The sequence below is a fragment of the Acomys minous genome (genome assembly GCF_964271855.1).
Source record: "Acomys minous genome assembly, chromosome: 7".
Taxonomy (NCBI): Eukaryota; Metazoa; Chordata; class Mammalia; order Rodentia; family Muridae; genus Acomys; species Acomys minous.
This window is the reverse complement of record NC_140488.1, coordinates 72,788,025-72,931,663: the sequence shown is the minus strand read 5'-3', so window position 1 is coordinate 72,931,663 and position 143,639 is coordinate 72,788,025. Positions and strand designations below refer to the sequence as shown.

The window sequence follows — 143,639 nt, the reverse complement described above, 5'->3', positions numbered from 1 at the left end:
GAGAGAGAGAGAGAGAGAGAGAGAGAGAGAGAGAGAGAGAGAGAGAGAAAGAGAGATGGAGAAAGCAGCTCTGGCAGCTCACTGGCAGGAGCCTCAGCTGGCAGGGGAAGGAGCTGCATCTTCCCTCAGAAGCCCACTGCTTCATCCTGATTGGCTGGACTCTGGGGTGACTAGAGGCTGGCTTCAAGAAAAAGAAGCTAGGTTCCAAGTCCTCTTATCCCTGCCCCCTTCATCTGAGCTCTCCCAATCTTTCAGCATTCTGCCTCCTCTGGCAAGTCTAAAAGGGTGAGGCCAGAGAGGCCGACGCTGCCATGATGTAGCCTGCCCCCTGACTGAGCCCTTTCGCGAGGGTTCCCAGCTTCAGCACCCCAGGGGGAAGCTTCTGCTACTTATGTCTCAGGTGGGGCAGGGAGGGATGACTGCGTTTCCAGAGGAGAATCTCTGGTCTTGAACTGCTAGAGCGTGACACGCACAAGAAGGGCCAATCAAAGCGTGGAAGAAGCTGAGCTCAGTGCCATTGGTGCGCTGAGGAGGAGCATTTGGAGGTTGGCCAAAGGCTGTATATAGCAGAAGGCATGGGTTTTCATGACAGCAGAGAGTGTATTGTTTTGACTTTATTTTTATTTCTTGTTCAATGGGGTTTTGCCTACCTGTCTCTGTGTGTGTGCGGGGGGTGGGGGGGTGTCAGAAACCCTGGAGCTGGAGTTACAGAGGCTTGTGAACTGCCATGTGGGTTCTGGGATTGAAAATACATCGACTGGGAGAGCACCCAGTGCTCTTAAGCTCTGAGCAAAGTCTACAGCCCACAGTGATAGTATTTTGTACTGAGAAAAACAACCTGCAGAGGAACAATCTCCTGCTTGCACAGGGAATAGTGTTTCATTCTGGTCTAAAAAATATTTTTTTGTTGCAGCAGAAAATGTGTAAATGGGGGATGCAGGAAGAGAAATGAATGTTAGATGTCCAAGATCCTAGAAGTCCATAATCCTTTATTTTTAATGTCTTCCATGTGGTTATTATTGGAGACAGGATTGCCCGTGTTTTGAGTTGTTGTCCAGCACGCTACTCTCCTGCCTCAGCCTCCCATGTACTGATATTTCAGGCATGACTCCACCAGGCCGGAGTGGGCAAAACAGCAGGATCTCAGGAGGAACAAGTGGTTTTATTTCACAGGGGATCACAAGAATTAGTAAGACTACAGTGGGCTTGCAGGTAAACCCCAATCCAGGGAGAAGGGCATGCATGGTCTTCCTTGAGATTAGTGACTGGGTTTATTCTCGTCCACGCGGGCAACAGTGGATGCAGTGGTTTAGATAGACAGATGAATGTTCACCCATGAAGGAGTAATGGTGGTGGTCTTTGGCAGAGAACAGCATGGAGCAACAGAACTGAGAGTAGTGAACGCTGAAGAGGATGGAGGGACACTTGTCTTGGCCTCATTGAATGGTTATTGTTAGTGAGTGAGTGAGTGAGTGAGTGAGTGAGCGAGCGAGCGAGTGACGGAGAGCAAGGATAATATTAGATAATAGAGGTAGAATTATGTGGTGGCAGAGAAACTCCACTGCGGTTGAGAGTTCCAGCAGCCCTTTTCATGGCCTCTCCATGCTCTCGAGCCACAGAATAAGGAAGTTGAAGAGGGATGTGCTCTGTTTCCTACTGGACTTCTGACTTCAACTGATATAGGAGACTGACCAGAGCAATAAAGAATGTCAGTCTAACTTGCTCCCTGAGAAACTGTAGTTTGCTTTGACAGCATAACATCCATGGACTCAGAACCAATCAGAGGTCAAGTGCATTTCAAACTCTTTGATCCCAAGAAATGGCAGAGTTGTGCCTTCCTCTCATGAGTGACCTACCAATAGGAGAGAGGTCAGGCCTCCTGTAGGTGTGCCTAACACGAGCCCTTCCATCCCCTACTCTAGGGAATCTGGTGGGGCCTTGACTGCTGTGTGTTTGTGGAAGAAGTGTAGGCTACACAGAGACAGAGGCACCGTCCTTGAGGCCAGAGAGAGACTATGGCTGAAGACCCCAAATCTCCTGTGAATGCTGAAGAGTGTTCCACCACATCAGATGTTGTGGGTCAGTGTGTCTGGCTAGGGGTTTGGTGTCACTTTGGGTGCAGTAATCCTAAGTGTTTCTGTCACCAGTCATGCCATCGATTAGAAATGTGGCCTTAGGCAATACTTCTCAGGACCTGAATCTGTCCAGGTATAAGATGCCCATTCTGTGTCACGCGTCCCACGTTTACATAAAACGGAGACATTGTGGAGGGGGTACGGTAAAGATTGGCAGGGGCAGGAGTCCTCAAATAGAGTGGGTGCTTTCAGGAGACTACGGTGGGAAGGGATGCTCACACCATCTCTGCATGGTCTCTTCCAGATGAGCAACAGGATCTTCATTTCCAGCCTGAAGTCCTGCCTCACACAGTTCCCCCAGAGGTAAGGAAAATGTGCAGGTCCAGAGAGAGTCCACGCCAGCAGTCACCATCCGTACCGTTTCAACTGGGTCCTAAAGCCTTTGTCTCTAGACAAATTCCTGTGTTGGGAAAGTCACTTCCCTTTGGGTCTTAGTATGTTCTGACCTAAAAGGAAAACCTAAAGCGTGGTATTGTTCGGTCATCAAGTTTTGGAAAGCTCTGTAATTCTTTATGCATATCTCCGGTTTTGGAAACATTCCTATCCCTTCTCTCTGGAGTGTCCGACCTGATCTTGAACAAGGATGTGTGCTCTTGCAGGAAATCATCCAAGGGCCACTGCTCCACTGCCCCCCAGCCTTTTCACCTATGATCTTCAGTCATCGAATGCCCATTCCTTTCTCATGTGATCCTTGGCATCCCATGTTTATTCCCTGTCTGTGAGTACAACAAAGCCCACAGGGCCAGCTCTGGCTTACTGTCCTGTGTGAGAAATCACGTTATTAGTACGATAAGGTTAGGAGAGAAAGAAGGAAGACCATGTGGGTGGCAGAGGACAGAGCAAGAGGAGAAAGAAGGAAGGAAGGGAAGGAAGTAGGGAGGAAGGAAACAAGGAAGGAAGTAGAGAAGAAAGAAGGAAGGAAAAAAATGACAGGGGAATGGCAGAGCAACGTTGCAGCCAGACTTGCAAAGACACACACCTCTGGGCTTTCTTATATTCTGTATGGCATACTTGGAAAAGTATCACTGTGAGCTTTTCCCTCAGTGCAGGCGGTTCTGGAGACTAGTCTGCACAGCAGCATTAAGGAGGACAGGCACAATGTGCACAGCACACAGCTGGCTCCCAGTGCGCTGAGACTATTCCTGCACCCAGAGTGAGTGGGCATGGGAGGAGGCTCTGCAGAAATCTGGAGGCATAACTGGACCTGCCAGAGAGGCCCCGGGGAGTGTTGCAGGCCAACAGAGAACGTGTCCCGTCAGGAAGAGCATGGGCCAAGTGGAGGCCAGAGCCGGTCTCTGAGAGGACCACGGTCCCATCTTCCCTGCTGCTTTCCAGATTAGAACAGTTCTTGGTCACCTTTCTGTCCCCGGGGAGGAAAGAGTTCAGAAAAGGTGGTTCCTAGAGAAGTGATGTGGAAGGTGACTCTGAGAAGCAGTGATACAGAAATCAGAACAATTCCAGTCCTACCACAGTGGTGTCATTGGTCCTGCTATCCTCAGATATTCCCCTCCCCCAGGCTGACCTTGCAGAGCACCCAGCTCTCCCTGTGAACTTGCAGGGGTTGTCAGCAGTGCCTTTAGTGTCCATGTTTCCTCTCCTCACGTTGTCAGGTTGTCTTCTGTGGTCATGCATCCCTGCGGCTGCATTGCCCGGTCAGTACGGCCAGCACAGCTCCTGGTAAATGACTGGGGGTGATGTCCTGGGAGAGGGTGGGCTTTGGGAAGCGCTAGAGCTGGGTGTTTGGTGGGACGGAATGATGGCTGAAGGGTCCACTGTCATCAAGGATGGAGGTATGGTTTGTCATAATTCCTTCTCTCACAACCCCTTTTTGCAGGTCCCCACCATCAGTTCCCAGGACTCTCAAAGTACCAACGTGGGAAGAGACAGCACACCCCAGATCAATGACATCTCCAACCAGAACCCTGCGAACCCTGCAGTCCACTCTAGGGCCCCAGACATCTCGAACCAGGGCAGCTTTTCTGCTGAGGTAGACAGGCAGAGGGTCATGGAGGCTGCCGAGGCTCTCCTGATTCTGCACAACTCCCCTCCAGCGTGGCAAGAGACTTGCAGGACAGCAGGTTGGTGGCTGCTTGGATGAGGGACATGGAGTGGATAGACTGGGAAAACTGGAGGGCTTATGCTGAGAGAGAGGTAGCTAGAGCTGGTGGTTTCCTGCACGTGTCGGCCAGGGACTCCTACTACTCAATGGGAGTGAGAAAGTGGACCCCAGTGTCTGCTTAGGTCTTCACCTATCTAGTGTTTTGCTCAATAGCAGAGGGCCAGTGCCCAGAAGTCAAGAAAACTGTGAGGTGAAAAGGTGAGAAAGTCTTGCAGGTGGGCAGTGGAAGGAAAAGAACTAGGAGAGATGTCTCCCAGTCAGCAGCTGTGTCTCAGTCCACAGCAGCCTGACAAGGCCTAGCAGCATATGCACGGGGCATAGGTGTCTGTGATGTGGGGGAGATCGTCATCCCAACTCAGGATATTTTCCTTGTGCACATGGAACATGGATACCTTCCCAGACTGAATTTTGTCAGCAAACCTCAGAGTTCCATCCAGGAAGGGGTCTGTGAGTTCAGAGGAGAATTTCAGAGCCAGGGAAGCTTGAAAACAAGGCTGCTGGGTAAAAACAGTCAATTAAGAGCCCAGGGTGAGTGGGAATCCACTCTTTGTGGGTATCCTTGAAGAAAGATGCTAAATGAGGTTGGGGTGCTTTAATCTCACAGGGATCTATCTGGGTGGGCAGTGTAAGCTCACCCAGTAACTCTGTGGCCGGGGATAAAGGAATGCCAGGTTCCTCTCTGAGTACCTGGGGTTGACCAAATGGGAACTAGGGCAGGGAATGATGGTGGAGCCAGTGCTAGAGAGAAGGCATTCACCTAGGAACAGGTCTGTTGGTTCATCGCAGTGAGCCTCTTACACTTCTGGCACACAATGTTATGACTAGAGAGCCAGGCTGTCACATATTTGTGATCTGACTTTGCCTTTGCCTTTCTGTCTGCAGTTCCTGATGGAGAGTGAAGGCTGCAGCTGTCCCACCTCTCTGTGTCACCTCAGCAAACACACTCTGCTTTGGTGACTGGCAAGGGGACATCTGCCTTGCACCCAACACTTGCCTTAAGGAAGCCAAAATGGCAACCCCACCGTTTGATATATATTTTCCTGTTCACAATGGTTCTGTTTTCCTTAACCCTTTAGTTGTTTTGTGGACATTCAATCCCTCAGTGTGAGGTAGCAAAATGGCTTAAATATGACTGGACGTTTTGACCCTGCCATCGTGTTTGTCCTTTGGAAGGCTTGGCTCTTTCATTGTGTCATTAGAGCTGCACTGTGCAACATATGAGGAACTCTCTGTTCACAACATTCTCAGCCTATTACAACTACATTCCCCCTTTGCCCCTAGGGCCGAACCTTCTGGGACTACGGTATCAAGAATCACATTTTAGTAGTTGGGCTTCATGTACCACTATGATATTACTTACAGGGAGACTAACCTTTTACATTTCACTGGTCCACACTACCACACTCAAAGATTGCCTCTATATTGTGAAAAGCATAACCCTATTGACCATGACATTGAAGTAATCTAGCGCCATGGTTTTGCAACCATGTGCTCACACCCAATGCAACTGTGTCCTCTCGGGGGACAATTTTCCTGTATAGAGACAGAACACTAGACACGAAGAAGGGGGCAAGTCTCCATTCTGATCAAACCCCGTTTATTGAAAAATTTCACAGAGTTTATATAGGCACAGAGGCATGGTTATTTGCGTAAGCAAGGGTTGCTGTGGATACCTAACTCTGGAATGCTCCAGCAGGGGTCTACCTTTACAGCTGCTATAATTGCAGGAGAGAGATTCCAGGTAAGTCTTGAAGCATCTGGTTAGTCAGGAAAAGGCTCCCGGAACTGCTGCTCGCAGGCAGCTGGCCTTTAATCTGATCTTATCAGTCGCCTTTCGGGAAAAGGAGTAGCTCGGGGGTCTAGAATGACCAGCCCCCACAATAAACCACAACAGGTGTCTAATTGCCGACCTATGACAAGGTCAGCTGGTTTCGGGTGAATGGCAGACTGCTGGAGAAATAGGAACCTAGGCTCTGGCAAGATGGCCATGTAGCCTGTCCCCTACAGTATAGGTTTCTACATCGATTGTAATAGGAACTGAACAAGTGTAGTCACAACCAAAAGTTTAACCCACGGAAATACCGCTGTACAACAAGTGTCCTTATAAATACTTATCTGACACTAAGATCATTTTGTCTAATTTGGTTTTGAGGCCATGGTATGTAACCAGATTGCTTCCAACTGTCAGCCAAAATCTGTTTCATGATCCTTGAATTGACTACCAAAAACAAAACCCACTACTGCCCCATCTACCCCAAAAGAATAAAACAAGGGAACAGAAAATGGTTAAGTCACGATATGGCAATGCAGTGCTGATTCAACTCTGCAGTCATGAACACAAATATCCCGAATTTGCAGAATTCTCTTTTGCTGGAAACATCTTGCATAAGATAAAAAAATCTCTCATCTGGGTAAGAATTGAGACAGGTTCTGACCTCCTAAGTACATTTCCATACTGGGTCAACCTCCACATAACAGGAGAAATCTAAAACCCTGACATCCATGGGAGCCAGGGCTGACCAGGAAACTATTCAGAGGGTAGGTGGGAAATCTTTAAGTTAGGAGCCACCTAATTAGAAGAAAATCATATCCGGATGTGGCCCCATACTTTTCAGCACCTAAGGTGCTCAGGCAAAATAGAGAAAACTGATTCCAAATAAAGAGGAAGACTGTGACAGAACACACGATGGATAGCCCATCACAGCGCGGCATCTGATGGCCAGCATCATCAAACCATAGCAAACCACGTGATTCTCAGGTCTTCTAGAATCCAAAGAACCCCGGCTTCACTTGTGGTCACACAGCTTCACCACACCATGGCCTTGTGGTAGCCATGCAGTCAGATCATGTTGGTTGGAACTGTGTTGCAAAGTTGTGGTCCAGAGAAGCCCGCAGTGTAACCTGGCAGTGGTACCCGTGCCAAATCCCTGCCACACTGGCTGGCTGTGTGGAAGGAGAGTGAACCAGCAAGCCAGAGATGGACATGGGTGCTGTGTGGTGTGCCCCCAGTCCTTCTGCGTGCTGGCAGTCCCATTGAGATGCTCCTCTAAGATGGCCTGCCATGGTCGTGTCCAGGCTGCACTAGAGACCCTGGGAGAAGAGACAGTGACCACCAGTCACAAGGTTCTTGTCCAAATCTAATGTTCTACCATCAGTCTTCTACTTCTGTTCTGGAGAAATGAAGAGTCAGTCATGCTTACTGTGCAGAAGTCAAGGTCACCTGGAGTTCACTGGCCTGAGTGCTTTCCCATGATACTTATCTCCCCCTTAGTGCTTGACTCTCCTTGTTTGTTTGTGTGTTTGTTTTTCAAAACAGATTTGTGTGTGTGTGTGTGTGTGTGTGTGTGTGTGTGTGTGTGTGTGTTTTGCAACAACATGGATACATTAGCTTGTCTAAAACTTGGTATCTGTCACCCATCAGCTCCACTAAGATTCTGAAGGCCTGGAAATGTCTTTTGGGCACCTTGTATTCACTACCTACTGTTAGGCTGTCAGCTACAGAGCTGATTCCACAGCACCTTAGAGGATGTGGGAGCACTGTGGCAAGAGCCTGGAGGTCACCTAGACAGGAGAAAACCTTGGTCAAGGTATGGGGGAAGGCTTGCTTTGAACTGGATACCAAGAATGTGGCACAAACCAGTTCTATAGCACGAGTACTCTTTGGCCTACTCAGCGTGTTGTTTGTCTACATTTCTGGTAAAAATTAATGTAATCCTGAAGGATTTGAAGCCAACAAGGAAGAGCGGTTTTGTAAGGTTTATTTTGGGATGTGGTCATGAACATATACCTGGGAGTTTAGGTACAGCTTCTCACTGTGTGTGCATATGTGTGTGTGTGTGTGTGTGTGTTTCTGCTAGTGTGTGCATGTGTGTGTGTGTTTGTATGTGTGTGTCTGAGCACTCATGAAGGCGTGCAAAGTGTCCATATCTGTTTCTTTCTCAGACTGTATCCACATTTGTCTATAAGACATGGTTTCCTCACTGTCCACCAACTGTCCAAGCGTACTAGGCCAGCAGGTCTATGAATGACAGAGAGTCACCACTCTCAATTTCTGCCACTCTGGAGTTATAAGCAGACAAAACCATTTGTCCCAGGCCTTTAGCATGGAGTGTGGGAATGGCCTCGCATCCTCATGCATGTAAGTCAAAAGACTTCCTTAGCCTTCCGCCCTCTCTCTCTCTGTCTCTGAGTGTCTGTCTCTGTCTCTGTCTTTCTGCCTCTCTCTCCCTCCCTCCCTCTCTCTCTCTCTCTCTCTCTCTCTCTCTCTCTCTCTCTCTCTCTCTCTCTCTCTCTCACACACACACACACACACACACACAAACACACACACACGCTTCTCATAAGAATTTAGACATATTTTTTTAACGTAGCAAAAAAGGTATGAGATGTCACTATGGCATTTTTGAACAAATTGTAGTGTAGTCGATGCCTTTCCTTCTTATTCCCACCCACAGGACTGTGCATGACCTATACTTGTAACCTTACCACTTCAGCCTCTCTTTTCTATTTATCCTTCCTTCCTTCCTTCCTTCCTTCATTCACTATACATCCTGTGTGCAGCACCCTCCTCCTCCTCTCTTCCCAGTGGCCCGGCCCCAACCAAAACCACCCCGATTCTCCCTCCCTTTCTCAGATAAAGGGAAGGACACCCGTGAGCACCTATCTGTCCTGGCACACTAAGTCGCTGAAGGGCTAGGTGATCCCTCTCCCACTGAACCCAGACAAAACAGCCCAGTAGCAGAATGGGATCCAAAGGGAGGTATCAGAGTCAGTGGCAAGCCCATCCCCACCACTCTCCAGTTGTTGCAGGACCAAAATGAAGATCAAACTGTTCATCTGCTACATGTGTGCAGAGGGCCATGATTAGTCCCTGCATGCTCTTTGGTTGCTGGTTCTGTCACTCTGAGCCCCTATGGGAACAGTTTAGTTGACTCTGTAGATCTTCTTGTGCTGTTCTTGACCACTCTGGCTCCCTCAGTCCTTCCCTCAGCTCTTCCATAGGACTCTAAAGTTTGGGTCTCTGTGTTTGTGCTTCCACGTGGAGATGGCTGAAGCCCCTCAGAGAACAGCTATGCTAGGCTCCTCTGTGTAATCACAGAGGAATAACACACATAGTCTCAGGGATTGGTTCTCTGCCATGGTGTGGTTCTCAAGTAGGGCCAGGCATTGGTTGTCCATCCCCTCAATCATTCCCACAGCTGTAGGCGGGACAAATCTCTCGTCAATGGTTCTGTGGGTCTTTGATGTCCTTATCCCTCCCCTGGAAATCCTACCAGGCTATAGGAGGAGGCCAATCTGGCTCCATATCCCCAGCAGGAAGGAATCTCAGAAGGACGGCCTCAATAGACTTCCTGGAGCCCCCCTATCCCAAGTCTCTGGCACAACCAAAGGATGCCCCCTACCTCTGATTTTTGTTCTCTCGAGGAGCCCTCTGTGTCCGCCCCGGCTCTCCCTACTCCTAGTCTCCCCCCTGGTCCCATTCCCATGCCCTCTTCTACTCAGTTCCCTCCCTCCGTTCTCGTCCAGCGCCTACTTTATTTCCCCAACTGAGTAAGATTCAAGCATCTTCCCTTGAGCCCTCCGTATTACTTAGAATTCTTTGGGTCTGTAGATTGTAGCCACGTTATCCTGTTTTTTATAGCCAATGTCTCTCAGGATGATCTTTTGTCGTTCCATCTACTTGCATGTAAATAGCATGATGTTTTTTTTAACAGGTGAGTAGTATTTCATTGTACGAATGTCCCATACTTTCTTTATCCATCCTTCAGCTGAGAGACAGTTAGGTTGTTTCCTATTCTGACTATTACAAATAAATCTGCATGTAAAGCACAGGCATAGATCCATAGTAGAGCAAGTGCACCTGTGGTAAGGTGGAGCATCTTTCGTGTGTATGCTCAGGAATCGTATAGCTGGGTGTGGAGGTAGTATTATTCCAAATTTTCTGAGAGTGCTCCAGATTGTTTCCAAAGTGGTTGTGACAGTTTGTTGTCCCACCAGCAATGGAGGAGTGTTCCACTTGATCCACATCTTCGCCAACATGTGCCGTCACTTGAGTTTTTATCTTAGCTATTCTGATAGGAGTAAGACGGACTCTCAGAGTCATTTTGATTTTCATTTCCATGATAACCAAAGGGTGTTGACCATTTCTTAATGTATTTCTCGTCCATTTGATGTTCCTCTCTTGAGAATTCTCTGTTTTTCCCTGAACCCTATTTTTTTTTAAAGTAAGGTTATTTCATTTGTCGGTGTTTAATTTGTTGAGATCTTTGTATATTTTTTGATATTAGTCCTCTCTCCAATGTAGGAATGGTGAAGAACCTTTCGCAGTCTGGAGGCTGCTGTTTCATCCTATTGACAGTGTCCTCTGCCTCAAGGAAGCTTTTCAGTCTCAAGAGGTCTCATTTATTACTCGTTGATCTTACTGCCTGAGCAGTTCTGTTCAGAATGTTGTTTCCTGTACCAATGCGTTCAAGGCCATTCCCCACTTGCTCTTCTATTAGATTTAGTGTATCCAGTTTTGTTAAGGTCTTTGATCCCCTTGGATTTGAGTTTTGTACAGGATGATGAACATTGATCCATTTTTGTTCTTGTCAAGGCAGACATCTAGTTAGAGCAATAGCATTGGTTGGAGATGCATTCAATTTTCCGTTGTGTTGTTTTGTCTTATTTTCAAAAATCAAATGTTGGTAGGTGTGTGGGCTTATTTCTGGGGCTTGGATGAGATTCCATTGAACAATTTGTTTAGTTTTTAGGACAAAACCTTACTGTTTTGTATTATTATTGCTCTGTAGTACATCTTGAAACAAGGAATTGTGAAACAAGGATTTATTGTACACAATTGTTTTAGCTATCCTGTTGTTTCCCATGTAAGGTAAAGGATTGCTCTTTTAAGGTCTGTAAAGAATTGTGTTGGAATTCCATGAGAATTGTTTTGAGTTTGCACATTACTTTTGGTAAGATGGCCATTTTTAGTATGTTTATTCTCCTGGTCAAACAGCATGGGAGATCTGTCCATGTTATTTTATCTTCTTCAAATTCTTCCTTCAAAGACTTGAAGTTCTTGTCATACAAGCCTTTCCCTTTGTTGGTTAGATTTACACCAAGATATTTGACATTATTTTTGTCTATTGTGAATTGTGTTGTTTCCATAATTTCCTTCTCGACCCTTTATAGTTTATTTAATGAAGGGCTACTGATTATTTTTTAGTTGGTTTGCATCCAGTCTCTTTGATGAAAGTGCTTTAACAGCTGTAGGATTTCTCTGGTAGAATTTTGGGTGTCATTTATGTATACTATTGTATAATCTGTGAATGGCAGTATCTTGACTCTTTCTTTTCCAATTTGTGTCCCCTTGATCTCACTTGGTTGTCTTATTGCTCTAGCTTGAACTTCAAGTACTATATTTTAGTGCTATGGAGAGAGTGGCGAGACTTGTCTTCTCTCTGATTTTAGTGGAATTGCTTTACGTTTCTCGCCACTTAATTTGATGGTGTCTATTGGCTTGCTGTATATTGCCTTTCTCACGTTTAAGTATCTCCCTTGTATCAGTGATCACTCCAAGTCTTTCAACATGAATGGCTTTGGGATTCTCTCAAAGGATTTTTATGCATCTAATGATATGCTCATGTGCTTTTTGTATTTCAATTTATCAATATGGTGGATTCTATTGGTGGATATTTGTATACTGAACCATCGCTGTAATCCGGGGATGAAGCCAACTTGAACATGGTGGCTGTTTTTTTTAAATGTGTTCTTCAACTGGTCTGTGAGTATCTTATTGAGTATTTATTCTGAGTTTTTTCGAGACTAAGTGTGCACGACCATGCCCAGCGCTTTGTTGAGTATTTTCGCATCTATGTTAACAAGGGAAATGGGTCTGACATTCCCTTTCTGGATTGAATCTTTGTGTGGTTCAGGTATCAATGTTTCTGTGCTAAGACCAACAGGCCCAGAGCCTTTTCTCTTGGTTGGGAGACTTTTCATAGCTCTTTCTATTTCCTCAGTGGTTATAGGACCTTAAAATTGTTTAACTCACCATGATTTAAAGTCGGTAAGTTGTACCTATCAAGAAAATCACCCATTTCATTTTGATTTTCCTATTATGTGGAGTAGTACAGGCTTTTGAAGTAAGACCTAATAATTCTTTGGATTTCCTCAGCGTCTATTTTTATGGCCCCCTTTTCATTACTGATGTTATTAATTTGGATACTGGCTCTCTGCCTTTAAGTTTGTTTAGATAAGAGTTTGTCTATCTTGTTGATTTTCTCGAAGAATCAGCTCTTGGTTTCCTTGATATTTTATATTGTTGTCTTTGTCTCTAACTGTTGATTTCATCCCCAAGAATGATTATTTCCTGTGGAAGACTCGTCTTCAGTGTGTCTGTTTCTCTTTGCTCTAAGGCTTTCAGGCATATTTTTTATTCAGTAGGCTGAGATCTATCCAATGTCTTCACGAAGGAACTTAGTGTTACGAACTTCCTATTAGCACGACTATCATGTATGCTCTAAGTTTGCATATGTTGTGTCTATATTTTCATTGGATTTTAGAAAGTCTGACATTTCATTCTTAATTTCTTCCCTAGAGTGGTCTTTGAATAGAGAGTTGTTCAGTTTCCATGAGTTTATCCGCTCTCTGTTTTTGTTGAAATCCAGTCGTAATCCATGGTGTTCTATTAAAATCCATGGTGTTATTTCCTGTGCTGTTTGATATTATTGGGTGGTTTGCATGCCTACCTTCCTGGGCACCACTTGCGTGCAGGTGCCCCAGAAGCCAGAAGAGCTTGCTGGACCCTCTGGGACTCAATTTGCTGTAGATGACTAAGAGCTGCCATGTGGGTCCTGGGAAAAGAAGCCAGATCCTCGAGACCAGCAGACTGTGTTCTGATGTGCCTAACCATCTCTCTGGCACATCAAAACGCTATTGAAATATGGCCTCACTATGTAGCCCCAGATGGGCCTCAACCCACTGTGTGGCCCAGACTGTCTTTAGTCCCCAGTTGTCTTCACGCCTTTGCCTTCTGAGTGCTGGGGTTTTAGGCAGGAGCCCCATGGTGAGCTCTTTCTGGTGTTCTTTCAGCCACAGGGTTGAGCTCCAGTACTTGTAGGCTCAGAGTAGAAGACGAGGTGTGGGAAGCAGTATTTGATCCTGGAAAAAACTCTACAAACAGGGATTTTACTGAATTGCCCTTGCTAGTGGTTTGTGTATGCCATACCAATTTCTGTAAGTTATTATATGCAGTGCACCAGCTGGGCAAACAGGGAACCCAAAGCAGAAGAGTAAGGATTGATCAAGTGTTCAGTACAAGGTCCAGGACTATTCTCATGAGAAAAGCAGACTGCTATCCTTGAAAAGGGGCATAATTACCGGTTTTCATGGAGGATTTGTTGTTTTCCTTGAAAGGTATAAGGTAGTCTTGCAACTGGAATGCTAGAGAAAAGATACCTCTGTTCTATGTTCATTTACAACATAAATACAGCACAAGGATTTGATAAACATTCAATTACTGAAAATTGAGGAGTAAATCTCCAAATGGCTCAAGTTTTACTTCCAAATGTTTCAAAGCCATGGATATGTATGGTACAGGGACTGAAAGTAAATTTACCACAATCTCTTACGTGCATCCAACGTACACAAACAACTGTCTTCCTAGTTTCTTGCTTCAGATTCAAACCTGGAAACACATACAGGAAGCTAGATGAAACTTATTTCTGGAATTAGTTAATACTCTATGACTACTAGTATCATGACAGAAAGTTTTTATTTGCATAATAATATTATCGATTTTGAGACACTATTTAAACCTCAAGAAAAGTTTTAGAGAGTTAAACGAAAACCAAAACATGAGATCAGTGTCAATAGAAGAGTCCTTTGGCTTTTGTTTTCTTCCATCCCATGCCAGGTGGCTCTTCTGATGAGACATATTTTGAATTTTCCTTTAATAAGCATACGTGGGTTTAGAAGAGAGGCCCAAGTTTCCAACTCTAACGTCAGCTTTAATTTTTAACTGAACTGGGACCACATAAAAACCACTTGCTACGTATATGTCTGCAAGGGGCAGCAATACTACTTGGCCACTTTACACTTATCTTGTGACATTGTCTCTTGATGTCCATTGTTTTTCTTCAGATGCTTCATTTTATTTTGGTGGTCTCTGGATTCTTTAGTAGAATGCTTTTATTCTTCTGAAAGATAAAAGTAAAACCCTGCTACAACCCTAGCTCTGGGGGTGCCCCTTTTTTTAAGCACATTTTATCTTTCCTAGGGCAAAACAGATTTTGGCAACAGAAAAAGTATTATCTTTTAATTAAATTTATTAAAAATTTGATATTTTGAAACTACATATACCTTAGCAAGTATAGATAAAAATGCCTGTTTTTCCCTTCTCTTTATATATATAAAGTCAATGTTTAAATAAACATCTAAAGTTAAGTCATAGATCATTGAAGGACTTTGACTTTCAAGTTTGTCCTGATTTTTGCAAATGGATTTTAAGTTTTTGTTACTGTAACTCTTATATACCTGCCTCTGCCTCCCAACTGTTGGGATTAAAGATATGTGGCTCCCAGAAGCTGGAATTAAAAGTGTGAATCCTCAGGTAATAAAAAAAAGTGTGAACAACCACCCCCATGTTCATTGTAACTCTAGAATATCAAAACAACTAATTTTTTTCATTTTTTCTTCTTTATTAATTTATTCTCGTTACATCTCAATGGTTATCCCTTCCCTTGTATCCTCCCATTCTTCCCTCCCTCCCATTTTCTCCTTATTCCCCTCCCCTATGGCTGTTCCTGAGGGGGATTACCTCCCCCTGTATATGTTCATAGGGTATCAAGTCTCTTCTTGGTAACCTGCTGTCCTTCCTCTGAGTGCCACCAGGTCTCCCCCTCCAGGGGACATGGTCAAAGGTGAGGCACCAGAGTATGTGAGAAAGTAATATCCCACTCTCCACTCTACTGTGGAGAGTGTTCTGTCCATTGTCTAGATCTGGGTAGGGGTTTAAGGTTTACCGCCTGTATTGTCCTTGGCTGGTGCCTTAGTTTGAGCGGGACCCCTGTGCCCAAATCTGCCTATCATAATGTTCTACTTGTAGGCTTCTAGGACCCTCTAGATCCTTCTACTTTGCCATTCTCCCATGATTCTCTCATCTAGAGTCCCACCAGAATGTCCTCCCCTCTGTCTCAGTTTCCTGGTAAGTGAAGGCTTTCGTGGGACATGCCCCTTGGGCTAATATGCAGATATAAGTGAGTATATACCATTTGAGTCTTTCTGCTTCTGGGTTAACTCACTCATTATGATCATTTCTAGCTCAATCCATTTATCCACAAATTTCGGGAATTCCTTGTTTTTAATAGCTGAATAGTATTCCATAGTGTATGTGTACCACAGTTTCTTTATCCATTCTTCTATTGAGGGACACTTAGGCTGCAAAACAACTAATTTATAGAGATCTGCCTATCTCTGTTGGGATTAAAGCCATGGGCTATCGCCACATGGCTCAAATCTTTTATCTTAGCTCCAAATAATTCCAACACTTAGAGATCTAGAAAACAAGTTTAAACAACTTTTGTAACCCCTACAATCTACTTAAAACATTTAAAACCTCTTAAGTGGGTGTTTTAATATCAAACAACAAAAATATTCCTTTTATTTAAGAAGAAAACTAAAAAGCTGATGTCCAAGATGGTGTATGCCATTTGGTAATTTACAGTCTAATACAGAATTAAAGCATGTGGTTTAAGAAAATCCACTTTTAGCCGGGCGTGCTGGCACATGCCTTTAATCCCAGCAATCGGGGAGGGGGAGTGTAGAGGCAGGTGGATCACTGTGAGTTCAAGGCCAGCCTAGTCTACTAAGTGTGTCCAGGACAGCCAAGATGACAGAAAGAAAACCTGTATCGAAAAAAAAAAAAAAAACCAAAAGAAAAATGAAAAATGAAAAAAGAAAAGAAAGCTCAGTTTTTATTTCATGCCAGTAAGAACAGTGTGCCTTTGGTAAATTATCATTTGATAATCTTCTTATTTTTATTTTTCCATTCCTGATCAAATGAGAGGCATTTGTTAGTCTAATTACAAGTTAGTTTGGATTGGATGACTGAGCTATCTGTGAATTCTCATCTCTCTTTATTCAAGAGGACTCTCCTGTATGAATCCAAGCTTTATCAATCTTGATGATATTCACAGCTTTTCTTCTAGTATGAAAAAAACATTTCCTCACCATAGAATATAATGGGTTTCCATTCTGAGGTCAATATATCTTTAAAATATACAGGGTGATGGGCACCAGGACATGGTGGCACATACCATTAAACCCAGCACTCAGGTGGCAGAGGCAGGTGGATCTCCATGAGTTCAAGGTCAACCTGGTCTATAAAGTAAGTCCAGGACAGCCAGATCTCTGTTACACAAAAAAAATCTGTCTTGGAAAAAAGAGCACTCTCTCTCTCTCTCTCTCTCTCTCTCTCTCTCTCTCTCTCTCTCTCTCTCTCTCTCTCTCTGTGTGTGTGTGTGTGTGTGTGTGTGTGTGTGTGTGTGCCCGTGTGTGTGTGTGTATGTTGATTTAATTCAGTGGTTTTTCCCACTACCCAGTGTCTCTCCGTGGGTGTTGTTCCTTCCTCAATAGCACTCAACAAATTTAAAGCTAATAAAGCAATAAGTAATCTATCCATGAGGGTCTGTTTATTAAGCATATCCTCTAAAGTGCACTTAGATCTTTCTATAACTGTGTGTCCTGTAAAATTCTGTGGTATACCTGTAATATCCTTCATACTGTAAGATGCATAAAACTGTCTCATTTTACTAGAGACATATGCAGGAGGATTGTGAGCCTTCATTTGTACAGGTATGCCCATAATAGCCATAACCTGTAATAAATGTGTAATTGCAGAATCAGCCTTTCAGAACTCAGAGCAGTTGCACATTGAAGTCCTAAGTATGTTATCTATGGTATGGTACACATACTTTAATTTTACAAACTCTGCAAAAGGAAACACATCCATCTGCCATTTTCATTTCTTTTTTTTTAAATTTCTTTATTAGTTGATTCAGATTACATCTCAATTGTTGCTCCATCCCTTGTGTCCTCCTGTTCCTCCCTCCCTCCCACTCTCACCCTATTTCCCTCCTCTACGCCTATGACCAAGGGGGCCCTCCTCCCCACTATATTTTCATAGGCTATCAAGTCTCATCCTGGGAGCCTGCTTATCCTTTCTCTGACTACCACCAGGCCTCCCCTCCAAGGGGAGGTGGTCAAATATGGGGCACCAGAGTTCATGTCAGAGTCAGTCCCTGCTCTCCACATAACTGGTGAGAATGTCCTGTCCATTGGGTAGATCAGAGTGGGCATTCAATGTTTATTACATGTATTGCCCTTGGACGGTGGAGGAGTTTGGGCAGACTTTAGGTTACCTTCTGACTGTAATGACGTTTTGCTATAAAAAAAGAACAACTAGGGCATTGCCTTATAATTGTTTTGGCTGGATGCCAAGTAATACAGAAAAATCTTTCTTCAAGCTTTTGTTGTTAACATGATGCTTCTCATGAAATTCTAGAGCTTCTAATATATTTCCTATTAAAAGGTGGTTAATTTAATCACTACCTTGCGCTAGAAGGCCTAGTAGACGTGTATGGCATCTGGTATGCGTGGTCAAATGTCCTGCAACAATATACTCACATTGCTTCATCTCCTCTGCTTCTGGTATGAGTTGAAGTTCCACCTAGCCATTTAAGGGTTTCAACCCCTTCCATTCAATTACTTTGGCATACATCTTCTAAGGACTGTGTTGTATTCCCAAGGCAACACAATGACGTGTCCTCACCAAGAAAATGTGTTAAATACAAGTATCATGTAGGTTGCCAGACAGTCCAAATACTCCCACCTGCCCAATTACATTAATTTTTATATACTACTCCTTCTTTGCTTTTTTAAAGTAATTTTTATATTATGATGCAAAGGACCATGCTAGCTGTGGAATGTAACACTTGTTCTTTGTTTACTCTTTCATAATACTATAATGAAGCATCAATTTAATTACAGGGAGTCGGTTAGGAGTGATTGCATGTTCTCCAATCATGTCAGTCTGTTAAAAAGTAATTCCAGAGCCTGTATGTAAAGTGAACTGAGTACAACCTAGCCTGACCTACACTTGCACACTGTTTCCTTGGATTTCATTACAATTTAGCCTCTGAAAGTTCTGTCCTCATACCCACACGAGTAAAATTTTTTCAGTACACTAAAATACTGGGTGAAGGAAGGTAATGGCTTATAACAAATAAGAAACTGTTTGAAAACAATGAACAAGATTACACCTAAGACGGCCTAATGGTAAAGGTCTATAAGCTCGTGTACTCAGGAAAATGAAGCAGGAGGTGGCAAACTCCAGACCTACATGGGATCCATCGTGAGTTCCTGGCTTGCTTGTCCAATTTAACTATAGTGTATGGTACCATGAAGTGTAAAGGTGTGCGGATCTTGCTCTGCGTTACAGTGCTTGTCTTGCATGAACCTCATCTAATTTTAGCCACCGGTACCAAAAAGCCCAAAGATGGCATACTGAAAAACACCCCTAAATACACCTTTAACACCATTGGGCATGGCATGGCCTACAAATAAGTAGTAAAACACACTGGGTTTTTGATCATAAGTAGTAGTGGTGGGCCTTAACCGTACGGTACGCCAAGAGAAATGGTGGAGACACATTAGAAAAATAAAGCACACAGAGTTTCAGTGATGTGAAAGCAAATTTGAAGCTATCATCTTCTTTTCCACAAAATTATGATAGAATATGCTCTCTGAAGCATGAACATTACTAGTAGGAATTCTTTTAGTCTGTTGAGGAGGTTGGTTTTGTTAAAATCCTGCCAAAGCCACACACATCTGCCTGAAGGAAATTATATTCACTTTGGCATATTCTTTCTTCTGTATATGACTTTTATTTCAGGTTTCAGGGAAGAGAGGCCATATAGGAGTTGTCTAATAGAAATATTAGTAGAAACTTGTTCAATATTAGGAATCAATAATTGTGTCCTCCCATGACCTCATGATGTGTCTATCAATTGCCCAGTCAGTGCGTTTGCAGCATTAGCACATGCGAAAGTGCAAACTGTGGCAGCTGCTCTTAGCATGATAGGATAGTTAATTTTAATCACCCACTTGATTATATTAAGAAGTGCCTAAGATACCGATAGGCACAGCCATGTATGTCTCCAGAGAGGTTTCACTGAGGATGGATGGCCTGGGGTGACACACTCTTTTTAAAAATGGGACATAGGAGAAAGTCAGCTGGGAGGTCGTCTCTTTTCTCCACCCACAGGTCAGTGCCACAGACCAGGTTTTTCCCACTGTCAGGCATCACAGAGTGTATCCCTTCGAACTTGGAGCCAAAATAAACTGTTATTTCCTTAGGTAGTTTTTGTCAGGTATTTCATGACAATTAACAACAACATATACAACAAGAAAACCCCCTTGTCTCCGTAAGACTCCTGGCTCATCATATCTGAGGCTGTACACCGAGAGGCCATGACTACCCAGCGCCCTTGCCCAGCCACTTGGGTGCCTTGACCTTCTCTCCTCAGAACTTCTGAAATCCAGCTCCAACTCCAATTCACACTGAGGAGGAGGATGCTGTTATATACAGGCTATCTAGTGATTCAGGAAAGACACATAAAGACTCCAGTGAACTCATACTTGTGGTTAAGAGAAACGTGCCAGCATCAATAAGAGGCCAGGAGCTGGGGTGGGTGGGTTCTGTCCCCAGGCATTGGTTTTCTTCTGTCCAAGGGCTAGCATTTCCCTCATCTCTACAGCAAATTCTGTACCTTCCTCTCAGTTCTTTTGAGGTTAACTATTGTGAGACCTAGCTCTGCCCTTGTGCAAGTGCCTACATGTGAGCACCATTGAAAGCACAGGAGCTCACAGCTCTGCTCAGAAGAACGTCTCAACAACACCGTAGCTCATGAAAGAGCAGAGTATGATGTGCCTCATATCTCCAGCACCCCCAAGGTGTCATACCTAGTAAATGTTCGAAAGATCGTTTAGGGGGATCATTTTAGGAGCCTATATCACATTCACTCAGGTGTTTAAAATTATGTTGAGTTAAAGTTATTGTTTAATAAAGGAAAAGTGAGGGAAATTATCATGGCCAGGGCTTTCCTACAAGAATACCAAGAGGAACTCTCAAAAGACACTAGAGGGGCTGGAGAAATGCCTGAGCAGTTAGGCACACGAACTGTTCTTCTAGAGAATGCAGATTCAATTCCAGCTATTAAAGGCTGCCCTTGGAAGGTATATTTGTCCTTGTACCCAGTCCTTTCTTACCTACCATAAATGGACCAGTTTGCTTCATTTTGTGCTCCTCGCCACGCTGTTGAAGTGTAGGTTAGAAAACCCATACTAAAAGTGACTTGCAGATTAGTATCGGGGGCACAGAACAGATCCCACAGCAGAGATTCATTCCTGGGCATCTCTACAGATAGTTTGCTCACCTTAACAAAATGTAAGAGGCTCCACTTACCATACCCAGCCTCAGCCATCATGACCTCAAACATAAGTAGCAAGGCTGAGAAAAAGAAATGTACAGTATCCTCCTGCCTATACTCTTTGCACCATGGTCAGTGGCACAGAAAGAGCTGTTCATGTTGCCTTCCATAAATAGCACAGAAGACGTTCACATCAGGAACTGGCTAGATTGTTCAAAGTTTAAGAGCACTTCCTGCTCTTGAAGAGGGCCCAGTTAAGTTCCCAGAACCCAAGTGGCAGCGCCTCATCATATGGGACTCCAATGCCAGGGGCTCTGACTCCCTCTCTGCAGGCACCAGACCTGCATGCATTTTGATCTCCTGCTCTCTCTCCCTCCCTCACCCCACCTCTCTCTCTCTCTCTCTCTCTCTCTCTCTCTCTCTCTCTCTCTCTCTCTCTCTCTCTCTCTCTCTCTCTCTCTCACACACACACACACACACACACACACACTCAGTTATGTAAAATCAAAGTAATGTGAAAAGAAAATCGGACCACAGTAAACCTGTTGTAGTAACTCATGCTTGTAATCCCAACTTTTCTCAAGGTTCACAATTTTTAGGCCCATCTATGCCATGTCAATGTGTGAAGAATATTCACTAGAAAGTACAGTTTACTCTAGCTTTCTCTAGTAATACAAGGTCCATTCACCATTAAATTTTTCCTATAATTACTTATTCTTTATGTGTGCGCATAGTCTATCTGCATGTATGCATGTATACTATGTGCCTGGTGCCTGCAGAAGTCAAAGGAGGGCATCATTTTCACTGGAGCTGAAGTTGCAGTCAGTTGTGTTCTGCTATGTGGGTTCTGGGGAATGAACCCAGAACTCCTGTAAGGGCGACCAGTGCTCATAACCACTGAGCTGTCACTCCAGCTCCTATTTAGACATTTAAGTACCACACATGAAACTGGCCTGAGGGTGCGTTCCTGTAATAGCATCACTCAGGAAACTGTAGGAAATGATCAGCATAGGCCGTAGGGCACACTGGGCTTGATTGTGAGCCCATGGACCGCCTCAGCTCTACAGTGCTATGAGTTCAAAAGTACAGAGGTCCTGTCCTAAGCAGAAGACACTGTCTTATCCTGGTCTTTCCTGACTTTTAGGTCTCACAATCTTCCTGCCTCTTCTTTCACAAAGGTCCTTGAGACTTGGAGGTGTGTGGGTAGGGCATATGATACAGATATCCCAATTATTCCTCAACACTCCACAAACACTTGTTTTCTGTACTTAGAACTATTAGGATTTGCTTAGTTCACAGCATTCCACTGAACAAAAATAATTGCTGGACCATCTCCCTTTAAGATGTTACATAATAATTGATATAAGAAATACTTCACAATCTTCAGGGACACCAACCCCCGAAAGTTAGAACCTACTTTAAAGGCAATTATGCCACAAAATTTGAAAATCTCAGGGAAATCGACAATTTTCTCCACCAATTCCATTTGCTAAAATTGAATCAACATCCGATAAACAAATTAAATAGCCCTATTTCACCTATAGAAATAGAAGCAACCATTGATAGTCTCCCAGCCAAAAAAAAAAAAAAAAGCCCAGGACCAGATGGCTTCAGCACAGGATTCTACCAGAGGAGCTAATACCAATTCTATTCAAGCTATTCCAAAAGATAGAAATGGATGGAACATTATCAAATTCCTTCTATGAGGCCATAGTCACGGTGATACCTAAACCCCACAAAGTCCCAACTAAAAAAGAGAATCTCAGACTGATTTCTCTTATGAACATTGAAGCAAAAATACTCAATAAAATACTCACAAAACGAATACAACTGCACATCAAAGACATCATTCACCATGACCAGGTAGGCTTCATTCCAGGCATGCAGGGATGGTTTAACCTACGGAAATCCACCAATGAAATCCACCATAGAAACAAACTGAAAGAAAAACCCATATGATCATCTACTTAGACACAGAAAAAGCATTTGACAAAATCCAGCACCCATTCATGTTTAAAGTTCTGGAGAAATCAGGAATACAAGGCACTTATCTAAACATGATAAAGGCTATATACAGCAAATCAATATCCAACATTAAAGTAAATGGAGAGATACTCAAGGAAATCCCTCTAAATTCGGGGACCAGACAAGGCTGCCCTCTGTCCCCATATCTCTTCAATATAGTTCTTGAAGTTCTAGCCAGAGCAATAAGATATTAAAAGGAGATCAGGGGGATCCAAATGGGAAAGGAAGAAGTCAAATTACCCCTATTTACAGATGATATGATAGTGTATATAAAGGACCCCCAAAATTCCACCAGAGAACTCCTACAGCTGATAAACACCTTCAGCAAATTGGCAAGATACAAAATTAACTAAAAAAAGTCAGTAGCTTTCCTATATACAAATGACAAACAGGCAGAAGAAGAAATTAGGAAAACTATTCCCTCCACGATAGCCACAAGCTATATAAAATATCTAGGAGTAACTCTAACCAAGCAAGTGAAGGACTTATTTGAAAAGAAAAACTTTATACCTCTGAAGAAAGAGATTGAAGATGACATCAGAAGATGGAGGAATTTACCTTGTTCATGGATCAGGAGAATTAGCATAATAAAAATCGCCATCTTACCAAAAGCAATATACAGATTCAACGCAATCCCTATCAAAATACCCACAAAATACTTTGAAGATATTGAAAGATCGATTCTCAAATTCATATGGAGAAATAAAAAGCCCAGAAGAGCAAAAACAACTTACACAATAAACGATCCTACGGAGGAATCTCCATACCTAATCTCAAGCTGTACTACAGAGCAACAGTAATTAAAACAGCATGGTCCTGGCAAAGCAATAGACTGGGGGATCAATGGAATCGAATTGAAGACCCAGAGATGAATCCACACACATTTGCTCACTTGATTTTTGACAAAGAAGCCAAATCTATTCAATGGAAAAACGATAGCATCTTCAACAAATGGTGCTGGTCTAACTGGATGTTTACATGTAGAAAGATGCAATTTGTCATCATGAGCAAAACTCAAGTCGAAGTGGATTAAAGACCTCAACTTAAAACCAGAGACCTTAATTCAGTTAGAGGGAAAAGTGGGGAAGAGCCTGGAACACATAGGCACAGTAGACAACTTCCTGAACAGAACAGCAACTGCCCAGGCCTTAAGGTCAACGATTAATAAATGGGACCTCATGAGGCTGAGAAGCTTCTGTAAGGCAGGAAACACTGTCAAGAGAACAAAGCCACAGCCTACAGACTGGGAAAAGATCTTCACCAACCCTACATCTGACACAGGTCTAATATCCAAAATATATAAAGAACTCAAGAAATTAAACACCACAAAACCAAACAGCCTAATTGTGAAATGGGGCTCAGAACTAAACAGAGAATTTTCAACAGAGGAATATCAAATGGTTGAGAAACACTTAAAGAAATGCTCGTCCTCGCTAGTCATCAGAGAAATGCAAATCAAAACGACACTGAGATTCCATCTTACACCCATTAGAATGGCTAAGATCAAAAACTCAAGTGACACCACATGTTGGCGAGGATGTGGAGAGAGAGGAACACTCCTTCATTGCTGGTGGGAATGCAAACTAGTACAACCACTTTGGAAAGCTATCTGGCGCTTTCTCAGAAAAATGGGAATAGGGCTTCCTCAAGACCCAGCTATCCCACTCCTTGGAATATACACAGGAAATGCCCTCCCACACAACAGGGAAATATGCACAACCATGTTCATACCTGCTTTATTCAAAATAGCCAGAACATGGAAACAGCCTAAGTGTCCCTCAATAGAAGAATAGACTAAGAAACTGTGGTACATTTACGCTATGGAATACTACTCAGCTGTTAAAAACAAGGAAGTCTGAAATTTGTGGACAAATGGACTGAACTAGAAATCATCATAATGAGTGAGTTCACCCAGAAGCAAAAAGAGACAAACAGTATATACTCACTTATATTAAGACACTAGTCCAAGGGATACGTCCCATGAAAAACTTTACTTACCAGGAAAGTGGGTCAGAGGAGAGGACATCCTATTGAGACTTTAGGTGAGAGTAGCATGGAAGAACAGGGAAATTGAAGGATCCACAGAGTCCTGGAAACCTACAAGAAGAACTTTATGACAGTCAGATCTGGGTCCTGGTGTCCTCCTCAAACTAAGGCAGCAGCCAAGGAGAATATAGGCAGTAAACTTCGAACCCCTACCCAGAACTAACTGATGAACAGGATATTCTCCACCACTGAGTGGAGAGTGATGTCTGACTCTCACATGAACTCTGGTGTCCCTTTTCTGACCATGTCCCCTGGATGGGGAGGCCTGGCGGCACTCAGAGAAGGATAGCAAGTTACCAAGAAGAGGCTCGTTATTCTAAGAGCATATATAGGGGGAGGAGGTCTTCCTCAATCACAGACATAGGAGAGGGGAGAAGTGGGAAAGTGGGAGGGAGGGAAGGATAGGAGTATACAAGGGAAGGACTAACAATTTAGGTGTAATATGAATAAATTAATTAGAAATGAAAAAAACAATGAATTTTTAAAAAGCCAGAGGCAGCACTGCAAAGACTCTATGATAATTGTATTAGGGAATGGCACAGCAAAAAAGAAGATGCCTTCAAGGAAAAACTTTCAAACAAACAACTGTCAATTGGCTCCAATATCTCCCAAAAGAGGTAACTGAAAATGAATCACAGATCTAAGTGTAAACTGCTAAACCTGAAACCCTATGTCTGTTCCCTTGTGACTGTCCTGCACACTGAAGAAGCTCCGAGGCCCCAAAATACTTTGCATCACCCACCGGAAGCAGACACACAGGAGCAGGTATGTGCATGACCTGCGGAGCGCAAACCCCTCAGAGGAAAGCTGGTGACCTGTCCTCCAGGCCTCAGGGCGCCATGCCCAGCATGTACTCGAGGAATCATGTGGAAGCTGAGCCTCCTGAGAGCCACAAGAAACACGGTAGTCCTAACCAAATGGGGTGACAGCAGGCAGGACTCCTGAGCAGTTTTGTGTGTGGAAACCCTGCCGAACGGGCACTCACCGAGAGACCGAAGACCTCTGCATTTTTACTTCAGACAGCAGAACTTGCGCTCAGGCTGCTGCCCTGCACAGAGTGAAGATGAAAAGCCAAGCCAAGAAAGAAGGAGAGTTCCGAGGGGCGGGAGTTGGGAAGCAGGCCACACTCCAGAAATGTATCCACTGGTTGAGCACAGTGTGCTGGCCTGAAGCCCGGAGGAGCCATAGGCACAGGCAATAGGTTAGAGGCATAAGGGGCGGGGTTTAGGGCTATGGAGAGGTTGGGCCCCACACTCTGCACCCAGCATAGGTGGCAGCGCAGCTGATTTGGGCAAAGGAGTCCTGGAGTAGGGTGCTACTGGTGACACCACACACGTTCTTGGAAGCATGGTCTTCATCCCCTTCTTTCCTCCTTCTGGGTTGGTAAGTGTCATTTCCATGGGTCTGGAACACCCTCCAGGGGCAGCTGGGTTCGCTCATGGCAGGTCTCCCTCTACCCCAGCCTGTGCACCTCTACCTGCAGTGCAGGTTCACATCGTAGTAGACAAATCAGGTCGCTGGCAACAGCCATAATGGAACTGCTGCCTTAACCCTCTTTCTGAGACTGGGGGAAACGCATGGTACTCCCATGAAGGTGGTGTCTTTGCTCACCCCATGGAGAAAGCATGCTATGGGCCAAGAGAAACCAGCAACTCTGCTCCTCCAAGAAGGTCCTGGAAGGGCCGCTTCCAGAGAACACTGGCACGTGTGTCCAGCTTCTTCAGGTGAGGGCTCTGAGCCAGCCCCTCCCTCTCTCATCTCTCACAGCAAGCCTGGCTGTCTCCCTTGCTCTCCCCCAGGCAGCACCCAAGCCCTCCTCTCAGTTCCTGCAGGGCTTTTAGGGTCCACTTGTCTCTCTGTTTCCTCCTTACGAGAGGACGCCAGACTCGCTGAGGCTGAGATCCCAGGAGCCCTGGACATGGGGACATGGACAGTGAGCAAGGCCTTCTGCTACCCAGGTCCCTGTTCTCCCAAGAATCTTGTTCGATGAGATTGAAATAAACGCTGGCAAACTTTACAGTGTTTTGGCTTCCTGATATTTCCTTCACATTCCATACTGACATCAACTTAAGGAGAGCCTGGAGAGTGTTTTGCTGAAAGGGACAGGGTGTCATGGAGAGGAGAGCAAGCATCTTTCTGAGTACTCTACAGGGAATCATGAGCCCTCCTTGAGGCAATGATGCTTGCTATGTCGGGGGCATTTGTTGCAATGCAGTCTCCACTCAAGAGTGTTTCTTCTCACAGCTGGCAGCTCTGACCCCCATTCTGCCATACAGTGAGGAGGGGAGACTTGCAAGTTCCCTCCCCTTGTAGTCTAAGCAGGCTTCACAGCTGAACATCTTGAGCCACGGTGATGAAGAGGAGGGAGAGGGCCACCTACACAAAGAATGTAAGGACCCTCCTAAAAGGGCTTTAGTCTTCACAGTACCCAGGCATCCACGGCTCCTCAAAAAAGAGGACCCCCAAGAGACAACCTTGTCTCCAACTACACAAGGTTGTTCTCCCTGTGATAAGTGGTTTCTGTCTTCTTAGGGTGTCCTTGGAAGGTACTGCAACATAGTTTCCTCGTGGTAAGGCTGCAAGGGAGGACTGGGCACAGCTGATTCTTTACCAGAGAGGAAGGGGGTAGTCTCCAGGCAGTTTTATTGGACGATGAAATGCATTTTACCTACAAGAACACACAAACAGGTCATAGAAAAACACAACTACTCCTCTTGTTTATAGTAACCCAGTCTCCTGTACAAGTCAAAATGAAGGAATGAAGAGGAAAAAGGGAAAAGATTGGCAGCACCATCTGTGAGAAACCATTGTCCTTTTTTGTTTAGCAGGGAGGGTCCTTTCAGAGGAGGCTGTGGTGGACAGGCAGACAGCAGCATTTCAAGTCCCAAGCCCCTTTTTTCTATTCCCCTAGGACAACCAAGGAGGGACCCGCAGGCCGAGAACAGTCGGGCCTGTGTTGGTTATGTGTTTCATTGTTTTCAAAAATAGCTCACAGAGTATACATTTAGGTTCCCAGTATAAAAGGTACAACCTTCCTGGAGGGGAGTGTGTGCCAGAGTTCAATCGGCTTGGAGCAGGCAACTGAGACTCCACCACTGGGGAAAATTGAACACATGGAGCAGGGGACAGTGGCATTTCTTTTTTCCTTTTTATTCAATGCTGGAACCCAGTCCTGGCAATGACACCATCCACACTCATAGGGAGCCATCTCCCCTCAAGAAAATGGTTCTGGAACCCTCCTCATAGACAGACATATCCAGACATACACCTCCTGGTTGACTAAAATGCAGTCAGAGCCACAGTACAGATTAACCATCACCAAGTCGCTAATCCTAGTATGACTTAGATGAATCCCTTCTCTGTGGCACATCTGTGGCCTGAGCACCATCTCTCCTCACCAGTCCTCTGTCTACTGACTTCGGCTTTGCCCTACTTGGTTTCTATTACTCTGAATAACACCAGTTACCTCAAGCAAGCGAAGAGAAAAGGTACAGTTTCTCCCCTCAGCTTAGGGCCCTGAGATTTATTGCAGACAGGCAGGAACTCAAGGCTGGGACTGACACAGAGCCCTTGGGGAACTGCTGCTTACTGCCTCGCTCCATGGCTTGCTTGGCCTAATTTCTTACATAACACAAGGCTACTTGCCTAGAGATGGCAGTGCCCCAGTGGGCTGAACCCTACATCATGAATTGTTAATCAAGAAAATACGCATGCCAGTCAGGTGGAAAGAGTTCCTCAATTGGGGTTTCCTCTTCTCAGATGACCATAGCTGTGTCAGGCTGACAAAAAAAAAATTCACTAAGCCGAATTCGGTTGGGAATCAGAGCTCTATGCAATAACTTCTCCAATCCCAGTCGAACCTCACATCCAAGACTCAGCTACAGCGACCTTAAGAGGATTGGACATTTCAAGTCCCAGTGGCTAAACAGTGTACCCAGGGGTTATGGCTCGTGCTAGCGAGCGTGCGTGCCTGCCTGCGTGCATGCGTGCGAGTTGTGATTAAGCAGTGAATGTCTACTGAAATATTTGCTGAAAATGGTTGCACTGAGTAGCTGCACGAAGAACCTTGAAGCAGAGGAGGACTGACCCACGAGGAGCCTTCACATCAGCTCCACTTCTCAGACACAGACCCGTCCTTTCTGCACAACACTCTTCAGGCACAGACGAACCGGTTCTGCCCAACACTCCACAGGCTGACTCCAACCATGGCCATAGAAGAACTATCTGCCCACCGCCCGCAAGATGCTCGCTGCTACCACTCAGCACTACTCCGACACTGTGTCTAACAAATGATGTGCCTCTGATGCTGACCTTACCTCCTGCTAAAGTCACCTATCACAGTCTCTCTAGACCAACGATTCCCAACCTGTGGGAGGAGAGCCCCACCGGGTTGCATGTCAGATATCCTGTGTATCACATACTTACATTACAAATCACAGCAGTAGCAAATTGCAACTATGGGGTGGCAGCGAAACAATGTTACGGTTGGGAGTCACCACAGCATGAAGAATTGTAGTAAAGCGTCATGGCATTAGGAAGGTAGAGGACCACTGCTCTAGGCTTTGATGGACCTGTCTCTTGCCTCCCACTCTGCTCGGAGCTGCAGAGTCACAGCTCCATAGGGGCAGAGACTAGCCTATGCCACCCTGCACACACTCGTGATTATCTGCACACTCACCAATAACACTGCTACTCTCCTAGCCTGGGAACCAGCCATGGCCCAGTACAAGTGTTGGCTCTCCTTATGGCTCAGAGCTTGTGGCATTTGATCCCTGGGTTCTCATAGCTGTGTGGATGTGTCCCCTACCCACCGAGCTTTCTCAAAGACAGCTTGAAATGAAAGTTGTGTGCTATTAGGGTGAGAAACACAAGAATGTGAAACAAGGACCATCAAGCTATACAGCACATCGATCGCCCCCACCCCAGCTTAAGTGGAGAAGGCACTGAAGATCTTCCACTTTGCATGCTTCAAGTATACAGGGAAGTCCTAAACAAATAAACATTGAACATGTGTGTTGGATATAGACTGACATTTACAATTTTGTATCATAGAGGAACCAAATAGTAGACAGTATTGGTTGTACAAATAACTTACAAACGGCTAACACAGCCTCTTTATTATGAAGTTCATAGATCACATAAAGTACGTATACAACCCATAAATACATATAGAAGAAACCACGACCACTAATATGCCCACCCTGGTTTCCATAGGTACTGCACAAGTTGGCACTCCCACTAGCCACAGGTGAGTACTCCGTTTGCTCCACAATCTCATCAGCATGAGCTGACACCACCCCCACCACCACCCTCAAAACCACCACATAACAGAAATTAACAAAAACTTTTCACTGATAAATTGGAACATCAGTGGTCTAAATTACCCAAAAAACAGACACGGAGTATCAGAATGCATGCAAAATAAGGATCCAACTTTCTGCTGCATCCAAGAAACATACCTCAATACCAAGGATTGATACCACCTCAGGTTAAAGGATGAAAAAAAGGAATTCCAAGCAAATAGATCCAAGATGCAAGATTGTGTAGACATTTTAGTATCTGACAACAAAAGGCTTCGAACCAAAAGGTATTCAAAGATATGAGGAAAGGCACAACATAATCATGGAAAAATCCATTACGAGGAAAGACACGACAATAATCATCAAGGAAAAATGATTCCATCAAGGGAAAATTGTAATTCTTAGCATATTGGGACCAACCAGAAGGGCACCTAATTGTAAAAGAATCACTTCAGTAGCTTAAATCACATATTGACCATCACACACCTATGGGGCTGGAGAATGAACTGCACTTAACATAATAAAAGCACCACTAAAGTGAAGCTTTTGCTTTACCAAGATAATTGATGCTGGTCAGATGGGACTGGAAAAGCATCTGTGATGCAGACGGGACATCTTCAGGGATTATGCTCCTCAGGGCCTGCACACCGAAGCTGTGGTCCAGAGGGTGCCTAGGCTGAATTCCATGCTGACAGCCCAGCTTGGTAAGGTATAACAGTCTCTATTGGGAGAGAGTGTTTGAAGTTGTGAAGGAGTCATTCCAAGTGGCTAAGGCTTGGAACGTGTGGCATGGTCAGAGTCCCAGAGGAGAGACCATTGGGCAAGGTGCAATCACTTACACTGAAGACCTGAGCAGTGCCTCCCACCAATGAATGATTGTTTGTTCACATGCACAAGGCTAGTCACGAATGGAAACTTCTCTTGTGTCCACATTCAAGTATTAAGTACAGTAATGCCTGGGTACAAACACAACTAAAAACAAATGCAAACACTGGCCTACCAACCCACTCAGAAGCCCTCTGACAGACTGGCCCTATTAAATTAAGCAATGCTGTTCACAGAAGATACACCAAAAAAGCAAGAGCTTTCAAGGGGACAAGGGAGAGGGTAAAGGAACATAGCATATGAGCCAAGGAACTGACCCCACAGTATGAAGAGCCTGAAAGCTTAGTAAACGCCCTAAGGCCTCTAAAGCACATTGAACTGTTTCAGGCCTGAACCGCACAGGCTATCAATGACTTGCTGTTTGAACAAGCCTGCACCCCCTCCTCTGGGCACTTAAGCTCAAGAGGAAGGTGCAGGAGGTGGGGGGAGCCAGCTGCTGGATCCCAAGGTATCTCAAGCATGGGCTGGGAGGCTTCACTGTTCTAACTCACGCAAGACCTGAAAGCAGAAAGGATGGGATCAAAACCACCGAATGAACACAAATCCCTTCCCAGACTCTCCTCGCTTCTCCACTGTCTCCTACAATTGATGACTTGTCACTGACACCAGTGGACAGACTTGTTTTTGTCTGAATTCCCCATCTCCAGACTCACCTTCCCTGATTTCTCCATCCAGGACACCAGTCTATGGTGCTGAAGTTCATGGTCTCTAAATATAACCTTCCTGATATCAGAACATTTCCTAGGCTTCCCACTACCCACTGCTTCTGGCCTAGTGTCAGGATGTGTGTGTGTGTGTGTGTGTGTGTGTGTGTGTGTGTGTGTGTGTGTGTGTGTGTGTGTGTTCATGTGCTTTAGTGCAAGCACAGTGGTGTTTACAAGTAGGTTGGTCAGGAAACATTAAGAAGCCCTAGCTTAGGTTTCACCTCCCACCCTTGCCAGACCCCTGTAATCAGCCACCTCTCCAGTTTTATTCTGCACCTTCCCTTCCAGCAGTTCTGTCCAGCATGGCTTCCTGCTACATTCCCTAGGCCCCATCTGCCTCCTGGCCCAATAGTTCCTGGCCTTGCTTTCCAGACATATGAGAGAGGTTGAATTCCCTTCTCAGATCACAGAGCCCTAGCCCTCTGGGTGGGCCGTTTTATGATTTGATGGCAAAACACACCTTGAGAAGGAATCCAGCCTGCACATCTGAACGGAAATCCCCCTGAAATCAGAGGCATGCAATAAACCCACCACCAGAGTGTGCAGTAGACTGCAGACATTGGCCTGGGCAGGGAATCCAGAAGCCAGATTTACTTCTTCCTGCCCTGGAGCAAATCCCTGCAACACCTACGGGCATCAGTCTCTTCCTCTCTCCTGACACCAGGACCCCAGCCTCTTAGTTACTGCTGAGCACAAAACTCGACAAGCCACGTATCTGCTGCATGATCCCCACGTGCCCTCCCTGAAGTCAGACTCAGATGTCTGGGGTACCCAGCCCCAAAGTCAATCCAACCACCAACTAAGCCCGTGTGCCCAGCGAAGACCAACTTAGCACAGTGCTTCCACTCTCCCAAGCATCTCCATCCCATGCTCCTTTGCAACAGGCCAGCTACCTGGTTAGCTGTGGGTCGAGCGCCGGGTCCAAGAAGAGTTCTTCAGAGTCAACAAGGCCTCGGCAGCCTCCAGTATCTCCTGACGCTCTGAGGCAGCAGAAACTGAGGCACTGGGGCCCTGCAAAGGAACAGGTGTGAGGAGAATAGGAGCCCTCTATCCGATACCTCTTCTCAGAAGCACATGAGCCCCCCACCCAGTGCCCAGCTGACTCCACTGCCCACTCCCAAGGCCTAGGCTGACTTGTCGACACAGCCACTTAGCTCCCGCCTCCCCAGTTTCCAGAAGCCTCACTTCTGCAGGGACCTGCAGCTCCAGTGGATGACGCTCTGTGCTGGGACATGGCAGGAGCTTCACCCTTGAGTATCTGGAAACAAGAGGTGAGGGGATTAAGCACCGGGGTGTGTAGGTAGAACATGAAGAGAGAGACTGGCGGTGATTTTGCAATACCAGAACGTGGGAATCCACAGGGCTGTGGAGAGCTCAGACCCCACGGCTTGGACACACACTCTGTCCTGCTCACTCGGCTTTCCTTGACATAACATCACCTCACACCCCGACACATTTTTCCTGAGACAGTCATCTCTATAGTGTCTGTTTTTGTTGTTGTTGTTTGTTTGTTTGTTTGTTTTGAAGAGGACATCAGGGAACCACAGGTGTCTGCATTTGAAACTGCAAAGTCCCTGAAGAGAATTGGGTCTCAGGGACAGGGTCCTGCCAGCTCTTTACCAGCCACCACACATCATGAAAGGAAGCCTGAAGCACTCCCAGGAGGGTTTCTCTGTTGTCCTCTGGACTTTCCCCTGGGCCTCTGTGGCCCTCTCTGCCGTGACACTAGGTTTCATTGGGACCTTCTGTCTCACCCATCTGTTGGGATGCAGACAAACAGTGTGCGTGTGCGGAAGACCTACTGTGTGCTGGAAGGCCTTGCTCTGGTGCTCTTTACCGTGCGACAGGTGTACAATATGTTTTGCCAAAATGTCCTCTAGGAAGTGGATGCTTGGAAACATAAAGTCACCTGTACCAAGTCTCGGAGGCAGGGACGACCAAAGCAGGAGAGAACCCTGTGTTTGCCCCTCGGTCTGAGTGTCAGCCTTCTCCCTGCCCTCTCCTTCTCCTCCTCCTTCTTCCCAGACCATCCTCCTGCTGCTCCTATGGCACCGAGCACAGGGTTGGACGCACACGGACAAATGACACAGCCAGCTCCAAGTCCCTCTCTACTCACGTGTTGGGAAAGGCCAAAGCCCCATGTAGCCCCATGGAAGGAGAAACCACCATTTTCTGCTCTGAGGCTGCTGCCCTGTAGGGCAGAGGTGAACGTGGTGGGGGCCAGTAGAATAGCTGGGAGCTCTCCTGTAGAGACAGAGATCACAGGTGGGGATTGGGTTCCAGGCCAGCCGGGAAGGGAGGATGACGCATGGGCAAATCACACCCTGATGGCAGGAGCCCAGAATGTCAGTGCTCCCAAGACACCCGCAGAAGCCCCCCTCCGTCTTAACATGCTCTCTCGCCACTGAGAAGACTGAGGCCCAAGGAGAAGGGATGTTTCCCACGTCAGCACACGGCCACGTGATGAACTGTTAGAGGTGGGAGCCCTGACTTTAAGACTCAGCTGAAAGGGGTCTTGAGCGCTGCCAAATACAAACAGCCAAAACTCAAGGAATGTAACATTTACATAATTCCTGACTGTGTCACGGTTCTTCTTGGTATAAGTAGTTGATTCTGTATATGTGTAGTAATATAAATGTATATGTAGAAAATTTAAAAATATAGTGGAAAAAAAAAGAGAAAAAGAGGAAAGTGGTCTTGACAGTAACTGGTGGGGGCCCCGCACTCCGACTCAAGTAACAGACTCTCCTTACCCTCTGGGTTCTTGCAGGGTGCAGGTCTTCAGGCTGGCCCCCAGTGTTCTCCCAATCTGTAAAAGACAAAGAATTGCTCCCTGTTGGCTGCCCACTTGCCTCATCTGAAGCCATTCACCAACATTCTGAGTAGTCACTGCCACAGAACTCTCCAAACCCAGAACCCATTCTGCCCCCCAGCCACCCCCCCAACTGCAAGGCCTCTGCTTCCCGCACTCAGCTGCCACCTACCATTGATATACGATGTCACTCTGTACCGGGCCCCATTGAGGTCCACGGTGTACTCTTCCAAGGTCACACAGAGTACAATTCTGTGACAAGGCTGGTCACAGAGTTACTAGTGCTGTGCTTCCCTCCACCTACACTAAGGCGCCCTCCCTAGCCAAGAATACTCACTGTAAGTTTTTGCACAGGTAGAGGACATGTTGCCCTGTCTGGCAGATTTGCAGGGGACACTCGCTCTTGGTAGTCCAGTCTGGCGTCTCTTTAGAGGTGCACCACGCACCCTCTTCTCTGAACTCGGTGCAGGCAGAGCTACACTGTGATCCCTACAGTAGGGGTTTGAGGGACTCCTGCTGGTCATGTGCAAGGGTGGGGCCTGGCCCCCCTCCCATGCCAACAGGCCCCACCCACGAGGACACAGCACAACTGGGGTACCAGCAGACCCGAGAGCGGGAGGACTGGGCTTCTCACATGGCTTGGGTCCGGCTGCCCCAACTGTGGCCTCTGACAGAGAGATTTCCAGGTCGTCTGAGGCCTGGTTTGATTCCTGGTGCTGCTCCAGTTGTGTTCCCCGTGCTCGCTTCTGAGGAGGAGGGCAAGCAGTAGAAACTCGGCTTGGCTTTTGGCTCCATGATTCTGGAATGGAGAGCAGAAACACCACTGTATCCCAATGGCCCAAAAGTAACTGGTCTTTCTGACAAGCAAGAAAGGAAGGGAGAAAGGAAGGAAGGAAGAACATAAAATCCCACCACCAAAAATAATAACCACCCTAACTGAAACTGAAACCGAAACCCAAACCCAAAGAAAACCAAGCAAGCAAGGAAGCAAACAAGCAAACAAACAAAGAAAGAAACACAGAAAAAGCTTCCTCTGGCAAGTAGACTCTTCTTCTCCAGCATGCTCACCACGAGTTTGTCCTCTCACAGTTTCCTTCAGCCTTCATCGCCCTATCTTATTCACACAGTCTCCATCCTTCCCATGTGGTCTCTCTCACCCACCGCCTCCCCACAGCCACCTCTTGCCCTTGGCTCCATTCTGCCATCAGTCGGCTCAGACTCGGGACACACACCCCGTTTCCAGGCCTACTCCAGCAGCCCTGCGCCTCGAGCCACAATCACGCCAAAGCCTGGACACCTTGGCAGCTGACTTCTGGGCGTCCCGCATTCATTTGCTCCCCACATGGGAAAAACACACACCAACTATTCAGGAGTGACATGGATGACCAGTGTTCAATTACCCCTTCACCCTCCAATCAAGGTTTCTTCATGCCTTAATCTTAAGTATCCCCTCGCTCCACTTTTCAACGGATTACACTTTTGTCCCCACTCACACCCCTGCACCCCTCCCAGGAAATCCTCTTGCTCTTCTGAAGACAGTGGACACACGACTCATACCTAAAAACCCACCACACAGGAAACTGTTTCGAGCAAACAGTATTTCCGCGAATTCCATCCACATCTCTCCCTGTTCCATTCTTTGCCCTTTCATTCCTTCCCAGCATCCTACACGTGGCAGATGTTTGTTGAAGCCCATGCCGAGTACCGAGCACCGGGCCCTGGCATCGCCCAAAGACCGTGTCCGGCCGACTCACCTGCCCGTTGGCTCCAAGCCAGGCCGCTCACCCGCCCTCTCCTCTCCTCAAACCCACCCATTCCCTCCCGGTTGTCCGCTAATGTCCCACAGTGGGCTCCACACTTTGTCTGCTGCGACCGTGCCGAGTGCGGCTTCTTCTCTTCCCTCACACCCGATGCCTACCTCAACTGCTGCCTGGCAGGTCCCAGACCGGCGAGCAACCTGGGGATGTGCATTCTCAGAAGGGTTTGGGGCGGGGCCCGAGGGGGCTGGGAAGGGCCTGGAGGGGCCGAAAGGCTGCGGGGGGCCGAGGGGTGCTCCTCCTGGTTGCTTCCCATCTCTGGCAGGCGTCGCCTAAAGAGGCCTGAAAACGAAGGAAACGGGCACCTGAGCAGGTAGAGGGAAGAGGAAAGGCACAGAAGAATAGGAAGGATCTGTCCCACATCAGTGCCACCCGTGGTTACGCCCAGGTACCAGGCCTTCAGGATCAGCGAGTTGAGGCGCCTGAGAGAAGCCTAGGCTCGCGGCTGTTCCTCAAGCCTTCTCAGGGCTTCCGGCTTGGCCCGAGGCTCTACTTCCTGCCTTGCCACAAAGGCCAATGAGCTTCCAGTGTTCGTCCGGCCGGCAGAATGGCGGCCCCTAGTGGCCGCTCGGAGACCCGCTGCTGCACTCACGCTGTGGTGGTGCTGGTTACTGCTGCTCACTTCAGGAGGGCCACCTTTACCACAGGAGGGACGAATTGAGCTTTGCACCCTCTGGTCACGGGCCCGCAAACTGCCTCCGTTTGAGTGCGAAACAACGTGGGGTGTGGGTGCATACAGCTTCAGTAGATCGGGTCGCCGAGCTGTTCTAACTTGTCTCTTCGAACTCCAGCGTGAGATTTCGGCATGGGCCACCATCTGTCCTCACATCGTCTTTTCTCACTCTGAGGCCATCTTAAAACCCCAGAGAATACTTGCCGATGTCTGGCAAGGGCTTCAACTTGTTGGAGTCTACATCTAACCTGTTTGTTTTCTGTTCTAGGAATAAATCCCTCCATATTTCTGCTAGCCGCATATTCCCTGCCTCCTCCGTCTTTATTGTGTAAGTAAAAAAAATTTTTTTTCTCCGTAGTGTCAGCTAGGAAACATTCCCTCAGACAAACATGTGACTTCCCGGCCCCTTGTCTTTTGTCCTTCCACCTATATGTGAGAATCTGCATGCTAACTCTTCTGAACTCACTTCTGTTTACGATGCTGATGTCAAACTTAGAGATCCACCCCCCTCTGCTTTTCAAGTGAGCCCTGGCATTAGTAACACTTGACACCAGGACGCCTGCCTTCTCTAGTCCCCAGGTACTGTAATTTAGAATGCTGAACAGAGCTCTCAGCAAGCAAGGGGGTTCAAAACATTTGCGCCACAAAAACGGCGGCAATCCAGGGAGCCACCACCAGGGGGCACAAATCTCAGTATTCTTCTCGTGGAAGACACTGGATGCTGGGTCACCTAGAGGTCAGCAAGGGTCACAGAGCAGCCACAAGGTGGCTGGGAAGGATGTGTGAGGGGAGTAAATTTGGAAGCTCATTGGTCTAGAAGAGGGTGCGGCAAGGAGAGAGAGAGAGAGAGAGAGAGAGAGAGAGAGAGAGAGAGAGAGAGAGAGAGAGAGAGAGAGAGAGAGAGAGAGAGAGAGAGAGAGAGAGAGAGAGAGACACGGAGAGAGAGAGAGAGAGACGGAGAAAGCAGCTCTGGCAGCTCACTGGCAGGAGCCTCAGCTGGCAGGGGAAGGAGCTGCATCTTCCCTCAGACGCCCACTGCTTCATCCTGATTGGCTGGACTCTGGGGTGACTAGAGGCTGGCTTCAAGAAAAAGAAACTAGGTTCCAAGTCCTCTTATCCCTGCCCCCTTCATCTGGGCTCTCCCAATCTTTCAGCATTCTGCCTCCTCTGGCAAGTCTAAAGGGGTGAGGCCAGAGAGGCAGACGCTGCCATGATGTAGCCTGCCCCCTGACTGAGCCCTTTCGCCAGGGTTCCCAGCTTCAGCACCCCAGGGGGAAGCTTCTGCTACTTATGTCTCAGGTGGGGCAGGGAGGGATGACTGAGTTTCCAGAGGAGAATCTCTGGTCTTGAACTGCTAGAGCGTGACATGCACAAGAAGGGCCAATCAAAGCGTGGAAGAAGCTGAGCTCAGGTGCCATTGGTGCGCTGAGGAGGAGCATTTGGAGGTTGGCCAAAGGCTGTATATAGCAGAAGGCATGGGTTTTCATGACAGCAGAGAGTGTATTGTTTTGACTTCATTTTTATTTCTTGTTCAATGGGGTTTTGCCTACCTGTCTCTGTGTGTATGCGGGGGGGGGGTGGGGTGTCAGAAACCCTGGAGCTGGAGTTACAGAGGCTTGTGAGCTGCCATGTGGGTGCTGGGATTGAAAATGCATCAACTGGGAGAGCACCCAGTGCTCTTAAGCTCTGAGCAAAGTCTACAGCCCACAGTGATAGGATTTTGTACTGAGAAAAACAACCTGCGGAGGAACTATCTCCTGGCTGGCACAGGGCGTAGTGTTTCATTCTGGTCAAAAAAGTTGAAGAGGGTTGTGTTCTGTTTCGTACTGGACTTCTGACTTCAACTGATATAGGAGACTGACCAGAGCAATAAAGAATGTCAGTCTAACTTGCTCCCTGAGAAACTGTAGTTTGCTTCGACAGCATAACATCCATGGACTCAGAACCAATCAGAGGTAAAGTGCATTTCAAACTCTTTGATCCCAAGAAATGGCAGAGTTGTGCCTTCCTCTCATGAGTGCCCTACCTATAGGAGAGAGGTCAGGCCTCCTGTAGGTGTGCCTAACACGAGCCCTTCCATTCCCTACTCTAGGGAGTCTGCTGGGGCCTTGACTGCTGTGAATTCGTAGAAGAAGTGTAGGCTACACAGAGACAGAGGCACCGTCCTTGAGGCCAGAGAGAGATTATGGCTGAAGACCCCAAATCTCCTGTGAACGCTGAAGAGAGTTCCACCACATCAGATGTTGTGGGTCAGTGTGTCTGGCTAGGGGTTTGGTGTCACTTTGGGTGCAGTAATCCTAAGTGTTTCTGTCACCAGTCATGCCATCGATTAGAAATGTGGCCTTAGGCAATACTTCTCAGGACCTGAATCTGTCCAGGTATAAGATGCCCATTCTGTGTCAAGTGTCCCACGTACACATAAAACGGAGACTTTGTGGAGGGGGTACGGTAAAGATTGGCAGGGGCAGGAGTCCTCAAATGGAGTGGGTGCTTTCAGGAGACTACGGTGGGAAGGGATGCTCACACCATCTCTGCATGGTCTCTTCCAGATGAGCAACAGGATCTTCATTTCCAGCCTGAAGTCCTGCCTCACACAGTTCCCCCAGAGGTAAGGAAAATGTGCAGGTCCAGAGAGAGTCCACGCCAGCAGTTACCATCCGTACCGTTTCAACTGGGTCCTAAAGCCTTTGTCTCTAGACAAATTCCTGTGTTGGGAAAGTCACTTCCCTTTGGGTCTTAGTATGTTCTGACCTAAAAGGAAAACCTAAAGCGTGGTATTGTTCGGTCATCAAGTTTTGGAAAGCTCTGTAATTCTTTATGCATATCTCCGGTTTTGGAAACATTCCTATCCCTTCTCTCTGGAGTGTCCGACCTGATCTTGAACAAGGATGTGTGCTCTTGCAGGAAATCATCCAAGGGCCACTGCTCCACTGCCCCCCAGCCTTTTCACCTATGATCTTCAGTCATCGAATGCCCATTCCTTTCTCATGTGATCCTTGGCCTCCCATGTTTATTCCCTGTCTGTGAGTACAACAAAGCCCACAGGGCCAGCTCTGGCTTACTGTCCTGTGTGAGAAATCACGTTATTAGTACGATAAGGTTAGGAGAGAAAGAAGGAAGTCCATGTGGGTGGCAGAGGACACAGAGCAAGAGGAGAAAGAAGGAAGGAAGGGAAGGAAGTAGGGAGGAAGGAAACAAGGAAGGAAGTAGAGAAGAAAGAAGGAAGGAAAAAAATCACAGGGGAATAGCAGAGCAACGTTGCAGCCAGACTTGCAAAGACACAGACCTCTGGGCTTTCCTATATTCTGTATGGCATACTTGGAAAAGTATCACTGTGAGCTTTTCCCTCAGTGCAGGCAGTTCTGGAGACTAGTCTGCACAGCAGCATTAAGGAGGACAGGCACAATGCGCACAGCACACAGCTGGCTCCCAGTGCGCTGAGACTATTCCTGCACCCAGAGTGAGTGGGCATAGGAGGAGGCTCTGCAGAAATCTGGAGGCATAACTGGACCTGCCAGAGAGGCCCCGGGGAGTGTTGCAGGCCAACAGAGAACGTGTCCCGTCAGGAAGAGCATGGGCCAAGTGGAGGCCAGAGCTGGTCTCTGAGAGGACCACGGTCCCATCTTCCCTGCTGCTTTCCAGATTAGAACAGTTCTTGGTCACCTTTCTGTACCCGGGGAGGAAAGAGTTCAGAAAAGGTGGTTCCTAGAGAAGTGATGTGGAAGGCGACTCTGAGAAGCAGTGATACAGAAATCAGAACAATTCCAGTCCTACCACAGTGGTGTCATTGGTCCTGCTATCCTCAGATATTCCCCTCCCCCAGGCTGACCTTGCAGAGCACCCAGCTCTCCCTGTGAGCTTGCAGGGGTTGTCAGCAGCGCCTTTAGTGTCCATGTTTCCTCTCCTCACGTTGTCAGGTTGTCTTCTGTGGTCATGCATCCCTGCGGCTGCATTGCCCGGTCAGTACGGCCAGCACAGCTCCTGGTAAATGACTGGGGGTGATGTCCTGGGAGAGGGTGGGCTTTGGGAAGCGCTAGAGCTGGGTGTTTGGTGGGACGGAATGATGGCTGAAGGGTCCACTGTCATCAAGGATGGAGGTATGGTTTGTCATAATTCCTTCTCTCACAACCCCTTTCTGCAGGTCCCCACCATCAGTTCCCAGGACTCTCAAAGTACCAACGTGGGAAGAGACAGCACACCCCAGATCAATGACATCTCCAACCAGAACCCTGCGAACCCTGCAGTCCACTCTAGGGCCCCAGACATCTCGAACCAGGGCAGCTGTTCTGCTGAGGTAGACAGGCAGAGGGTCATGGATGCTGCCGAGGCTCTCCTGATTCTGCACAACTCCCCTCCAGCGTGGCAAGAGACTTGCAGGACAGCAGGTTGGTGGCTGCTTGGATGAGGGACATGGAGTGGATAGACTGGGAAAACTGGAGGGCTTATGCTGAGAGAGAGGTAGCTAGAGCTGGTGGTTTCCTGCACGTGTCGGCCAGGGACGCCTACTCCTCAATGGGACTGAGAAAGTGGACCCCAGTGTCTGCTTAGGTCTTCACCTATCTAGTGTTTTGCTCAATAGCAGAGGGCCAGTGCCCAGAAGTCAAGAAAACTGTGAGGTGCTAAAGGTGGGAAAGTCTTGCAGGAGGGCAGTGGAAGGAAAAGAACTAGGAGAGATGTCTCCCAGTCAGCAGCTGTGTCTCAGTCCACAGCAGCCTGACAAGGCCTAGCAGCATATGCACAGGGCATAGGTGTCTGTGATGTGGGGGAGATCGTCATCCCAACTCAGGATATTTTCCTTGTGCACATGGAACATGGATACCTTCCCAGACTGATTTTTGTCAGCAAACCTCAGAGTTCTATCCAGGAAGGGGTCTGTGAGTTCAGAGGAGAATTTCAGAGCCAGGGAAGCTTGAAAACAAGGCTGCTGGGTAAAAACAGTCAATTAAGAGCCCAGTGTGAGTGGGAATCCACTCTTTGTGGGTATCCTTGAAGGAAGATGCTAAATGAGGTTGGGGTGCTTTAGTCTCACAGGGATCTATCTGGGTGGGCAGTGTAAGCATTCCCCCCAGGCCGGGGGTAAAGGAATGCCAGGTTCCTCTCTGAGTACCTGGGGTTGACCAAATGGGAACTAGGGCAGTTAATGATGGTGGAGCCAGTGCTAGAGAGAAGGCATTCACCTAGGAACAGGTCTGTTGGTTCATCGCAGTGAGCCTCTTACACTTCTGGCACACAATGTTATGACTAGAGAGCCAGGCTGTCACATATTTGTGATCTGACTTTGCCTTTGCCTTTCTGTCTGCAGTTCCTGATGGAGAGTGAAGGCTGCAGCTGTCCCACCTCTCTGTGTCACCTCAGCATACACACTCTGCTTTGGTGACTGGCAAGGGGACATCTGCCTTGCACCCAACACTTGCCTTAAGGAAGCCAAAATGGCAACCCCACCGTTTGATATATATTTTCCTGTTCACAATGGTTCTGTTTTCCTTAACCCTTTAGTTGTTTTGTGGACATTCAATCCCTCAGTATGAGGTAGCAAAATGGCTTAAATATGACTGGACGTTTTGACCCTGCCATCGTGTTTGTCCTTTGGAAGGCTTGGCTCTTTCATTGTGTCATTAGAGCTGCACTGTGCAACATATGAGGAACTCTCTGTTCACAACGTTCTCAGCCTATTACAACTACATTCCCCCTTTGCCCCTAGGGCCTAGCCTTCTGGCACTACGGTATCAAGAATCACATTTTAGTAGTTGGGCTGCATGTACCACTATGATATTAGTTACAGGGAAACTAACCTTTTACATTTCACTGGTCCACACTACCACACTCAAAGATTGCCTCTATACTGTGAAAAGCATAACCCTATTGACCATGACATTGAAGTAATCTAGCGCCATGGTTTTGCAACCATGTGCTCACACCCAATGCAACTGTGTCCTCTCGGGAGGATAATTTTCCTGTATAGAGACAGAACACTAGACACGAAGAAGGGGGCAAGTCTCCATTCTGATCAAACCCCGTTTATTGAAAATTTTCACAGAGTTTATATAGGCACAGAGGCATGGGAATTTGCGTAAGCAAGGTTTGCTGTGGATACCTAACTCTGGAATGCTCCAGCAGGGGTCTACCTTTACAGCTGCTATAATTGGAGCAGAGAGATTCCAGGTAAGTCTTGAAGCATCTGGTTAGTCAGGAAAAGGCTCCCGGAACTGCTGCTCGCAGGCAGCTGGCCTTTAATCTGATCTTATCAGTCACCTTTCGGGAAAAGGAGTAGCTCGGGGGTCTAGAATGACCAGCCCCCACAATAAACCACAACAGGTGTCTAATTGCCGACCTATGACAAGGTCAGCTGGTTTCGGGTGAATGGCAGACTGCTGGAGAAATAGGAACCTAGGCTCTGGCAAGATGGCCATGTAGCCTGTCCCCTACAGTATAGGTTTCTACATCGATTGTAATAGGAACTGAACAAGTGTAGTCACAACAAAAAGTTTAACCCACTTAAATACCCCTGTACAACAAGTGTCCTTATAAATACTTATCTGACACTAAGATCATTTTGTCTAATTTGGTTTTGAGGCCATGGCATGTAACCAGATTGCTTCCAACTGTCAGCCAAAATCTGTTTCATGATCCTTGAATTGACTACCAAAAACAAAACCCACTACTGCCCCATCTACCCCAAAAGAATAAAACAAGGGAACAGAAAATGGTTAAGTCGCGATATGGCAATGCAATGCTGATTCAACTCTGCACTCGTGAACACAAACATCCCGAATTTGCAGAATTCTCTTTTGCTGGAAACATCTTGCATAAGATAAAAAAATCTCTCATCTGGGTAAGAATTGAGACAGGTTCTGACCTCCTAAGTACATTTCCATACTGGGTCAACCTCCACATAACAGGAGAAATCTAAAACCCTGACATCCATGGGAGCCAGGGCTGACCAGGAAACTATTCAGAGGGTAGGTGGGAAAATTTTAAATTAGGAGCCACCTAATTAGAAGAAAATCATATCCGGATGTGGCCCCATACTTTTCTGCACCTAAGGTGCTCAGGCAAAATAGAGATAACTGAATCCAAATAAAGAGGAAGACTGTGACAGAACACACGATGGATAGCCCATCACAGCGCGGCATCTGATGGCCAGCATCATCAAACCATAGCAAACCACGTGATTCTCAGGTCTTCTAGAATCCAAAGAACCCCGGCTTCACTTGTGGTCACACAGCTTCACCACACCATGGCCTTGTGGTAGCCATGCAGTCAGATCATGTTGGTTGGAACTGTGTTGCAAAGTTGTGGTCCAGAGAAGCCCGCAGTGTAACCTGGCAGTGGTACCCGTGCCAAATCCCTGCCACACTGGCTGGCTGTGTGGAAGGAGAGTGAACCAGCAAGCCAGAGATGGACACGGGTGCTGTGTGGTGTGCCCCCAGTCCTTCTGCGTGCTGGCAGTCCCATTGAGATGCTCCTCTAAGATGGCCTGCCATGGTCGTGTCCAGGCTGCACTAGAGACCCTGGGAGAAGAGACAGTGACCACCAGTCACATGGTTCTTGCCCAAATCTAATGTTCTACCATCAGTCTTCTACTTCTGTTCTGGAGAAATGAAGAGTCAGTCATGCTTACTGTGCAGAAGTCAAGGTCACCTGGAGTTCACTGGCCTGAGTGCTTTCCCATGATACTTATCTCCCCCTTAGTGCTTGACTCTCCTTGTTTGTTTGTGTGTTTGTTTTTCAAGACAGATTTGTGTGTGTGTGTGTGTGTGTGTGTGTGTGTGTGTGTGTGTGTGTGTGTGTGTGTGTAGCCCTGTCTGTCCTGGACTCTCTTTATAGCCCAGCCTGGCATCAAACTCACAGAGATCCACCTTTCTGTGTCTCCAAGTGCTTGGGTGTGTTTTTGACATGTGTGGTTTACAACAATGGCATCTTCTCCTGCTTTTCTTTTCATCTCCAAAGCTGCGAGGCCCTTGTATAATCGCTCTGGGTCAGGAGAAAGAAGTAGGGAAATTGATCAAGAGTGGGCTGATGTGAAGGGAGGCTTTGCGTCCTTTGCCTGTGCCCATTGTTGCTTGCAAGCTTAACTATGGGGAAAGCAGCACCCGCATTCTACTAGAGGTTGCCACCTGAGCTCTGTCTACCCAGGGTCCTGTACATAAGCCCAATTAAATGTCTGTGTTTACAAAGGAAGACCCAACTTCAAGTATTCTTTTTGGTATCAGAAAACAGACAAAGGTAGAAACTGGCAGGGGACATGTGGCTGCAACGGTATTTCAAAATGCAGAGGTGGTTCTGGAGGCCAGCAATGGTTAGAGGCTGCCATAGTTTTCCTTTCAACTTGATTGCTCTGTATCTTTGAGTACAGGGATAATCATCCAGATTTCTGACAACGTTCACACTAGAAGAGAATATTTCCAGACCATGTGTTCTATGAGAGATGATATTAGATATGTATGTGTAACAGTGGCCAGACCCTAACAAGAAAAACACCTAAATGGAAAACAGACGAAATCCACGAGTAGTTTTCATTAACAAAATAATAAACAATCAAAAAAGAAAAAAGAAAAAAAACCCCACAAGTGAAAATGTTAATTCGTAAAGGAAAGTTCAACATCGCAAAGTGTGTGATGCTGGGTTTTCTAGAGGAACAGGACTGAGTGGATCTCGGCGTGTGTGTGTGTGTGTGTGTGTGTGTGCGCGCGTGTGTGTGTGTGTGTTTGTGTGTGTGTTTTGCAACAACATGGATACATTAGCTTGTCTGAAACTTGGTGTCTGTCACCCATCAGCTCCACTAAGATTCTGAAGGCCTGGATATGTCTTTGGGGCACCTTGTATTCACTACCTACTGTTAGGCTGCCAGCTACAGAGCTGATTCCACAGCACCTTAGAGAATGTGGGAGCACTGTGGCAAGAGCCTGGAGGTCACCTAGATAGGAGAAAACCTTGGTCAAGGTATGGGGAAGGCTTGCTTTGAACTGGATACCAAGAATGTGGCACAAACCAGTTCTATAGCACGAGTACTCTTTGGCCTACTCAGCGTGTTGTTTGTCTACATTTCTGGTAAAAATTAATGTAATCCTGAAGGATTTGAAGCCAACAAGGAAGAGTGGTTTTGTAAGGTTTATTTTGGGATGTGGTCATGAACATATACCTGGGAGTTTAGGTACAGCTTCTCACTGTGTGTGCATATGTGTGTGTGTGCGTGTGTGTGTGTGTTTCTGCTAGTGTGTGTATGTGTGTGTGTGTTTGTATGTATGTGTCTGAGCACTCATGAAGGCGTGCAAAATGTCCATATCTGTTTCTTTCTCAGACTGTATCCACATTTGTCTATAAGACATGGTTTCCTCACTGTCCACCAACTGTCCAAGCATACTAGGCCAGCAGGTCTATGAATGACAGAGAGTCACCACTCTCAATTTCTGCCACTCTGGAGTTATAAGCAGACAAAACCATTTGTCCCAGGCCTTTAGCATGGAGTGTGGGAATGGCCTCGCATCCTCATGCATGTAAGTCAAAAGACTTCCTTAGCCTTCCGCCCTCTCTCTCTTTCTGTCTCTGAGTGTCTGTCTCTGTCTCTGTCTTTCTGCCTCTCTCTCTCTCTCTCTCTCTCTCTCTCTCTCTCTCTCTCTCTCTCTCTCTCTCTCTCTCACACACACACACACACACACATGCTTCTCATAAGAATTAAGACTTTTTTTTTAACTTAGCAAAAAAGGTATGAGATGTCACTATGGCATTTTTGAACAAATTATAGTGTAGTCGATGCCTTTCCTTCTTATTCCCACCCACAGGACTGTGCATGACCTATACTTGTAACCTTACCACTTCAGCCTCTCTTTTCTATTTATCCTTCCTTCCTTCCTTCCTTCCTTCCTTCCTTCATTCACTTTACATCCTGTGTGCAGCACCCTCCTCCTCCTCTCTTCCCAGTGGCCCGGCCCCAACCAAAACCACCCCGATTCTCCCTCCCTTTCTCAGATAAAGGGAAGGTCCCCCCGTGGGCACCTATCTGTCCTGGCACACTAAGTCGCTGAAGGGCTAGGTGATCCCTCTCCCACTGAACCCAGACAAAACAGCCCAGTAGCAGAATGGGATCCAAAGGGAGGTATCAGAGTCAGTGGCAAGCCCATCCCCACCACGCTCCAGTTGTTGCAGGACCAAAATGAAGATCAAACTGTTCATCTGCTACATGTGTGCAGAGGGCCACGATTAGTCCCTGCATGCTCTTTGGTTGCTGGTTCAGTCACTCTGAGCCCCTATGGGAACAGTTTAGTTGACTCTGTAGATCTTCTTGTGCTGTTCTTGACCACTCTGGCTCCCTCAGTCCTTCCCTCAGCTCTTCCATAGGACTCTAAAGTTTGGGTCTCTGTGTTTGTGCTTCCACGTGGTGATGGCTGATGCCCCTCAGAGGACAGCTATGCTAGGCTCCTCTGTGTAATCACAGTGGAATAACACTCATAGTCTCAGGGATTGGTTCTCTGCCATGGTGTGGTTCTCAAGTAGGGCCAGGCATTGGTTGTCCATCCCCTCAATCATTCCCACAGCTGTAGGCGGGACAAATCTCTCGTCAATGGTTCTGTGGGTCTTTGGTGTCCTTATCCCTCCCCTGGAAATCCTACCAGGCTATAGGAGGAGGCCAATCTGGCTCCATATCCCCAGCAGGAAGGAATCTCAGGAGGATGGCCTCAATAGACTTCCTGGAGCCCCCCTATCCCAAGTCTCTGGCACAACCAAAGGATGCCCCCTACCTCTGATTTTTGTTCTCTCGAGGAGCCCTCTGTGCCCGCCCCGGCTCTCCCTACTCCTAGTCTCCCCACTGGTCCCATTCCCATGCCCTCTTCTACTCAGTTCCCTCCCTCCATTCTCATCCAGCGCCTACTTTATTTCCCCAACTGAGTAAGATTCAAGCATCTTCCCTTGAGCCCTCCGTATTACTTAGCTTCTTTGGGTCTGTAGATTGTAGCCACATTATCCTGTTTTTTATAGCCAATGTCACTCAGGATGATCTTTTGTGGGTCCATCTATTTGCATGTAAATAGCATGATGTTTTTTTAACAGGTGAGTAGTATTTCATTGTACGAATGTACCATACTTTCTTTATCCATCCTTCAGCTGAGAGACAGTTAGGTTGTTTCCTATTCTGACTATTACAAATAAATCTGCATGTAAAGCATAGGCATAGATCCATAGTAGAGCAAGTGCACCTGTGGTAAGGTGGAGCATCTTTCGTGTGTATGCTCAGGAATCGTATAGGTGGGTGTGGAGGTAGTATTATTCCAAATTTTCTGAGAATGCTCCAGATTGTTTCCAAAGTGGTTGTAGCAGTTTGCACTCCCACCAGCAATGGAGGAGTGTTCCACTTCATCCACATCTTCGCCAACATGTGCCGTCATTTGAGTTTTTATCTTAGCTATTCTGATAGGAGTAAGACAGAATCTCAGAGTCATTTTGATTTGCATTTCCATGATAACCAAAGGGTGTTGACCATTTCTTAATGTGCTTCTCGTCCATTTGTTGTTCCTCTGTTGAGAATTCTCTGTTTTTCCCTGAACCCTATTTTTTTAAAGTAAGGTTATTTCATTTGTTGGTGTTTAATTTCTTGAGTTCTTTGTATATTTTTGATATTAGTCCTCTGTCTGATGTAGGAATGGTGAAACGTTTCCCCGTCTGTAGGCTGCTGTTTCGTCCTATCGACAGTGTCCTCTGCCTAAAAGAAGCTTTTTGGTCAAGAGGTCGTTGATCTTACTGCCTGAGCAGTTCTGTTCAGAATGTTGTTTCCTGTACCAATGCATTCAAGGCCATTCCCCACTTGTTCTTCTATTAGATTTAGTGTATCCAGTTTTGTTGAGGTCTTTGATCCCCTTGGATTTGAGTTTTGTACAGGATGATGAACATTGATCCATTTTTGTCCTTGTCAAGGCAGACATCTAGTTAGAGCAATATCATTGGTTGTAGATGCATTCAATTTTCCATTGTATTGTTTTGTCTTATTTTCAAAAATCAAGTGTTGGTAGGTGTGTGGGCTTATTTCTGGGTCTTGGATGAGATTCCATTTAACAACTTCTTTAGTTTTTAGGACAAAACCTTACTGTTTTGTATTATTATTGCTCTGTACTACATCTTGAAACAAGGAATTGTGAAACAAGGATTTATTGTACACAATTGTTTTAGCTATCCTGTTTTTTTTCAATATAAGGTAAAGGATTGCTGTTTCAAGGTCTGTAAAGAATTGTGTTGGAATTCTATAAGAATTGTATTGAGTTTGTACATTACTTTTGGTAAAATGGCCATTTTTACTATGTTTATTCTCCTGGTCAAACAGCATGGGAGATCTGTCCATGTTATTTTATCTTCTTCAAATTCTTCCTTCAAAGACTTGAAGTTCTTGTCATACAAGCCTTTCCCTTTGTTGGTTAGATTTACACCAAGATATTTGACATTATTTTTGTCTATTGTGAATTGTGTTGTTTCCATAATTTCCTTCTTGACCCTTTATAGTTTATTTAATGAAGGGCTACTGATTATTTTTTAGTTGGTTTTGCATCTAGCCTCTTTGCTGAAAGTGTTTTTAACCGCTGTGGGATTTTTCTGGTAGAATTTTGGGTATCATTTATGTACACTATTGTATAATCTGTGAATGGCAATATCTTGACTCTTTCTTTTCCAATTTGTGTCCCCTTGATCTCACTTGGTTGTCTTATTGATCTAGCTTAAACTTCAAGTACTATATTTTAGTGCTATGGGGAGAGTGTCGAGACTTGTCTTCTCACTGATTTTAGTGGAATTGCTTTACGTTTCTCACCACCTAATTTGATGGTGTCTATTGGCTTGCTATATATTGCCTTTCTCACGTTTAAGTATCTGCCTTGTATCAGTGATCACTCCAAGTCTTTCAACATGAATGGCTTTGGGATTCTCTCAAAGGATTTTTATGCATCTAATGATATGCTCATGTGCTTTTTGTATTTCAATTTACTAATATGGTGGATTCTATTGGTGGATATTTGTATACTGAACCATCGCTTTAATACTGGGATGAAGCCAACTTGAACATGGTGGCTGTTTCCTTTTTTCTTTTTTTTTTAAATTTTATTAATTTGTTCTTGTTACATCTCAATGGTTATCCCATCCCTTGTATCCTCCAATTCTTCCCTCCCTCCCATATTCCCCTTACTCCCCTCCCCTATGACTGTTCCTGAGGGGGATTTCCTCCCTCTGTATATGCTCATAGGGTATCAAGTCTCTTCTTGGTAACCTGCTGTCCTTCCTCTGAGTGCCACCAGGTCTCCCCCTCCAGGGGACATGGTCAAATATGAGGCACCAGAGTATTTGAGAAAGTCATATCCCACTCTCCACTCTACTGTGGAGAATATTCTGACCATTGGCTAGATCTGGGTAGGGGTTTAAAGTTTACCGCCTATATTGTCCTTGGTTGGTGCCTTAGTTTGAGCGTGACCTCTGGGCCCAAATCTACCTATCATAATGTTCTACTTGTAGGTTTCTAGGACCCTCTGGATCCTTCTACTTTGCCATTCTCCCATGCTTGTCTCATCTAGAGTCCCAATAAGATGTCCTCCCCACTGTCCCAGTTTCCTGGTAATTGAAGGCTTTTATGTGACATGACCCTTGGGATAATATGCAAATATAAATGAGTATATACCATTTGAGTCTTTCTGCTTCTGGGTTAACTCACTCATTATGATCATTTGTAGCTCAATTCATTTATCCACAAATTTCGGGAATTCCTTGTTTTTAATAGCTGAATAGTATTCCAAAGTGTATATGTACCACAGTTTCTTTATCCATTCTTTTATTGATGGACACTTAGGCTGTTTCCATGTTCTGGCTATTATGAATCAGGCTGCTATGAACATGGTTGAGCAAATGTCCTTGTTGTGTTCTGGAGCATCTTCTGGGTATATTCCAAGGAGTGGAATAGCTGGGTCTTGAGGAAGCCCTATTCCCATTTTTCTGAGATAGCACCAGATAGATTTCCAAAGTGGCTGTACTAGTTTGCATTCCTACCAGCAATGAAAAAGTGTTCCTCTCTCCCACATCCTCGCCAGCATGTGGTGTCGCTTGAATTTTTGATCTTAGCTAATCCGATGGGTGTAAGATGGAATCTCAGAGTTGTTTTGATTTGCATTTCCTTGATGATTAAGGAGGTTGAGCATTTCTTTAAGTGTTTCTCAGCCATTTGGTATTCCTTGGTTGAGAATTCTCTGTTTAGTTCCAAGCCCCATTTCTCAATTGGGTTATTTGGTTTGGTGGTGTTTAATTTTTTGAGTTCTTTATATATTTTGGGTATTAGACCTTTGTCAGATGTAGGGTTGGTGAAGACCTTTTCCCATTCTGTAGACTGTTGCTTTGTTCTCTTGACAGTGTCTCCTGCCTTACAGAAGCTTCCTAGCCTCATGAGGTCCCATTTGTTAATTGTTGACATTAATGCTTGCGTCGTTAGTGTTCTGTTCAGGAAGTTGTCTCCTGTGCCAATATGTTCCAGGCTCTTCCCTACTTTTTCTTCTAAGTGACTTAGTGTCTCTGGTTTTATGTTGAGGTCTTTAATCCACTTGGATTTGAGTTTTGTGCAAGGTGACAAATACGGGTCCAGTTGCTTTTTTTTACACATAGACATCCAGTTAGACCAGCACCATTTGTTGAAGATGCTATCCTTTTTCCATTGAATAGATTTGGCTTCTTTGTCAAAAATCAAGTGACCATATGTGTGTGGATTTATATCTGGGTCTTAGATTCGATTCCACTGATCAACCAGCCTGTTGCTGTGCCAGTACCATGCTATTTTATTTACTATTGCTTTACTAGTACAGTTTTAGATCAGGTATGGAGATTCCTCCGGAGCACCTTTTATTGTACAAGGTTGTTTTAGCTGTTCTGGGTTTTTTGTTTTTCCATATGAAGTTCAGAATTGAACTTTCAATGCCTTTAAAAAATGTGTAGGTATTCTGATAGGGATTGCATTGAATCTGTAGATTTCTTTTGGTAGGATGGCCATTTTTACTATGTTAATTCTCCTGATCCATGAGCACAGAAGATCATTCCATCTTCTCATGTCGTCTCCAATCTCTTTCTTCAGAGTTTTGAATTTTTTCAAACAAGTCCTTCACTTGCTTCGTTAGAGTAACTCCTAAATATTTTATATTGCTTGTGGCTAATGTGAAGGGTGTGGCTTTCCTAATTTCTTCCTCTGCAAGCCTGTCGTTTGTGTATAGGAAGGCTGCAGACTTTTTTGAGTTAATTTTGTATCCAGCCAATTTGCTGAAGGTGTTTATCAGCTGTAGGAGTTCTCTGGTGGAATTTTGAGGGTCACTTGTGTAGACTATCATATCATCTGCAAATAGGGATAGTTTGACTTCTTTCTTTCCTATTTGGATATCCTTGATCTCCTTTTGTTGTCTTATTGCTCTGGCTAGAACTTCGAGGACTATATTGAAGAGATATGGAGAGAGTGGGCAGCCTTGCCTTGTTCCCGATTTTAGAGGAATTTCCTTGAGTATCTCACCATTTACTTTGATTTTGGCTATTGGCTTGCTGTATATAGCCTTTATTATGTTGAGGAAAGTGCCTTGTATCCCCGATCTCTCTAAAACTTTAAACATGAATGGGTGTTGGATTTTATCAAATGCTTTCTCTGCATCTAAAGAGATGATCATGTGGTTTTTTATTTTCAGTTTGTTTATATGGTGGATTACATTGATGGATTTCCGTATATTAAACCATCCCTGCATGCCTGGAATGAAGCCTATTGGTCATGATGAATGATATCTTTGATGTGTTCTTGTATTCATTTTGCAAGTATTTTATTTAGTATTTTTGCATCAATGTTCATAAGAGAAATTGGTCTGAAATTCTCTTTCTTTGTTGAGTCTTTGTGAGGTTTAGGTATCAATGAGACTATGGCCTCATAGAATGAATTTGGTAATGTTCCATCCCTTTCTATCTTTTGGAGTAGCTTGAAGAGTATTGGTATTAGCTCGCCCTTGAAGGTCTGGTAGAATTCTGCACTGAAACCATTTGGCCCTGGGCTTTTTTTGGTTGGGAGACTATCAATGATTGCTTCAATTTCTGTAGGGGAAATGGGACTATTTAGCTTGTTTATCTGTTCTTCACTCAACTTTGGCAAGTGAAATTGATCAAGAAAATCATCCATTTCCCTTAGATTTTCAAATTTTGTGGCATATATGCCTTCAAAGTAGGATCTTATGATTCTTTGTATTTCTTCAGTGTCTGTTGTTATGTCTCCTTTTTCATTTCTGATTTTGTTGATTTGGATACTGTCTCTGCCTTTTAGTTAGTTTGGCTAACAGTCTGTCTATCTTGTTGATTATCTCAAAGAACCAGCTCTTGGTTTTGTTGATTCTTTGGACTGTTTTCTTAGTTTCTATTTTGTTAATTTCACCTCTGAGTTTGATTATTTCCACACTTCTACTCTTTTTGGGTGTTTCTGCTTCTTTTTTTTTCTAGGGCTTCCAGTTGTGTTGTTAAGATGCTTATGTGTGATGCTTCCAATTTCTTTTTAAAGGCACTTAGTGCTATGAATTTTCCTCTTAGCACTGCTTTCAATGTATCCCACAAATTTGGGTATGTTGTTCCTTCATTTTCATTGAATTTCAGAAACTCCTTGATTTCTTTCTTTATTTCTTCCCTGACCCAGGTGTCATTTAGCAGAGAGTTGTTTAGTTTCCACGTACGTGTAGGCTTTTTGTTATTTCTGTTGTTGTTGAATTGCAGCCTAAGCCCATGATGATCTGATAGGATACAAGGTATTATTTCAATCCTCTTGTATCTGTTGAGGCTTTCTTTGTGAACTACGATGTGATCAATTTTGGAGAAGGTTCCATGGGGTGCAGAGAAGAAGGTATATTCTTTCTTGTTTGGGTGAAAGGTTCTATAGATATCTGTTAGATCCATTTGACCCATGGCATTGGTTAATGATGTTATTTCTTGGCTTAGTTTCTGTTTCAATGACTTGTCCTTCAGTGAGAGTGGGGTGTTGAAGTCTCCCACTATTATTGTGTGGGGATCGATGTGTGGTTTAAGCCTTTTTAGCAGATCTTTTACCAATGTGGGTGCCCTTGTATTTGGAACATAGATGTTCAGAATTGTGATGTCACCTTGGTTGACTTTACCTTTGATGAGTATGAAGTGTCCGTCCTCATCCCTTTTGACTAATTTTGGTTGAAAGTCTATTTTGTTCGATATTAAAATGGCTAAGCCTGCTTGCTTCTTGTGACCATTTGCTTGGAATATTTTTTCCAACCTTTTATCCTGAGGTAATGCTTATCATTATGGGTGGGATGTGTTTCTTGAATGCAGAAGAATGTTGGATCTTGTTTATGCAACCATTCAGTTAGTCTGTGTCTTTTTATTGGAGAATTGAGGCCATTGATGTTGAGAGATATTAATGACCAGTGACTGTTAAGAGTCTTAATTTTGATGTTGGTTACAGTCGAGCCTTTGTGTAGTTGTGTTTTTGCCATGGTATAGTTATCTATTTCCTGAGTAGTTTTGGTTGTAGCTTGACCCTTTGGGATGGTGTTTTCCTTCTAGTACTTTCTGTAAAACTGGATTTGTAGATAGGTACTGTTTGAATTTGGTTTTGTCATGGAATATTTTGTTTTCTCCATCAATGGTTATTGATAGTTTTGCTGGGTAAAGTAGTCTGGCCTGGCATCTGTGGTCTCTTAGGGTTTGCAGGATCTCTGTACAGACCCTTCTGGCTTTGATGATCTCTGCTAAGAAGTCGGGTGTAATTCTGATAGGTTTGCCATTAAATGTTATTTTGCCCTTTTCCCTTGCATCTTTTAGTATTTTTTCTTTGTTCTGTATGTTTTGTGTTTTGATTATTATGTGATGGGCAGTTTTTCTTTTCTGGTCAATTCTATTTGGTGTTCTGTATGCCTCTTGTCTGTTTATAGGCATCTCTTTCTTTAGATTGGGGAAATTTTCTTCTATGATTTTGTTGAGAATAGTTTCTGGGCCTTGGAGTCTGATATCTTCTCTTTCTTCAATGCCTATTATCCTCAGATTTCTTCTTTTCATGGTGTCCTTAATTTCTTGGATGTTTTGTGTCAAGAGTTTTCCAGATTTGGCATTTTCTTTAATGGTTGCTTCAAGATCTGTGATTGTATCATCTAGCCCTGACATTCGTTCTTCCATCTCTTGGATTCTGTTAGAAAAGTTCACCTCTGTGTTCCTCGCCTTCTTCTCTGAGGTCTCACGTTCTCGTTTTTCTTCTGTCTGTGTGTTTATCATTGAATCCATTTTCATCTTCATATCTTGAACCGATTTTTTTATTTCTTTCATCTGGTTGTTTACATTTTCCTGAAAATTTTCCAGTTCCATTCTATGTGCTTCTTTTATGTCTCGCACCTGCTTGGCTGCGTCTTCCTGCATCTGATTTCGAATTTTATTTGTTTCCTCCGTTATCATCCTCATTACCAAGGATTTGAGATCATTTTCTTGTGTTTCCATTGTATTTGAGTTCTCTGGGTTGTTTTCTTTGGGATAGCTGAAAACTGGAGACCCCATGTTGTTTTGGGGGTTTTTTGCGTATGCTTTTACGCTGCTCTTTAGACATCTTGCCATCTCTGTTTTTGTTGGGTAACTTCCAGTGTTGGTTGGAGGGAGTCTGATGACACATTCACTTTTTTTCTCATGATTTCCGTAGGCTGGAAGCTCCGATGCTTCACTGGTGTGGATGGCAGGAGGTTAGCCCTGTCGTTTTGGGCTCTCACAGCCAGTGATCCTCAGCTCCCCTTTGCTGTGGGTCCTGCAATCGTTCTGCATCTCTGAATGAGCGTTGCGTCAGGCCAAGGTATTCACAGCCTTCCGGGTCCCCAGCCAAGTCCAGCCAGGGACACTGGGCCTGAACCACGTGTCAAGCTCAGCTAGATTCTCAGGGCCTAAACCATCTGTGACAGCAGGAGAACTGCGGCTGTGCTGAGCAAAAATATGGAATGCTTCAAGAATTTGTGTGTCATCCTTGCGCAGGGGCAATGCTAATCGTCTCTGTATCGTTCCAATTTTAGTATATGTGCTGCCGAAGCGAGCACATGTTTTTTTTATGTGTTCTTCAACAGGTCTGTGAGTATTTTATTGAGTATTTATTCTGAGTTTTTTCGAGACTAAGTGTGCACCACCATGCCTGGCTCTTTATTGAGTATTTTTGCATCTATGTTAACAAGGGAAATGGGTCTGACATTCCCTTTCTGAATTGAATCTTTGTGTGGTTCAGGTATCAATGTTTCTGTGCTAAGACCAACAGGCCCAGGGCCTTTTTTCTCTTGGTTGGGAGACTTTTCATAGCTCTTTCTATTTCCTCAGTGGTTATAGGATCTTAAAATTGTTTATCTCACCTTGATTTAACATCAGTAAGTTGTACCTATCAAGAAAATCACCCGTTTCATTTTTATTTTCCTATTATGTGGAGTACAGACTTTTGAAGTAAGACCTAATAATTCTTTGGATTTCCTCAGCGTCTATTTTTATCTTGTTGATTTTCTCGATTAATCAGCTCTTGGTTTCCTTGATATTTTATATGGTTGTCTTTCTCTCTAACTGTTGATTTCATCCCCAAGAATGATTATTTCCTGCAGAAGACTCATCTTGAGTGTGTCTGTTTCTCTTTGCTCTAGAGCTTTCAGGCATATTTTTAAATCAGTAGGATGAGATTTATCCAATGTCTTCATGAAGGCACTTAGTGTTGCAAACTTTCCTATTAGCACTACTTTCATTGTATGCTCTAAGTTTTAGTATGTGCCTTTATTTTCATTTGATTTTAGAAAGTCTGAAATTTTGTTCTCTATTTCCTCCCTAGAGTGGTCTTTGAGTAGAGAGTTTTGTTCAGTTTCCATGAGTTGGTCTGCTCTCTGTTTTTGTTGAAGTCCAGCCTTAATCCATGGTGTTCAAATAAAATTCATGGTGTTATTTCAATCTTAGTGTATCTGTTGAGGCTTGCTCTGTGACAGACTGTGTGGGCAGTTTGGAAGAAGGTTCCCTGATGTGCTGAACGGAAGATATATTCTTTTGTATTTGGGTGAAGTGCACCATAGATACTGGTCTTCTCCACTTGAAACATAACCTTGGTTAGTTTCACTATTTCTCTGTTTATTTTCTGGCTTCATGACCTGTCCATTGGTGAGAGAGTGGGTGCTGAATTCTCCCACTTATTGTATGAGGTTTTATAGACATGACCTCACAATGGAAGGTTGGAAAAAGAGTTTCTAAGCATATGAAGCCATGAAACAAGCTGGAGTAATCATTCTAGTATCTAATAAAATAGACTGACAACCAGAATTAATCAAAAGTGATAGGTAAGGACACTTGATACTCACCAATGGAAAAAACATCCAAGATGCTATCTCAGATGTTTCCACCAAAAGAGAATTCTGCAAAATCGTAATAATTGTGGTCATGACTGAAAAAGTTCTTGAATTCATGTTGGCACCACATTACCATATCATGATTTAACCATTTTCTGTTCCTTGTTTTCTTTTGGGGACAGCTGGTGTACATGGTGGCAGAGTCGGCTTCTCTGGCCTCACCCCCATAGACACGCCTGAGGAGGCAAAATGCTGAAAGAATTGGAACCACCCAGATCAAGGGTACAGGGATAACAGGACAAGGAACCTGTGGGTCTTTTTCTTGAGGCCAGCCTCTAGTTACCTCAGAGTCCAGGCAATCAGGATCAGGCAGTGGGCTTCTGAGGGAAGATGCAGCTCCTTCCCCTGCCAGCTGAGACTCCTGACAATGAGCTGCCAGAGCTGCTTTCTCTCTCTCTCTCTCTCTCCCCAACACCTGCTTCTGGACCAATGATCTTCTAAATTTACTCACCTCATACATGCTTCCTTGCCACCTTATGGCTGTTCTGCGACCCTTGCTGACCTCTAGGTGACCCAGCATCCAGTGTCTTCTGGGAGAAGAAGACTGAGACTTGCGCTCCCTAGTGGTGGCTCCCTGGATTGCCGCCGTTTTGTGGTGCAAGTGTTTTGAACCCACTTGCTTGCTGAGAGCTCTGTTCAGCATTCTAAAGTACAGCACCTGGGGACTAGAGAAGGCAGAGTCCTGATGTCAAGTGTCCCCAATCCCAGGGCTCACTTGAAAAGCAGAGAGAGGTAGATCTCTGAGTTTGATGTCAGCATAGTATACAGAACTGAGTCCCAGGACACCCAGGCTTGGATAGATAAACCCTGTTTTGAACACAAACCTCTGCCACACCCACAATAGCAGTGACCATGTGGAAGCTGTAGCGACAACTGAGTCTGTACACAGTGACCATAAGGACCATAGTCTGCACTCCAAAGCACGTAAAAATGATGATCGTTGAGCCCGGGTCTTGCAGTATCAACACTGGTGGGTGTGGAGCCTTGGGTGGGGGTGGGGTGTCAACTTCATGAGGATCACTGGGCCTTGCTCTCCCATTCAAGCACGTTCATGCTACCCAGCAGGTTCAATGAAGAACAGTGTCCTAAGACAGATGGTAGAAAGGGATTGAGCAAGAAACCCATAGTCCACAAGGCTCCAACCTGCGGACATACAGAGGGGAGTGTCCAGCCACGCACACATAAACAACCCACTGAGTTCTGGGCAACCTCAGGAAAATATGAATAGTTTGGATGCAGGCCCTCTACACAATCTGAAGCTTCATTACCTTGAAGCAGTTAGTGGTCCTGGAGTACTGCTAACATCAGACAGATGCTTGTAGCTTCTTAGGCTCCTAGTTTTTTCTTTTGTTGTGCTTTTAAAAGTATATAAAGATTTACTGTGTTGTTTGATATTATTGGGTGGTTTGCATGCCTACCTTCCTGGGAACCACATGCGTGCAGGGACCCCAATAGCCAGAAGAGCTTGCTGGACCCTCTGGGACTCAATTTGCTGTAGATGACTAAGAGCTGCCTTGTGGGTCCTGGGAAAAGAAGCCAGATCCTCCAGACCAGCAGACTGTGTTCTGATGTGCCTAACCATCTCTCTGGCACATCAAAACACTATTGAAATATGGCCTCACTATGTAGCCCCAGATGGGCCTCAACCCACTGTGTGGCCCAGACTGTCTTTAGCTCCCAGTTGCCTTCACGCCTTTGCCTTCTGAGTGCTGGGGTTTTAGGCAGGAGTCCCATGGTGAGCTCTTTCTGGTGTTCTTTCAGCCACAGGGTTGAGCTCCAGTACTTGTTGGCTCAGAGTAGAAGACGAGGTGTGGGAAGCACTATTTGATCCTGGAAACAACTCTACAAACAGGGATTTTACTGAATTGCCCTTGCTAGTGGTTTGTGTATGCCATACCAATTTCTGTAAGTTATTATATGCAGTGCACTAGCTGGGCAAACAGGGAACCCAGAGCAGAAGAGTAAGGATTGATCAAGTGTTCAGTACAAGGTCCAGGACTATTCTCATGAGAAAAGCAGACTGCTATCCTTGAAAAGGGGCATAATTACCGGTTTTCATGGAGGATTTGTTGTTTTCCTTGAAAGGTATAAGGTAGTCTTGCAACTGGAATGCTAGAGAAAAGATACCTCTGTTCTATGTTCATTTACAACATAAATACAGCACAAGGATTTGATAAACATTCAATTACTGAAAATTGAGGAGTAAATCTCCAAATGGCTCAAGTTTTACTTCCAAATGTTTCAAAGCCATGGATATGTATGGTACAGGGACTGAAAGTAAATTTACCACATTGCTGGATCTAGAACACGGTCAGATTCTGATGTTTAGCAAGCTTCTACCACTGTGAGGGCTCCTGCCTTTGTAGGAAAAGTAGATTTCCTGACAGATTGTTCTGGATGATTCCTCTGTTTTCTTTACTCTGCCTCTTTCCTTCCAGATCATCATCTTTGACCAAAGAAAGGATTTATTTCACAGTACATCTTTCAGATGTTTCTTTCTGAAGACATAACTGCTCAGCCTCTTCTGACTTTTCTGTGACCAAAAAAAACCTTTCTCAACACTGATGTACATATATTTGCAGACTAGATTTCCATTCTCATAGATGACTTTCAGATGTGTCTTGTCACTAAGATCTGAGGGATGGATTCATGGAATATAATTTCCAGCAGCACTGAACTATCCATCTTTTGGTCCTCCTCACCTCCAGATTTCCCATAATCAACATTAAAGGACAGCTCTAAAATTTCTGTAGATTCTGCAAATTTGGGTTCTAAAGATGTGTCCATTGTGCTCAGAGGTAACACCAATTATTTGTCTGTACAAAGTTGGACTAATTGAAAAGAGGGGGTTGACACAGTGTAGGGTTAGAGGCAGTGTGTGAATATAAGGAAATCATCATCTGGACACAGTGGGGAAGCTACACAACAATTGATATAGCATGCACAAATCCCTTGCAAGCTCAAGCCAGAAAAAATTCCAGCATGCAAAGAGGAGGTGGGCACAACCTGTATCTTGGGAGCTTTTGGCAATTGATAGCTTCTAGAAGAGGGAGAATCGCTTTTCTTGAAGTATGTCCTCTTGTAAGTGGACCACTCTTCAGTGGAAAGACAAGCATTCAAAACTGTCTATGGTGGTGCACGCTTTTAATCCCAGCTCTCGGGAGGCAGAGGCAAAAGGATCTCTTTGAGTTCCAGGCTGGCCTGGTCTACAGAGTGAGTCTAGGACAGCCAGGATTACACAGAGAAACCAAGAAAAACAATATGATTTCCCATAATTTTTAAAAACAGCCTTAGTGTTTGTACCCCCTGTACTTCTTTCTCCATCCTTGTCTCCCTTCTACTCCCACAACTTTTTCCTTTCTCTTCTTTGATAGCACCTGTGCCCTACTATTCTTCTCTATAGAAGCCCCACACCCTGATTTCCTTTCACTTTTTTCTGCAGTTATACCATGTGTTATAATCACATATAAAGATTCAGAGCTAGGATCCAAAATAAGAGCAAACCTGTGGCATTTTTTTAAATCTGGGCCAGAGAATACCTCACCCAGTGTCACGGTTTTTAGATCCTTCTATTTACCTGAAAATTCCATTATTTCCTTTGTCTTTAGAGCTGGATGGTATCTCGTGTGCATTTAATCTGGTCCCATTTCTAGCTATTGTAAATAGAGGAGAAATCAATATAGCTGTAAGTATCAGTGGAGTAAAATGGTGTATCTTTTGGGCATATGTCAAGTAGTGGCATAGCTTGGTCATATAATAGATTTGTCCTTAGCTTTTGGTAATTATTCACACTGATGTCCAGATGGGCTGCTACAACTTGCAATTCTACTAGCAGTGAGTGAGGGTCCCTGTTTCCCCGCATGTTCAGAAATATTTGCTGCCAGTTGTTCTCTTGACCTCAGCTAGCCATTCCAAGGTAAGATGAAGTCTAACAGCCCTTGTAATTTGTGTTTCCCTAATTGCTAAGATGTTTCTTAGTCACTGTTCTTCTTCTTCTGAGAACTCTTTGTTCAGAACCAGAGTCCAATTGTTTTCTTGGCTCTTTGATTTTCATTTCCGCTCTTTATGTGTTCTGGATAATAATCCTCTTTCAAACGTGGAGTGAACAGGATTCTCTTCCAGTCTAAGGATTTACTATTTACTAGATTGTTTCTTTTATTGTATAGGTCACCCAAGCCCCTTGAAATTAAAGTCTCAACATCAGACATGAGCTACAGGTTTTAGCATTTACCTTACTTGATTATGCTCTTGTTCTTGATCCTCTCTTTTCTTTTCTTTTCTAGTTTTTGGGGGGGCAGGAGGCATTGAGACAGGTTTTCCCTGTGTAGCCCTGGCTGTCCTGGACTCACTTCGTAGACCCGGCTGGCCTCGAACTCACAGCAATTCTCCTGCCTCTGCCTCCCAAGTGCTGGGATAAAGATCCTGTATTCTTCAATCTACTCTCATTTCTCTATTTTGGAATAGTAATGTATATTCTGTGTCACTATATATTTGAAGTACATAGCTTTCTTTTTTATTTTACAGGCAGTTCAATTAAGAAATTTTCTTGGAGCTGACTGAGAGAACAGGAGATCCTGCCCCTCACCACCTGTGGCACTCTGGCGACTGGGCCCTTACACCTGGGCAGCACAATGTAACTGACCATGTTGGCAAAGGCATGGGTGAGCCAATATTGAGGACAGAAGCAGGGGAGAGCTGGCCCTGCCACTCATTAGCTGTAAGGTAGCATGGGTGCAGGAGAGATGCCACCTCCCCCTTGCTCTTTTCCACCTGCAGCAGGAGGGAGAGATGGCTCAGCACCTTGCCAGATGCAGTGCTCAGGAGGGAAAGCAGGCCCGGCACTTGCCTGGGCAACACAGTAGAATTGGGCCTGATGGTGTGGGTGAAGGTGAGCCTGCTTCAAGTGCATAAGAGCAGAAGAAGTTTGCCTGCCCCTTGTTGGCTGTGGTATTGGGTGAGCTAGCTGGGGCAAAACTGGAGAACTCTCCCATGTTGTGTGGGTACAGGAAAGCTGGAAAGCTGACCAACTTAGCTACCACCCAGGCCCAAATCCATGGCTTTGAGTTGGCCCACCCCAACATCTATCCCACCTAGGGTCTTCTGGAGCACGTGGTAGGGCCAGTCCTGCTGAACCAAAGCTGTAGGATCTCTATGACTCAGGGCAACAACAGGATATCTGAGAGGAGTCCTGGTGAAGATCAAGGATCAAGTATTGATAGAGTAGCAGTAGCCAGAGACCTTGAACCTGACCAGTGACTTATTGCAATGAACATTTGCAAGTAAAGATGTGGGTACAAAAGGGTAGTCTGTGTGACACACTGTGATACACTACAGCTTCCACAGCAAGACACTTTTTTGTTTGTTTGTTTGTTTGTTGGGTTTTTTAATTTTTATTTTGTGGAGGAGGCTTCAAGGCAGAGGATGGATAGGAAGGAACTGAGAGATACATGAGATTGGAGTCCATGATGTGAAATTCAAAGCGTATGAAGAAAAAGTTTTTTAAAAGACAGGGTGACTTATAGGTCCTGGTGTTTTATCACAGCAACAGAAAAGTAATTAATACAACTTATAAATGTTATTGAAGGCTTGCTTTCTTTTTCAAGTCATCACGAGATGCACAGCTGTGGTTTCCTGTAGGCATAGGGCAAAAGCTTTATAAATCACCTTAATGTGACATCAGAGAGTAAGTTCTGAGGTGATAACAATCGGGATATAATCTGAATAAATTATAATAAAAGAAAAAAAGTTTTGAAAATTTTTTTCAAACAAGTCCTTCACTTGCTTCATTAGAATAACTCCTAAATATTTTATATTGCTTGTGGCTAATGTGAAGGGTGTGGCTTTCCTAATTTCTTCCTCTGCAAGCTTGTCATTTGTGTATAGGAAGGCTACAGACTTTTTTGAGTTAATTTTGTATCCAGCCAATTTGCTGAAGGTGTTTATCAGCTGTAGGAGTTCTGTGGTGGAATTTTGAGGGTCACTTATGTAGACTATTATATCATCTGCAAATAGGGATAATTTGACTTCCTCTTTTCCCTTGATCTCCTGGGACAGTGGGGAGGACATCTTATTGGGACTCTAGATGAGACAAGCATGGGAGAATGGCAAAGTAGAAGGATCCAGAGGGTCCTAGAAACCTACAAATAGAACATTATGATAGGCAGATTTGGGCCCAGGGGTCCCGCTCAAACTAAGGCACCAGCCAAGGACAATACAGGCAGTAAACTTTAAACTCCTACCCAGATCTAGCCAATGGTCAGAACATTCTCTACAGTAGAGTGGAGAGTGGGATATGACTTTCTCACATACTCTGGTGCCTCATATTTGTCCATTTTCCCTGGAGGGGGAGACCTGGTGGCACTCAGAGGAAGGACAGCAGGTTACCAAGAAGAGACTTGATACCCTATGAGCATATACAGGGGGAGGAAATCCCCCTCAGGAACTGTCATAGCAGAGGGGAATAAGGGGAAAATGGGAGGGAGGGAAGAATGGGAGGATACAAGGGATGGGATAACCATTGAGATGTAACAAGAACAAATTAATAAAATAATATATATCTTGGAAAAAAAGAAAGAAAAAAAAGATCTTCTGAGATCCCCAGTGTTGTTTCAGGGAATGGGCTGTGTCCCTTCCTGCTCCTTGCTGTATAGTAGAGCACAGGAAGGCTCAGGATCCTTTTGCTTGTTGGCCACAAGAGGGTCCATGAAGTGCTAAAAGGTATTCAGCTTTATCAAATTCCTAGTATGAGCCTGATATCCAACTGCTTACCTCTCAGGATCTTTAACTGGGAGGTTTTCCCTACCTGTCATTTTCAGCAGTGAGTATGTGTGGGTAGTCTCAGTGGGAAATATGACCTCTTATATGATCAGCTGATGATCAGTGAAAGTTCCAATTCTATATTTTTCTGTTTTCTGCTTTTTTAGATTCTATGGCATCAAAATTGGAGAACTGATTTAAAACCAATCATTTATATGCTTCACAAGGTTATATTCAAATGGTATAACTCAATCTTTTCCTTTAGTTATACATTGATTCCTTATATTAAACCACTCCTTCAACAGGTATTTAAGTGTGCCAGGACTTACATTTCTAGTGTTTTGTTTGTATGTGTTCTTCTGGAAAGTGCATTTCTTACCATTATAGATATTAACACACATGTGTTGGTGCTATGTATCTCATATGGATTTGTACTGCTTGACTTGACCAGGTAATATATTAATCATTCAAATGTTTCTCCATGTGTTGACAAAGTGATCAGTAACCATACATGGATATGTGTGAATACCATTTTTGACTGATACCATATTTGATACAATTGTTACACAGATTTGGAGAGTTGCTGTACTGTTATGTCAATATCATACTATTCTAAAGTAGGTTATTTCAATCACAATTGATCACAGATTAAATTATTTTCAAATCTATGGCTTCTATAATCAGAGAAGGCCTGGTATAAAACAGCAGTAATATTTCACATGCATCTTGTTCTTAGAAAAGGCAGACAAATTTAAATTCAGCAACTCTTTATTTCCTTTTTGTGCCTTCTTAATTCTTTTTAGGTAACTTTTAAATGATGTGATTGCCAAGTGCATTCTTTCCATGTGCCTTTCCAATGTGTCTTTTTGGGGAATTGACGTCTCCATCCAAAGGCCTTGGCACCCTTGTCAAAAGTCATTTGACCACATGGATGAGAATTTATTTCTGTACAGTATAGTTTTCTCCTAGAGTGTTTGTCTTTATGTACACATATACCAGAATACTGTGATAATTGGAGCTTTATAATGTGGTGTAAATAACAAAGTGTAAGGACTGGAGAGAAGGCACTTATTGTTCTTGCAGGGGACTTGCATTAAATTCCCAGCACTCACATGGTGGTTCGCAAACATCTGTAACTCCAGCTCCAGGGGATCCCATACCATCTTCTGAAGCTCCAAAAGCATTAATTATGGGTGTAGAATATATACCTACATGCAGACAGAACACTGACACATAAAATACAATAACCTAATGAAATAAAAATTTAAAACATCAGATGTGATTCCTCCAGATCTGACTTCTCTATTCACTTTTTGTTTCTTTTTTTGGACACTGTTTTAACCCTCTGTGTTCTCTTTTAACTTATCAAATACAGATATGATGATTTTTAATATCATTCAGGAGGTCCCTCCTGACCCTGGGTGTAGATTCCACATTATGTTTTTGTAATTGTTTCATCCTTGAATATATATATATGTGTGTGTGCGTGTGTGTGTGTGTGTGTGTGTGTGTGTGTGTGTGTGTGTTTTGTTAGGATTTGAGAGTTTATAGAGAACACTTTTCCAAGATTGCACACTGGCTTGGTGTACAGGAAGACCATTGCCAGTGGGCCAGAGGTTCAGTCACCTGCATAATGTTTACTAGTTTCTTATTTCCAAAGTGCCTGCGTTTAGACCTGCAGCACTTATATGCTGCTGGCCCCTATTGTGAGGGGCTTCCAACTGCCAATCAACTTCCTTCACACTTCCAAGTCTGGCAAGATAGAAACTAGTTTGTCGTGTTGCTGCTAAATAACCCAGAACATTGACTCCATTGGCCAGTCAACCATGCCAATCCCAGTACAGGGGCTAAGTGTTCCAGATTTTTCTGGTTGTTCTACTTTTGGAATAGAAGAGATGGGGCTTAGAGATACATGCTTGAGAATTTTCCTACGCCCATGACTAGAATTCTTTCTTGTTTTTTATCATGGCACCCATGCTATGCTTTCTTCACTGACTTCCACACTTCTAACAGGCCTTAGAGACCATGTATTCTTGACCATTATGATATGAATTCTACCTACTTTGGATAATGCTTAACATATAGTGTTTGTATGACTGGATGTCTTCTTCACACTTTATCTGAATATAAATTTCAATTGGATTTCAAATAGAAAGTTAAATGCAGCCTTGGGAGGCAGAGGCAGGTGGATCACTGTGAGTTTGAGGCCAGCCTGGTCTACAGAGTGAGTCGAGGACAGTCAAGGCTATATGGAGAAACCCTGCCTCGAAAAACAAATACACAAAAAGAGTTAAATGCAGATAAAGGTTAAAAGTAATCATACAAGAATTGCATGCACCATATCTCTGAGCATTCAGAATAGGAACCATTGCCTAGTGGTACCTATCCAATCCAGAAGGAATAACTCAGCTATGGGACCAACATATTGTGAGCATGCATAACATGTATAGCAGGACCTTAGCACTCTCTCACATCCTCCCTCAGGAATACTTGACCTTAACCAACTGTCACTGGGGAAGGATGGACTTAGGGCCATTTATCCAGGTCAAGGGAGTAGAAGAAGAAAAGTGAGGTGTTTTCCAGTCTTGCTCCATATCCTAACTGATTTTGTAGGTTGACCTTTCAGCCACCAGATGGAAAATATCAGAATTCTGTTTAAGAGAGCATTAGGAAAAAAGGGAACAGCAGGCATAGATATCCTCCATAATGTGCAATGAAATGAGAAGAGGCATGGAGGGGAATGGGGGCGAATGAGTGCATCCAACAAAGTCCAGTTGAGATTTCTGTCTGGTAGGGTCTCTATTTCTGCATTGAGTTTGAAAATTAATAGAGGACACAGAACATCATTCAGGGATGAAGGAGCCCACTGAATATTGCATAATGTTGGCTTCGGTAGCAAATAAAGGGGCTGTGCAGTTCTGAAAGACATTTTGACTCATGTTTGCTCTTTTTAACTTCTTGCTCTAGGCTTTAGTAGAATTTTTAGATAACTGGTTAGCAAAGTAGTCTCCCTTCATATGTAACACGTGGTGCTTAATTTAAAAAACATACTTCTTAATGCCTTACAAAATTATTTATTTTTAGTAACACACAAATCTAGATGCAATGTGAAAATCTTCATGTTTCCACATGCACGTATAAGTACAGTAGTGCACAGGTATGTGTGTGATTGCACACAAAGGAAAACACTGGCATTTGATACCACTCAGAACCCCACTGATTGATTGATCACATTAGATTGCACAAAGCATTTTATAAGACACATAAAAAGCCCCAGCTTCCAAAGAAATAAGGGATGGGGGTAAAGAACATAGGACAGCCAAGTAATTGCCCTACATCATAAAAAGGATCTGAAAGCTTATAAAATACCTGAATGCTTTAAAAACACATTAAGCACTTTGGACAGGAGCCATTTTGCAAGTTCAGAAATAGGAATCAAACAGGCAGTGGTCTAGCGAGGCCTCACAGTCTGGGTTCTTAGGTCAAGAGGGACATGCAATCCAGATGTCCAGAAGGCAGCGAACCAGAGCTGGCAGGCCGTGGTGGCATAGAGGGGCTGGCCAGCTGCAGTCCCCTCTCTCCAGCAGGACCTGAAGACAGAAAGCCAGAGGCCAGAGACAAATCACATCTATGATCCTCCGCTGAGCTCTCTCCTCACTTTTGTTGTGTCTCACAAAATCTCTGATTTGTCAATGAGACCAGGAGTATGCACATGCCCATCAGAATGTCTTATCTCTGGTCTTAACTCTACCATGCCTCAGTCATAGCCAACAATCCCTTTTGGTCAAACATGGGGTGTCTAGATATGATTGTCACTGAGTCAAGGAAATTATCAATCTCCTCATCCCACAGATTTGATGGCCCAGCTGACATCACCTACTCTTCTAGACCTCAGTGGTAATCCTTGAAGCTTGATTAGTAGCCACTTGTTTCAGCATGTCCCAAACCAGTCTCCGTTGGTATTTTTTGTCTCATCAGTGCCCACCAGACTTTCATCTCAGCTTCCTCAGCCATGTAATACTCCCCTGAGCTCATGAAGCCCTTGCAGTCTGAATGAGCCACTGAAACTCACTGGTAAAATTTAGAAGGCAGCCCAGGCTCCTTACCTACATGAGAAATGCCTGAAGACAGAATCCTGATCTCCATTTCCAACCCTTTATCCCCTGTGCATGTCCTTCCAGTGCTCCTCAGTCTCCAGTGGACTGGGGCACAACCATGCATTGGGAACCACTATATCCCCTTCTAATATTTCTACTTGATACACTGCCTTCCCTGGAGCAAGATGTGGCTACCCCGAGGACCTCAGTCTACATGACTTTTGATGTCAGGGCACTGGCCATTTGTTATTCAGCAAAAACATTCAGCAACATAAAGCTTCACCCAGTAGTTCTTAGGCACTGTCTCTGAAGTCAGCTTTAGGAACTCGGGTGCTTGGTTCTAAAGTGGTTAAAACCACCAACTCTGGGTTCCCAGCTACTAATAGCTCACCACACAGATTCTCGCCTCCCAAATATCCCTACATACCTGGCATGCCACAAGGCTGGTGACGCGTCTGAGAAGAATTTTTCAGAGCCAGCAGAGCTTCAGCAGCCTCCAGCATCTCCTGCCACTCTAAGGCAGCAGAAACTGAAGCCTGGTTGGAGGCACTGGGGCCCTGCAGAAGAAAGGGTGGGAGAATGAAGACTAGGGAAATAATACCTGTTCTCCCCTCTGATGAGTATCCCTGTAAGCTCCCAGTTTCTCCCGGCTGCTCCCACCCACTCCCATCTCCGCTCAAAAAAGCTTGTTGCCTCCCATTGTTCTGAATCCCATGTGTTTGCCAGGACCTGTGGCTGCAGTAGCATAGTATCAGTGGTGGGCTGAAGAATCAGGCTTGGGAACCTGGAAGTAGAAGAGGAGGGGGCAGGGAATTGAAAGTTTTCATGGAAATATACTACCAGTATAGAGTAGCAGGGACTTGCAACACTGAGATCTGGGAATCCAAATGAGTACATGGATACTTATCCTTGTGCTTTGGGCAAGACCTTTATATTGGTTAACTCATTTTCCTTTCTGTCTCTTGTTTTTTCCTTTCTGTCTCTTTTTACCTGCATCTCTGAGACAACAATTTGTACTGGCTTTTTCCTCCCGGGCCTACAGTGAAGATGATAATGAATCACAATATTTATGTCGTAGTCTAAAAGTTGCTGAAGGTATGTAAGAACCATCTCTTTTTAATGGCTACATATTGCCTCCATTTTACCCAATCACCTCTGGTCAGGAAACACAATGCAGGTTCACCTCTAGGAAATTTTTTCTGTTGGCCTCTAGAGACTCCCCTGGTCCCGGTGGTCCTCCTTATAGTGCTCTCAGATTTCAAGAGGACCTTCTTTCTCTGTCTCTCAAAAAGCAATAACATTGTCAACACTTTTGAGGGTCTCCTACATGGTAGACCTTGTATTAGTCCTCCTTTTAATGCTATGGATATAACCTATGTTTACCAGTACACTTGTTGGGAAACAGAGGCTTGGAAAAATATAGTCACTTGCCCAGGCTCTCATGAATAGAAAGGGTCAAATCTGACAGTGTTCTCTCTTGCCTCTCTGACTGAGGTGCTGCCTTCTCCTTCCTCTACTCTGTCACCTCCATCTTCCTATTGTCATCCTCCTGATTCTACCTCTCATGGTACTAGGCACAAAGTTGGAAACCTGGAAACATGGTACACTCTGTCTTCCTTGTTCTACTCACATGCTTGGCATGGCAGAGGGCCCATGGGGCTCCCCAGAAAGGGACACCATCAGATGTTGCCCCATGGTCTCCGGGGTATATGGCACAGATGTTGTTTCTGGGGCCTGACTCAGCAGGACAGGCCCTTGGCAGCTCTCCTGAAGGGACAGAAAGCATAGCTAAGAATCAGACACACAGATGCCCATGAAGAGATTAAAGGAGGAGCGTACTTTTGGATGAAAATAAGAACACGGACTGCAGAGCTGTGGAAACCTTGAAGACTATACAACTTTACTTTTTACTTTGATCCGTGAACCCTGATGTCCAGGGAGAAGTGAATCCTCCAGTGATACAAGAGGAGCCGCTCCAGGGTTGGAAACTATCTTTGGGATGAGGGAGAAAGGGTCTGCACAATGGCTGAGGGTGGAATCCCCCTTTGGCAATAGCCTTTCCTTACCTCCTGGGGTGCTGTGCCAACCTGGGCCTGGAGCTGATGCACAGCATTCTTTCCAGCTGTAAAATAAGAGTCACATTTGGGTTGATACTTCATCCCCTGCCATGCTTTCTCAGGAATATCGCACACCCGTTATGCTGTTACTGATCTTTTTAGCTCCCTGGTGCGTAGTAAACACTTGGGACCTGACACTGACCTTTTTTTTTTTTTCACACACCAGAGCATTCTTGGGGAAAGTCATACTGCAAGTCGGTGATGGACTGGTGGCAGAACAACTCATGCTCCCCTCCCCCAGTTCAGGCACCCTATCTAGTAAAAGACACTTACTGCGAACTGCTTCTTCCACAGTCAGTTTCTTGACATGCATGTGCGATTTAGGGGCAGCAGCCATAATCTTTCTCAGTCTCTCAAACAGGCGTCTCTTTACCTGTGTGCCCTGATCCTTCTTGGAGGCACTCACAGCAGAAAAGGCCTTAGGTGTCTTCCTAAAATGGGGGGGGGGGGAGGGCAGATTGAAGACTTAATGTTACGTCCATGTAGAAGAAACCTGATCATTTCCTTTCCCAGACACTATACACAGGAAAAAAGGCACAATGTTGACATTCCAAAGACTTGAAAAAGCAGAAGTGATTTTGTCACCTTACTTAGACTGTGATGTCATGGCTGTAACAGCTGCCCTATTCAAACTAAGTTGAATCTTTCAAGTTGCACCAGTTGCCATATCTTGTCTCACTGAAATGCAATATCACACAGGTCTCATGCATAGCTGGTTTTATTCCTGACCAATTGGACAAAAAGCTATAGCAATCTGAAAAGAGATTTTGTAGGTCCTGTCCAAGATGGCGGTGCCCAGCAAGCACTATATCTGATCTACTACACGGAGACCAGGGACTTGAATGGAGCCACAGATTGCTAAATATACAGAACTTTAGGTGAGTGGGATCCTGCACAGAGCAGACCACCAGCAGTCCTGGCCCCGGGTCAAGCAACAGACCACAGAGGTCCTGAATCCACTCTCCAGATGCTTGAACGGAACTCACCTGTAGGCTACAGGTGGCAGATAAAGCCTGAATTCAGTGTGTGGGTTGGTGCTGGAACCTCTGACCTGTGGAAGTCACAGGGAAACAGGGAAAACTGCCCTTGGCCCCATCCACCTGCCCCACGCAAATTTGCCGAGGACTCTAGGCCATGTGGAAACACAGGCAACTGGTCCAACTAGCTCAGAGAGAGCGCACTCAGCCTGTGGGGCAGAAAGGGCCCAAATTAGAGCTGAATGCAGGGTACTGAGTGACTGGGTCCACCTAGCTCAGAGTGAGCAGAGCACAGCCCAAGGGGCCAAACAGGCCCACATTGGAGCAGAGTGCAGGGGACAGATCCTGCAGATCCAAGCAGTAAGAACCCAGCTTGGACACTTCACACAGCCCCAGCAGGATCTCCCATGGGGCTGGGTCCACCTAGCTCAGTGAGAGCACGCACAACCCATTGGGTGGAACAGGCCCAAATTGGAGCTGGAATCAGGGTACTGAGCCTGCAGATCTGAGCAGTTAGAACACAGCTTGGGCACTTCACACAGCTCCAGCAGGATCTCCCACAATCTTGGGAGAGGCTGAATACCCGTTAGGTGTCTATACGCTGTTCTAAAAGGCAGTAATATCTCAGTGGGTCTGATCCGGGTAAGGTCTTGACTACAGGACTGCAGGAAGTGCAGGCAACTGGGAGCAACTTGTCCAGCCAGAGCTCAGCAGCCTCGATCTGAGATGCCATAACAGCTGGCCTGAATCACACCACTAACATGAAAGGGACCAGTCAGAAACCTACCTCTGCTGAACCAGCCCAAAGCCTAAGGTGTAGAGCAAAGTCTTCAGGAGTGGAAACTAAGTCAACTGCGTGTTCCAGGGAAAAACTCCCTGATGTCCATAGGCAAGAGCAGCAACCTATAATCATTCACCTCTCAACAACCAGTGAAGGGCACCAGAAGCCACATCCCACCGACAGAAACAGCAAAATGACTAAAGGACAGTGTAAGAACATAAACAAAAACCAAAACAGTTTGGCATCTCCAGATCCCAGCTATCCCAAAGAAAACACCCCTGAGGACCCAAACACAATCAAAATACAAGAAAACAACTTCAAATCCTTAATAAGGAAGATGATAATGGAAGAAATGAATGAAATGCATAAACAACTGCAGGAGGATGCAACCAAGCAAGTTGAAGACATAAAAGAGACATATAGAGAAGCACTGGAAGAATTTCAGGAAAATACAAACAGACAGATGAAGGAAATCAATAAAATGCTTCAAGATCTGAAGATGAAAATGGAATCTATAAAAAGGGAACACACAGAAGAAAAATGTGACCGAGAGGACTTAGAGAAGAAAGCAACCAACAAAGAGATGACCTTCTCTAACAGAATCCAAGAAATGGAGGTACGAATTTCAGGACTTGAAGATACAATTATAGAACTCCAAACAACCATCAAAGAAAATGCTAAATCAGAAAAGTTTCTGACACAGAACATCCAAGAAATCAAGGACACCAAAAGAGACAAAACCTGAGAATAATAGGCATTGAGGAAAGAGAAGATGCCTGACTCCATGGCCCAGCAAATATCTTCAATAAAATCATAGAAGAAAAGTTTCCAAATCTGAAAAAGGAGATGCATATGAACATACAAGAGGCCTAAGGTACACCAAATAGAATAGACCAAAAAGAAAATCTTCCTGCCACATAATAATAAAAACACAAAATACCAGACACAAGTCAGTTAGAAGAAAAAGTGGGAAGAGCCTGAAACACTTTGACACAGGAGACAACTTTCTGAACAGAACACCAACAACCCAGGAATTAAGGTCAACAATTAATAAATGGGACCTCATGATGCTGAGAAGCTTCTGTAAGGCAGGAGACACTGTCAAGAGAACAAAGCGACAGCCTACAGACTGGGAAAAGAACTTCACCAACCCTACATCTGACAAAGTTCTACTATCCAAAATATACAAAGAACTCAAGAAATTAAACACCACCAAACCAAATAACCCAGTTGAGAAATGGGGCTCAGAACTAAACAGAGAATTCTCAACAGTGGAATATCGAATGTCTGAGAAACACTTAAAGAAATGCTCAACCTCCTTAGTCATCAGGGAAATATAAATCAAAACAACTCTGAGATTCCATCTTACACCCATCAGAATAGCAAGGATCAAAAATTCAAGTGACACCACATGCTGGCAAGGACGTGGGGAGAGAGGAACACTCCTTCACTGCTAGTAAGAATGCAAACTAGTACAGCCACTTTGGAAATCTATCTGGCACTATCTCAGAAAATTGAGAATAAGGCTTCCTCAAGACCCAGCTATTCCACTCCTTGGAATATACCCAGAAGATGCTCCAGCACACAACAAGGACATTTGCTCAACCATGTTCATAGCAGCCTTACTCATAATAGCCAGATCATGGAAACAGCCTAAGTGTCCCTCAGTAGAAGAATGGATAAAGAAACTGTGGTACATTTATGCTATGGAATACTACTCAGCTGTTAAAAACAAGGAATTCTGAAATTTGTGGACAAATGGATTGAACTAGAAATGATCATAATGAGTGAGTTAATGCAGAAGCAGAAAGAATCAAATGGTATATATGCACTTATATCTGAACACTAGCCTAAGAAGCATGTCCCATGAATGTCTTCACTTATCAGGAAAGTGGGACAGCGGGGAGGACATCCTATTGGGACTTTAGGTAAGAGAAGTATGGAAGAACGGGGAAATAGAAGGATCCAGAGGGTCCTAGAAACCTACAAGAAGGACATTATAATGGGTGGATCTGGGCCCAGGGGTCCTGCTCAAACTATGGCACCAGGCAAGGACAATACATGCAGTAATTCACACTCTTACCCAGATCTAGCCAATGGACAGGACATTCTCCACAGTTGAGTGGAAAGTGGGGACTTGACTTTCACAGGAACTCTGGTGCCCCATATTAGACCATGTCCCCTGGGTGGGGAGACCTGGTGGCACTCAGAGGAAGGATAACAGGCTACCAAGAAGAGACTTGATACCCTATGAGCATATACAGGGGGAGGAGGTCCCCCCAGTCACATGCATAGGGGAGGGGAGTAGAGGGAAAGCAGAAGGGAGGGAGGAATGGGAGGATACAAGGGATATGATAACTATTGAGATGTAATATGAATTAATTAATAAAAAAAGTAAAAAATAAAGACAAAAAAAGAGATTTTGTAGAAAGTAAAGAAAAAACACTTCCTCATTTATTTAATGAGTTCAGCATTACTTTTATGAAAAATAAAAGATGCTACAGGAAGAATTACTAGCCAGGAGTCCTCATGAACAGAGATGCCAACCTGTCTCATGAAATTTTAGCAATTTGAATCCAGGAAGGTATGAAAAATATCCAACATCAAAAAGTTTATCCTAGGAATGAAAAAAATTTCAATTTAAACGTCAATAATAAATCTTGGTCTAGTGGCACAACCCTATAATGCTAGTATTTAGAAAGTTCTGAAAATTAGATTTTAACAGGATTGAAGCCAGCCTTGGCAACAAAGTACATCCCAGGCCAGCTTGCACTGGAGTGAGAACCTATCCAAAAAATCCACCAATGAATGTTGCCATATTAGTGTAATAAAAGAAAAGAACAGCCAGGCGTGGTGGCACATGTATTTAATCCCAGCACTCGGGATGCTGGGGCAGGTGGATCACTGTGAAAACCTGTCTCAAAAAAACCAATACATAAATAAATAAATAAATAAATAAATAAAGAGCAGCATTTCACAACATAAAAGCTCACCTATGATGAATATAAAATTAAAAATTTGACAGTGTAGGAGCACAAGGACATATATTTAATACAATAAATTACATCTACAAAAAATTAACTGCTAGAAAAATACTTACTAATGAAAAATTAATTCTTTTCATTAATATTTATAGTCTTAATATTACTTTTATAATTTCATTTAGCATTAAAAGTGATGGATTAGTTATGACATTTTCACACGTTTCTTACTGCACTTTACTTGTGTATATATATCCCCATTGCCTTCCATTACTCATCTTCCACCCAGTCCTCTTCTTCTTCCCCTCAAATAGTTCCTCTTTACTTGCTTTACACACACACACACACACACACACACACACACACACACACACACACACATTGAATGTATACTCTACACATGAGAAAATGTAATATTCATAATTATTTTATTTTCCTTTATTATTCTCTTGCTTCCACTACCCTTTAGTTTCTCTTCTCTCCCTAAATGTTGTTCCTTCTACTTTGATGTTTGCATATCTATGTACATATATACACGAATTAGATTGAGTGTATGAGAGAAAGCATGTGATATTGAAAAGGCAGAATATTCCTATAAAAATTCAGAAATGAGCCAGAATGTCTCTCTATATAGATTCTATCCATATGCATATATTAAACTTTAGGCTATATCTGGCTCAAAAAGGCAAGGCCTCAAAGTAAATACAAGGCATAGAGATTGAAAGGAGAAGTAAAAGCCTGTCCTTTACCTATATACTTTAATGATATTTCTTTTAATTCTTTGAGAATATCATACACACATACAATTTATTTTGATCATATTCTCCTTCACTCCACCCCTTAGCTCTTCCCAGACTCATGCCCCACCCCCATCAAAAATGATGCAATGCATTTTTAACTTATTCACAACCCCACGCCTTCCTGACTCTTCATAGGTCCACCCCACCTTCCTACCTCATCGAATTTTTCTGTTCTCTTTGTTATTCTTCAATAATCTACCAAAATGAATTTTCACTCTTGTATGTAGGGCCATTTGTAGGAGCATGGCTGACCACCAGAGCCAGGCCTTCAGAGAAAAAGAGATTCTCCCTAAGCCCAAAAGTTATCAGCTGTCCATAACTCCTCAGTTAAGTGTGGATACTCATGACTCCTATCTCAACCATACTAGATTATTGACTGGCTTGATACTGTGTAGGTTATGTGCTATGGGTTCAAAAGTACAGTGGTCCTGTTATAAGCAGAAGACACTGTTTTATCCTAGTCTTGCCTGACTTTTAGGTCTCACAATCTTCCTGCCTCTTCTTTCACACAGGACCTTGAGTTTTTTGCAGGGTGAGAGTAGGGCATATGATACGGATATCCCAATTATGGCTGAACACTCCACAGACACTTGATTCTGTACTTAGACCAATTAGGATTTGCTAGTTAATTGCAATCCACTGAACATAAAACATCACTGGATTATCTTCCTTTTAAAAGTGACCATAATAGTTGATATAGGAAATCCTCCATACTCTAAAGAGATGTCATTCCCGAATGTTAGAAATATGTAAAAGGTTATGAATAGGAAAAAATGTGATACACAGGCCCACTAAAATTCGCTTAACTTTATTCTCAAAGTGCTTTAATAACAGTTTTCAATAACAGTAAAATACATGAAATGTCTGCTGAGAATATTGGCTCAACCACTGAAAGACTTGGTTAAAGAAAACCATGAAAATCTTGCTGTGGAAAATTGAAATAAAAGTACTAAGCTTTTAGATCAAAACACGAAAATGTCAGGAATTTCACTCACTGTAATCACCAACAAAAGGAAAAGTTATTGCTCGGAGCTACACACCACAATGCATAGGACCCAAAACGGCTAACGACATTTGGAGGAGGATTCCAGAAATACATTATTATCATACAACATGGTGGTAAGCACCACATCCTGAGATCACGTTAGGACAAGGCATACAAACCAGTGAATTCAAAAAAAAAAGGCCACAGAAAACACTACAAAGGCTCTCTGATGCCCTCAAGGAAAAAAAATTCAAGCAAACAACTCTCAATGGGCTCCAATGTCTCACAAAAGAGGTAACTGAAAACGAAGCACAGATCTAAGTGTAAACTACTAAACCGGAAATCCTATGTCTGGACCCCTGCGACTGTCGTATACACTGAAGAAGCTCCAAGGCCCCCAAATACTTTGCATCACCCACTGGAAGCAGACACACAGGAGCAGGTATGTGCATGACCTGCGGAGCGCAAACCCCTCAGAGGAAAGCTGGTGACCTGTCCTCCAGGCCTCAGGGCGCCATGCCCAGCATGTACTCGAGGAATCATGTGGAAGCTGAGCCTCCTGAGAGCCACAAGAAACACGGTAGTCCTAACCAAATGGGGTGACCGCAGGCAGGACTCCTGAGCAGTTTTGTGTGTGGAAACCCTGCCGAAAGAGCACTCACCGAGAGACCGAAGACCTCTGCATTTTTACTTCAGACAGCAGAACTTGCGTACAGGCTGCTGCGCTGCACGGAGTGAAGAAGAAAAGCCAAGCCAAGAAAGAAAGAGAGTTCCGAGGGGCGGGAGTTGGGAAGCAGGCCACACTCCAGAAATGTATCCACTGGTTGAGCACAGTGTACTGGCCTCAAGCAGGGAGGAGCCATAGGCACAGACAATAGGTTGGAGCCATAAGGGGCGGGGTTTAGGGCTATAGAGAGGTGGGTCCCACACTCTGCACCCAGCAAAGGGGGGAGCTCAGGTGATTTGGGAAAAGGAATCCTGGAGTAGGGTGCCTATGGTGACACCGCACACGCTCTTGGAAACATGGTCTTCATCTCATTCTTTCCTTCTTCTGGGTCTACAAGTGTCATTTCCATGGGTCTGGAACACCCTCCAGGGTGGGCGGGACTTTGCTCATGGCAGGTCTCCCCTCTTCTCCGTCCTGTGCACCTCTACCTGCAGTGCAGGCGCACATCACAGTAGACAAATCGGGTAGTGGACAGCAGCCATGATGGGACTGGTGCCTTAACTCTCTTTCTCAGACTGGGGGAAACACTTGGTACTCCCAGGAAAGTGGTGTCTTTACTCTCACCATGGAGAATGCATGCTATGGGCCAAGAGGGACCAGGAAGTCTGCTCCTCCAAGAAGATCCTGGAAGGGCCGCTTCCAGAGAGCGCTGGCACGTGTGTCCAGCTTCTTCAGGTGAGGGTTCTGAGCCAGCCCCTCCCTCTCTCATCTCTCACAGCAAGCCTGGCTGTCTCCCTTGCTCTCCCCCAGGCAGCGCCCAAGTCCTCCTCTCAGTTCCCATAGGGCTTTTAGGGTCCACTTGTCTCTCTGTTTCCTCCTTAGGAGAGGACGCCAGATTCGCTGAGGCTGAGATCCCGGGAGCCCTGGACATGGGGCCATGGACAGTGAGCAAGGCCTTCTGCTACCCAGGTCCCTGTTCTCCCAAGAATCTCGCTCGATGAGATTGAAATAAACGCTGGCAAACTTTACAGTGTTTTGGCTTCCTGATATTTCCTTCACATTCCATACTGACATCAACTTAAGGAGAGCCTGGAGAGTGTTTTGGTGAAAGGGACAGGGTGTCTTGGAGAGGAGAGCAAGCATCTTTCTGAGTACTCTACAGGGAATCATGAGCCCTCCTTGAGGCAATGATGCTTGCTATGTCGGGGGCATTTGTTGCAATGCAGTCTCCACTCAAGAGTGTTTCTTCTCACAGCTGCCAGCTCTGACCCCCATTCTGCCATACAGTGAGGAGGGGAGACTTGCAAGTTCCCTCCCCTTGTAGTCTAAGCAGGCTTCACAGCTGAACATCTTGAGCCACGGTGATGAAGAGGTGGGAGAGGGCCACCTACACAAAGAATCTAAGGACCCTCCTAAAAGGGCTTTAGTCTTCACAGTACCCAGGCATCCACGGCTCCTCAAAAAAGAGGACCCCCAAGAGACAACCTTGTCTCCAACTACACAAGGTTGTTCTCCCTGTGATAAGTGGTTTCTGTCTTCTTAGGGTGTCCTTGGAAGGTACTGCAACATAGTTTCCTCGTGGTAAGGCTGCAAGGGAGGACTGGGCACAGCTGATTCTATACCAGAGAGTGGGAGTGTCCTCCAGGCAGTTTTATTGAACAATGAAATGTATTTTCCCTACAAGAACACACGAACAGGTCATAGAAAACACAAATGCTGCTCTCATTTATAGTAACACAGTCTCCTGTACAAGTCAAAATCACAGAATGAAGAAGAAAAAGAGAAGAGCTTGGCAGCACCATCTATGAAAACCCATTGTCCTTTCTTGTTTAGCAGGGGAGTATCCTCTCAGAGGAGGCTGTGGCGTACAGGCAGACAGCAGCATTTCAAGTCCCAAGCCCCTTTTTTCTATTCCCCTAGGACAGACAAGGTGGGACCCACAGGCAGAGAAGAGTTGGAGAGTGTGTTGGGTATATTTTTCATTGTTTTCAAAAATAGCTCACAAAGTATACATTTAGGTTCCCAGTATAAAAGGTACAACCATCCTGGAGGGGAGTGTGTGGCAGAGTTCACTCTCTCTGGAGCAGGCAACTGAGACTCAACCACTGGGAAAAAATTAACACATGGAGCAGGGGACAGTGGTATTTCTTTTCCCTCTTTATTCAACGCTGGAACCTAGTCCATGCAATGACACCGTCCACACTCACAGGGAGCCATCTCCCCTCAAGAAAATGGTTCTGGAACCCTCCTCATAGACAGACATATCCAGACATAGGCCTCCTGGTTGACTAAAATGCAGTCAGAGCCACAGTGCAGATTAACCATCACCAAGTCACTAATCCCAGTGTGACTTAGATGACTCCCTTCTCTGTGGCACATCTCTGGCCTGAGCACCATCTCTCCTCACCAGTCCTCTGTCTTCTAACTTGGGCTTTGCACTACTTGGTTCCTATTACTCTGAATACCACCAGTTATCTCAAGCAAGCTGAAGAGGAAAGGTGCAGTTTCTCCCCTCAGCTTAGGGCCCTGAGATTGATTGCAGACAGGCAGGAACTCAAGGCTAGGACTGACACAGAGCCCATGGGGAATTGCTGCTTACTGCCTCGCTCCATGGCTTGCTTGGCCTAATTTCTTACATAACACAAGGCTGCCTGCCTAGAGATGGCAGTGCCCCAGTGGGCTGAATCCTCCATCATCAATTGTTAATCAAGAAAATACGCATGCCAGTCAGGTGGAAAGAGTTCCTCAATTGGGGTTTCCTCTTCTCAGATGACCATAGCTGTGTCAGGCTGACAAAAAAAAAAAATTACTAAGCCGAACTCGGTTGGGAATCAGAGCTCTATGCAATAACTTCTCCAATCCCAGTCGAACCTCACATCCAAGACTCAGCTACAGCGACCTTAAGAGGATTGGACATTTCAAATCCCAGTGGCTAAATAGTGTACCCAGGGGTTATGGCTCGTGATAACGAGCGTGCGTGCCTGCCTGCGTGCATGCGCACGTGTGTGTGATTAAGCAGTGAATGTCTACTGAAATATTTGTTGAAAGTGGTTCCACTGAGTAGCTGCATGAAGAACCTTGAAGCAGAGGAGGACTGACCCACGAGGAGCCTTCACATCAGCTCCACTTCTCAGACACAGACCCGTCCTTTCTGCACAACACTCTCCAGGCACAGACCCACCTGTTCTGCCCAACACTCCACAGGCTGACCCCAACCATGGCCATAGAGGAACTATCTGCCCACCGCCCGCAAGATGCTCGCTGCTACCACTCAGCGCTACTCCGACACTGTGTCTAACAAATGATGTGCCTCTGATGCTGACCTTACCTCCTGCTACAGTCACCTATCACGGTCTCTCTAGGCCACCGATTCCCAACCTGTGGGAGGAGAGCCCCACCGGGTTGCATGTTAGATATCCTGTGTATCACATACTTACATTACAAATCACAGCAGTAGCAAATTGCAACTATGGGGTGGCAGCGAAACAATGTTATGGTTGGGAGTCACCACAACATGAAGAATTGTAGTAAAGTGTCATGGCATTAGGAAGGTAGAGGACCACTGCTCTAGGCTTTGATGGACCTGTCTCTTGCCTCCCACTCTGCTCGGAGCTGCAGAGTCACAGCTCCATAGGGGCAGAGACTAGCCTATGCCACCCTGCACACACTCGTGATTATCTGCACACTCACCAATAACACTGCTACTCTCCTAGCCTGGGAACCAGCCATGGCCCAGTACAAGTGTTGGCTCTCCTTATGGCTCAGAGCTTGTGGCATTTGATCCCTGGGTTCTCATAGCTGTGTCGATGTGTTCCCCGGAGCTTTCTAAAAGACAGCTTGAAATAAAAATTGTATGCAATTTGCAATTAGGGTGTGCAAGAACGTGAAACAACAACCATCAAGCTATATAGCACATCAATCACGCCCACTGTAGAGACACCATTACTCCCTTGTGGTGGAGAAAGCACTGAAGATCTTCCACTTTGCCCGCTTCCAGTACATAGGGAAGTCCTAAACAAATAAACATTGAACATATGTTGGATATAGATTGAAATTTACAATTTTGTATCATATAGGAACCAAATAGTAGACAGTATTAGATCACATACAGCACATATACGACCCATAAATATATATAGAATAAAGCATGATCACTAATATGTGCATTATATTCTTACAATAAATAGTAAGTTTGTGCCTGTAGACGAGGACCTAATAATTTGCCATCCGACTTCCCCACTTACCCACTGTCACATCCATTCCTTCTCTCAAGAAAGCAGGTTAACATGTTTTTTGTCATCCTTATCCCCACCTCCATTTCAGTGTACTTTAGCCCTACCTCACCCATGTGGCTGGACAACAGCCTGATAATAGGCCTCCCAAGACTTCTGCCTGTTTGTGGCTAACTGATGTTCCACTTTTGTGTGCACATATGTCTGTGTGTCTAGAGAAAAGGGGTTATTTTCTACAGATGCTATAGATTGCATGTCAGTCTTTTCACTTGGTAAGTAAATATTCTTTAGCTTGGCTATATTCCCAGCCCATCTTTAGGGTTGAAAGAAATTTAACTGTCTCTCTGATTTGCATCATATTATACTTGAAATCACTCTGTAGCACAGGCAAGACTTTGACTTGTTACCCTTCTGACTTAGCCTCCCAAGGGCCTGGAATTGTGGATTTTGTCCCACAGATCCAGCTGTAGTCTTGATCTATTTATCCACTAAGAGACATTTACATTATGTCCCCAGAGCAGGCACTGTAGGCAATGCTTCTGCCAATATGGGACTGCAGATACTTCTTGGAGTGACTGATTTTACATCTTTTGTTACAACACCAGTACAAGTACAGCTGAGATGCATCGTATTTCTAATTCTAATGTTTTAAGACACAGGCATGGTGGTTTCAGTATTGCTGCACCAACTCACACTTTAACAGTGTTATACAAAGGGTAGCTTGGTTCCTTGTTAGCACTAATTCTCATCTTTGATGGCTTGATAATACCAACAAAGAGGGAATGAACTCTGAGACTAAATTTCATTTGCATTATCCTGATGATTATTGGTGAGCACTTTTTTCTATATCTGTCGGTCATTTGTACATGTCCTTTTCAGCAATGCTTATTCAGGTCCTTAGTCCATTTGTAAACACGGATATTTTTTGGTTTCTTTTGCTATTGAATTCTTTGCCTTTTTTCTAAGTTTGGATTTTTTTTGCTCCTATGTCTGCATAAAGTCATGATTACATTCACAGTATCTAGATGGAAGAGACCTAGCACTGAGGAGGATTCTGCTAAATGGTTGCCCAAGGAATGACACAAACTTTTCACCTCAGCTGAGATCACATGAATGTCCATCCCTCAATTCATGCTGCTGCAGTGAAAAAAATCTTATTCAGAAGGATCCAGAGGAACCTAGAAAACTAAAAGACTATTAAGGCTGGTGGATCTAGACCGAGGCAGGTCAGCTCAAAGTACGGTACCAACCAAGGACAATGCATGCAATAAACCTAGAACCCGTACCCCGATCTAGCCAATGGACAGCACATTCTCCACAATTGTGTGGAGAGCAGGGACTGACTCTGACATGAACTCTGGTGATCCCTATTAGACCACTTCCCCTTGGTGGTGGGACCTGGTGGCACTCAGAGGAAGGGTAAGCAGGCTGCCAGGATGAGATCTGATAGGCTGTTATCTTAAAGTGGGGGAGGAGGTCCCCTTCTGTCACAGACCTAGGGGAGGGATATAGGATGAAAGAGGTAGGAAGAGGGGAATGGGAAGATACAAGTGAGGGGATAACAAATTAGACGTAATCTGAATAAATTACCTAAATTTAAAAAAAAAAGAAAACCTTATTTAGGGAAATGGATCTGGAGAGGCAGCTACAAAATGAAAGTCACACTCAGTGGTAAATCTATCCCTGGTCCCCATGCCCCCTGAGGCTCACACAGGGTTCTGTCCAGTGCACCCTTTCTCAGGCCACTTCTGTGATGATTTGTCTCATGGGGTTAGGTGGGAGTCAGACACTTTTGAGGCTATAAGGACAGTGGATTGTGGCTTTTAGAGCAGTGGGTCGGGATTGGTGGCAGTGTTTGGGGAACTTTTATTGCTTGAGCTTTGTTTGGTACTCATGTAGGTTGGGAGTGTTTTTGTTTTGAGATAAGTTCTCATTATGTCCAGCAGGATGGCTGTGGTGGTGTGAAAGAGTACGGCCCCCGCAGGCTCACAGATGTGAGTACTTAGTTCCAAATGGTGGGGCTGCTTGGGAAGGATTAGGAGGTATGGCCTTGCTCGAGTATGTGTGTCACTGGGAGTGGGCTTTGGAGTTTCAAAAGCCCACACCATTGTAGGTAGCCAGATCTGGCTCGCTCTCTCTGCACCCTGGTTGTTGTCTCAACATGTTAGCTCTCAGCTACTGCTCCATCGTGCCTGCCTACTTGCTGCCTGCTAAGTACCATGCCTGCCTGTCAGCTGCCATGCTCCCTCCCATGATGATCATGGACAACTTACGTCACTGTAAGCAAACCCCCAACAAAATGCTTTTCTCTTTTATAAGTTGCCTTGTTCATGGTGTCTCCTCATCCCAATAGAGAAGTAACTAAGACAGTGGCCTGCAGCTCTATGTATATCATGATAACCTCAACCTTACAATGCCCCATGTAGTGAGATGGCAGGCTTGTGCCAATATGCCCAGCATATGTGAGTCAGTGATACCGTTGATTCATGCCATGTGCACCTGAGAGGAAGTTGGTGGGGAGCAGAGTCACAGGTGGGGAACAGTCTGCCCTTGTCCCAGGCATTTGCATAGCATTTGGGGACAGCACACACACACCATGATACCAGGTTAGAGAGGTCCCTGAAGCCCCACTGACACTCTGTTTCCAGTAGAACAGTAGCATGTAAATCATGCCAGCCTATTACAATTATTAAGAGCATGAAAGAAACAACCAGTACATGAGCTCAGTTGAAAACCATCCCAAGAATCAGAAGAAACGGACAGCAACAGAAGCACAAGGCTGAGAGCAACACAGTGTTCGGATAACCCAGACAGAAGAACCACGTTGGAGCACACTTGGAACTGTGATGGCAGGAGTGAAGAGACAAACAAATGATCAAAATTGATAAGTCACAATGGAAATCTCGGCCAAGAATTTGAGCATGCAAGGTAGAGACATGAAATGGCCATTTCAAAAGGACTAGGGGTACCACGCCAGAAGTCAGAATGGAAAAAAATACATAGATATCGGATGTCAATGCCCTCTACAAACTGACAAACGCTGCGAACTGTGGTGATCCCAGCTGGTACCGTACACTGAAGCTGAGTGGCTGGCCCATGCCCCACTGCAGGTGTTCTTGGGAACAGCATTCAGCAAGGATTCCTCTACTTTAAAATGTCTACCAATGGTGCATCTCCAAGTTCTTTCTCCTCCTACTGCAGATCACAATCGTGAACTGCCTGTCTTGGTAAACGCACATATCCTCAGCAGTAGGGAGGCTGAGGCAGAAGGATTGTGAGTTCAAGATCAGCCTGAGGTAGATAGGCTGACACTCTCCACAAGCGCTACAACAAAACAAACAGCTGCTTCAGACACCAATGCTCTGGGTCTTGGATATCATGACCTCAACTTCAATTTTCATATTCTAGCAAGTTCTATTACATGGAAGGTTGGGGCGTCCTCAAAGTCAGGACCATGGAGAGGTCCCCAGGAATGCTGCCCTTTTCAAGACTCACAGCTGTATGGGGCTCTCCTGCCAGATGTGGCTAGTGAAGAGTTTCTCCCATTCTGCAGGCTCTCTCCCCAGTGGATTAACTGCTCTTTGCACTGGGCCTCATTGGTAAACAAACACAGGTCTTTTCAGGAACTCCTTGTCTGTGATGGCTTCTGCCTCTGGCATTTTCAGAGTTTCGGGTCTTACATTAACGCTAGTCATTGTTTCTCCAAGAGTTTCTCCACAGAGAGGTGGGAAGCTAGCTTCATTCTTCTGCAATTGCAGTGTACCATTTTAAGCTAAATAAGTCAGACAAACCTTGCATGTTTTTTTCACACTTGAGGATCCCAGGTTTTATATAGATACATCAAATCATGAATGTGTAGAGGACATGAAAGTAGAGGAAAAACAGTCTAGAAAGTGCTGGGGGGCTTGGCGTATGTTGGAGGGGAACAAAGTAAGAGCAAACAGGTTGTGGTGGGCTTCTTCATATGCTTGCATGACACCGCCTGCATGAAACGGAGTTATGTGTATGACTAAACACCGATTAAGAGACAAAATGAGGTAAAAGTAGACTAGCAATTGACATGACCATGATTTAATCTACTAACATTTAATTTGTATAAGTTATTTCTCCTAAACAGCTTGCTATAGCACTTTCAAAGCCTTGTAAGTAAACCTTGTATTATAATTGAGTTATATGGGTACAATAACTCATATTAGAGTAGAAATATATATATATATATATACAATGTGTGTGGAGAATAATCCTACATTTGAATTCTATGCCACTGTATCTAGAACTTATTTTGCATCTATATACAAAATTCTATATCAGTGAATTACAAGGAGTTGAACACCAGGTAGCTTAGTTTTACAAGGAAGCTTAATTGGTTAGGGGTTAAGATGTTTTTAGGTCTACATAGGTGCTATAAGTTGATATTGACAGTATGTGATAGAGACTGATTTACATTCATAAATTTAGATGCACCAAGATGGGAAAGATGTCTTCTTCCAGGATATCAAATCCAAATAGCCAAAACACTAAGAATGTAACATTTATATAATTCCTGATTGTGTCACGGTTCTTCTTGCCATAGGTAATCTATTGCATATATGTGTAATAATATAAACGTATATGTACAAAAATAAAATAATTTTTAAAAAGGCACAAAATGCATGATGGCATATTGAGCACATCAAAGAGAAAATAAAGCCTTTCGGGTCAAGGTTTCATGGTCTCTTTGAGACAATTTCTGCCTCTGTGTTTCCCTGTGGCTCCTCTTGGCTTCCACCAATTCACTGAAGACAAATCCAAAGTGTGGTTACAATTCTTTTCTGGACCTGGGACATTTGTCATGAAGAGCTTATGGGCCATTTAAGAGACCAGGAAGAGCCTCCCTGTCTCCTCACTGAATTTGTCAACCATGAGGATGGGGCTGGAAACTAGAAAGATAGAACTGACAGGTGGATATGTTCAGCTTTTAGTAAATGTAATGCTTGGCAACTGCAAATTTTTCCATTCCCTAAGTCTAAAGCTAGAGCATTCTCAAGAGTAGGGATCGCCTAACTCATTTAGTCGTTGGCCTTGGTGTACTGCGCTGGGCATAAACTCTCAGAACGGGTTTGGGGGAGATGGGAGGAAAGGACAGGCTATAGATATGGAAGGCAGCGAGGCATCCCAAGGTTCAAAGGAGTGAGGAGAATGTATCAAGTGCTTGGCCAGCTTGTACTTATCTGTAGAAGGGGAAGTGGAAAACTGGGCCAGGGGCATGGGGGGGGGATGGACTTTCACAGAGGATGCAGGACCTCAGCCTTCAAAACACAAAGAGATTAAGGGGTTTGGGTGTCCCTGACACTAACTCCTTTCATACACCATATGCACAGCACACTTCTAGAAGAATCTGAATGTCTCTATAGCACTCCTGGGGCTGAAGGAGGACTTTCCTTTATGAGGAAAACTGGGTCTCCCCTAAGGGCCCACTCCTGCAAGGCAAAGGGCAAGGCCCTAGCTTTGCAGTATAGGTGGCTGGCTCTTCCTCCCTTCCCCATGGGAAGCAAACTCAAAAACATGGGGAGTCTAGTCTGTTTTCCCTCCAGTGTGATTCGTTACTGCCCACAAAAGACCAGTAACCCAGGCCATTGGAATTCCCCGGTGTATAGAATGAACATATATCTGGGCTGGCTACGGTGGCCCATACTGGCAGGATATGTTGAAGTCACGGTGATCACAAGTGCAGATCTGGGCCCACAGAAAGCTCCCAGTTAGCGCTTGATGGAGGCTAGCAACTGGGTCACGACTGGGCATAAGGATATTCCTGAAAAGGGCTGGATCTGCTTAAGACATTGTGCTTTCTACTCACCCTTCCCCCCTTCAAGACAAAGTATGTAGCTCAGGCTGGCACAGACATTGCTATCATGTCCTTGACCTTCTGAACCTCTCGCCTCCACCTTCTCAGTCCTGGGATTACAGATATTTGTGACCACACCTGGTACCTATGGTGACAGGGACCAATTCTGGGGACTGCATGCATGCAAGAAGAGGCCCCTATGGACTAAACTGTATCCCTAGACCCAGTAGGCCCTTTTGTCAACACCTGAGCACATTTACATGAGAGCCAAGGAAACTCAATCTTCTGCCTGCGCTTGGCAGAGCTAGTTCCTCACTGGATAGGTATGTGTGGTGGGTGCTTCAGGAGAGCACCCCAGACAGTCTCAGCCTCTCTCACAGTAGCAAGTCTAGCTGTCTCCACTTTGGTCCCACCAGGAGAACAGTAGCCTGTGCCCTGAGTCCTCAGGGTGCTCAAGGACCACTTGCCACTCAGTTCTTCGCTATGGAGACAATTCAGGAACTTGGAGATCAGCAGAGCCACAGATATGGAGTCACAGATGGTGACCAAGTCCTCTCTGCTGCTCCCGATTCTTTACTTTGCAAGTTTCTCAGCTTCTAAGTGCATTTCAGTGATGTGGCTTTGTAATGTTTGCTGTCCCTGCCCACAGGACTGTCTACCTTCAGAGTGCATGGTTTGTGTGTTTTGGTGAAGGGGACAGTAAGTGACTCTGAGACGCAAAGGATACCACAGTCCTGCTTTCAGATATTTCATGGAGAGTGGTTGACTCCATCAGGGAAGGAGTGACAGCTGCAGTGCTGAGTGAAAGAGCTGTGGGTTGAAGGTTGTGGAGCTGGGTCTGAAGGAGCCAACACATCCTGGAAGCCACACTTAGGGCCTAGAGGGAAGCAATAACTTACATTCTGACAACAAGACCCTGACCCAGGAGAGTTCCATTGCCACAAGGCATCACTCATGCCTCTGGCTGTTTAAGTCACTCTGCGTCCCCTGACTGTTCTGCCTTTGGGGAGAATTCAGCAAAACAGAAGCAAAGCACGAGCCCCCTCTGTTTCCAGGTGCTGGGAAAATCCATAGCATCCACACTCTTGGCACAACACTGCTTTGGTCTTGCCTAAGCCTTTGATTGGGGATTTTGGCTTCCTGGGTCCTGGGAATCATGCCAAATCGACGTGTTGGGTTCATGAGACTGCCTTCAGTTCACCATGCCCCTCACCATGAATCATTTAGCTCTGGAACAATGTGTACAGAGGCCACAGGGGCTCCCCTTTGCCTTATGTCTTCCATGTTTAGACTCTTTTCCACTGCAACACCCCAGGAGAAAATCCTCAGAAAACAGGGGAGAATGATATGGCAGCCCCCACTGCTTACCTAATTGTGTGTGGCTGAACGTACTCCTGCTTTCCCTGTAATTGTCACTTGAGTATAGAGCAGCTCCTCGGTGCTCTCCAGTCTTTTACTCAACCCTTTCCTCCCTTTAGAAGGGCCCCCACCTCTTCTGACTACATCGTTCAAGTAAGTGCAGCAACATGTGTGCTAAGCACTCTTCTAAAACAGCCTCCAGTGACAACTTCCTCGTGGGCACTTGTGCCCCTGAGAGATGGGTCCAACCTAACACCATGCTCCTAGCCACCAGAATTTGGAAATTATGACTGTGTGCAATTCCTGCCCAAGGGCAGCACAAGGCTAAGCCGTCCATCTTGGAAGCAAACGTCCTCCCTCGGCCACTAACTGCACCAGTTCCAGGTGGAAACAGCCAGCTGGCAAGGAGCTGCTGTAGTACATCTCTAACAGCCAGAAAGAAGCTGAGGCCCTCATGCTACCAGCATTAGGAACTGACCTGCCAACAATCGGTTCGCCTTCAGCCAAGCCTATGGGATACAGACCACAGTCCCTGGGCATCTGACACGTTGACTGGCAGTAGTAAGGTATCATCAGAAAAGCTGAGAAGATAGACAAGTCATGTCGAATCCCTGATCCACCAAACTCTGAGCGGAAAACTATATTGTGAAGCTGGTGCGCTTGGTGTGACTTACTACAGATCAATCATAATGTAGAAGACAACAGGAAGACCTGGGTGTTGGGACTGTGGGCAAGTGACAGAAAACCTGAGCCCTACTGGGAGGGTTTCTTGTGACCCAGGAGGCACAGGATGTGCCCACCCCTCAGTCAGGCTCATGGTGGAGTCCCAGTTTAGGTGTGAGTCATCTGGGTGACTTTGGACAAATCACTTGATGCCCCTGGCCAGAGTTACTGCTTCCGTGAAATCAACTGACACTGAGCCTGAAAGATTTTTTGAAAATACACACCAATTTAAGTAACATGACAGTATCTGGAATCCCCTAGGCACTTAGACAGGTGACCTGGTTCGAGCCCAGGATCCACTCTAAGGAATGTTTGCACTGACTGGGGAGGTGCCGAAAAAGTAACAGCGGGCAAAAGACGTCTCCAGTAGGCAGCACACACGCCCTTGTTCTTCTAGAAGGGAGGCAGATCCGAGAGGATACATTTCTAAACAAGTCTCCAGGGAGGAAGAGAAAGCGGCCCTTATCAGAACACATGATGTGGCCATGTGGCTTGGGCAGAAGGCCAGCTGTGCTCCTTCCTGCTGCCTCCACACCCCTTGCCTCTCCCGTATCCTCCCCTCCATCCCCCATGAAATCCCCCTACCCTCCTTGACTTCCTAGCTCAGGGGCCTGATCCCATAATTCTGCCTCTTGCCATGCATTTTATATCTGCTGGGAACCCCGTCCTTATTTAGCAGCCAGGCTGGGCCACCGATTGAGTCACATCAATGTCCTAGTAATATGGCCTCTGCTGGCTCCCCCGGGGCCAGAGCATAGATCCAGGCACTGCCATTTGTGCAGCCACTCTGATGCACATTACTTAGGCCTTTGCATCAAGACCTAGAGATGGGTCATTCATTGAGGCCAGCATATCCACCGTGGGAAAGCCCAGGAAACATTCCTAACCAGCCTTGTGGAGACTTCCCTACCTATCACCATTTCCAAGTGGAATGATTTTGGAAGGGGCTTTGCCTCTCACTCCACACACCTCTGATCTATCCCACAGCCTCAGGATTCTCTCCACAGTGGTCTCAGCCTTGCCTTCACTCAACAAAGAGAACCCCCCTTTCTCCTGTCCCTCAGGGGCCTTTGCACTTGTAGCTCCCCTCTGGACCCAACATTCCCTTACAAGGATTTCACTTGCTCTCTGGGTCTGTGATGCTCAGCGTTAACTGCGGGCAAAGACCTTCCCAGCACATAGCACAAAAGCAATTGTTCTCCTGGAAGGGAGGCAGATCACAGTGGAGGCTTGTGTAAGGAATTCCGGAGTGCATGAAGGGGCCTTATCAAAAGCAGAACAAGGTCATGATGCGGATGCAGAAGGCCAAAGCTTTCTCTATCTGCCCCTGCAAGCTTCTATTCCTCCCTCCCTTTACTTTGCTGCTTCCCTTCCAGTTCCACCCAGTCCCCTTCCCACCCCTGCGTCATCTCTGCTCACAAAAGTACACACACACACACACACACACAGAGAGAGAGAGAGAGAGAGAGAGAAAGAGAGAGAGAGAGAGAGAGAGAGAGAGACAGACAGACAGACAGACAGACAGACAGACAGACAGAGACAGAGACAGAGACAGAGACAGAAACAGAGATAGAGAGACAGAGAACTCTTCCCCATATAGCTGTTACGCACTGAACTGTGACCTCTCTGCTTGGGACATTGCCATAATTGCCCATATTCACACTCTGCTTTAAGGAACAGCTTTGCCTTGCTGATGTGGGAGCAAGTAGTCCTTGTCTTGGGCCACCTTGCACTGACCAAATGAGGCGATGATCATGCATCCACTAAATGTGCAGATCCTAGATTCTGTTCTGGGTCAGAGTACCCACTCTCCCTTCACTGCCCCCAACACTCCCACACAGCAGGGGCTGGACCGTGTGTGCAGGTGGAGAGCAACCTTTCCTGTAAGGCTTTTGGGAATTCCAGAAATGAATCTGGGATGTTCATATGAACACAGGGTAGTGCACTAGATGAGGTTCTGAAGCCTCCTGTTCCTTTCAGCCCTTCAGGACAAGGCCAGAAGTAGGAAATTTGGTGGGAAGGCCGGAAGTAGGAACTTTGGTGGGAGGGCCCCACTCTCCAACTCATCAGATGGCTGAGAAAGCAGCATGACTGGATACAGCCAAAAGGCAACAGGCAATGAATGGATTTAGTGGAGTAGAGCTTCATGATAAGGAGGCCTCATCGCTCTATACCTGCCCAGCACACAGAGAAAGCCAGCAGAAGACCACAGATTTTGGTGCCATATTTGGCTGGCACAACCCTGCTTTATTGTCCTTGTCATGGTGGACATTTCACAGCGCCTTAGTTCCTGGACCCTGTTGGTTGCTAGGAGGCGTGATTCATATGACACTCCTAGTCACAACCATAGTGTTCTCACTTGGCTCTCCTGCCAGTGATACCTTCTCTCTGTGTGACCTTGAACTAGGTGGACCGGCTTCCAGAGCTGCCATAGCCTATCACCTCCACAGTGACATCTTTCCTCGAAAGATCTATGTATTTCTGTATACCTGCACATACTTTGATTACAAATCTCAGGGGACTAGGGCATTGTAGCCAAGGTACAATGACTCTAACGCCATTGCTGTCACCAGGGGCTATCTCCGGGTGGTTCTCTCTCCATGGCTCCATCTGCTAATGCCCTGTCTGTCACCCTGACCTGCTCCTCTCACCATGTCCAAAATGGTCAATTTTCAAAGCCCAGAGCTACAATGCAGGGGTACTGGGTAGCTTAGGCCAGACGTGGTCCTAGGACATCATCACCCCTGAAGTCACAAGACAGACCTAACGAATCCAGACCAGCCTGATCAGGCCCTGCAAACTTCAAACAGGCCAACCGCTTCTGCACACCCACAGCCCCAGAGTTCTGTGTCTCTATGAAGACATGAGGCTGTACTCTGCCGCCTCATGGTAGCCATGTTTAAGTACTGTAAACACATGGTAGAGAAATCATCGGCAGCTGCCTGCTAGTGGTCTCAAAGGCACTGCAGCTGCCTAGTCTCATTCCTCCAGAGCTCCCCCTCCCATTGAACCCTATCCTCACTCTTTCCAGAGAGCTCGTGCCCTGGAAAACATCCCTGACTCCATGACAACCACCAGGACTGAAGAGTTTCCAGACTGAGCTAGCAATCAATCCTATGGTCGCTGTGCTTCTCTCATGCCTTTGTGCTGTCCTTGTGCCTTTCCTGATCTCACCCCAGCACAGGTCCTGGAGGCCAGCTCTGAGTGCTCCCTGCCTGGGATGAACCGCCCACCCCTGGATCTCAGGCTGTGTCAAGGAGCCATTTTCTCAATATGGCTCATATCGCAACCATCCAAGTGCCAAAGTTTGAGGAGGCAGCAACAGCAAAGATCAGGCTGAAGGGCAATGAATAACAGCGGGAGCCTCACCAATTCACACCTCCTATGTGGAGGTGCATTTATCAATGGTTACTTGACCTTTAAATACACCTTCCTTGTGTCCCCCAAATTCTATTTCCATATTTTTTCTAGAGATACCGTCTCTGTAAACCAGGGTACCTGAGAAGCATGTACAGCGTTGAAAACTACACTGAGCCAAGAAAAAGGTCCTTACATCTGGACATTAAAGAAGGCTGGCACATTGCACATGTTACAAAGCCTATGCAGGTCTTGACACCCGTGAGCACATAGCTTTTTGTGAGATGACACGTAAATTCCCACAGCCCTCGACTAAAATGAAAAGAAAAGGATTAAAATGTTTTACACTCTGTACAATCTGAGTCTGTTTTTATGTCAAGGAATAAGAGAACCATTTGTATCTGTGGGACCACGTAGGCACATGTAAATGCATGTTTACAGAATTCTTAAGACACGCATCAACTGAGAGTTGGAGGGCTCGTTATAGGGGAAGCTGCATGGAGGGACTGTTCTGTCACCGTTCCTGCATCCTGTGGTAAGAACGTAGCCAGGAGGTTCATTCATGGCCAAGATGAGATTTAAAAGAGGAGACACTACTGTGCATCCTCAGAGAATGGTCTGTTATTGTTTAAGCACAGGGCTTTCCATCTTTTAAGCCCTTCGAGGAGCTGCTTGCCAGTCACAAAGCTTTATTGCGATCCTGCTCCCTCCCCCCCCCCCCATGCACCTAGCGCTTCCCACAGTAATTACCTGTAGTTTATCCAGTTGTCCCTCTGGGCTGACAGGATCCTGCTGACCTCTCGTCTGTGTAACAGGCACTACAACTGAACATTCCCACATCCTCTCTCTTCCCTATATATAACCCTTGTCCATCTCAGCACCTGATAAACCCTACGTTGCCATGAAAAGCACTTTCTTCTCTTCATATAGCCTAATAATTCTATGAAATTTCAGACATACTGTAAGCTCTTCTTGGCATGAATTGAACGCACAGTGGGGGAATATGTAACATGACCCACCCCCTCCCACACTCTGAAGAACCGCCATACCCTCCAAAGCAGGGGAGAGGAGATAACTTTTGTTCTCCAAGAGGCTCCAAAGGGGGGGAAACACCCATCCTGCTCAAGACTACTAGGTTCACACTCTGCTTTGGTTTCCCAAAGAGTAAGCTACCTGGTTATCATAGGAACCCTGGCTTTATTGTACAGAGAAACCCAAAGATGAGCACATTAGGCTGCTTTGTGGACTGCCATGAAAAGAACGCTGAAGACCAGATGATTAGAACAACAGAAATTTATTTTCTAATGGCCCTGCAGACTGGCAAGTCCAAGGTCAATGTGTTTCCCAGCTTGCCTTCTGCCAAATCTTCCACCTTAGCCTCCTTCTCTCCATGTCGTCCCTCAGCATCTCCACGCGGCATTTGTGCACGTATAGAGCAAGTCCTCTGGTGTCTCTTCAGGTGAGTGCATCAGCCCTTTTGAGTCAGTTTCCTACCCGTGGTTAAGTTCCACCCCAGTTCCACACTAAAGGCTCCAAACCCAGTCAGCTCTGGATTAAGACTTCAATAACACAGCTGGGTGGTGGTGGCACACGCCTTTAATCCCAGCACTTGGGAGGCAGAGGCTGGTGGACTGCCGTGAGTTCGAGGCCAGCCTGGTCTACAAAGCGAGTCCAGGGCAGCTAAGGCTACACAGAGAAACCCAGTTTTGAAAAAAACAAAAACAAAAACAAAAAGCAGTAAAATAAAAAAAAGACTTCAACAACAACAAAGAATTGTGAAGAGGCACAGTTCAATCCAAAGCAGACTGAAGGAGTGTCCTGTGGCTGACACTGGCCTTCGCGTGTTCCCAATTACATGCTGTCAAGTGACAGACACATGTATACTACCTCGAGAGAGTGTCAGAGGCTGCCCCTCATCCAGTGCTGGTCAGGGAGTGGGCCCACAGCCCTTCCCACAGGTGTGAGTGCTCGAGCACACAGCACTCAGATCCCTACACACGTCAGGACTTCCCAATCAGGCCCTGGGCACATCCTCAAGCAACTTACAGGGCAAAATCTTGGCATGGGTCCTTAGCTCATGGGAAACCTCATTCAGAAGCTGCATCATAAAGGGCTCAGGGGTGGGGCTGGAGAGATGGCTCAGTGGTTAAGAGCACTGACTGCTCTTCCGGAGGTCATGAGGTCAATTCCCAGCAACCACATGGTGGCTCACAACCATCTATAATGTGATGCCCTCTCCCGCTTGCTGGTGTACATGCGGGCAGAGCACTGTATACATAATTAAGAAATAAACAAAAACAAAAAATAAACAAACAAAAAAGGACTCAGGGGCCCTGGCTGAGATAGTTCTCCCATCTCGTTCTGCCCCCTGGTGGTAGCTCAGGATGGCAACAAGTGCAGGCAAGGAAACCAGGGGTTGGTTCTCTTATGGATGGCAGGCCTTTGTCCTCATTAGCACAGGGGTATTTGCAGGAGTTTGAATCCATGGGAAGGGAAAGGAGACAGTGAGGACAAGGAAAACTATTCACTTTGGGATGGGGCGTGACAGTTCTGAGCTTTGGGCAAAAATGAACTATTGGGGTGCTTGGGTAAAGGATGTAAAGGTACACATGAAAACCCTGGGCTCTTCTGTCTCTAATTTGCACAGGGACCATTGACACCCTGCTCTTTAGGGCATGGCGAAAGAGTGGCATGCCAGCTTACACACCTCCAAGGCTGGTAATCGTTACCTCAGGGAGCAGAGAAGGCCTGTCTCAAGAGTGTGTCTGGCAAATTTCACCAACAGCGTCAACTCCGTGGTAAGCCCCCACTCGCCTGCAACTCCTTCACCTAACTTCTCTCCCACCCCTGGACCACCCACAACTCCGGAGTGATGTCCGTGGAGACCACAGGAGAGAGGTGATGTCTGAAGGCCAGCGGCAGCTTTACACAGCATATGCATTCAAAGGCCAAGACACCACTCTCACTTTGCATCCACGCTTTGTAGACACAAAGGCACGTGAGTAGCTACCCATTCCTCACCAATGCCAGCTCTTCATCGTAGGCATCACTCAGGATGTCACCTACAAGCTTTCACACATCAGTGTCTGAAAACTGGGGCGGGGGCGGGGCGGGGCGGGGCGGGGCGGGGAGAGTTATATGGTGACAGTGGCTGCCTGAAGCAGAGTATATACAACACCCCTGCTTGGATGACGACACTAAAGCATTCTCCAGGACGTAGGAAAGGACACGAGACAAGAAACCGAACTGCTGCACACTGGGACTAGGAGAGTCTGCTGAAGGCAGGGGATCAAATACTGTCACCCAAAGTGAGGTATCGCTAAAATATAAGCATGCTCTGTTCTCACAGGGATTAGTGCTTCTCTACTCAGGAAGCAGAAACACGTCTTGAGGCTGGCTGGGGCTGGAGCAGAGAGAAGAGCACAGAGAGACAGGGAGAGGGAAAGGGTGAGTGAGGAGGAAGACAATGGAGGGCGGGACGAGGAGGAGAGAAAGAGACAAGGCTGAAAGGAGGACCTCAGGTTGGGGATGTGGGAGAGAGAGACACAGGGACAGAGGAGAGGACTCGTATCAGAAATGTATCCACTGGCAGGGCTGAATGTACTGGACAGAAGCAGGGAGGAACCATGGGCAGGGACAGAGTGAGCAGGCACCGTGAAGGGGCGTGCTCAGCAATTACACTCAGCGCGGCACAGAGGGCAGCTCAGCAGATCCCTAGGACTCACTCTGGCCACAAAGTACGCTTTTGAAATCATGGTCTTCATCCCCTTCTTTCCTCCTCCTTGGTTGGTAAGTGTCATTTCCATGGGGTCTGGAACACCCTCCAGGGGGGCCTGGGGTTGCCCATGGCAGGTCTCCCCTCTTCTCCGTCCTGTGCACCTCTACCAGCAGTGCAGGTGCGCATCGCAGTAGACAAATCGGGTAGTGGACAGCAGCCATGATGGGACTGCTGCCTTAACTCTCTTTCTCAGACTAGGGGAAACCCATGGTACTCCCAGGAAAGTGGTACTTTGCTCTCACCATGGAGAACGCATGCCATGGGCCAAGAGGGACCAGGAAGTCTGCTCCTCCAAGAAGGTCCTGGAAAGGCCGCTTCCAGAGAACGCTGGCACGTGTGTCCAGCTTCTTCAGGTGAGGGCTCTGAGCCAGCCCCTCCCTCTCTCATCTCTCACAGCAAGCCTGGCTGTCTCCCTTGCTCTCCCCCAGGCAGCACCCAAGCCCTCCTCTCAGTTCCCGCAGGGCTTTTAGGGTCCACTTGTCTCTCTGTTTCCTCCTTAGGAGAGGACGCCAGACTCGCTGAGGCTGAGATCCCGGGAGCCCTGGACATGGGGCCATGGACAGTGAGCAAGGCCTTCTGCTACCCAGGTCCCTGTTCTCCCAAGAATCTTGTTCGATGAGATTGAAATAAAAGCTGGCAACTTTACAGTGTTTTGGCTTCCTGATATTTCCTTCACATTCCATACTGACATTCAGCTCAGATGGAAGGATTGGGTCTCCGCATTTGTTGGCACTTAACAGGGTATGAGATTGGCAGGATCTAGCGTCTTTCTTAGTTCCGGAAGGCCACCCACACTTCTTGAAGCAATGGCGCCTGCTGCTTGGTGGTGATGGTGAAGTTTTTGTTCAATGTAGGTACCAATCAAGAGCGAATTTCCCACATCTCTCACCTCTGACCCCAAGGGACACTTGAATGTTCCCAAGAGCCCTGAGGGGCTAATTGCGTGTCTATACCCCATTCCATGACAAAAAAAAAAACTCTTACATGGGGAAATCCTTGCAGCCTTCATTATGAAGGGGGAGCGGAGGAGCAGAGGGGGGTTACAAGGGGGTGCGTGTACGGTGGTGGGAGCACTTGAAGGAATCCTGAGAAACGTCTCCAGACTTCTGTGCTCACAAGCACTTCCCAGTCAGCTCACTGCTAGTCAAGACAAACACCCTGCGAGAGACAACTTTTTCTCCAACTAGCATGGTTCCTCCTCCTGTGTGAGTATTTCTTGCTTTTCCTTGGAAACCTTGAGTGATAATGAAGCATAGTTATCTCAGGACTAGGCCCCAATGGAGGATAGGGAACCTCTGAACCCTTAATCTCACAAGGAGGAGGCCATGTGAGAAATTGCAAAAGCTCAGCTGGACAGTGGTTCAGTGGTTAAGAGGGCCTAGGCTTGATTCCCAACACTCATAATATGGCTCACAACTGAGCATAAGCCCACTTCCAAAAGATCTATCAAACCCCCATTTCAACCTCTGTGGGCACCAGCACAACCTGGTGCAAGGTGTGTGCAAAACAACCATGCACAAAAAACAAGAATAATAATGAAAAATAAAAGAAATTGCAACACCAGATACTAGAGAACAGGGTATTAACACCCCGGACTTCAGAAACAACAGGGAATCTGACCTCATGGGCGACCCTCTAAAGTCTTGGCTTTATTTTCTGTCTTAATGGGGACCCTGATCCTATAGAGCAGTCTCAGCCTTGTAGAAATGGGGGTGGTTATCTTCCCCACTTGTTCAGAGGAGAGCAGTACTCGGCAGGGGGTGAGGAGCCCTTTTTATATAGGCTCACTCTTTTCCTTTCTGCCACATCTGGCTATCTCATGCTTCTTTCCAGTCTAGGTGGAAACAAGTCCACACATCTGTTGTGTTCTGGAACAATACTGTTCCTGTACCCCTTCTGAAAAAAAATAGGTGGCATTTGGACTCAGAGAGCATTTTAGGATGTAGGCAAGTGGATGGATGGCATCCTTAGTACTCTTCATGGGGCAGAAGAGCTCCCTAAGGTACTGTTGGCATAATGTTGTTGTTCACTGTGTGTGAATTACCCCTGTACTATTCAAATGCTGATTTCTCTATCCCACTATCTGGTTTCAATCATAAACATAATGATTGAAACATCATAACATCCATAAATGTCAATGGATTTGTATTTATTCTAAGACTATCATGTCTCAAGTGTGTATAAATGTTGCTCCTCAATAATTCTCTGCCTTGACAATAAAACGCTGGCCAGCCAATACTGAGCGACAGAGAGAATAGGGCAGGGCATCCAATTCCAGCGAGAGGAGGAGAAAGAGGGAGGAAGCAGGAGGTTGAGCCAGGAGGAGAAGTCCAGGAAGCACCAGGAAGAGAGAGCTGGAATAGGAAAGGACAAAAATGCTAGTATTATTGGGGTATTGGCTGGGAGGAAGATTGGACTAGCTTGGAGGTTTAGGATGGAGTAATAATTGCTTAGGATTGTGCTCAAGGCTAATTTAATAAATCATAGTTTCTCCATGTGGTTATTTGGGTAAATAGCTGGTTAAAGGGTAACTGCTGCCATACTAATTTTATGCATTTATACTCATATTAATAATCATTTTACATATATTGCCCAACATGGGGTGCCATTATGTTTTGGGGGGATTTCCTCCTGGCCCCAAGCTCCCAGAATAAAGACTCACGAGATTCAAAATATACTTACAAATAGCTAGGCCATGCAGCTGGGCTCGTTCCCTGATTAGTTCATAACTTAAAAGCCTATTTATTCTAATCTAAGTTCTGCCACATGGCTGGTTACCTCTGCTCAGGTAACTGCTCTGTCCTCCTTCCATCTTCCGGGACAAATCTTCCCCCTTGTCGTTCTATCCCAGAAGGTGGGATGTCCCACCTTCTAGTCTACCTATTTCTGTAGGGCATAGGTTTTCTTAATTGACAGGTGTTGTCTCCCTACAATACACAAGATATTTTCTCTACAAGATACATAATAGGACTATGGGCTATAGACAATGTATCTCCATGTTTGTTTTGGAGAAAAACTTAAAGATATATGTATGCATATGTTAATATAGATCATATATATGTATATATAATATGCAGCCTCAGCCTCCACTGACAATGGTCTGTGGACTGCAAGTGGAGTGGAGGTGTTTGGTATCCCACATAAAGGGCTTAGACTGACACCCACATATTCACCCCAAGAGCCCTACTCCAGAGCTAAACTGCGAACATTCCCACAACACCCTCTCCAGTTCACCTCAGATCCCCATATTACAGTCACTCCACTGCACCAGCAGACACCGCTCCTTGATGTAGTTACACAAGTGAATGAATGAGGCATTTTAGATGCAATGCTCTCTGGACCCCATATATCCCAGGGGGAGGCCCCAAGAGTACTCTGGCCAGATCTGCTGCAGTTTCTGTCTAGAGGACAAGGGATTTCCAGGGCGCACAGCACCTAAGTGACGGGACCAGCAGCATGTAAGGGCCAGAGGCACTCACAGGCCAGCTCCTGTGCTCCTGATAGCCGCTGGAAGCTATCCTAGCTTACCACAGGAAAGGTGGCCCCTTCAAAAGCCATGTCACATGGGCCATCAAAACCGGGTAGGCCTATACTTTCACAGAATCCCTCTCTTCTCATAAAACTTGAGTAGCTCAACTAAATTGGATTGGGCCCCGGTCTGGCCACCAAGGCTCACACGGGCTCTGCTCCAGGCTAAGACACGCTTCTCTCTCACATTGGTCAACGGTGTTCGCACAACCCCAACTGAATCCTATACAGCTCTTCACACACAGGCCTTTGTTTTCCTCTTTCATTCCTGGAGCCTCACTGTAACCCTACCACTGCCCTCATAGCACACTGAGCACTGGCTCTCCCCAGGCCTCAGGGGACGACAACATCTGCTTTGTGCCATTGCCTCAGGGGATGATCCCTGTTCTGGTGGATAGACTCTTGCTCCTCTTCTGCTACTCCTTAGAAATGACAGATGAAGCCGGGTGTGGTGGCACACGCCTTTAATCCCAGCACTCGGGAGGCAGAGGCAGGTGAATCGCTATGAGTTCGAGGCCAGCCTAGTCTACAAAGCGAGCCTAGAACTGCCAAGATAACACTGAGAAACCCTGTCTTGAAACACTAAAAAAAAAAAAAAAAAGAAAAAGAAAGAAAGAAAGAAAGAAAGAAATGACGGGGGAAAGTCAGTCCCCGCTCTCCACTCAACTGTGAGGAACATCCTGTCCATTGGGTAGATCTGGGTAGGGCATCGAAGTTTACTGCACGTATTGTCCTTGGCTGGTGCCATAGTTTGAGCAGGACCCCTGTGTCCAGATCTCTGGTGCCCCATATTTGACTACGTCCCCTGGATGGGGAGGCCTGGTGGCACTCAGAGGAAGGATAGCAGGCTACCAAGAAGAGACTTGATACCTATGAGCATATACAGGGGGAGGAGGTCCCCCTCAGTCACAGTCATAGGGGAGGGGAGTAAGGGGGAAATGGGAGGGAGGGAGGAATGGGAGGATACAAGGGATGGGATAACCATTTAGATGTAATGTGAATAAATTAATAAAAATATTTTTTAAAAAAAGAAGTGACGGATGAAAGGACCCAGGGTGCGTAGTGTACAAGCTGCACGGGTGCCAGGTCCAGAGCAGCTAGCACAGCAGCTGGAGGTGGGCCTTCCCTCTGGCTCACCTCAGAGCCAAGAGTGCGTAGTCCCAGCCATTTCTAACCGCTCTCTCCTCTCTCGGGCACAAGTACCGACTGTGTCTCCTGCACACGTGCTCTCACTCTCACAGCGCCGCTCCAGTATCCTCTAATTTTAGCCTCCCAGTTCCAGGGAAGCTTGGGGTCCTCCAGGTAGCCACAATGGCCCAACACGGGGTCTGTGGCAGTCTTTCCATCTCTAGTGCTGAAGCTCTTGGGGGCTGCTGCCTCACTGCAATGAAGCCTGCTGCCTCCAGGCTGCTCCCCTCCCAAGGTTACCTGCCTCTCCTCAGGACTCCCTGGCCACATGGTCCATAAGTCCGCCCTGGTCGCTTCTGGCTGCCTCTCCTACCTAAGTTATTCACATCTCAAGCTCCAACTAGACTCGAAGGTGCCTGGCAGAAGCTGAGGCGGCCTTGTCCTCGGCTCTCCACTGCCCTGAACCATGCCTCGATATGGCAAAGGGCCACTCGACATACGTTAAATGAATGAGTCCATGAGCAAGGTGTCTAGTTCAATTTTATTCTCCCTACATTCCAGAGCTCTGGGCGAATACAAGTAAACAGCTGATTTTGCTGCATGTCAGATTTTAGTCACATTTGTCTTTTGCCTCTTGGTATCTGGAGAGGGGCAATCACTGTGCTTTAAATTCCTTCAACATCTCAAGGAACTACAGGCTCTAGTATACTTCAGATCCAAAACGACAGTGTGTCACAAAGGCTTTGCATAAATGGACAAATCTCTCCTAAATAAGGAACAGTGAAACTCTGGGTGTATGCCAAGCATGAACGGAGATGCTCGCACTTAAGCACAGGCCTCATAGAGGCAGGGATTGGAGAGAGAGTTTACTTCCACTCTGATTTGACATGGTTCACAGCGAGTCGCTTTCCATTTGTTTTATGTTACGGTGCCAGGGATGGAGCTCACAGCCTCACCCGTGTGAGGAGAGTCTTCTTTCTACCACTCAGCCACGTCATCAGCCATCATCACTTGATCCCTGGCAGCTGTTTGTCAACGGGAAATGGGGTAGCTACAAAGCGAACAGGACGTTGCAATGCGCAGATTGAGCGCTAAGTCACCACGAAGCACAGAGGAGGCACAATGCTCTGACTCCTTCCTGACCCTGCTCTACCCCTGCAGGCTTCATACACCAGAGCCCCAGGGCCCACTGCTCCAGCACCCCTTTGACTACCCACAACAAAAGCAAGGAAGCCTCAGCCTCAGTCATGCCTGGCAGCAGCAGAAGCCCTAACTCTGGCCTGACACTGTGACTGTCCCCGGCACTGTCCCCGGTACTGACCATCACTCCGGCATGGCTCTAGCCCTGGCCCTGGCCCTGGCACTTGCATTGGCACTGGCGCTGGTGCTTGCTTCAGCCATGGCACAGGCCCTGGAACTGGAACTGGCTCGCACTAACACTCGCACTTGTCACATCCTCACCAGCAGCTGCTTCTGGGCCACCGCACAGCACCGGGCATTTCCTCCTCTTCTTGCAAGGCCTCATTTACTGCCCCAGCAAGGCTCTGGGCAGGGTGTCATTCACTTGGGCCACAAACTCCAGGACTTCCATCTGTCTTGGTTCCTTTGAGAGCCCCACAAGAACACCGAGAGCAAGGGACTGCTGGTGGCCACCTACTCACTCCTGAACCAGATGCTTGGGCTGCACACAAGCTCTGGTGATGCGCCTCGGCGACGGCTCCCCAAGGATAGGATGCTTTTTAGGAGAACAAACCTCCAACACCCTCCACACCTCCCGGGACACCTCCTCTGGGACACAGCTGGCCTGCACGAAGATCAAGTCCGGGGTACTCAGCGGAAGCCCAGTCTTTGGTGTGCCCTGGTCGCCTCTCGGGCCCCAAAGGCAAGGCAGGATGGATTTTTTTTTCCTGTTCGGGACATAGGAGTGCTCTGGAGGGCCATGTTCCTTCACCTAGACCCAAAGACTAACTCGGGGAGGTCAGAGGCTCTCTTGACACTCTCGGGGAAGAAGCTCCTGCACCTGTAGGATGACACACTTCAGCATGTCTGCCCTTTTGATCCACACAGTCTTCGCGTTCTTAACCAGCAGGTACTGCGCCAGCAGCTCAGCTACTTTCTAGCTCCTGGAGCGTCTGGGCATGCGCGCCAGGGGTGGTGGGGCCCGCGGGGTGCTCGGCAGGGGAACCCCTAGGGGCTTGTGGGGTCCACAAAGGAGCTCGCAGAAGCACCTGGGCGGGGGCTACGTGCCTCAGAAGAAGTGCTCTCGGGGCTCCGGAGAGCATTGAGCGTCCCCGCTGCAGGCGCCCCCGCGGGGTTTCCTGGGCAAGGAGGAGAGAAGGAGGCCGGGGGCCTCTGAGACCCGCAGGCCCTGGGTGCCACCTCTACCGCGGACGTTCTCACCTGCGGCTTTGGCTGGCCCAGGAAGCAGGAACTCAGGGAGGAGATGCGCGTCCACGGGCATTCGGCGGCCGGCTCGAGCGCTGGCTGCGAGGCCGCGAGGACAGTGGCGTCGCCAGGGACGCTGCGGCGGCCGCCGACAACACCCGCAGCCCCCGGGTCTGCTGGAGTCCCAGGCTGCGGCCCTCAGACCCCGAGGACTAGGAAGCGGGCAGAGGAGGGGGCGCAGCCTCCGCCGCCGCCACTGCCGGGCTCTGCCGCGAGCTGTGGGAACGCGCTGGCGCCGCCCCGCAGTGCCTCTGCCGGCCGGGGCCGGTACTGCAGCCTGGGGCCGGAAGGGTGCCAGGGCCTCAGCTCCCAGAGGTGGGGGCCACTGATGCCAGCCTTAGAAGACACCAGAAGCCTGGGGACCACACTCAAAGCACACCTTCCTCCTATTGGCTGTTACTGGGAAGAATCCTCTGGGTCCGTTGAGATCATCTGCCCCGCTCTCCCTGCCCCTTCAGGGGAGAAAGATGCCTCTGCCCGCAGCTCTCCACTTGGACCTTCTTTGCGCATGCATCAGTGCCTGGCCCAGGACTTGGTGACTGCTCCTTTCTCTTTGCCTCGCTGATAACTTCCTACAGCATGCCCACATTGCTTGTGCCCGGTGGCCACGCATGCGTGGTGGCATTTACGGAAAGGGCTGGAGAATGAGCGGCCTCGTGGAGATCTGCACGTGTATCTCCTGACTTTCAGCTACTACATCAGGAGGCCGGTGGCAATACCATGCCCTTGTGGTATGTCACTTTGCCACTACACAGTCCAGAAGGGCACTGATTATAATCTAACTTTCCCAAGTGAATGGCGCCTTTGCTTACTTCTGCCTCCCACCTCACCGGGCCTCATTGTTCCCCACAGGCTGCTTTCTTTCCCCAAGCCTCTCCTCTGACATGCAGGGATCTTCATAAACCTGGGGGTCAGAGGTCAATTCCTGGGGAACCCACAAGGAATCAGAAGAGGTCTCCAATCAGCAAGCGCCTCTTTTTGTTGCGTCATGTCCAACAGGTTAGAGTTCCACCTTCCAGCCTACCCTTTCTAGACAGGAGCCAGCTAGACTCTGCCCTGACATCGCCGGCTGGCTCCACGTCCCAGTACGATGGCTCCTAAATTTCCGCATGATTTTGTTGCTTGTGTTTTTCCAAATGTCTCCCACTGGCCGCATTTTATTGTTGCTCTTCCTGTTATAGAGACTGGAAAGTCATTTTTATTATCTGAGTAAAATAGTTTCTCTCCCCCCCACCCCCACCCCCTCGTTATTCTTTGTTTCCAATGTTTTGAAAAGTCGTGTCTTCTATATGAACATCGTGGTCAAATTCTGTCCACATCAAGACGCACTTGCCTTGATTTGCCCTAGGATTGCCTGGTATGCAGAGCTCAGTACAGGGACGGTTGACATCTGAAAAATGTGGCGGTTTCTCAACCACACAGACACAAATATGTATGTTCTTCCTTTGATTCTGGCCTCCATTTCGAGTACTTCAGTTACCGTTATAAGTGCCTTCTAGGCGTATTGCGTATTTCTGGTATTGGTCAATGTCCCTCTTTTTGTTTTACTGTTGCTCTGAGCTGGCTATTTTCCCATTGTATGCTCTGGTTGGTTTTGACATGTTGGAAGCCCAGGTGTCCCATACGTTTGATCTGCTGTGAAGCCGTCTTAACAACTGCCCTTTCTTGGAATTTGGTGTCCGTGGGTATTCATTGCGTGCTGTGATTACTGTGCTCACCCTCCTGTTTCTTATCCCACTGACCAGGACCGTGGTTCCACGCCAGCTAATGTCACTCATTTGAAAGCTCCTTTCTGTTGTTGTGTTGAACTGGGAGGGACTCTAGGGCCTTTGAGCCCAAGACAGTATGCTGTCCACTTTCTGGTGTCCACTGAGCTGGCCAGCTATTTATCGTTTGTCTGGGTCCAGATCAGTTTTCCCCTGTCCTGCCTGGTGGTGGAAGAGCTGACGCCTGTTGCCCTTCTGTGACAGCTAGGCAAGTACCACGTGTAGTAAGCTTCAAGCTCTAGGTTGCCCTGCAGTGCCCAGCAGGAAAACACTTCCACTCCATTGCAGTGATCAGGTTTTGGTGTTCACTGAAGGAGGTCAAAGGCCAGCTCAGACAAACTCCAGCCACCCTTCATCCAGGCCCTGTTCTCCCTCCCATGGCTGCCCCTGGGCAGCACTACCCTTCCACGGGCCACCACACTCTCCACCTCTGCGGTGGCGGTCTCTTCTATAGAGCCGCAGAGACCCTTATTTTCTCGCAAGTCCCTCCATCCCTGGAAGAAAAGATCTTTTGCATATCCGTGCTTTCTCCAAGATGTCTGCTTGCAACCAGGGATGGAGGCCGCTGCTCTCTCTCACTCCCTCAACCTCTGAGCTTTCTAATCAGCCCTACATGTAGGAAGCAGTCTTTTGCACCCATAAAGTTTCAACTCCGAAGAGAGCTCTGTCACTCTTTTGCCTGTTCGGGTTATCTTTTTACTCGATATGCTCAGTCCAAATCACAGGATCATTTCTGCCTCCAGATTAGGTCCTCGGCCTCAAGATAGTTACCCACAGAGATATATATATATATTTTAATTAAACCAAACCCTGTAGAATTTTATTTGGACATGCATTTTAAATCCCACTTGAAGGTGTCTCATTATCAATAATTGACATAGTTTCTCTCTTCCGCTGTCTTTTCACTGTTAAAAACTAAATAGAAAGAAAGAAAAAAGGAGGGAGGACAGAAAGAAAGGTAGAAAGAGAAGAAAGCAAGCCAAGGTAACATGCCAGAAACCTCTGGCTGCACACTCTCATTAAAATTCTGCCAGCAGTATACTGTCCTGTCTGCATTCACCACTAAACTCAGGGCTTTGGACACTTAATGGGTTCCACCTGTGGTTTGGAGACCAGTCCCCTGGAACCTGCCACCTCCGCTGTGGAACTTGTGCCAGCTCTTCTCCAATCCTCCCCGCCAAAGCCAACCACCACCCCGGAAAGATGTCTACCACTTGCTTCTCTGTCCACAAACAGACCAGACTGGGCTCTGCAGTCTGAGAAAAGGCAAAAGGCCGAGGCCAGAGTGCTTCCCACTGCAGAAGTGGCACCAGCACACAAGGACCCAGGCTGCCAGCAGCCTGATGTTAGGCATACCCACGATGGGGGGGGGGGGCGGAGATGGAGCTGCAGCTCTTCTCCTACTCTGCATGCCTCCATGTGCTGTGGCTGAGACTTAGGCATTCCAACCCTACCATTGCCACGTACTGCCCATGGTAGGTGCTCCAGACAATAAGCAATTAAGGATGTAATGTGAATAAATTATACTGAAAAAGAAAAGAAAATTTAGGATAGGGGAGCAGTGAATGACTTGCTGAATTGGACAACTGTAATCTACACATGCTAATAATAAAACTAAACATGCATTGATTTTTAAAAAAAAAGAAATTAGGAAGGGCAAGGAAACATGTTGACATCTACTCCCACGTCAGAATTTCAAAGGGTGATGGTTCTTTTCTCAAGCCGCCAAACCCAGTGAGAAATGCTGGTAGAAACACAGAAACAGATGTGACCCAACATATTGATCAGGTCAATTTGATGCTCGTCGCACGTAGTAAAGGATTAGAAACGTGTTCACAATATTTACTGATGTTTCCAGCCCATAAGCACTTGCCAAAAGTGTTCACTTGTACATGTGCATCTCTGCTCTGGTTGCCACATAAACTACACGATGCCCCAGCCGAATTGAATTCAGGGCAACAGCAAAGGTGTTGTTGTTTTGGTTTGGTTTGGGTTTTGGTGTGCACTTTTCCTACATGGATAGGCAGACTCATAGGAAGACAACTTCAAAATCCTCAATGATGATTATTTAAGTGAAAATAAAGTTAGGTAGATGCTCTATACTGTTTTTACCCAGTCTTGAGCCATAATCCCCGAGAAACACTCCCACACACTGGCAATGAGGGGAAATTACTACTGCCACACTCTCTGTAATAAATGGTAAAATGGGAATACTAGAAATTTCATGGGAAGGATGATTTCACCATCTACACTGTGCCTCCATGCCACACGCAAATTAAATGATCAAGGGGCACACACACACACACACACACACACACACACGCACGCACGCACGCACGCACACACACACGCACACGCACACACGCACACACACACACACTGGAGTGAATATATTCTTTGGCTACCAATGTAGAAAGCTGAGCATGGTGGCAAGCAACTGTAATCTCAACAAGTGAGAGGGCCTGTCAGGAGGATCTGGAGGTCAAAGCCAGCATCTTTTACATAGCGAAGTCTAGACAGGCCTGAGATAGTGGTGACCCTGCCTCAAAGAAAAATGTCCTGGAGCAATATTTAGAATGTTACATCACTTAGTAAGACAAAATGCAAAGAAGACATTGATGTGTGTGAAGGCACATGAGTGTAAGTACATGAAAGTAGACCTAAGGGTACACACGTGGGCCTCTTGGGGTGATTTCTATTAGTGATGCCTTTGATTTCGGAGTGTGAAGTGTGCACTATTACTTAAATATCCACAATCTGAATCAGACTTTTAGTGTCAATGTCACCTAAACTTACCAAATTAAAGTCTACCTTGCCTTATGTCCGGGGTTTGTGAAGCTTGTTGATATATGTATGTTATCTTAATGCAGAGCTGTCATCCCGGGTCTAGTGATTGCATCTTTGTGGAATGGGACTGGGTCTGACCCCCGGAGCTCACCGTGTACATCAGGTTGGTCTCCACTTGTGGTGATCACCTGGCTGCTGCCTCCAGAATGCTGGGGCTGCAGGCCTGTACATACACGCCTGGCTTCGACTAGGATCTCTTTAGATCATTTATAGTGATGCACATTTCCCTCCTAATTTTTCTCTCCCACAATGACATAACAACAGGTTTATGCACATGGGTCTCCCATCTACAAGAAAATACATGAATTCTCCATCTTCTCTTCAGGGAAGCTCCAAACATCTAGGGCTGTTAACCAACGTGTTGTTACAAAGGTGTGGCACGAATAAGCCCTTGCTTAAAGGAACCATTGCAGTCAGAATTCTATGTCTGATAAATTGGGTGATTAAAAGAGACTGCCCAATTGGATTTTAGGAACATATGGTTGCAAAGCCACAGGTTCAACTAACACCATCAGAATTGTGTGTGTGTGTGTATATATATATCAAAGTGGACATGGTGGTGCAAGCCTTTAATCCCAGCGCTCAGGAGGCAAAGGCAGGCAGATCTCTGTGAGTTCATGGGCAGCCTGTTCTTACAAAGTGAGTCTAGGACAGCCAGGGCTACACAAAGAAACCTTGTCTCAAAAACAAAAAAGAAAAGAAAAATCCAGAAACGTGAATAGATGGGGGATTTGAGCAAAAGAAAAACTGGAGTACAAAAAGAAACCCTGTCTCAAGAAAAAGAAAGAAAGAAAGAAAGAAAGAAAGAAAGAAAGAAAAGAAAAGAAAAGAAAAGAAAGAAAAATCCAGGAACATGAATAGATGGGGGATTTGAGCAAAATAAAAGCTGGAGTGTGAATTTTTGTGTTGGTAGCTTTGTACTGAGGTGATTCAAATCAAAGTGCCAGTTACATACTCTAAAATGCACAAAGCCAGGTGGTAAGCCTGGAAATAGCTGATTATGGCAAAAAGCACTGGACCTTGCAGCGAAAGCACAGATCAGACTAGGGATAATGTCAATCACTGGCAGAAAGTCCCCTGTGTTCCTTTCTTATCAGCACCCACTGCTTTCCCCGGGCACAGCTACCTTTCTTCTTTCTATCAGCTTAGATTTGTCTTGCCCATTCTGTACCTGTTAACTTACCGAACCATCAGATTCTTTTCACCTGACTTCTTTTTCTTAGTAGAATGATTTTAAGTTTCATGACTGTCGTGCATAGCCATAGTCTTCTCTATTTCTGACTGGTATCCCACGATGGATGTTAGCACACCCCCACTGAAGATGGGATATTCCAGCCAGCTGCTGGGTCTGTGCCTTCCTGTCCCTAGGAGATGTGTATCAAAGTCAAAACAATTCACACACTAGATCTAGCGCTAGGCTAATTAATGCAAATATTTACTGCCCATCCAGGCATATTCATCACGAGGTTAGTCTGTGCAGGAGGTGAGAGTACAGCGAGTGCTTGGCAAAGGTTGAGACAGGAAAACCTTGTGAGATTTTTTTAATAGTGCTGAAGGAAGTATCAGTTTCTTACAGACCATTGGAGCCTGGGAAAATGGAGGAAGAAAGGCCAGGTTGGCAGTCTGTGGGCGGAGTTGCTAAGAGTGTTTAAGGAGGTGGGATGTCAGGCAGGAGTTGTGGGGAGGGCGAGGGGGCATTAAGCAACCAATTCCGGCTCAGGCATTCTATTGCTCAGATTCCGTTCATATGTGCGGGGATGGGGAGTACCCAGGCATAGCTTGTAAGCAGGAGAAACCAAACAGCCGTGCGTGGTGAAGTGGTGCCTGAAGCCATCCTCACGCAAAGAAGAGGTGGCAGGACCATGGCAGCAGGCGGGTGCACTTTGTCTCCCAGCGTCAGAAGGTTCACCTGATCGTGCACAGCTCTGTGTTTCTGAGTCCATGGTAAAGCGCAGCATCATGACAGCAGCATTATGAGGCAGAGGAACAACACCTCATGGCAGCCAGGAAGTCGTGACAATATGAGAGAAAGGGGGCCATGGAGAAAGTCACCCCAGTGACCTTCCCTGGTAACCTAGCTCCTTCAGCTAGTTCTCTCTCCCAGAGTTTTCAGAACCTCTTCACATAGCAACACCAACTTGGGACCAAACCCTCAATATAAGAAGCTTGCAGAGTGAGGGTGGACATCATGTCCAATCCACAGCAGGCATTGCTCTATACTCTTACTCATAGGGCCTTGAAGCACTCGTGGTGCAAAAAGGCAACCTCCGTTTGAGTTTTGATGCATCCATAGGCATGCATATAATTTGAGGATCCTTAAAAATCAAGGATAAAAAAATGTGGGGCATAATGAAAGAGCCAATGGACCACCAAGGTGGCAAAGGCCATGTGACCCAGGGTAGCAAGTGGACTACCACAGCACTGTTCATTATATAGAGATGGTATCACTGAGGAAGTCTGGGGATGCTAGAAAATTGGACTTGTAGATCATAGAATAGCCTCTATCATTTTCATAAGATTGGACTTAAGGTCATTTTATTGTGCTTCAGTTGTGTTAAGACTTCCTGGGCTTGCTGTAGCATGATAGCTGGGTTCTGGTGGTGCCATATTGCTGAGCAAGCCATGAAGAGTAACCCAGTAAACAGCCACTCTTCCATGGAATAGAATTAGGACTAGAAAAATAATTATTTTATATCCTCTTTCATATAGCATGTCTAATACCTGCATTCACTCCTTCCTCATCCCTAATATGAAGCCCTTATTATTCTCTTTTCTTCATGTTTTACTGTACTGCCCATGTATACTTTACTACAGCAAGCTTCTTTTTTTTTTCAGGTTTTTTTATGCCTTTGGAAATGAATGTATGATAAGTATATTCTTATGGTATGCAGTGAAATAATTTGTCATATGTACATATTTTCTGATGTTCAAATCACAGAAAAACTAACATTTTTACCTCTTTAAATTCTTAAACATTTTTTTCACTGTGGTAATTATAAACTTTGCTCTTCCAGTTGCTGTTAAAAGATAAGCTGCATTCACTAGTGTGTGGGTGAGAGGTAAAAGCCTATTCCTCTTAAACAACTGTGTATGAACGCCGGTTGTCTAACCTCCTTCCCTCCTATCCACTCCTTGCTCTTGAGTCAAAGCTTTCTTCATGAATGTTATATGAATCAGTCAACAACATGAACCAATGCGGTGGATGGTGTCAGATGATGCGGCATATGTATCTGATGAAACTCACATACAAGTAACACTGTATAGACAAAGCAGGTTATCTTCAAGAACATATCTATACACACACACACACACACACACACACACACGTAACAACAATTAATCAAAAAAGAGGACAAGAACTTGAAGAAAGCAAAGAAGAGTATATGGGAGGAAGAGAAATGGGGGAAATTATATAATTATATTATAATCTCAAAAAAGTAATTTTTAAAAACTCACCATGTATATGTGAATCAAAATGCTCAATATTAGTGGAGTGGTAGCTCAGTGGTTAAGAACACTGGCTGCAGAGACTTGATACCCTATGAGCATATACAGGGGGAGGAGGTCCCCCTCAGTCACAGTCATAGGGGAGGGGAGTAAGGGGAAAATGGGAGGGAGGGAGGAATGGGAGGATGCAAGGGATGGGATAACAATTGAGACATAATATGAATAAATTAATAAAATATAAAAATTTAAAAAAGAACACTGGCTGCTCTTCCATAGAACCCAGGTTCATTTTTTCAGCACCCACATGGTTGCTTACAACCTTCTATAACTCCAGTCCCAAGGAACTAACACCTTCATTTGGGCTATAGAAGCAATACATGCAAGAAACACAGACATACATTGGGGTATGACACTCATACACATACAAGTGAACACAAATGACAAGCTGGAGACCTAAGTCAGGGTAGGCTCCTGGGAGAATATGAGGGGGATTCTGGCAGAGACTCCACATTGCAGGGGCCAAAGTAACTGAAGAGGACAGCCTTCTAACTAGATAAGACTCCTGGTAGAGTGAGGGGAACACCAAATCATCCATAAAAACTTTGACCAAAATTTACCTTGCTACAACATGTGCAGGGATAAAGATAAAGCAGATAGAGCAGAGATTGAGGGAATGTCCAACCAATGCCTGGCTCAACACAAGACCCACCCCATGGGAAAGAACCAACCCCTGACACTATTAATGATAGTCTGCTATGCTTGCAGAAAGGAGCCTAGCAGAGTTGTCCTCTGAGAGGTTCCACCCAGCAGTGCTTTGAAACAGATGCTGAGACTCAAAGCCAAACATTGACTGATGTGTAGGAAGTCTTATGGAAAAGTAGGGGGAAGGAGAAAAGGACCTGAAGGTGACAGGAACATCCAGAGAAGACCAACAGAGCCAACTATCCAGAGAACAGAAGGGCTTGCTGAGACTGAAGCACCAACCAAGGACCATGCATGTACTAGACCTAGGCCCCCTGCACAGATATAGCCAATGGGCAGATCAGGCTTCATGTGGGTCCTCTCAGAAGGGAGGGTGGAGGCTGTCTCCGATATAGACTCTGATACCAGCTTTTTTGTCACTTCTCCCTAGCGAGACTGCCTTCCAAGGCCATAGGTGAAGAGGACACGCACAGACCTGATGTGACTGGATGAGCTGGGATGGATGGGAAAGAGCATGAGAGAATACTTTCGATGCACATACTTGATAAAGGAATTGCTTTTAGAATATTTCCAGAATGTTTATTGCTCAAATATAAGAAAGCTACGAATCTATTTTTTTAAGTGGGCAATTTCTTTTGAAAGCCATGTTACCAAAGAAGAAAGATGCATGGATTTTAAGGTATGCATACGACAAGGTGCACATTATGTCCATGTCAGTTAAAACAATAATAACATCCCAGGAAGAGCATGTCCTTACAAGGCTGACAGGGTGTCAGATGGTCCAATCATGGAGAATGTGTGGCCATGTCTTAAAAATTAACCCTATACCAACCACACAATCAGTCATTCTCTTCCTAAGAGAAATGAAGATATGCATTTTATTGTCACTTCCACACAAATGCTCATAGCTGTTCCACTTGTAAAAGCTAAAAAGACAAAACAGTTTCTAACCATGTTGCCCCAGTTTCCCATGGTTTCCTTTGTTGCAAATTTGTTCAAAACTACACATGGCCTTCTGCTGACACTGTGTAAAACTAATTTACACTAAGGGAGTTTCCCAAGAGTGAGTGGAAGCTCTCATTGCACTGCCCTCAATAACAGAGTGCACATATGAGACCCCTCAGGTCTCTCTGCATGTTGGTGGTGCATCTGACTCATGACTTGGGGGAAATTCACTCAGAACTCAGGTGCAGAACTGTTGACTCTCTTCAACACTGCTTCCATTTTGTTTTCCTAGGATGAAGGTTCCTTAGGCTTTCTTTGGTTTTGAAACCATAATTGTGTTGTTGTGTGTCAAATGTTCTTCCAGCCTCTAACAGCTATGCGTAGGCAGCTAGTGTCCTGAGTGGCATTTGTCCCCAAGATAAAATAGTCAGTTTGGTGGAAGAGGCAAACACCAGGTCACTTCTGTCCTCGAGGAGCCATTGATACTTGGGGAGCTTGGAAGGACTCCCCAGGTAGTGTCCCTTAGACTGTTGTTACTCAAGTAGCACTGAAAAAAAGTCTTATCCAGACTTCTTCAGTCTTGTGTTTATGCTCTGAAAACCAATCTGTTCACTTTTCCTCACCCAGAATCCATTGTTGTTTTTTTTTTTAATTTTATTTTTAGTGATGGAAATGAAAATATACCTAAAAGCAAAGCTTCTGGAAAAACCATTTGTTCTTCCCTGTCTTGTATCGTTCCTCAAACTTGACCTTGGACTCCTGTTGGGCCTTGCATTTCAGGGCTGGGTCTCTAAAGGCATCCTTGTTGACAACAGTCTTGTCCAAGGGGATATCCACAGAGTACCTGGTGGGCATGAGGTGATTGTAGTTATAAACTTTCACAAAGCACTTGATCTTTGACCTCTTGGAGATTTTCTTCTTGCCCATGGCAGCTGTCACTTTTCAGGGATAGCGGTCAATTCCAGCCACCAGGGCATGGCTGTAAGGGTGGTCTGAGGTGCCATCATCGATGTTCTTCACGATGACGGCTTTGCGTCCGGAGTAGCGTCCAGCCAGGACCAGCACCACTTTCCCGGCTTTCATGAACTTGCCCATTTCGGCAGCAAGCAGCAGGAATCCAGCAGAAAGGCGAATCCATTGTTTCTAATGCCCCCTCCACTCACACACACACGTACACAACTCCTCAACTAGTGATAATTGGCCTCCAACCAAACTGGTACCAAGATGCACAGGTGCCATCCTGATACAGTATTGGTCTCATGGCGATATGCCATCTAAAACTGCATTGCTTCCAGGACAAACATCTCCTTACTTCTTTTCTTCCCATTGCAGAGTTAAGAGGCGAACTTATCCCTAGTTTGTATGATGTCACTAGAGAAGATTTTAATTGGCTATGATCTTTCTACAGCTGTTTCAACATGACACCAAATTTTTCTTTGAGAGTCACCTCAAAAACAAGAAGTAAGTAAGTCTTCATATGGAGGCCTGGTTTTTTTGTTTGTTTGTTTGTTTGTTTTCGTAAGACGGTTGACTTAATTCAGTAGAGGATGCAGCTCCTTCTTTATTTCTGTACTTTTGGAAGTTAGTAAACACTGACTATTCTTGTGGTATTACATAAGTGCCAGAGTCTATAGACCTGTAAAACATCCATACTTTCACACTCTGCTGTGTTTGTGTATCTGAATGTTTCTGTATTTAGACATTTTTTTTTCTGGCTGTACAGGAACCTCTGTAAAATTGATGTACATTTTTAAACTTTTGTAATGTTTGGCTTTTACACAAGGGCCCAGCCATAATACAAGCCGAGCGTCCAGAGTATAATCTATAGCCCTGGAGTCAAGTAACAGTTTATGGACTGAGTGGGCTATAGTTAGGAGTACGTATATATGTGTGGACATCATGGATTACTGTCCTGTATTCTAACCTTATCTTTCCAACAGAGGCCAAAGAAAGAGGAAAGCATCCTTGGCAACTGGTCTGACACATAGAGCCATTGTTATAGCTTAAATCAGACATGTTTTCCTGATGAAACCAAGCAATCACAAAGAGTGCTTATGTTAAACCAACACATAACAAAACCACAAAATTACAAACATCCCCTTCGCACAGCCAGTATTAGTGACTACTGTTTTTTTCTCGTTGGCAGCTCTAGCCTGCAGGTCTTCTTCCTTCCTGCTAAGTAAAAGTAACCATGAAGGGCTTGAGAGGTGGCTAAGCAGTTAAAGGCATTTGCTATTCTTATAGGGGATCCAGGTTTGGTCCCCAGCACCCACGTAGCTGCTCACAACTGCTTGTAACTCCAGTTCCAGAGGATCTGACACCCTCCTCTGGCTTCTGAGGGTACCAGGCTTTCATATGTACTTGAAGGCAAGACATATGCACATCATGTACATAAAAATTGAATACGTATTTAAATTTTTCTAAGATACTCAGTCATAGGATCTCCCTTCTCCTTAACAGCATCCCATCCCAAGTGAAGTCCAACTTGACTCAAACATTGAAGTCCTTTCTGATACCCTCCTACTCAACTGCTGCTCGGTTTCCCCAGGGGATGCGTTCACCCTTGTTTCAGATACAGGCATTGTGGTGGTTTAAAAATCAAATGGCTCACGGGGGGGGGGGGGGGGTGTGGAACTATTAGGAAGTGTGGCCTTGTTGGGGTAGGCGTGGCTTTGCTGAAGGACGTGTGTCACTGTGGAGGTGGGATTTGAGGCCTTCTATGCTCAAACTACACCCAGTGTGGCACACACTCTCCTTTCTGCTGCCTTTGTAGCAAGATATAGAACTCTCCTCCAGCACCATGTCTGCCTGGATGCTGCCATGGTTCCCACCATGGTGATAATGGACTAAACCTCTGTACTGTAAGCCAGCCCCAATCAAATGTTTTCCTTTACAAGCGTTGCCATGGTCCAGGTGTCCCTTCACAGCAAAAGAAATCCTAACTAAGGCAGGCACGCTCCTGGCTCCAGTGGTGAGTGAGTGTCCAATGAAGGACTAACTATGGGAGGAAGGAAGGATGGACGGACGGATGGATCACTATGAATGAGGGAGAGAAGGGAGGGCCTGGGCAAGGAAGGAAAGGGAAGGGAAGAGAATATCAGGGAAATACAGAGGGAAGAAGAAGCAAGTCAAGTCTTCCTGCTCTGTTCCTTGGCCCGAGTTATGCTCGACACTGTTGTACTTTGCGTCATGTCCCAAGGAAGCCACAAGAGCTGTTTGACTCCTAAGGTGGCATTTTATTTTGAAGGCAGTCATTATTTCTGTCGTCCAGTAATCTGCCCTTCACACTTTTTCTTTTTCTTCTTCCTCCCTTGTTGCTCATCCTGGCACCCATGGCTTTTCTGGGTCAAAGACCTCAACATAAGGCCATATACACTGAACCTGATAGAAGAGAAAGTGAGGGATAGTCCTGAACTCGTTGGCACAGGAAAAGACTTTCTGAACAGAATGGCCATCGCGTAAAGAACTGAAACACACTGGACAACAAGAACAAACAACCAGTTTCCTTTCCACTAGATGGCTTCCTGGAACCACAGCCTCTTCCCCAGGAGCAGTCCTCCATGCCTCTTTAAACCACATGGTGGCGCTCAAGCAGACAGAAATGAGGACCTGCTTTCTTAGCTCAGGTCTGATCACTAGCCATGTTCTGACTTGTGTCTTTTGCTCTCACTTCAGGGCTCCTTGGTTCTATTCTAATAAGACTCGTGGTACCTGTCAGGAGTCATGTTCCTCAGAGGAGCAGTGGTGGATGGATTGGCAGAAAGCAAGCACAACCATTGTAGTAACGTGCTTGTGGAGAGTAGGGGTCCTAGCTGATTGCACCAAAAGGAGATCTTTTTCTAGATTATTAATAGCACCAAATATGCTAGAAATACTATGTAAATGGTTAGCATATTGTAATGTTTGAGGGATAATATGAGTAAAATTCTGTTCATGTTAAATACAAACACGTTTTTTCAAATGTTTCTGATTTGTGGTTGGTTGGATCTGAAGTTTCAGAAACAGAGAATATATAATTTCAAGATGTACTTTGGGGGTTGGACATGTGCTACAATTTTGAAACTTGTATTTTTTCAACCAGAATGGTTTCTTTGTGATATCTTCACTACATTTTATTTGTAATAGCATCTATGATGTCTTTTTTTATAATTCACTTTCACACACTAACAGTTTCCATTTGGCTCTAGTATATAATCCTTTTAATATGTTGTTGGATTCCATATGCTAGCATTGTTGTTGTTGTTTAGAATTCTATCTTGATCCACTATGTATAAGCAGAGCCACCCATGTGGCAATGGGTTTGGAACTATCCATTGGAACATAAGCAACTCACCAGTGGTTTTGTCTGGCTTTATGATTCTTACTTCATAAAATGAGTTTGAAAATGTTTGCTCTTCTTCATTTTTGTTCAGAGTTTGAGCGGAATCCATGTTAATTATATTTAAATGTTTGGTGGAATTCATGACTGGTTCTGTCTTCTTTTCCTTAACAGGAGTGTTTGAATTGCTAATGCATTCTCTGCTGTAATTACCAGAGTGATCTGCCACATTCTTTCTTCATGAACCACTCTTAGGAGAACGTTTGGTTCTAGGTATATTTAGGTATCAAGGAGTTGATACAAAGTTATTTATAATCTTATATTATCTATTTAATTTTTATGAAATCAATTATCATGTCTTTTCTTTCATTTTTTATTTTTAACTACTATGTCTGTTCTCTTTTTTTATTAGTACCACTAAACACTTGGTAATTTTGTTAACTGTTTTAAAGAACTAACTCTTGATTTCTTTGAGAGCCTTTAATTTTTTGAGAGCTTTTAATTTTATAAATTTAATTTTACATGTATGAGTTAGTGTGTGTGTGTGTCTGTGTGTGTGTGTGTGTGTGTGTGTGTGTGTGTGTGTGTGTGTGTGTACCATGTGTATGCCTGGTATTTGCAGAGACCAGATGAAGGCATCTCATTCTCTGGGACTATACTTATAGACAGCCATGAGCTGCCATGTGGTTGCTGGGAACTGAAGATGGGAGAGTTCAACAAATGTTCTTAAGTGCTGATCCAACTTTTTAGCCCCAGCCTCTAATTTTTTAATCTTCTGTTACAATCTTTATTTTTTTCGTTATTCTAGTTTTTTGTTGTTTCTCTTTTTTTCTTTTTAGCTATTTGTGTAATCTAAAAAGTTAGACTATAGATGAGAAATTTATTTTTAATCTGTTAGTTCATATTTCCCTTTTAGCATTGGTTTCACAGCATCTCCCAAATTTTAGTTTTGTGGGACCTATCAAAACATGAAAATGGGAACCGAAACTCATCACAACTACTATAAGAATTGTTATGTCAATTAGTGTATATTTTATGAAATTGAAAGCCCCAAACACACAAACATACATGCACACATGCACACACATTATATTTTTTCCCTTTTTGTTCTCATTTTTCTTTACATCATTTTTGGTTTGGCTTCCATTTGTTCGACCGAGTGACTTTCTTCTCTTGACTCTCATTCTGTGGGTGTTTTTGTCTATGAGGTGTGATTCTTGAACACAATAGTCAGTTCTAGCTCTTCTTTAATTTAGTCGGTTGCATCTTTTAAATAAGTTGGGACCATTTACATTTAATATTATTATAGAGAGATGTATGGGTGGATTGAATGAAAATGGCCCGATAGGGTCATATATTTAATTACTTGGCCTCCAATTATTGGGACTGTATGGGAAAGATTAGGAGGTGTTATCTTGTTAGAGCAGATATGTCACTGGGGGCAGGATCTGAACAATACCAGTTAGCTCTTTGCTTATGGATCAAGATGTATACTCTGAGCTTCTTATCCACAGCCATACCTGTCTGCCTGTTGCCATGCTCCCCTCCGAATCAGTCATGAACTCATCCCAAATTAACACTTCATTTTAGAACTCTCCCTGGTTGTGATGCCTTACCACAGCAGCAAAAAATAAAATAATAAATTAATAAATAAGACGGAAATTGGTACCTTCTGCAACTATGAGTCAAAAAACTTTTTATAAGTTGCCTTGGTCTTATCACAGCAATGAAAAACAGTAACTAAGACAGATGTTTATCAATTTCTGCAATTTTATTGGCTGTTGTACTGTTCTTTGAATTACTATTTGCTCATTTATTTCTACTCTATTAATATTTGAGTTTTCTATTTTCACATGTTACGCTAATGAATTCTTCCTTAGCTCTCATTTGTCAATCTATTTTTCTCATGAATTCAGTATTTTTGTGCTCTGTGTATAGTATAGTCTTTTAAGTATTGTCTGTACAACTGGCTTAGTGGCTATCAATTACTTTAATTTGCTCTTGACCTGAGATGTCTTTATTTCTCTGTCAATTTTAAAGTATCTCTGTTGGATGTAGTAATCTTTGTTGTCAGCTTCACAACTTGAAATACTTTATTTCATACATTTCTGGCTTTTTCCTGGTGATATAAAATGATGTTATCCTATTGTGTTTGTCTTTGCAGGTGAACTGATTTTTTTTCTCTTATATATTTTGGTATTTTTTCATATTTTTAACATTTTTACTACGTCTTGGAGGTGTCACGTGTATGTGTAGGTATCTTATATATCTTTTTCAATATATAAATATATATGTACAATTTTCTCCATATATAAATGTGCATGCTGCTTGTGTGTGTGTGTGTGTGTGTGTATGTGTGCCTGTGCATGCGTGTGTGTGTGTGTGTGCGCGCGCGCGCGCGTTCATGCGTGCATGCATGCATGCATGCCTGCATGTGTATGTGTGTAATGAAATGGCCAAGACAGACTTTAAGGGACTTTCGAACTTTGCCCTGGAATTTCTAAAGACAGGTCTCCATTGCCTGTTTTGTGCTCAGCACTGTCTTCTAAGTTCAGTTCCCACAACATCTAATTAAACATTGGACACTCAATGGCTTCTCTAGATCAAAGTTTCAATGTCCTTACATGATCTTCCCAAAAGTAGTAACTCACTCCTGTTTCCAATTTCTGCCTTAATCATTTTCTATTGCTGTGATAAGACAACATGACCAAAGGCAACATAGGAAAGAAAAGGGTTATTTCATCTTACATCTTGTAGTCTCTCATTGAGGAAGTTGGGACAGGACCTCAAGGATGGAATTGATACAAAGGCTATGGAGTTCTGTTTATTAACTTGCTTCCCTTGGTTTGCTCAACCTACTTTCTTACACTCCCCTGACTAGGAATGGCACCATCCACAATGGCCTAGGCCCACCTGCATAAATCACTAATTAAAGAAAATGCCCCACAGCATTTTCTCTGGTGCACTGGATGTTCACAGTTTCCACACATGTTTCCAGTGTCCAATGTTCTAAGGCAGAAGTGGAGAGAGCTGTCTGCACTAATATTTAGATTTGAAAGTGGCTGCTCTTATTTTACCAGAACCCTGGGTGTTTCCCCATCAATAATTCAAATCTAACTTGTTGGTGTTCACAAGTCTGTGTTAGTTTTGCCTACTCCAGGTCTCACGTTAGTGTAGTTGTTAGTGATATAACTCACCTGGTTGGTAAAGGGGGAAAGGCTGGGTTTGGAGATACAGTAATGTTCAATTTCTGCTCTTTTTAGAAGAACAATTTAGTGATAGAGTTTTTCTTGGGAAGAGTTCCTTCCTTTAGTCCAGCTTAGGACCAAGAGAGACAGGTCACAGGTCACGTCCAAGCATCCCAGGTGCTACACAGATCTCCCAAATAAAGCACTGTTCTTTCAGAATTTGCTTCTTAACACTGTCCTCCTTTCTTCTATTTGAAGCTGCCAAATGTTTTCTTCCTTCTGCTCCATTCAGTGTTCTAAGTTGGACTTTTGTTTCTTTTGTAAAGCGAACCTTTAATAGTTCTGGATCTTAGTCTATTTTCTTCCAGTCTACTATTTACTGTGACTCTCTCTTACTTTTCTAGTCTCAAACCTCTGTCTGCATTCATGTATTGGGTATTCCCTACAAATTTGTGGGGATATAGGAAAGTCCTGTCGGTCTCTATTCTGTCATCTTGTGATCTTCTGCCCTCCTTTTTGCAGTACTGGAGATTGAACCTAGAGCTTTTTACTGTATCAGCCAAGTGCTCTATCATCTGAGCCATGTCTCCACCATTCATTTATACTTTTTTGAACCTTATTTATTTTATTTTTCTTATTTCTATTTCTTTTTTATTTATTAATTTTATACCCCAATTGTACCCACCTCCCTCATCTCCTACTGGTGCTACCCTCATTCCCTTATTCTCTCTTCCCCTAGTCCTCAGAAAGGGGAGCCCTCTTCCCCTATCATCTAACCCCAGCCCATCAGTTCTCATCTAGACTGCCTGCATCCTCTTCCTCTGTGGCTTGGCAAGGCCACCATGCCAGGAGGAAGTGATCAACAAGTGGGCACTAGAGTCCATGTCAGAGGTAGCCCCTGCTCCCCTGTATTATGGGACCCACAAGGAGACTGTGCTACCTATCTACTCCATCTGAGCAGAGGGTCTAGGTCCTCACCATGCATAGTCCTTGGTTGGAGCATCAGTCTCTGCAGCAGTACCACCACCACCCAGATTTAGTGGTTCCATTTGTCTCCTTGTGGAGCTCCTGTCCCCTCCAGGTCATTCTACCCCCAACTCTTCTATAAGATACCCTGCATTCCACCCCAAAGTTTGGCTGTGAGTCTCAGCATCTGCTTCTATCACTTGCTGGGCGGAGTCTTTCTGAGGACCTCTATGGTAGGCTTCTGTCCTGTTCCATCTCTTCAAGCACTTTCTAGTGTCTGTTCTATTTGCCCTTCTGAATGAGAATTAAGCATCCTCCCTGGTGTCCTCCTTATAACTTAGCTTCTTTAGGTCTGTGTATTGTAGTGTGGTTATCCTGTATTATGTAGCTAATATTCACTTATAAGTGAGTATATATGATGCCAGTCTTTCTGGGTTTGGGTTACCTCACTCAGGATGATATTTTCTGTTTCCATCCATTTGCCTGCAGATGTCGAGATTTCCTTGTTCTTAATAGCTGAGTAATATTCCATTGTGTAAATGTACCACAGTTTCTTTATCCATTATTCAGTAGAGGAACATGTAGGCTGTTTCCAGATTCTGGCTATTATGAATAAAGCTGCTATGAACATAGTTTAGAAAATGTCCTTATTGTATGTTGGAGCATCTTTTGTGTATATTCCCAGGAGTGGTATGGCTGGGTCTTTAGGTAGAATTATTCCCAATTTCCTGAGAAAGTGCCAGAATGATTTCCAAACTGGTTGTACAAGTTTGCATCCCTCCCACATGCAATGGAGGAGTATTCCCCTTTCTCTACCTCCTCACCAGCACGTATCTACTGTGTTTTGTGGATGTTGTTAACCTCCTTGGGTTGGAGTTTTCCTTGTAGTAGCTTGTGTAGAGCTGGAGTTTTGGTTAGATACTGTTTGAACTTGGCTTGTGGTGGAATATCTTGTTTTCTCCATGTATGTTGATTGACATTTTTGCTGTAATCTAGGTTGCCATGGTGGTCTTTTAGGGTCTGCATAACATCTGTCCAGACCCTCTGACTTGCACAGTTTCTGTTGAGAAGTTAGGTGTAAGTTTGATATGTTTAACTTTATATGTGACTAGGCTTTTTTCTTATGTGACAGGAAGAGTTTCTTTTCTTGTTCAATCTATTTGGAGTTCTGTAGGCTTCTTGTATGTTTATAGGCATCTCTTTCTTTAGGTTGGGGAAATTTTCTTCTATGATTTTGTTAAAAATGTTTTCTGAGCCATGGATCTTGGAGTCTTATCCTTCTATTCCTATTATTCTTAGGTTTGGTCTTTTTATAGTGTCCCAGATTTCTTGGATTTATAATAAGCCTTAAAGCACTAGATAGAGTTGGACAGATATCAACCCTCTAAGCCATCTTGTCTACTTCCCATTCAAAATACCAAACACGTGCACGTGTTCCATTTGGGCTGCTTCTGCCTCATCAGATCAATCCTCAGAGCAAGCTGCTCTTGGCCAGGTGCTCTTGGTTACCCCACGGTGACCTCCTGTCTTCTCGCCATCTCTGTCTCTCTTCTTCTCCTCTCCTTGTGGTCACCGTGAGACCACAACTGTGAACCTCAACTCCACCTTCTCTTTTCTACCCAGCCCAGACTGTCAGCAACTTTATTGGGCAATCAGGAATGATTGGGGAGCATTCCTTACATCACATGGATACAGGAGATGGTTCAACATACATAACAATGACTGTGACAGGACAGCAACCAGATTTCAGGGCACTGAGATCAGCATCTGAAAACACAGTGCACAAGATCCTCCTCCAACATGTTACAATTTCCTTTAAAATTGTAACAATTTAATCTCATAAACAATAGTCATTCATATTCCAAACCCTTTATATTATTGCTGCCTCAAATTATGCATTGGATATTGCACACTTTGTAATATAGATTAATCATTTTAGGCCTTTGTCTTAAATATAAAATAATTTAAACTGGAGCTACAAACTGAAGCCAAAACCATCTTGCAAAATATATAGTGTGTCAATGGCCTCTATTGGTTATTATTTTCATGTGACTGTCTTAATGCCTCTCTAATTAGCCAAAGATGACCTCGGTCTTCTGATCCTCCTTACGCCATTATCCAAGTTCTTGGACTTCAGGTATGCACCACCACTGTCAGTCTATGCAGGGATGGTGATCACACCTAGGGCTTTCTGCATACTAAGCAAGTACTCTACCAATTGAACTGCATTCTAATACCCTATGAAAAAAATTTATTCATAGGGTTAAAGAACAATTTTGTGAAGTGACTCCAAGGTAGTAACCACAGTATATCTGTATTGTATTGGGTGTGTAGATCAAGAAAGCAAGTCAAGTATGTTGTATTGTCATATACCCAAGAAAGGTGGTCGTTAAAAGCCAGAGGAAGCAGGCAACTGGGTCAATCACACAGAGGACTGGGATGATACAGAGAATCACATTCTGTCTCACTCCTCATTTGAGAAAGTCCAATTTATGTTCAAAATTAATGCCAAAGCTATATAAAATTATGAGAAGTTGCTGATTCTTGGCTCATAAGGAATTAAGAAATATTTTACCTCTTTAGTTTTCAGAAAAAGCTTGAGATATACTGTTCTCTATTGCTGTTTGGTAGGTTTTCTTCCCCATTGGAATTTTTTCTCCACTGGAAAATTTCCATGACCAATTTCTCTTTCATTACTACTATAATCCCTATCCTGAGCCTTTTTCATTTCCACATAAATTTTAGATTCATTGATAGCTTACATTGATTGTAAGAGAAATTTTACTTAACCACCCTTGTATACCTGGGTAAGTTCCATTTGGTTGTGATACACAACTCTTTTTGTATGTTGCTGAATTCTATTTGTTAATACATTATCTGGTTTTATATCTAAGTTCATGAGACATGTTGGGCTGTAGTTTTGCTTTTTCTGTAATGTCTTTGGTTTTGCAATTGGTTTACAATAACATTGCCTTCAAGATCTGAGTTAGGAAAGTAGCCTTCTATTTCTATGAAAGAATTGATTTAATTACTTCCTTAACATTTGATATTATTCACCAATGAACTCATTTTGTCCTTGTTACTTTTTGTTTTGAAAGTTATTAATTATTTATTTTATTTCTTTAATAGATGAAACACTATTTAGGTTGTTTCATCTTCCATGAGCTGTATAAATTTTTACTAACTGTATCTCAGAATTGGTCAACTTAATTTAAATATGAATTTGTGGACCCAGATTTGGTGAGGCCATTTCATTATTGTCCTTAGTCTTGAATGGATCTGTAGTAATGTTCTCTTCCATTTCTTATTTTTTAACTTTTTGTTGATTCTTTGTGAATTTCACATCATGCATCCCAGTCCCAGTTATCTCCCTGTCCCCTCATATCCACCCCTCACCCTTGAAACCTACCCCAAATAAAAAAACACAAACAAGGCATAGAAAACATCTCATCATGGAAGTTGTACTATGTCCTTACCAAAGCAAGCTCTCCAGTACTGTTAAGGCTCATCTACCCAATGGTACCATCAACAGCAGACAGGATGAGCTCTCCTGCTCTCATGCCCTCAGAGCGGCTTACTCACACCCACACCTCCAGAGCCAGTGCCACTGTGCTGCCCAGTCTAGGCTCTATGCCCACTCTCCCAAGAACTGCAGCCTATGGGGGGCTGGTTCAGCTCTCTTGCTCTCACAACCTTGGGGTTTGCCCACCCTTTGTCAACAGGGACAACTCCACTGTATTGCTCAGGTGAGGTATAGGGCCTGCTCTCCAGTGCTACATCCAGTGATGGGGCAGGACTAGCTCTCCCACTGCTCTCATGATCCCAGGGTCAGCTCTACCTGCTACTGCAGGTGGTGGGAGAGGGAAGGGGACAGCATCATCCCTGCACCTATGCCACCCCATGCCACCTCAGGCCATGCTGTCCTGTGTGCTGCAGCCAGAAAGAGGCAGGCCAGCTCTCCTGCTTTCATGACCCTAGTGCCAGATCTGCCATTGCTGCAGTTTGGTGAGAGGTGAGGAGGGGGGAATTACCTCTTACACCCACACCACCTCATGGCAGACAATTGGTGGGGCTGCCTTCCCTTGCTCTCACCTTCAGTTTACCTGCACACCCACCACCACCACCACCACCAGGGTCAACTCTGCTGTGCTGTTCATGTGAAGTGATGGACCCACTGTCCTGAATGCTGTAGCTGGTGAGGAGCAGCGTTAGTTCTCCCGAGCTCATGACCCTGTGGACATCTTTCTTGACTGGTCGGAGATGGCAAGAGGTAGGGGGCATCAACTCTGCACTTGTGCCATCCCATGGCAGATGAATGGCATGGTTAGGTCACTCACATTCATGCCCTCAAGGCTGGCTCACCCACAGCCCACCAACAAGACCATCTCCACTGTGCTTCCTGAGTGAGGTGCAGGACCCATTCTTCCATTCTCCCAAGAGCTGCTGCTAGTGAGAGATGGGGTCCACTCTCCAGATTGGGGTAGTTAGTGAAGGGTGAGGCCAGCTATGCATGACCCCTGGATAGCTTTGTGACTGTGCATCCAGGCTGGTCAGGTGACTGGTGGGCCCCTGGGCAACATCTTCCATTTGTGCTTCATGGCATGGCGTCAAGCAGGTGTCTATGACTTGTGCCATGTGCTGGAAAGCAGGTCTGTTAGTAGCATAGTGGTCCACAGGTTTCTGTCTGTCTTCCTTCTCCTGCACTGAGCTGCCTGGATTTGATTTGATTTTTGTGAGTCCTAGGCAAAAGACAACTTTGGCCATCAAGCCAGGCATCAAGCTAGGATGAACAAAGGACTGACATCTTCTCTGACCCTGATTGATATAAAAACAACAACAGCAATCTTTGCTCATTGCCAGAGAGGTCTCTTCCATTTCTAATATTAGTATTTTGTGATCTCTTTCTTAGTGTGGCTAGACCCATAGTTTTTATTAATTTTCTCAAAGAATCAAATTCTTGGTGTGTTGATTACTTCTGTTGATTACATGCATTCAATTTCATAGTTTCATGTTCTAATTCTTTTTAAATTAAATTTATTTTTAGTTTATACATAAAAAATTACAAATCCATGAGAAACTATCATGTTCCAATACAACTATTTAAAGTTAAACATATTTATTACATCTTTATGGTAAAAAGATATAACATATTTTACTTTACTGTTTTGAACCCATTGTCATATATAGTTCCTCAACTTGATTAATATCACAGCAGTACTCCTTACTTGCACCTGAGACTAATACCCATTGATCAACCTTGCCCATTCCCACCATTCCAGCCTCGTTAACCACAATTCTACTTTCAGTTTCTATGAAACCAACTAAAATTTGTGTTTGTCTGTATATATATGGCGTGTGTGTGTGTGTGTGTGTGTGTGTGTGTGTGTGTGTGTGGTGTGTAGTTCACTTTATGGAGTTTATTTTCTTCTTTGTATGAATATGAGGAATTAAATCCAGGTCTCCAGATTTGTGCAACAGGCACCTTTATCACTGAACTATCTCATTGGCCTGAAAATAGGCCAGACATGTGAAACCAGGTGAAATATCTAACCGAAGCAAATTAAGGCAGAAATGGTTTATTTTGGCAAAAGCTTGTGTTAGCTGGTTAGACTTCATTTGCAGTCAAGAGGCAAAAGTGAAAAATGTTTGTACTCAACATATGTTTTTTAATTTTTTATATAGTTCCAAGATCCCAGCCCCGGGAAATGATGCCACCCAAGTGGAAGTCTTCCCACCTCAACTAAACTAATTCTCAAAGGCTGCCTGTCTCCCAGATGTATCTAGATGTCATCAATTTGACAACTGAGGTTAACCAACACAGCAGGACTTCATTCTTCTTGCTGAATAATATTCCACTGTGCATATATACAATACTTTATGTATTCGTTCATTACTTGATGGGAAATTAGACTGTTTCCACTTATAGTGTATTATAAATGTAATATGAGAGTATAAATTATTGACAGTCTAATTTCATTTTCTTTGGATACATACCTAGTAGATGAATTGTTTGCCATATCACATGTTAACTCTATTTTCAAAATTTTAAGGAATTTCCTATTTTCTCCAATAGTTCTATAATTTATATTCTCACCAACTGTACAAATGTTCTTTTTCTCTGTAGCACTTGCTTATCTGTTATGGTTTTTATAATAGTTATTTACAGTGGAATGAAATGACACATTGTGACTTGGATTTGCATTTCTCAAATAGTGATACTTCTTATGCATTTAAAAATATACATGTTGGTCATTGGTGTTTCATTTTGGTATTTATCTTCTATGATTAAGGTTTTTTAATTTAAAAAATATTTTCTTTTTTGAGCTAATAATGGACTTATATCATTTCTTCTTTCCTTTCATCCTTTCTTTTTTTTTAACCTCTGAGCCATCTCTCCAGCCCAAAACATTTTTATTTTATTTTTTATTAATTTATTCATATTATATCTCAGTTGTTAGCCCATCCCTTGTATCCTCCCATTCCTCCCTCCCTCCCGCTTCTCCCCCTACTCCCCTCCCCTATGTCTGTGACTGAGGGGGACCCCCTCCCCCTGTATATGCTTATAGGGTATCAAGTCTCTTCTTGGTGACCTATTGCCCTTCCTCTGAGTGCCACTAGGCGCCCCCATCTTGAGACTTTAGGTGTGAGAAGCCTGGGAGAATGAGGAAATAGAAGGATCCAGAAGGTCCTGGAAAACTACAGGCCGGTCTGGGCCCTGGGGTCCTCCTCAAACTATGGCACCAGCCAAGGAAAATAAAGGCAGTAAACTTCGAACCCCTACCCAGACTAGCCGATGGACAGGACATTCTCCACCGTTAAGTGGAGGAGATCTGACTTTCACACAAACTCTGATGCCTTTCATCCTTTCAAACCTTCCCAATATAATCCTCCCTGCTTTCTTTCAAATTCCTGTCCTCTTTTTTCATTAATGGTTTCTCAGTCTGTGTGTGATGTTACTTGTGTGTTTCAGTCTGGACCACTTGGTATTAGATAACCAATTGGTGTGCTTTCCCTAGGGAAGACTATTTATTTCCCTCTCATCATTCCTTAGTTGTCTGAAATTCTTTGCCTAAGTCTGAGGCATCATGGGCTTTCCCTGTCCATTTAGCATGCCTACTGTTGTCCTTGTTTAGCTCCTGTTTAGTCAGTCATGTTAGTGAGACTTTATAGGCGTGCAGTCCTCACTCCTCATCAGGGAGACTTCTTTTTCCAACAGGCAGAGATTTTTACAGAAAACCACAACCAATCAAAATGCAGAGTAGTGGAGCTTAGTCTCAACTGATACAGCTACAACATAACTCCTGTACCTAAGGCCCAGGGGTCATTGCAGAATGATTATAAAAGCTAGTGGATCATGGAGCTTTCTTTGAGATTGTGTCTCCTAAGAATTCAAGAAGCTACACCCATAATGTCTCACCAATATGATGTTAATAAGTTTGAAAATGTATTTTATTAACTCTTTGTCAGATATATAGCATATCAGTTTTCAATCACTGTAGCAAAATACTTGATGTAATCAATATAAAAAGGTAAAATATTTTATTTAACTCAAAGTTTCAGATTATCTTTTATTTTCTCTTATTTTAAATATTTAAGTTGTACCACATTATGGTTTTGATATATGAACATGCATATGTATAAACATATGGTCAAATGGTTACAACAAATACAATTAATATATTTATCATCTCAAATAGTTCAAAAAAGTTAACATTCTTGTGATGAAAGCATGACCTCCGATTTAAAAGAGAGATCAAACGCATTGAAACATAGGCAGGGAAGAAATTACTAGGATTATGGGGGAAAAATAAGGACATATAAATGACAGGTTAAAATTGTTTTATGTGAGGTGAAAAAGTTTAGGGAGCTAACATATAACATATGATATATAGTTAATAATGTGTTTGGGCGCTGTAGAGATGACTCAACAGTTAATAGCACTGGTTGCTCTTCTGTAGGGCCTAGGTTCAATTCCCAGCATCCACATGGAGTTTCACACTCATCTGTACTCCAGGTCCAGGGGATCCAACAGGCTCCTGTGAAGTTTGAGGGCACCATGCATACACATGGTACAGAGATATACATACAACACATTCATACACAGAAAAAAACTAAAACAAAACTATGTTTTATTAGCGTGGGAGGGTATATGATATATGAATGTGACCATGTAAACCATGTGTGCATATGGAGGTTAGAGAACAACTTTGGAGTAAATTCTCTCCATCCACTTTTATCTGGATTCCAACAAGACTCAGGTGGAAAGTGTATTTACCCATTAAGGCATCCTACCTGCTCTCATTGATTTTTCTCCATTTGAAAATGAAATTATTATGTGGATTTTATGGCATTTGTTTTGTTCAGCTTTCTTTGAGCTTCCACAATGTCTGACCTTACTACAGGAAAACAATTATGTTTTTAAAATATATAATAGAATGGGTTGGAGTTGATTACTCCCTTCTCCTAGAACAGACTCCAGTTAGTCTTTGGTTACATATGTTTTCTTGATGTTAGAACTTTAAGGAAGAACTAAATGTAGTAGACTTTGACATGCTTACTATCCTTTTTCTTGGGCCTAAATAATGCTTATCATTTTCTCAAATTTAAAGTGTTCACTATATTTTCATCTTGCTGGCAGATATGTTTTTCTTTTCAAGACAGGGTTCCTTTGTGTAACCCTGGCTGTCCTGAAACTGGCTTTGTAGACCATGATGGCATCAAACTCACAGATCTGCCTGCCTCTACCTCTGAGTGCTAGGATTGCAGGAGTGCGTCACCATACCCAGCTCAGATATTTCTTCAAAGATTTATTTATTTGTTATATATGTGTATCTGTGTGGTACCTGGTGAGTTTATGTGCACTGTGTGATTACAGGAGACTGCGGAGGACAAACCAGGGCACTAGATCCACAGGAACTGGAGTTACAATCAGATCTCATGTGGGCGCACAGAAATAAATCTGTGTCTTCTACAAAAGAAATAAGCTATATCTCCAGCCATGATTTTCATATGCACTAAAGGAAGAAATTCCACTTCGTTATTGTGTATGATGCTATTATACTGTGGAATTTGACTGACTAGAATTATGACTAACTTATACATGACTTCTCCAGAAGAATATTCTTTATAGGTTTCTTTTCTTACAATGTGTTTATCTGACTTTGGTAAATTAAACAGTGAGAATCATATGCTATCTACTTACTCCCCATCTTGACTTACCCTGGACTCAATCAAGAGTGTCAAACCACAAATACTACAAGTCACATTTTATCTTGCTGATCGCTGAACATTTGAATACACAGCTACAACCCAAATAAACAATGTAAACAGAAGTGGATAAAACCCTCATTTATAATAACCATAGCTTAGAAACTTCCAAATCCCCATGAGAAGCTGAGCACAGACAGAAGCTACTGGGTAACTATGCAGGAAAACACTGGACAGCAACGAGTGCAGGCAGAACCTTGACCATGGCAACAAAAGAAGAGAATCTGAAAATAATTACTCTTAGGATTGAAAGAAGCCAGACGTGGTCCATACTGTGGTATGTGTGTGTCTGCGAGGAATTGACAATCACCATTTGTGCGCAACTCCAGAAGATACAAAGAAGCCCTCATTTCCAGAAAGCATATCTGTGTTTGCCTAGAGACAGAGAGGAGAGGGTCAGGGTGAGGGAGAGGGAAGCGTTGCTAAGGGCTCCAGAACATGTTTTCAGCTGTGGTGAATAGTCTCTGGGTCACGTGTCAAACCTACCCATCGCATACTTGAAGTAGGAGCACTTTGTTTTGTGTCAGAAACATCTCAATACGGCCTCAAAAAGTCAAGGGAAGAAAACCCATGAAGAACCTCATTAAGCTGTGGGGAAACGAGAACTCACTGGATCTGCTTGCTTGTTGTCTCTGAATTGGGGGGGGGGGGGAAAGGAGGCGGGGCGGGGGGACTGAGGGCTGCAACACCAGCAGAAGAAACAGTGTTAGAAATGGCACAATCCTGAGGCTAAATGAGAAGTGCACAGCTCTGGGAAGCAAACAAAGCTGCAAGCAAACCTATACAAAGGGCTGGCAAAGAGAAAAATGGCTTCCAAATGGGAAGTACACAGAGACTACTAAAGGCGGCAGGCGGGGGGGTGGGGGGGTGATTCTCGGTTGCTTTTCTATTGCTGTGATGAAACATCATGACCAAGGCAGATTAGAGAAGAGTTTACTAGAGCTTGCCTGCACTTCCAGGGGATTAGGCCATGGCTATCACAGCGGGGAGCATGGCAGCAGGAGGGCAGGCAGGCAGGCAGGCAGGCAGGCAGGCAGGCATGGTGCTGGATGCACACAACAGTTGAGCTCCCATAGCTCAGAAGTTGATCCATAAGCATGAGGCACAGAGAGGGCCAAGTGGGAATTTGTATGAGCTCGGAAAAACCAGACAAAGCCACAGATTCCTGCGTTCTGTGTAACCTCAAGTAGCTGGGCTCTGTGGGGACTGCTAATCATTAACTAGCTGTGTAGCTATGGCCTTTGTGGTGACAGCAGGGGTTTAGCTCAGAGCAGGAGAACATGGCGCCTTCCATGGGCAGCAGTGGAACGAGAGCGCCTCGTGATGAATATTCTCTACATACCAACTTCTGCACTCAGGCCAGGGGTTGAAGTGCACAGCACCAGAGTCTTGTCAAAAGTAGAGTGGAGATGTTGTGAACGCCAATGCCCTAGGCTGTTACAAGCCAAGTAGTTTAGTGATCTTTGGCCTGCCTGCCTGCCTGCCTGCCTGCATTTGAGGACCTCTATAGGTAGGAGACAGACCCAGGAGGTGTATTTGGTGACTCAGACATTGATTGCAAATTAAACTCGCAGATTTCAAACCGGAAGACCATCACGGGACAAGGAAAAGATACAAACTACGAAGGGAGTTCACCTCCTGTGTGCCTTTTGGACACGACAAATGTAGGGAGACCTGACTGCATGAGACCTTCTCTCACTGGGGGGGGGGGGGGGGGTCAAGGGTCTGTCTGTTAGGCAACCTGGAACCTGAACTGTAGGACAGCCTGCTGTAGCCACACTTTAGGAAGCCATGAACTGCCCCTTCACAGCCTTAAGCATGGGCAATACTGTCCCCAAGATGCCATGGCCGCATCAAAAAGGCACCCAGTACAGTGCGCTGCAGCAGCACAGCAGCAGCTTTTGTGAAGTGTGCCCAGATGTGTGCCAGAAAGATTCTGAAAGTGAGTACAGAAAACACTCCTAGCCCAGAGAGGGTTTTGTTGAGCAAGGAGGTAGCTTCACACCTCCTGGGAGGAATGAAGTGCCAGGCATTCCCATGCTAATGTGCAAAGCCCTTAGACCCCACCCTCCCCCACCCCACCCCCCAGAAAAAAAGCCAATGGATCCTAAAGGTGCTCTGCTTGGAAGAAGACCTACAGAGGGTGTAAGCTAGGGAGTTCAGGCCAGAGACTCAATCAGGCAGTAGCATGGAGTGAAACGTGGCCTTTAACCAAGTACTGAAGGCAGGAGGTCAGATGCCCCCTGTCCTGACCCTTTGATCCTGGCTGGAGGGAATAGTCCAGGCTTCCAAGGGCAGCAGAAGGAAAAGTCACTGGCTTCCACAACCAGACAAACAAGCAATCCTCTGGACAGAGGGAGATGAGACTAATAAGGAGCCTATTGTACTGGGCGCTGAATGCATGCCAGGCATTGGCAAAGAAAACATTGGCCATACGTGACCACTTTTCATGCTCATAGATATCTTTTTGTCCAGCACCAGGACTCCAAAGGTAAGGAAAAGATGAGAGCTTACAGTGCAGTGTCCAAGGTAAGCCCCGCTCCTCAGCCCTGGCTTTTGCAGCACCTTAGGTACACTGTTGTCTCACCACTCCTGGGAACTGCCTGAGACTGTGGCAGGCAGGGCCAGGGAGCCCTTGAAGCACATGCTAGAAAGCTGGACTGGTAAGCAAAGGAACAGAGAACCCTGGGAAGCTGTGACACAAGCTCCAGTCCTGGTCGCTCTTTCCTGTTGGATTCAAAGCAAGCTTTGGGCACAGTGAACACCCTGAAGGAAACTGCCAGGATCCTTCAGGAGAGTCTCAAACCTACCAACTGCCAGTGGCTGCTAAAGCACAGAGTGGTTGCATGAGAGTCTCTAGGATTCTGCATCCCAGCCAGTTTTGTTCCAAGGCCCATCTTCTACATGCTCCAAGGGAGCAGGTGGCCGGCCATGCGTGAGAGCTGCCAAAACGACATGCTTCTGTACAGCTTCTGCCCATCCTGAGGTCAACTGGCATCCCCCTTTCCTGAGCTGTGGCTGCTCAGGCAGGACCAAGAGCAAAGAGTCAAAGGGATTCCCAACTTCGGCGGGGGGGTGGGAGGGGTGGGGGTGGGGGGTCACAGAGCAGGGGGACACAGAGAAGAAGTGAGTGAGGAGGGCCAGGAGGAGGGAGAGAATTCAGATGGTTAGACAGACCAAGATCTTTCTTCTTCTGTCTTTAGATGCACCCTGAAGACACCTAGTGTCCTCTCTATGAACAGAGAGGCACAGGCAAATGAATTGCAAAGAGTCAGAAGGCAGCAAGGCAGGTAGTATTCTCATCACTTATATCTTATTTTTGTCATCGAAAAGGATCACAATACCTGCGACATTAAAAACACAGACTATGCAGTTGTTGTTGTAGTGTCCTGAATGGCAGGTGTCTGAGCATGGGTTCTGAGCACAGCTGTAGCCATCTAATTTAAACACGTGCCCACTATTTAGGAAGGATCCAGAAATTGCAAGAAGGTGGGGGCCCTCAGGAAGAGTAGAGGTCACAGGTGAGAGGAGTATCAGGGATTCTCAGAGGACTCCAGTTGGCCAGGGCACAGAGAGGACAGAAGAGGGTCTCTTGGCCAGAGCTCATCATATGTCATCCGTGCCAAGAAGTCTTGCCTTGCACCAAAGCGAAACAGGCAGCCAATCTGACCATTTAGGTCCGGCCCCGGATGTCATCATTCACCTTCATAGATGAGTCTGGCCACTGAGTAGAGCTGGGGGGTTGGTGGATAGGAGTGAGCAGTGAGGAAAGTATGCTGGGAATGCAGGGAACCCGATGGCAGTAGAGTTTAAGAGCTTCCACTCACATTTGGTAGCCTGTGTCCACAGAGTCAGCCTATAGAGAGATCGGTGTTTCCAGGTTCATATGGAGTGGGAGGGCCACAGGGTGTCTCCCTGACACTGTTTCATCATCATCATCATCCCTGGGTGGATACTACTTATCCATTATCCTTCCCAGAAGACTGCTGGGGGAGGGGCAGCGTTGTGAGTTGACTGTCTCTCATTCATATACTCCCTGGCCTTTCCGAGGCTTGGGCAGTAAATGCTGTCTCCTACTTTGTAAAATTCCTTGGGAATCTGTGCATTAGCCCGCAGACTCCTGCTTAAGTCTGAAGGAAGACATTGCAGTCTCCTGGGTGAATGTCGGTCAGGTGGTAGGGGCTTAGCATGTTGTGTCCCTGCTTATCTCTGTGCCCTTCTCTCATCAGCAATGCTTGCCACACAGCAAGCAATCAGAGAGAGAAGTGAGTCAATGTAGATGCTGCCACTTGCCAGGCTCAGGGCTCTCCCTGATAGCCCACAGCAAACTGACCAAGGCCAGACCTTGATCTGGGCAGCTGCCCACTCCTCCACCCTCCTCCCTAGTCCCTTTCTTCTTCCCCCTGTCACACCAATTTCTGATCTCCATGGATGGCAGGCACCCCAGAGGTTCCCCCCTCCCCGAGCACCTGGGACTTCTGCCCTAGAGACTGGGGACATTGCAGCTCTGTCTGCGAGGTGTTTTCCATGCAAGACTGGCAGTTCATCATTGTCTACAGAGAGGCCTTCAACTGGGCTCCATGGTCCTTCTTTCCAGCCTCCTGGACTGTAGGGCAATGTGCAACCAGTCATCACCTTCACGCCCCGAAGAGTTTTGCCTCTGATTTCATGTTTCCTGACAAGTGTGTTGCCTTGTTCCCGGGGGAAGACAAGCTCCCTGAGTACGGCCTGGCTAGGAGAAGACAGGGTATCCAGCACGCCCCTCCAGGAACACGGGTGCATCATGAAATGAGGGACAGCAGCAGCAGTAGCAGCACGCCCTGCCATTTGAAAGTCCCCCCCCCCTCCATCCAGGGATACTGGACAGTCTTTACCTCTGTCACAGGCCTTAGAACTTGGAACAATTTTGATGAGAGGTGGGATAAACTCACCCCAAACTAACTGTAAAAGTGGACACAGGACCTTCATGGAGGGTGCGGAGAAAGGACGCAGGCAGCGTCCAGCTGCTGCCTCAGTCACTTTACTTGTCTCATCCCTGAGACTGGGAGATCTTGAGGGCTGTCGCCAGGACAGATTTTCAGACTTTGGCCCTACCCCTCTGCCCCCATTTCTCCAGCCGTGCCCCTGACGTCTGTGGACTCAGTGGGCATATCGAAGACAGGGGCAGTGGAATCTGTCTGGCTGAGCCCTAGCCCTGGAGTTGTCCTCTCAGTCTTTCCCCCTGTCTTTTGTCTCCTTCTCCAGCCAAGAGAAGCTCCTCTGCTGGGTCCCACGGGTCATCATATCACCCAGCCCCACACAGTGGTCCTGGCTTCTCTCTTGCCCTCCATCTTGGGTAGGCACCTGAATGGTGAGGCACAGCTCATCTGTCCCCTCTGTCTGCAAGCATTCCATCCCAGACCACTAGGGGATGACATCATGCCCCCGAGCCCGAGGTCCCTGCTCCATGCCTCTGAGGACCATATAGGCCCTGTCTAGGCACAGAGAGCTGAGCTTTTCCAGAAGGCAAGGTCCAGTACCCTTCCACAAGCTTCTCTGGCAGAGACGCAGAGTCCTGCCTCCCGCCCCGCGGGGTCATGTTGTTCTGTCCTAGGCGGCTACTGCCATTAGAGAAAGCAGTGATACTTATATATGCAAGGTGGGCTGGGGTGCTATGACAGGAACATGCATGTGCCGGCATGTGAAATTCCGGGGCCTCTGTAATGTGGATCCCCAGACCTGATGGGGTACTATGTTTGAAGGGCCAATACATACCCAGAAGGGGCTTCAACCTCTCCAGCCATAGGTAAACCACACAGGGAACCTGCTGCATTCCCTCTGACACAAGTAGAACAGCCCCTGAAGGACGCTGAGGACAACAAGCGGTCATGAGGATGGGAAAAGGGGGAAAACATGCTCACTGCTGGCTAGAGTGTGAACTTGGGCAACCATGGTGGGAATGAGTATTGCCGACTCCTCACAGATCTGAAATAGGTCTGTCCTATGAGCCAGCTTTGCCGCTGTCGGTCCTAAGGGCGCTAAGCACTCATAGCACAAGGACATTTGTGCATTCCACAGGGATGGCTGTTCCACGCGCAATAGCCACAAATTAGAAGAAGCCCAGGCTCCTAGGCTGGAGCTGAGCGCATGAGAAAACAGGGCGTGCACACACCTGATGGAATTTTAACAGAAGGAGGGTCCTTGAGAACACACACACACACACACACACACACACACACACACACACACACACACACATACACACACACACGATGAAATTTAAAGGTGCCATAAAGAGGAATGAAATAATGGCATTTGCAGGAAAAGGGATGTTACTGGGGATCCAGTTTCAGAAAAGTGAGTGCACTTCAGTTGTGTGCATGTGTGTGCATGTATGCATAATTCTGTGCCTTTGTGCATGCATGGGTGCTTCTGTCTGCCTGTGTGTGTGTGTGTGTGTGTGTGTGTGTGAGAGAGAGAGAGAGAGAGAGAGAGAGAGAGAGAGAGAGACTGACTTAAGAGGAGAGTCATGAGTGGGGAGGAAGAGATCTTCAAAAAGGTGGCACCCAGAGTCAAGGAAGACAAAGGAAAGGCAGGGGTTATCAGGAGAATGAAGGGGATAACCTGGGCATGGCAGGAGGCAGGGTCCCGGTGAAGGACATCAAAGTGTAATGACACCTGTTCGATGGAACCCATTACTTAATGTTTTCCAATACATTTCACTTCCTTAAAAAAAAAAAGGTTTATAAAGACAGAATTCAGTCTTCTTGGTGGGGGGCAATTCTGTTGTGGGAAGGGGCAGCCTGAGCTACTGTAGTGCAGTCAAGAAGTCTTGAGGAAAGGCACCCTGGCTCGGTTATTTTTACTGTCTTTCCCTTAGCCATATCCTGTGCCACTGGCTCGTGGTAAAAGCGAGACCCCCTATTTCAGAAGTGGCAGTGCAGACAGAGGGAAAGTTTGCTCTGACTCTTTTGGAGCCAGTTCCGTCTGACAGTTTTCTTTATGTTCTGCCACAGATTTGTGTGTGGGCACCCACACTTGTACGCACACACTGATGTTCAAATAACTCTCTGCTATTTTGATCGCACCACCCCTCTCCTTGCTCATGCTGACTTGTGAGCAAGCTCATTGATACAGAGAGCCACCTTCCGCTCTGCAGCCCTGGAGACTTTATCCACACTGGGCCAGGTGGTGTGAGCCCCAGTGACCAAGGGGCTGAGGGGTGCCATTGCTGTCATATCCTGGGGCACAGAGTGCTCCCTTTGCCTGCATGCCTCCCCTCCTTGCTCAGGATGGAGCACCACTACTTCCCCTTCACAACCTACTTGGGCATTTTCTCTTCAGCACAGCTGCCCTTGACTCCTGCCAGAACTCTGAACATCTGGTCCTCCTTTCTGGAGGACTTGGGACGCGAGTCCCTGGTTTGATCTCTACTCTGAAGGTTGTCAGCTGGCCTGTCCCCTCAGCATGTGGCTCCCTGTGCTCCCATTGCTCTCTCCACACCAGCATCCACCTGTTCCCTTTCCACACTCCTGGTCCCCAGGGCCAGGAGGAGCACTAGCTGCTGACCAGGGAACACTGCCTGTCATCCTAAAGAGAGATTCCAGGTCCTGTTCCCATCTGCCTCCTGGGCAGAGAGATGTGTGGCTTCTTTTCTAGGTCGGGGACCTCAGAGCCTCAAGGGCATAGCCCAAAGTAAAGGAGCAGCTGGCTCTGGACCAGGCCCTTCTCAGCCCCTGCCCAACCTGCCCAGCCCCTGCTTGGCTTTCTTTAACTTACCATTGGGGGCTGCCCTAGAGACTAGGTGCTCTTGATTTTCACTTCCCACGTGGCAGTGGGAGTTGAGGCTGTGTAGAACCCCAGGTTCACAGTAGTCCAGGAGCTGGGGCAGAATCCTGGAGAGGCTGAGGGTGGAGTGGGGTGCAGTTTCCAGTCCAGGTTGTCTGCTCCTCGGGAGAAGCTCGAAGGCAGCCCATGCTCCTCTGTCTTCCAGACCTCTGCATCCCCAGGGACTGGCACAGTCTCTATGTAGAGTATTTGCGGCAGGGCATTATGAATGAGGAAGCATTTTTTCTTCTCTCTTTTGGAAATGTTGCTGAGTGTGTGTGTGGGGGGGGTGGGTGGGAAGGGGGAGCAGGCTGAGAAAATGGCTCAGCAGGCTGCGTGGGGGAGCTGGGAAGACTCATGCTTTCCTGGGTGTCAGTGGTGGTGGTGACGTGTGTGTGTGTGTGTGTGTGTGTGTGTGTGTGTGTGTGTGTGTGTGAGAGAGAGAGAGAGAGAGAGAGAGAGAGAGAGAGAGAGAGAGAGAATGCACATGCTGTGTGTGTGTGTGTGTGTGTGTGTGTGTGTGTGCAGATGAGCATGCGCCTCTTTAGAGGGGGAAGACATCACCCGCACCACCACCCCCCGCCTACCCCCCCCCCATCTTGGAACACTGCTTCTAGGCTTCTTTGGGCAGGGCTAGCCTAGCTTCAAGGCCACCCCACCCACTCTTGCAAGGTTGTCACTGGCATCATGGCAACCTTCCCTTATGGGGGAAGGGGCCGAAAAGTGCCCCCTGCAGCAGCAGCAGCAGCAGCAGCACCCACCCAGCCAGCCACCCCCCGCCACAGACATGGCACCAGAACTCCTTTGGTCCAGCGCGCAGTCCTGTCCCTGGCATCCTCTTCCCCAGCGCGTGGGCGCCCAGCGCACTGTTCCCCCCACCCCACCTTCACCCCGCCCTCGCTCCCGCGCCCGTGCCCGCGCCCGCCCTAGAGCCCGCGCCAGCCCCGCAGCCCCGCAGCCCCGCAGCAGCCACAGGGGGAACCAAAGAGACAGAAGCCTTCCCAGCTGCCCGGACCACAGACGCCAACACCCCCCGCCCCCCACCACACGCCGCCCTCCCGCCCGCGCCCCGCACGCCAGCCCACGACCAAGCGGCAGCAGGCTGCGGGCTGCGGAGACTGCGGGGCTCTGCGAGCTAGCGGCCCGCGCTCGGCTCGCCACCCCAGGGGACTCGGTCCCGCCTGCTCCGCCAGACCACCGGGTGCCTGTCCGCCCGCAGCTGCCGCCGCGCGAGCCCCCGGCCCGGCATCCGGCGCCCACCGGCTCTCGCCGCCTCTCCGCCCCCTCAGTTCGCGGGAAGGGAGGTCGCGGCAGCGGCCTGGCGGCAGCGGTGACCGTGGCGACCGCGGCGACAGTGGCGGCGGAGGTCGCCGCAGCGGCGGCGGCGGCGGCGGCGGCGGCGGCGGCGGCAGAGGCTGCGGCGGCGACCGTGGCGGAGGCGGTGGCGGAGGCCTCCGTGGCGGAGGCGGAAGCAGAGGTGGAGGCTGAGGTGGAGGCCGAGGCCGCGGCGGCCGAGGCCAGCCTCGGGGAGGCGGCGGCGGCGGCGGCGGCCCTGGCCGGGGAGAAGGCAGAGGCGGCGGCGGCGGCGGCAGCGGCGGCGGTGGCAGCCACGGAGGCCAGCCTGGCGGAGGCCAGCCTGGAGGAGGCCAGCCTGGCGGAGGCTACGGGGGCCGCTGCGGAGGCTGCTGCGTCGCCTTCCTACGGGAGGGTGGATATGGATGAAGAGCTGGCGGCGGCCCTGGCTGCAGAGGAGGAAGAGGCGGCGGCCGGGGGCTCGGATGATGGGAACCCAGACTTTCCCACGGCCTCGCTGTACGTGGGCGACCTGCACCCCGAGGTGACCGAGTCCATGCTGTATGAGAAGTTCAGCCCGGCCGGGCCCATCCTGTCCATCCGCATTTGCAGGGACAAGGTCACCCGGCGCTCCCTGGGCTACGCATATGTCAACTACCAGCAACCGGTGGACGCCAAGCGGGCCCTAGAGACCATGAACTTTGACGTTATCAATGGCAGGCCGGTGCGCATCATGTGGTCCCAGAGGGACCCGTCGCTCCGCAAGAGCGGCGTGGGCAACGTCTTCATCAAGAACCTGGGCAAGACCATCGACAACAAGGCGCTGTACAACATCTTCTCTGCCTTTGGCAACATCCTGTCCTGCAAGGTGGCCTGTGACGAAAAGGGGCCCAAAGGCTATGGGTTCGTGCACTTCCAGAAGCAGGAGTCGGCAGAGCGGGCCATAGATGCGCTGAATGGCATGTTCCTGAACTACCGCAAGATTTTCGTGGGGAGGTTCAAGTCCCACAAGGAGAGAGAGGCCGAAAGGGGCGCCTGGGCCCGCCAGTCCACCAGCGCAGACTTCAAGGATTTCGACGATGACTCCGATGACGAGGCCACCTTTCGATGAAGACACCCCAGGACCCAGCCAGTAGAGCCAAAGCTTGGCTCCCACCCCGTTTACAGCCCTCACCCCACCCCCAACCCACCAGCAGTGTATTGTATTGGGAGTGCAGGTTTCTCTCTCTCTCTCTCTCCTCCCTCCCCCTCTCACCCTCCCTCCTTCACCTCCTCTTCCCCCTCCCTCCCTTGCCCCCTCTCCCTCTCTCTTCCCTCCCCTCTCCTCTCTTCCCCTCCGCCCTCCCCGCCTCCTCCCCCCACCCCCACCCCCAGCAAGCGCCAGCTAGCTTCCCCATCCCATCTCTGCCCCTGCCTTCTCCTGTCCTCAACTCTCCCCACCCCTTTCTCCTCAACCACAGGAAGGGATCCCCCCCCGCCCCCGCCCCGGGAATAATCCCACTGATCTGTGCCATTTGAGAGGTTAAAGGCAGCCTCTTCTCCAGGTGGTTGGTCTGATTCTTAAAAGCGTTTTTTCTGTCTCTTTGTTTACTGCACAGGTGATGCAATTCATGGTAGAACTGTCTGGAAGGAGAAGGAAGTCTGATGTGGGAGAAAGAACCAAGAGTGTAATTGCTTCCCACCATCCTAATACCCAGAGAGAACCTCTTTTATCTTCTTTGGTGTGCTGTTTTTCCAGGCTCTCTGCTCCCTCTTTCTCCCCTCTCACCCCAGACCCACCTCCCCTTTTAACATTCTTGTAGAGTGGTTCATGTGTGTGGTGTTTCTTAACCTGCTTTTTTCAGCGACTAAAACCAAACAGAAATCAGCGCATTGAACTTCTTTCCATGCTATTCAACAGGCTTATGGAACGTCATCTTCAGTGCCTGCAGAGTGCTCCTGCGTATCCATGGACCTTAACATTTCTGTAATCATTCCCGCATTGTTGGACATTCAGGTGGTGCCTAGTTCTTTCCCTGTGTTTAAAACCAACACTGCGTGCCCTGATGAGTGAGTCCCTCCTTGTCAAGACAAATCTAGGCTAGCATCCTGGATGGTCTCCCCTTAGCTGTGGACTTGCAGGATCCACATATAGACGTTTCAAAGACTTTCCCTGTGTGATGCCAAAAGGCTCCCTTTCATAAGCATTGTACCAGTTTGTATTTGTGCCAGCCAGCCAGTGCAGCTAGTAAAAAGAAAAAGAAAAAAAAAAAACCATGAGTATCCACATGTCCCCTGCACAGTCTCCTGGCACGCGCTCTCTCTCTCTCTCTCTCTCTCTCTCTCTCTCTCTCTCTCTCTCTCTCTCTCTCTCTCTCCCCCCCCCCCCCGCGCGCGTGTGTTTGTGTGTGTGTCTGTGTCTGTGTGTGGGTGGGTGCGCGCTAGCGCATGCAGTGTCATGAGCTGCAAATGGCATTTTCACTGTTGTGGTTATTTCACTGGAATCGAATGCTGTTAATTACCCTTTTCTGCATTCCTGCTTTCCTTCCTTTTCCCCTTTGCCAGAAAAAATAAACCAGCTAGGCTGCAGGAAAAAGCAAAAAGCACTAAGCAGATGATTTAACAGGAGAAATTGAATGCTATCAGCTATCAATCCCTTGCCTTCTGGAATTGTACTCATCTGTATGTGCCAGTGTTTTTCATGTGTTATATATATGTGTGTGTATTTAATATATATAATATTTCAATATCTGCTTTTTCATGCATAAAATATAATATAGATTATAGATATAGATGTATAGATATTCTTGAACTTCTTTCATTGTCATTAAATATTCTTTTAAAATATTTATTGTGCTTTTCTAGTGTTCCAGTGTATGAATGAGCCAAATGCATGATACTGGTGTATGCATGCTTGTACATCAACATGTACACACAGATTAGGGAATATTCATTAGGTTTTCACTTCTTCCTTTTTTCTGGATATGTGTGATTAGTTTTCCCTTTTGTATATTAGTGCTTTGAAGGCCAAAACTTAAAGGGTCTTTTGTTATCCTTAGACATTTTTCCCTGTCACATATTGTTGAAAGTAAAATTGAAATGTCAAGGGTCTCAATTTTTTTTATAGTAAAGACCCATTTATTAAGCTAGTCTTGTTTTTTTCTCAGGTTGACTCATGGGCCAAAAGTCTCAGACCTGC

The 143,639-nt window shown here is 45.7% G+C and overlaps 3 protein-coding genes, 2 long non-coding RNA genes and 1 pseudogene across 10 annotated transcripts; 3 read left to right on the top strand and 3 right to left on the bottom strand.

Moving 5' to 3' along the window:
* Positions 1-2,738: 2,738 nt before the first annotated feature.
* LOC311602589 (uncharacterized protein) lies at positions 2,739-5,290 on the top strand. Its single transcript, XM_084790855.1, has 4 exons — positions 2,739-2,853; positions 3,746-3,812; positions 3,970-4,213; positions 5,137-5,290. Exons 1-4 carry the CDS (start codon positions 2,783-2,785, stop codon positions 5,151-5,153), a joined length of 399 nt encoding a protein of 132 aa, XP_084646981.1. The 5' UTR covers positions 2,739-2,782; the 3' UTR covers positions 5,154-5,290.
* A 29,573-nt stretch (positions 5,291-34,863) lies between these two features.
* LOC311601850 lies at positions 34,864-36,591 on the bottom strand. Of its 2 annotated transcripts, none has more exons than XR_014780665.1 (3): positions 36,404-36,591; positions 35,133-35,287; positions 34,864-34,987 (listed from the first exon to the last, which is right to left on the bottom strand). It is a non-coding gene; the product is annotated as an uncharacterized lncRNA (long non-coding RNA). The 2 variants fall into 2 exon arrangements; XR_014780666.1 differs by having other exon boundaries at positions 35,133-35,297; positions 36,417-36,591.
* A 30,610-nt stretch (positions 36,592-67,201) lies between these two features.
* Positions 67,202-139,393, bottom strand: LOC311602456 (doublesex- and mab-3-related transcription factor C1). 4 transcript variants are annotated; one of them, XM_084790566.1, is made up of 7 exons: positions 139,121-139,393; positions 70,625-70,782; positions 70,301-70,356; positions 69,865-70,001; positions 68,964-69,018; positions 68,662-68,791; positions 67,202-67,727 (listed from the first exon to the last, which is right to left on the bottom strand). In XM_084790566.1, exons 2-7 carry the CDS (start codon positions 70,686-70,688, stop codon positions 67,615-67,617), a joined length of 555 nt encoding a protein of 184 aa, XP_084646692.1. In that variant the 5' UTR covers positions 70,689-70,782; positions 139,121-139,393; the 3' UTR covers positions 67,202-67,614. The 4 variants fall into 4 exon arrangements, with proteins under 4 accessions (XP_084646692.1, XP_084646690.1, XP_084646691.1 ...); XM_084790564.1 differs by lacking the exon at positions 139,121-139,393 and adding an exon at positions 103,872-103,986; XM_084790565.1 differs by lacking the exon at positions 139,121-139,393 and adding an exon at positions 81,233-81,354.
* Positions 94,325-98,254, top strand: LOC311602643. Its single transcript, XR_014780806.1, has 3 exons — positions 94,325-96,826; positions 97,009-97,168; positions 97,316-98,254. It is a non-coding gene; the product is annotated as an uncharacterized lncRNA (long non-coding RNA).
* On the bottom strand, positions 114,274-114,746 carry LOC311601611 (large ribosomal subunit protein eL27-like; annotated as a pseudogene). The gene has a single exon. The product of its transcript is annotated as a large ribosomal subunit protein eL27-like (transcript).
* Positions 139,394-140,172: 779 nt separating the features above from the next.
* PABPC1L2B (poly(A) binding protein cytoplasmic 1 like 2B) lies at positions 140,173-143,287 on the top strand. The gene has a single exon (XM_084789979.1). The coding sequence runs from the start codon at positions 140,883-140,885 to the stop codon at positions 141,570-141,572; it is 690 nt and encodes a 229-aa protein (XP_084646105.1). The 5' UTR covers positions 140,173-140,882; the 3' UTR covers positions 141,573-143,287.
* Positions 143,288-143,639: the final 352 nt, after the last annotated feature.

Bases quoted from the DNA above. Each gene is read 5' to 3' on its own strand.
- LOC311602589 (XM_084790855.1), top strand. From the start codon at position 2,783: ATGATCTTCAGTCATCGAATGCCCATTCCTTTCTCATGTGATCCTTGG. The intron at 2,854-3,745 runs GTGAGTACAACA...TCACGTTGTCAG, and splicing joins CCCATGTTTATTCCCTGTCT to GTTGTCTTCTGTGGTCATGC. The intron at 3,813-3,969 runs GTAAATGACTGG...CCCTTTTTGCAG, and splicing joins TACGGCCAGCACAGCTCCTG to GTCCCCACCATCAGTTCCCA.
- LOC311602456 (XM_084790563.1), bottom strand. From the start codon at position 77,560: ATGCAGAGGTCTTCGGTCTCTCG. The intron at 70,357-70,624 runs GTAAGTGTCTTT...CTTATTTTACAG, and splicing joins TGTGGAAGAAGCAGTTCGCA to CTGGAAAGAATGCTGTGCAT. The intron at 67,728-68,661 runs GTATGTAGGGAT...TTCTGTCTTCAG, and splicing joins CCAGCCTTGTGGCATGCCAG to GTCCTGCTGGAGAGAGGGGA.
- PABPC1L2B (XM_084789979.1), top strand. From the start codon at position 140,883: ATGGATGAAGAGCTGGCGGCGGCCCTGGCTGCAGAGGAGGAAGAGGCG.